We start from the raw sequence: 135,977 nt of genomic DNA, 5'->3' as shown, positions 1-135,977 counted from the left end.
ATTTTACCACTTTGTGTGGGGCTATAAATTCATTTGTATTCACTTGGGACTTGTGCTTCTAGAATCTTAGGATTCATCTTTATCAACTGTGAAAAGTCTCAGCCCCCTTTTTCCAATACTACTTGCCTCTTTGCTGTTCTCTTTATTCAGTCCTGGAATTCCTGTTGGATGCTCATTGGACCTTCTCATTCTATCCCCCAGGTCTCTTCATCCCTCTTACTTTCCATCTCATTATCGTTCTGTGCTGCGTTCTAGGTAAATTCCTGAAAGACAACATGGCACAGTTGTTGAGTGCATGGTGGACAAGGCACCAGAACTTCTCTGCACCTGTTTCCTTGCTTGTTACCTGGGGGAAAAAAATACTCTCCCCCTACCTATGGCTGTTATAAAGATTAAATGAAGCTTTCAGAGCACCGTCTGGCCCACATGAAGCACTGTATAAGATTACATATTACACTCCAGTTTACTAATTCTCAGTTCTGCTATCTAATCGGCTGTTTAATCATTGAGGTTTTAATGTCAATTATAAAAAAATTTCTGGACGGTCTGCTGATTCTTTTTCAAGTCTTCCCTTTTCTACACTGTCTTGGTATTTTCTTTGGCTTTGATTCCTTCTTTTAATCATTTGAAACCTACTAATTTTACTTTCTCTTTGATTTTTCTGTTATCTTCATCTCATTTAGAGTAAAAGCCAAAGTCTGTGCAGTGATAAGGCTCTGTCAACACTGTCCAGTAAAACTTTTGCAAGAATGGAAATACTCCCTGAGCTGCTCAGTAGGGTAGCCACCAGCCACCTGTGTCTATGGAGCACTTGAAATGTGGCTGGAGTGACTGAGGAATACATTTTTAATTGCTGAATTTTCATTTATTTAAATGTAGATGGCCACGTGTGGCTACTGTGTTGTACAGGACAAATCTGTGATCTGCACCCGCCATCATGCTGTCACCTCTCTGACCTCATCTCCCACTTCTCCCACCTTGTTTACCCCATGCCAGCCACGTGGGCCCTCTGGCTATCACCTACACGTGCACTTGCTGTTCTCTTCCTGGGAAGCTCTTCCCCTGGATGGCTGCACGGCTTGTCCTTTTACCTCTGTCAAGTCTGTACTCCACTGAAACCTCCACAACCTCTTCCTTCCTCTCCCTGGCAGAAAACTGCACATTTCTCCTCTAACATATTTTCTATCTCCTTTCCTACTTTACTTTTCTCCTTAATGTGTGTCACTAATCCGGCACAGTTTTGTTTTCTTGCTTATTATCTGACTCTGCCACTAGACCACATCCCATGAGGGGAATGACTTTTACCTGTTTTGTTCCCTGCATACTCCCAGCACCTAGGACAGTGTTCAACAAGTATTTGCTCAGTGAATGAACAAGCAGAAGTTCTTGAGGCTCTGTCCTGTTTGTTGTTTCTACCGACTCTTGTTTGTGATGGTTTGTGTCTTTGTGTGGTCTCAGACTTTTGATTGTGAGCCATCCCTCAGCAGGGCTTTTTCCTCCTTGTGAAAACTTCATGACAATGTCCTTTCTGAGGGGTTTCGAATTTGTATCTGTCAGGTACACCAGGTAGGTCTGCCAGATAAAATACAGGATACCCAGTTAAGTTTGAATTTCAGATAAAAAAACAAATAATTCTTTAGTTCAAGTATGTTCTGTGCAATGGGACAGATTTATACTAAAAAAGTATTCATGTCCTTTAACTTTTATTTGCTAAATCTGGCAACCCTAATACCAGGAGTATCACCCACCCTGCACCGGTTTGTATTTTAACTTTTGGATTGGCGGTTCCTATACTGAAAGTTTAGACCCAAGCCTGTGTGCAGCACAGCCCCCTGGTTTTAATTCCTCAGGGGAGACTGCCCTTGTCACCCAGGGTCATTCATTCATCCTTTGTTGTCTTATTGGGCAGATTTTTTTAGGTTCACTCTTTCACTGTTCCTGCCATGCCTAACCCCAAATCTTGTTTCCTATCTCTTCCTGGAGGTTAAATACCCAGCATCTAAGGAAATGAAACCCTCCCCAACCCCAGGATGCCCAGAGCCTCAGCTCTAGTCAGTGCTTGTCACTCTACTTGTCAGTTTCTTCTTTGATTCTGATACCTGGGTATTTCCCTTTATTTCTTAAGATTAGCTGGGCCTTTTAAAGAATTCTGATTTTATTTTACTCAGGAATTCATAGACAGTTTTTCTTATCTAGTCTGCCATCTTGGAATAATACCTCCCCAACAGACAGAAGATATCATATTTTTTGCAAATATCACAGGCTTTAGAACCATATAGAACTCAGGTTTAACCTGGGATTTAATCTTTTTAAATACATGATTTCAGGCACATTATACTGGTGTTAAATTAAACAAGGAGGACATGAGACTGATGTGGCTCTAATGCCATGGCAGCCTAGGTAAGCAAACCAAAATCTAAGCCTGTAAATAACTCAAGGTTATGAAATGGAAAGCTAAGGACAACCAATCACAAATAGCGAACTAGTCTTTACGCTGTAGACAATCAAAGAATTTCCTTTCTTTGCTTCCATACTTTCTCTAATAAGTCTTTCTTCTGGCTCCTTTGGTGGAGTGCTCCTAACTACTTCCAGCTTGTCTTTACCCAATTAGAATCCATAAATGCTCAAACTCTTAAAAATTTTAATATGCCTCGGTGTATCTTTTTTTTTTTTTTTTTTTTAAGAAGATGTTGCGAGTAGGAGTTTTAGTAATTTATTTATTTATTTTTGCTGTGTTGTGTCTTCGTTTCTGTGCGAGAGCTTTCTCTAGTTGTGGCAAGCAGGGGCCACTCCCTATCGTGGTGCGTGGGCCTCTCACCATCGCGACCTCTCGTTGCAGAGCACAGGCTCCGGACGCGCAGGCTCAGGAGCTGTGGCTCACGGGCTCAGTTCCTCCGCGGCATGTGGGATCCTTCCAGACCAGGGCTCGAACCCGTGTCCCCTGCATTAACAGGCAGACTCTCAACCACTGCACCACCAGGGAAGCCCAACCTCAGTGTATCTTTTAACACTGGTGATTTCTAAACCCACTTCTTAATCCCTAAAGTGGAAAGGATTATAAAAGGGCTGTTGTGGGGGCTTCCCAGGTGGCGCAGTGGTTGAGAGTCCGCCTGCAGATGCAGGGGACACGGGTTCGTGCCCCGGTCCGGGAAGATCCCACATGCCGCGGAGCGGCTGGCCCCGTGAGCCATGGCCGCTGAGCCTGCGCGTCCGGAGCCTGTGCTCTGCAACGGGAGAGGCCGCAGCAGTGAGAGACCGCGTACCGCCAAAAAAAAAAAAAAAAAAAAAAAAAAGGTGGGGGGGAGGCTGTTGTGAAGACTAATTATATCAGTGTTTTGCATAAACAGGTGATCAATAAATACTGCCTCCTTTTCTTTCTGCCCAATCTGAAGTCTAAATTGTCTTCCAACACCATTTCTTTTAGTCCTTTTCAAGTGGAGGCTGCCTTTTCTCTTCAACTATCCCACAATGCACACCTTCCTCCTGATTCCCACTTCCCCATCCACTCTCTTTCAGCCCCATGCAAAACTCTCTGCCTTTATGATACTCGTGCCGGCTAGCTCTACCACCTTTTCTTCTCCGTGTGTCCCCTAATATCTTCCAAGCCATTTTCCCCATTGACTGAGGACTGCCACCTAGCTCAATTCTCCGTTTTTCCTCTGTTAATCATGTTGAACAGTTCAGTGTCCAACATGGTCACTTGTATGATTTTTTGACATTTACTCTAGAAACCTGCAGTTCACTTAAACCACCTCCACACACGTCCATACTTGTTATCAGCAAGAACTCCAGCTCTGAAATCTTAATAATTCTGTCTCTGCTCAAAACCTCCAATTCTTCTGATTCCTCACCTTTTATACTACTTATTCATTGATCTCATTAAGAGATTTAATTTAATTTCTTTAATGCCTAGATCCAGTCATTTTCCTCTGGTTGCTAAGCTTTTTCAGTTGCCTCTTCTTCCCCATCCATCACTTGAACTGTCTTGTCTGGGCATTTTCACTCTATAGTCTCTCCTGGACTGCCAAACCTGAGGCCCCGACAACGTAAGTGCCCTTCAGGAAACCATCTTCACATCTCCATCACCGCAGCAGAAAAACACTGTGTAACTATTCACACAGGGGCTCTTACCAATTCCCAGTTTCCAATTTACCTGGGGCTCATTACTCCTCAACCCTTTCACTTATCTTGGATCCACTTCTTTTTCCATCTCTCAGCAGCTATTCCAAAGCAATGCCACTCTGCACAGTTTCCCTTTACTCTGAGATCTTGCCACCTCCTTCACCTAGGAAAGTCATTAAAATCAGATCCTACAACTACCTGTCCATCCCTCTTCCCACAAAAAGCTGTATCTACTCCAATCCTTCCCTCCTGTGTCGATGGAAAAGGTGTTTGAAACCTTCACCCACTGCCTCTCCCTCACCTCTGATTTCCCTCCAATTATTTCCATTTCCCTTATTTTCAACTTCTCCCTCTGAACTGGTATCTTCCTCTTGACCTATAAACTTGTTCAAATCTCACATATGTAAAGAACTCTCCCTTAATATCCCAAGCCCTTCTAATTACCTGTCCTCTTTCTTCCAAGAGCGATCTAAGCCTAGAATTTTCATATGCTTTATCTCCCATTCTTTTTTCTAATGGAATTTTTATTTTCTATAATAACCCTTTCCATTTGTTCAAGCCTTCTTTTGCATCCTTTCAGGGCATTTTAAATGGTCTTCATATTACTAGTACAAATTTTTGGTTTAATTTATGCTTAGGTGTTTTTTGTTGTCATTGTAAATGATCCCACGCCCCTCCTTTTATATATCAAGAACCACTATGGCCCTAGTGGAAAAAAGCATGAATTCTGGGACTAGCCTGCCTGGGTTCAAATTCTGCTCTAGTTGTGTGACCAAGAAAATGTTATTTTACCTCCATCTGACTCCATTTCCTTATTTCTAAATGAAGATCATAATAGTATATACCTCATGGGGTTATGGTGAACACTGCAAGAGTTAATACATGTAAAACCTTTAGAACAGTGCCTGACCCACGATAAGCACTATGTTGGTATTAGCAGTTACAGACATATATATTTGAATATATAATTAATTTTTTGTCCTGATTGATTTGTTTACACACTGCTCCTTTACTAAATTCCTTATTTCTAGTAGTTTTTAGTTGATTTAGTTTTTTGGGAATGTGATCATGATGTCTGCAAATAGTGCTGATGCAACCTCCTTTAAAATACTTATATGTACATTTAATTCCTCCAGTGCCATATTAAATGCTTCTAGTATCTCCCTACTCAACATGATGCTGGCTTTGGGGCATAGATTATGTTGGGGTATATGTTATTAGATTATGGCCCTTTTTTCCCCTCACCAAGAATGGGTATTGAATTTGACCAATGCCTTTTCAGCATCTATGGAATTAGAAGCAAATGATTTTCTTCCCTAGGATCCCTCTCTAGACCCAGCCAAATGATTAATTATACCAATAGATGCCCTAACATTAAACATTTGGTTATGGCATATGAGTCTATTAAACTGCTGCTGAATTCACAGTGATAACATTTTATTTAGAATTTTTGCATTAATATTCTTTTTCAAGATACCCTTTCAATTTTTTCTTTGTGCCAATCCTTATCAGGTTTTTTTAGCTTGACAAAAACAATTTAGAAGTTTTCTTCTCTTCCTAGGTTCTTCGCTTGCTAGGCATTAGAATTATCTGCCCTTTAAAGGTTTAGTAGTATTGCCCTGTGAAACTATATATTGGAGTAATTTGTCAGGGTTGGCAGCAATCTGACCATTTTTTTCCTAGAGAAATCTGTTTAGATTTTAAAACTTCAGTTTGGGTAAATTGTATTCTCTTAGAAAAGTTTTCAAATTTATTCATATGGAATTAAACAAAACAGTCTTTTGTTATCCTTTTAGTTCCCTCTGCTTTTATGGCTATTTCTCCCTTATTTCCTATTTTGTGCATTTGCCTTTAGTACTCTCCTTTTTATGACTGGTATAGCCAACAGTTTGTCTTTTTCCCCTGAAAAATCAGTTTTTAATTTTTTTTTTAGTTCTACTATTTTCCCACTTTCAGAAGCTGATAATCCACTTGTTACAGCCATAGGCAGAAGTAAAATGCCCTTAACAATGGTGAGGATGACAATAGGAAGGCACCTAGTGACAATGACACTTCCCTGAATGTCACAAACATTGCTTACTAAAGAACTGGGAACCGTAGGCAGGCGCGCGCACACACACATACATACACACACACACACACAGAGAACATTCGTGTGGGGGAGGAAGGGGAATGCTATAGTCTCAAGGATGGAGGACTCTACTTGTAACCTCAGAAGTTCTTGCATTCTAACAGTCACTCAACTACAAAGAAACTATTTCTACTGAAATCCAGGGCAGGTCAACCATCATTTTTAAAAATCAAAACAGCTGGACTTCCCTGGTGGCACAGTGGTTAAGAATCCACCTGCCAATGCAGCGGACACAGGTTCGAGCCCTGGTCCAGGAAGATCCCACATGCTGCGGAGCAACTAAGCCCATGTGCCACAACTACTGAGCCTGCACTCTAGAGCCAAAAGCCACAACTACTGAGCCCACATGCCACAACTACTGAAGCCTGCGTGCCTAGAGCCCATGCTCCACAACAAGAGAAGCCACTGCAATGAAAAGCCTGTGCACCACAACAAAGAGTAGCCCCTGCTGGCCACAACTGGCGAAAGCCCACGTGCAGCAATGAAGACCTAACGCAGCCAAAACATAAATAAATTCATTAATTAAAAAAAAAATCAAAACAGAATCAATCCTAGGCTTCATCAAACCTTGCACTATTTAAGAGAACTAAAAATAATTATTGGGAGAGCAAGACTGAAAAACCAACAATTTCATCTGTATTTCCCTTTTCCCTCTTTGAATATGGCCTATTAAAGATAAACCAAGAGATGGATTTGAGTTCTGCCTCTGACACTTACTAGGTGTGTGACCCTGGAAAGTAATATCTTTCCTAGTTCTCAGTTTGTTCATCCTCATAATAAACGTTATTTTTTTTTATAATCTTTATAAAGCCTTCCAGCTCTTAACAATAGGTGGCAGTAAAATATCACATTTGGAATCTTCTGCCCCCTGCTGGCATTTTAGCAAATTGCAAATTTTACCTTTCCAAAGCATTTACGTTGTTTTACTTTCTGTGTATCTAATTTTCCTTCTTATAGTCCATTCATCTATCATCCCTAGCCTATCAAAGGCTAAGGCTTTCTTTTATAACCAAATACCCTCTTTAACTTGAACTTTAAAACAATCTTGTTACTTTTGCTGTTTAAATCTTCCTTCTCTCCTAGTTTCTTTGAAAGTTTTCTTGCAATCTCCACTATTGTGAGGGACTTTAATAATTTTCTTATGGTTCTATTTTTACTTTATAAATTTTGAGGCTAGTTAAAATTGGCATATACAAGATTAGCATTATTTTCACATTGGAATGTGAAGTAGCAGGATACAAAATTAATATACAGAAATCTGTTGTATTTCTTTACACTAACAATGAAACATCAGAAAGAGGAAGTAAAAAAAAAAAATCCCATTTAAAATCACATCAAAAAACCCAAAAAACCCAAAACCTAGGAATAAATTTAACCAAGCAGGTGAAAGACCTATAAGCAGAAAACTATAAAACATTGATAAAGGAAACTGAAGATGATTCAAAGAAATGGGAAGATATCCCATGCCCCTGGATTGGAATAATTAATATTGCTAAAATGGCTATACTACCCAAAGCAATCTACAGATTTACTTATTTTTTTATACAGTAGGTTCTTATTAGTCATCAATTTTATACACATCAGCGTATACATGTCAATCCCAATCGCCCAATTCATCACACCACCATCCCCACCCACCCACCGCTTTCCCCACTTGATGTCCATACGTTTGTTCTCTACATCTGTGTCTTTATTTCTGCCCTGCAAACCAGTTCATCTGTACCATTTTTCTAGATTCCACATATGTGCGTTAACATACGATATTTCCTTATTTCTTTCTGACTTACTTCACTCTGTATGACAGGCTCTATCTAGGTCCATCCATGTCTCTACAAATGACCCAATATCATTTCTTTTTATGGCTGAGTAATATTCCATTGTATATATGTACCACATCTTCTCTATCCATTTGTCTGTCGATGGGCATTTAAGATGCTTCCAGGACCTGGCTACAGTGCTGCAATGAACAATGGGGTGCAGGTGTCTTTGAATTATGGTTTTCTCTGTGTATATGCCCAGTAGTGGGATTGCTGGATCATATGGTAATTCTATTTTTAGTTTCTTAAGGAACCTCCATACTCTTTTCCATAGTGGCTGTATCAATTTACATTCCCACCAACAGTGCAAGAGGGTTCCCTTTTCTCCACACCCTCTGCAGCATTTGTTGTTTGTAGATTTTCTGATGATGACTATTCTAACCGGTGTGAAGTGATACCTCATTGTAGTTTTGATCTGCATTTCTCTAATAATTAGTGATGTTGAGCAGCTTTTCATGTGCACCTTGGCCATTTGTATGTCTTCTATGGGGAAATGTCTATTTAGGTCTTCTGCCCATTTTTTGACTGGGTTGTTTGTTTTTTCAATATTGAGCTGCATGAGCTGTTTTAATATTTTGGAGATTACTCCTTTGCTGATTCGTTTGCAAATATTTTCTCCCATTCAGAGGGTTATCTTTTTGTCTTGTTTATAGTTTCCTTTGCTGGGCAAAAGCTTTTAAGTTTCATTAGGTCCCATTTGTTTATTTTTGTTTTTATTTCCATTACGCTAGGAGGTGGGTCAAAAAAGATCTTGGTGTGATTTATGTCAAAGAGTGTTCCTCCTATGTTTTCCACTAAGAGTTTTATAGAGTCTGGTATTACATTTAGGTCTTTAATCCATTTTGATTTTATTTTTTCTGTATGATGTTAGGGAGTGTTCTAATTTCATTTTTTTACATGTAGCTGTCCAGTTTTCCCAGCATCACTTATTGAAGAGACTGTCTTTTCTCCATTGTATATCCTTCCTTTGTCATTAGTTGACCAGAGATGTGTGGCTTTACCTCTGGGCTTTCTATCCTGTTCCATTGATCTATATTTCTGTTTTTGTGCCAGTACCATACAGTTTTGATTACTGTAGCTTTGTAGTATTAGTCTGAAGTCAGGGAGCCTGATTCCTCTAGCTCCGATTTTTTCCCTCAAGATTGCTTTGGCTATTCGGGGTCTTCTGTGTTTCCATACAAATTTTAAGATTTTTTGTTCTGGTTCTGTGAAAAATGCAATTGGTAATTTGATAGAGATTGCACTGATCTCTGGACTGCATTGGGTAATATATTCATTTTCACAATATTGATTCTTCCAATCCAAGAACATGGTATATCTCTCCATCTGTTTGTGTCATCTTTGATCTCTTTCATCAGTGTCGTATAGTTTTCCGAGTACACGTCTTTTACCTCCTTAGGTAGGTTTATTCCTAGGTATTTCATTCTTTTTGTTGCAATGGTAAATGGGATTGTTTCCTTAATTTCTCTTTCTGATATTTTGTTGTTAGTGTATAGGAATGCAAGAGATTTCTGTGCATTAATTTTGTATCCTGCAACTTTACCAAATTCACTGATCTAGTAGTTTTCTGGTGGCATCTTTAGGATTCTCTAAGTATAGTATCATGTCATCTGCAAACAGTGATAGGTTTACTTCTTCTTTTCCAATTTGTATTCCTTTTATTTCTTTTTCTTCTCTGATTGTTGTGGCTAGGATTTCCAAAACTACGTTGAATAACAGTGGCAAGAGTGGACATCCTTGTCTTGCTCCTGATCTTAGTGGAAATGGTTTCAGTTTTTCACCATTGAGAATGATGTTTGCTGTGGGTTTGTCATATACAGCTTTTATTAGGCTGAGGTAGGTTCCCTCTATGCCCACTTTCTGGAGAGTTTTTATCATAAATGGGTGTTGAATTTTGTCAAAAGCTTTTTCTGCATCTATTGAGATTATATGGTTTTTATTCTTCAATTTGTTAATATGGTGTATCACATTGATTGATTTGCGTATATTGAAGAATCCTCGCATCCCCAGGATAAATCTCACTTGCTCATGGTGTATGATCCTTTTAATGTATAGTTGGATTCTGTTTGCTAGTATTTTGTTCAGGACTTTTGCATCTATATTCGTCAGTGATATTGGTGTGTAATTTTCTTTTTTTGTAGTATCTTTGTCTGGTTTTGGTATCGGGGTGATGGTGGCCTCATAGAATGAGTTTGGGAGTGTTTCTTCCCTTGCAATTGTTTGGAAGAGTTTGAGAAGGATGGGTGTTAGCTCTTCTCTAAATGTTTGATAGAATTTACCTGTGAAGCCATCTGGTCCTGGACTTTTGTTTGTTGGAAGATTTTTAATCACAGTTTCAATTCCATTACTTGTGATGATGGGTCTGTTCATATTTTCTATTTCTTCGTGGTTCAGTCTTGGAAGGTTATACCTTTCTAAAATTTGTCCATTTCTTCCAGGTTGTCCATTTTATTGGCATAGAGTTGCTTGTAGTAGTCTTGTGATGCTTCGTATTTCTGTGGTGTCCATTGTAACTTCTCCTTTTTCATTTCTAATTTTATTGATTTGAGTCCTCTCCCTCTTTTTCTTGATGAGTCTGGCTAAAGGTTTATCAATTTTGTTTATCTTCTCAAAGAACCAGCTTTTAGTCTTATTGATCTTTGCTATCGTTTTATTTGTTTCTATTTCGTTTATTTCTGCTCTGACTTTTATGATTTCTTTCCTTCTACTAACTTTCAGTTTTGTTTGTTCTTCTTTCTCTAGTTCCTTTAGGTGTAAGGTTAGATTGTTTATTTGAGATTTTTCTTGTTTCTTGAGGTAGGATTGTATTGCTATAAACTTCTCTCTTAGAACTGTTATTGCTGCATCCCATAGGTTTTGGATTGTCGTGTTTTCATTGTCATTTGTCTCTAGGTATTCTGTGATTTCCTCTTTGATTTCTTCAGTGATCTCTTGGTTATTTAGTAATGTATTGTTTAGCCTGCATGTGTTTGTGTTTTTTATGGTTTTTTCCCCATAATTTATTTCTAATCTTACAGCGTTTGGTCGGAAAACACGCTTAATATGATTTCAATTTCCTTAAATTTACCAAGGCTTGATTTGTGACCCAAGATGTGATCTATCCTGGAGAATGTTCCATATGCACTTGAGAGAAAGTGTAATCTGCTGTTTTTGGATGGAATGTCCTATAAATATCAATTAAATCTATCTGGTCTATTGTGTCATTTAAAGCTTGTGTTTCCTTATTAATTTTCTGTCTGGATGATCTGTCCATTGATATAAGTGAGGTGTTAAAGTCCCCCACTATTATTGTGTTACGGCCAATTTCCTCTTTTATAGCTGTTAGCATTTGCCTTAGGTGCTCCTATGTTGGGTGCATATATAATTGTTATATCTTCTTCTTGGATTGATCCCTTGATCATTATGTAGTGTCCTTCCTTGTCTCTTGTAACATTCTTTACTTTAAAGTCTATTTTATCTGATATGAGTAGTGCTACTCCAGCTTTCTTTTGATTTCCATTTGCATGGAATATCTTTATCCATCCCCTCACTTTCAGTCTGTATGTGTCCCTAGGTCTGAATTGGGTCTCTTGTAGACAGCATATATATGGGTCTTGTTTTTGTATCCATTCAGTGAGCCTGTGTCTTTTGGTTGGAGCATTTAGTCCATTCACATTTAAGGTAATTATCAATATGTATGTTCCTATTACTATTTTCTGAATTGTTTTGGGTTCGTTTTTGTAGGTCCTTTTCTTCTCTTGTGTTTCCCATTTAGAGAAGTTCCTTTAGCATTTGTTGTAGAGCTGGTTTGGTGGTGCTGAATTCTCTTAGCTTTTGCTTGTCTGTAAAGCTTTTGATTTCTCCACTGAGTCTGAATGAGATCCTTGCCGGGTAGAGTAATCTTGGTTGTAGTTTCTTTCCTTTTATCACTTTAAATATATCATGCCACTGCCTTCTGGCTTGTAGAGTTTCTGCTGAGAAATTAGCTGTTAACATTATGGGAGTTCCCTTGTATGTTATTTGTCGTTTTTCCCTCCCTGCTTTCAATAATTTGCCTTTGTCTTTAATTTTTGTCAATTTGATTACTATGTGTCTTGGTGCGTTTCTCCTTGGGTTTATCGTGCCTTGGACTCTCTGTGCTTCCTGGACTTGGGTGGCTACTTCCTTTCCCATGTTAGGGAAGATTTCAACTATAATCTCTTCCAATATTTTCTCAGGTCTTTCTCTCTCTCTTCTCCTTCTGGGACCCCTATAATGCAAACCTTGGTATGTTTAACGTTGTCCCAGAGGTCTCTTATGCTGTCTTCATTTCCTTTCATTCTTTTTTCTTTATTCTGTCCTGTGGCAGTGAATTTCACCAATCTGTCTTCCAGGTCACTTATCCGTTCTTCTGCCTCAGTTATTCTGCTATTGATTCCTTCTAGTGCAGTGTTCATTTCAGTTATTGTACTGTTCATCTCTGTTTGTTTGTTCTTTAATTATTCTAGGTCTTTGTTAAACGTTTCTTGCATCTTTTCGATCTTTGCCTCCTTTCTTTTTCTTTGGTCCTGGATCATCTTCACTATCATTATTCTGAATTCTTTTTCTGGGAGGTTGCCTATCTCCACTTCATTTAGTTGTTTTTCTGAGGTTTTAATCTTATTCCTTCATCTGGTACATAGTCCTCTGCCTTTTCATTTTGTCTGTCTTTCTGTGAATGTGGTTTTCGTTCCACAGGCTGCAGGACTGTAGTTCTTCTTGCTTCTGCTGTCTGCCCTCTGGTGGATGAGGCTATGTAAGAGGCCTGTGCCAGCTTCCTGATGGGAAGGACTCGTGGTGGGTAGACCTGGGTGTTGCTCTGCTGGGCAGATCTGAGTAAAACTTTAATATGCTTGTCTGCTGATGGGTGGGGCTGCGTTCCCTCCCTGTTCGTTGTTTGGCCAACTCCAGGAGGGCTCACACCAAGGAGTACTTCCCAGAACTTCTGCTGCCGGTGTCCTTGTCCTCGCAGTGAGCCAGAGCTGCCCCCCGCCTCTGCAAGAGACCCTCCAACACCAACAGGCAGGCCTGGCTCAGTCTCCTATGGGGTCAGTGCTCCTTCCCCCTCGGTCCCGATGTGCACACTACCCTGTGTGTGCCCTTCAAGAGTGGAGTCTCTGTTTCTCCCAGTCATGTCAAAGTCCTGCAATCAAATTCCGCAAGCCTTCAAAGTCTGATTCTCTGGAAATTCCTCCTCCCATTGCCAGACACCCAGGTTGGGAAGCCTGACATGGGGCTCAGAACCTTCACTCCAGTGGGTGGACCTCTGTGGTATAACTGTTCTCCAGTTTGTGAGTCACCCACCCAACGGTTATGGGATTTGATTTTATTGTGATTGCGCCCCTCCTACTGTCTCATTGTGGCTTTCCCTTTGTCTTTGGATGTGGGGTATCCTTGCTGAGTTCCAGTGTCTTCCTGACGATGACTGTTCAGCAGTTAGTTGTGATTCTGGTGCTCTTGCAAGAGGGAGTCAATCTACAGATTTAATGCGATCCCTATCAAAATACCCATGACATTTCTCAAAGAACTGGAATAAATCATACTAAAATTTATACGGAACCACAAAAGACCCAGAAAGTCAAAACAACTGTGAGGAAAAAGAACAAAGCTGGAGGCATAATCATTCCAGACTTCAGACAATACTACAAAGCTACAGTAATCAAAACAATACTACAAAGCTACAGTAATCAAAACAGTGTGGTGTTGGTACAAAAACAGACATATAGATCAACGGAAAAGAACACAGAGCCCAGAAATAAACCCACGCACCTATGGTCAATTGATCTACGCCAAAGGAGGCAAGAATATACAATGAAGAAAAGACAGTCTCATCAACAAGTGGTGCTAGGAAAGCTGGATAGCTACATGTAAATCAGTGAAATTAGAACCTCTCATCACACCACATGCAAAACTAAACTCAAAATGGTTTGTCATGACACCATAAAACTCCTAGAAGAGAATATAGACAAAACATTCTCGGACATAAATCATAGCTGTATTTTCTTAGATCAGTTTCCCAAGGCAAAAGAAATAAAAGCAAAAATAAACAAATTGGACCTAATCAAACTTAAAAGCTTTTGCACAGCAAACGAAACCATTAACAAAAGAAAAAGACAACATATGGAATGGGAGAAAATATTTGCAAACAATACGACTGACATTAGTATCCAAAATATATACAAATAGCTCATACAACTCAATATCAAAAAAACAAACAACCCAATCAAAAAATGCAAAGAAGTAAGTAGACATTGCTCCAAAGAAGATACAGACAGTTCCCCAAAGAAGACATTCAGATGGCCAACAGGCACATGAAAAGATGCTCAACTTTGCTAATTATTAGAGAAATGCAAATTAAAACCACAATGAGGTATCACTTCACACCAGTCGGAATGGATGTCATCAAAAAGTGTACAAATAATAAATGCTGGAGGGTGTGGAGAAAAGGAAACCCTCCTACACTCTTGGTAGAAATGTAAATTGGTGCAGCCACTATGGAAAACTGTATGGAGGTTCCTTAAAAAACTAAAAGTAGAGCTACCATATGATCCAGCAATCCCACTCCTGGGCATGTATCCAGAAAAGATGAAAACTCTAATCTGAAAAGATACATGCACCCCAATGTTCATAGCGGCATTATTTACAATAGCCAAGACATGGAAACAACCCAAGGCCCATCAACAGACGACTGGTTTAAGAAGATGTGGTATATGTCTACAATGGAATACTACCAAGCCATAAAAAAAGAATGAAATATTGCTATTTGCAACAACATGAAACAACCTAGGGAATATTATATTAAGGGAAGTCAGACATAGAAAGATAAATATATGATATCACTTAAATATGAAATCTAAAAAATAATACAAATGAATCTATCTACAAAACAGAAACAGACTCAAAGACATAGAAAACAAACTTATGGTAATCAAAGGGGAAAGGAGGGGGGAGGGATAAATTATAAGTATGGAATTAACAGATACAAGTTACTATACATAAAACAGATAAACAACAAGGATTTATTGTATAGCAGAGGGAACTATATTCAATATCTTTTAACAACCTGTAGTAGGAAATAATCTGAAGAAAAAATATAACTGAATCACTTTGTTGTACACCTGAAACTAAAAAAATATTGTAAACCTACTATACTTTAATTTAAAAAAAATACATATATATATATATAAAAGTAGCTTTCTCCATGCGTGATAATGCTTTTTTTTCCCTTGAAGTCTATTCTCTCTGATATGAATATTAACTATCTCAGCTTGCCTTTGGAGAATATATGCCTAGTGTATCTTCTTTATCTTTTTACTTTCAAACTTTCAGTATCCTTAGGTATGTTCCTCATAAAGAACTTTTTGCTGGATTTTTTTCCAATTTGAATCCTTTCTTTCAACTGGAGAGTTTAGCCCTTTATCAAGCACTGTCAAAAATCTAATCCCAGTAGCACTTCCTTGGCTTCTGCCAGGATACACTAGCCAAATCTTACCTTTTTTGATGTGTGGTCTTTCTTCTCCCTTACCAGGCCCAGCACATCTGCAGCCAGGATTTGCTAGGATTTAACCCTAGTTATAGGCCTAGGAGCAAAGAGGAGAGGGGCAGTTACTGTCTTGGACTGCGGGGGAGAGGGGGAAACGGGTGGGAGGAGGAGGGGTGGATATCAGCCTCTGAAGCATCTTCCAGCATAAGCAGAGGTGACTTATTAGGGAAGGCTGGGCTGCTTCTGAAAGACTGTAGGATGCAGTAGGGACTGTAGAGTCAACATCTTCAGAGGCATCCATCCAGGTTTCCCCATGGCATGTTTCAAGGTTCTAGGTTTTCCCTACCAGCACCTTGAATTTCACAAAATATAATGTGGCTGAACATTTAAGTCAAGTCTCTGAAGCTTTGTGACTGTAACAATTAGATGCTCAGCCTGAATCTCAGCTGTTTCAATCCTTCCATTGCAGGAGAAAAGGCCTCCTTATGAGCTCCCCAGAGGTCCTTTGGCTCTCACATTTCAGTATTAACAGCTTGATAACATCCCTCAGTCTCTCATTATCCTTCTATAGGTCATCAATACAACTAAGCAGTAACCAGCCAATTCTGCTGTTTTTGTAGACACTGTCCTTTCTGTATTTATCAAACACCTGCCTCATTGAACTTCTAGAGAATTCCTCTCCATGGGGATATTTGCCTAAGTTACCACCTGTTTCTGGGGTCTCTAAAACCACCCCCAGGTTGAGCGACTTGCTAGAAGGGCCCACAGGACTAAGCATAGACCTGTACTCACAACTGTGATTTATTACAGAGAAAGAACACCAAGCAAAATCAGCAAAGGGAACAGGCACATGAACAAAGTCCAGATGAAATGAGCACGAGCTCCAAGAGTCTTTTCCCAATGGAGTCACATAGGATGAGCTTAATTCCTCCAGCAATGATGTATAATAATATGTATAAAGTACTGTCCACCAGGAAGCTGGCCTGAGCCTGGGCATAGCAGTCCAGGGTTTTTATTGTGCCCAGTCAAGTAGGCACTCTTTGCCTAGCATGTACCAAATTCGTGATTCCCAGAAGGAAAGCAGGTGTTCAACATAAACCCTATTGTCCGTACAAACATTTCAGGCACAGTAAACCACTCTTATCAATTAGGGAATGGGGGGAACACCCGTGAAATCCAAACTGCTGGACAGTAGCCACAGGTGGACCTCAGAAGCAGGCCTTTCTAAGGATAACAGGTTCAGGCCTGCTTTGGTAACTCTTTTCTGCACACCATCTGTGAAATATCTAGTAACTGAGCCATAACCTTGTGCCAAGGCCTATATGTACACCACTCACCAGCCAGGATGTCATCCTCTTCATCCTTTGGGAGGGAGATGAACCAGCTCCTAATCTCCTATTAACCTGTTTTCTCAGATCTCACTCCTGGTCCACTTGTGTTAGTCTGGGTCCTCCAAGAAGCAGAAACCAAGATCAAGAAGGGATCAGCTATAGAACAGACTTACTAGGGGCAGTGCTGGTGAGGAAAAGCAGGGTGGGAGCTGGGGTTGGTGGGAAGCTGGGAGGCAACCAGCCCCTGATGCAGGCATGACCCCAGGTAAATGAAAGAAGGAAGGTTGGGTGAAAGTGACTTAGAGACTATAACGCAATCCTAAAGGAGTCTGGCAAGACCGTCAGGTAGTCTTCAAGCCAAAGTGAAGGAATCAACTCTCTGCCATGCTCAGCCCCTGGTTGGCAGCAGCATGAGGCAGAGCCTGTGCTTTAATGTGGGGATGACCAGAGTGCAGAGGCTGGAGGGCCTTCAGTCCCTTATGTTCCTTCCTGCTGGAGAGCTGAGGGGTGCATTCTCCTGGCTGCCACGACCATGACTGTAGCTCTCAAAATACACCTGAAAAAGATTTGTGATCAAAACAGATATTTAGCACCAACAGCACATGGTAATTTGCAATAATACCTTTCAGCTAAAATTTTTTTTAAAAGGTTAATTATAAAACCCCTTTAATAAAATAATCTTTTTAATTTAATAAAAAGAACAATATCCTATGTGGGTGAATTCTGGGGAAAAGACTTTTCCAAATTGCTTGGTGAATTGGAAGCTGACACACAGCGTATTGTATTAGGACTAAATCAAAGTTACTCAATGACAAAAAAATAAATACCTCTAAATGTTCATAACTCAAGTAATTTTCTGAAATATGGTTTACATTAATTAATACTTAGAGTAAAATACCATTTGTGAGTTTTTCCTCCTGATTGACCTCAGATACCCTTGATAAAGAAAAAGCATTCCCACACATTCTACACCTAGTTCTTAGGTTGACTATAAATGACCACACGTACAACTTCTGAGGCAAACAAACTGAACAACGTTTATAGATATTTCTAAAATTATTTTATATACAATTTGGGAACTTCTAAATCATATATGCTTAGATGATAAAATGGATAAATACCTTCTTACATAGTATCTAATAGGATTTGTTTTCTAATTTTTATCAATGCTATCCTCAAAGGTAACATTCGCCATCAATATTTGTAACATAAAACTCACCCAGGGAGACTAGAGTTTTTGCATCTGCTACGATTCAACAGAAAACTGGTCCCACAGCTGCTCTGGCAGCTTCTTCCAACCAATATGCTTTTAACTAATTCAGATTAAATAGTTCCTAAAATCAAACAGTTAATTCCTACTAAAAAAAACTGTTCCACCATAGTAACTAGGTTCAGCCTTTGCATGGACTTTATGACTTGCTGGTACAAATAACAGAAGCTACTAGAAATAAATAATAAATAAAATATATAACATGAAAGAATTGCAAAATGTTTATTTTTTTAATGCGATTAATACCATTTTAATGTAGGAGAGGCCATCTTTATTTACAGGCTAATAAAAAAATACTAAATTCAACACAACTAGATATAATACATTTGTCAAAAATCCTATAGATTTGAGGCTGACCCTACGTGGAAGACTGGATAGGTGGGATAGTGATTACGTAATAAGGATGTCAGAAATGTGCAACTTACACATGAATCAATATACTGTTTCTAAACATGAAAACAAAATAAGTCCACGGTGGGGGGAACAGAACCAGCACCAATGACAAGCTGGGCTAACTTTTGACAACTGTTCAGCTAAAACCATTCAGTTATATTACCAAGGATCAAAAAACTGTCATCTCTTTTCAATCTATTTTAACAAGTCTCATAACCCAAATGTCGTCTGCCATCATATTCACAACAGACACTTAGAATTTTAGAAGTTAAATGTAAATATATACACACATACATACAACCCTCACATTCTTGAAAATTTTTTCTCAGCTATTCTGTTTGTGTGTGCATATGTATATTTTTCTTTTTCCTTTTTAATTTAATGGCTTTGCAACAGTTCTCTCCTTATCTGTTTGGTTTTGTCCTTGAAACTCGTTATGAGTTTCTTTCCTGTAAACGTGAAAACATAAAAACTGTTTCTCATTCAGTCCTTTGGGAAAAGTCTGTAATTCTTAGTTCATCCCCCAAAGACTATATATTCTAAAATGAACTTTTAACTGAGTACTTTCTAAACACCTGATGGGAATCTCATAGTAGCATCTGAGCAACAGTGCTCTCACATAGGCCTGCAAAAGCAAGGTGAGGCAGGAATGAAATGGGAACTGACCTTTGCAATTTTAAACTACCTGGGAAATTTTTCATTCTGCTTATCACCCCAAGAAAGTTTGTATCACAACCATCTCATACAGTTCTTCATATCACATGGCGTCCTCACAGAAATGCCAATTCAAGGCTCTAAAGAAAAAACGCTTTATAGACACATTAGTTCTTGAAAATCAAAAGGTGTTACCTAATATTTCCTAAGGAATCAGTCTTAGTGGTAAAGGATACTCTCTGAAAAAGTGCCATGGCCATCCCATCCCAGGCTGTGTTTTAAAAAGGTAAAATAACATGGTTTCAAGTCAAAACAAAAAGTTTTCAGATACGTGACAATGGAAATTTTTTTGACTAAATGAATACACTGGCTAAAATCCAGTTTGCAGATCTCATGTCATGCATGGGGGCATGTGTTGGAGCAGGGGATGCATAAGGAGAAGACTTTTTTTCTTTTAAGAGGCCTAGCCTACCAGGAGCAAACAATAACATGTAGCTTGCTTATTCAGTTATACAATTAAATACTAGCTTCTGCTTAGAGGCAACGCTATGCTACAAGGTATTTTAATATCAGTAACCATATATACTATGAAGTGCATTTCTATTACAAATTAACATGGTGATATACAGATGAACAAAACCACCCAAAACAAACCATAAATGAGCAACAGTTAAAACATAAAATTTATAAATAGCAAAACCACCAAATAAAGTATATACATTTTATAGATTTACCTATGAACAAATATACAGTGCATCTAGGAAAGATAAAAGAACATGTTTTATATCCCATAACATTTGAATATTAGAAAGAGATACTGATAATACTATAAAAGCCTTCTCCCAATCAATACTGCCTTCAACGTATGTCCTTTAAAACAATGATATTGGCAAAACTATCATCTCTTTAAATGCAATATTTTCACTTTCCCCTGCCCAGTACAGTGGCCTGCGGAACAGTAAATAAGAGAGCAGGCACTCCATGCTTATTCCTGGGATAAGCGAAGTAGCAATCTAGTTTGCATATGAAAAGCACTTTAGTCAAACAAACACAAACAAGAAAAGCCAACCAAAACAATTACCATTTCAAAACAGGTTCACCTTATCTTACCCTCCAGTGCCTCAGCTTTTTGGATGACTGGCAAATCAGTTAGGTACTTTCAGAGAAAACTGCTTTTGAATGTATCTCATTGACATGGTAATAAATTTGAGCTTTTACTGACAGAAAAGATGTATCTTTAAGTGCCAGGACTATCACAAGACAAACATTATGAACAACTCAAAATGTATAAAACTGTCTTTCATGGATTCCAGAAAAAAAGCATTTGTGACTAAACATTAATAACGTAATACTCCAATACCATGCACACAAGATCAACATAATTGAGAACAGATATTTTACACTCATCTGCATTTCTTCTAAAAACCTAAAATGTACAATGTACAATAACTTTTCTGAAACTATTTCTAGTGCAGCATTGATTGATAACGGATTGCTTAAAGAAAACTATTTTGTACTGAATGAATAACACTGAAAAGCAAACTCATAATAAATGATCATTAAGAACTGATTTAGATATCAGGAAGCACATTAAGTTAAAAAAAAAAATTAAGTCAAGCCTACATTTCTGCTATTCAAGTTCTGTCCTTTGAAACACCACACTTAACATTCTGGAATATACAGTATGAATTCATTTATTCTCTTATATTTAAAGGCTATTTCTTAAAAACATTCCAGTTAGCACTGTCCTTCTACTAAATGGAAAAGGAATCAAATAAAACAGTAGTGCTTCATTTAGTACTTAAGAGCCTACTACTATCCTTTTGGGAAACACATGCTTTGGTGCTTTACAATTTTAAGAAAATCAAAATTACTTTACATGCAATAGCCAATTATGGTATACCACAGAAAACAGCGAGTTTTATGCATTTAGAATTGTTCACGTGAAGCCCTGAGGTACCCGGCTTTCATTTAGGCAACAGCCTCCCTTGATCTTGTACAGTCTTTGTCACCGTCTTCCCTAGTGCCCCAAATTCAGAATAGTCTGATTAACAATCTTGTCTGGAGATAGTCAGTTTAATAAGATTTTTTATGATACAGACTGTGCAGATCATCTAATTTAGAAGCACCATCTTCGAGTGGAGTTTCACTTGAAGTTCCTAGGTCTCCATTTTCATGTCCATCAGTTACTGCTTTCTTATTAAATCCTGAAAGAAAGAGAAAAAATCCAGATACTTTCTAGTTAAAAAAAAAAACTCATACTTTTATTGAGCTATAACAAAGGAATGCCCACTGTAATTAATAATAATATGGAGCAAATAATGGGACCCTAGATTAATCAAGTCAGCAATCTCTGACAAAGGAATTCTTCCTTCTTATAGCAGATATCAAACACTGTACAGATTTTTTAATATTATCTATTGGACCTATCTAAAAATTATATAAAATTTCCTACCAAATTTTCTATGAAACTTAGAACTGACACACACAATCCCAAAATTCAGTAAGTTCTACTCACACAAATACCTGTTGAACTGTAAACTGTATTTTTCTTTTACATTTTGCTTTCACATTATTTAACTTCAGTTCACTGAGGCACATACTAGTTTACCATTACATCTAATTTGTCCAATGTCCAGATAAAATTTAAAACTAATTTTGGTTAATCTACAAATAGTACACATTTTGAGTCACATTTTAAGTGGTTTGCAATTTACACAGGTGATAGAGAACCTTTTAGCCTCAGCTGCAAAAAGCAAGGGACAAGACCTCTAATCCTGACAAAAAATAGAAGAAAGGGTGAAAGACAACAAAAGCAAAGGAAAAGTAGCTCAACAGCGCAAGGTTTTGACATAGTGTCACAATCGTTTTGTTCAAGATGCACGGGGAGAACGATTGCTACTGCTGTCTTTGTATAGATAATTCACAACATATAGATTTACCAAAAGGGCAACAGTTCATCAGTTCACTATAAAACTCTATGCCAGCAGTTCTCAAACTTTTTGGTCTCAGGATGCCTTTACACTCTTAATAAGTACTGAGAATTGCAAAGAGCTTTTGTTCATGTGGGTTATTAATGTTATGTGAGGTACTGATGTTTACCATATTAGTGATTAAAACTGAGAAATCTAAAAAAAATTTATTACTTTATTAAAAATGATAATAAACTCCATAAATGTTAACATAAATAACATATTTGTTTAGTGAAAATAATTCTACTTTCCAAAAAATTTAGTCAGAAGAATATCATTATTTTACAGTTTTGCAAATATCCTTAATGTCTGGCTTTACAGAAGATAGCTGGATTCTCATATTTGCTTCTACTCAATGAGTTACAAGTATATGAAGAAAGTTCACTCTCACACAGATATATAGATAGAAGAGGGAAGAGTAACTCAGCTTTTTCAGATAACTGTCAATATTCTTCTTTGATCGTATACCAAAATTTTACAGTATAGAATCTAAAACCATATCAATGAACTTTCACACTCTGCTACATTAAAATCATTTGTCTATCTTGCACTTTGAATGGCTCTTTTACCCATGCAGGATTTAGTAACATCATGCATTGGTCATTTGAAAAATATCAGATCACTGAGTTACGTAGCAATAGCAAAAGCTGACACATTTCATTTTACTATATCAAAAAAAATCACAGTCGTTAATATCACCACCAGTCTTATTAGAAAAGTTCTTTAAGTGTCCGGAAGCTGTTGAGCTCATGGTGGTTGATGCGTGTTTTACAAAATTCTAATTTTCACTTGAAAGCTCACGTTTTATCACTGGCAATAAATAGTCAGTTGTTCTCTTTGAAGTGATGGATTCACTTTGTTCATTTTAAAGAAAATGGCTGCCAAATAGTCTGAACAACCATAATTTGTCGGTCATTCTTTCAAGTAAAAATTGTCATGCTGTCATCCATGAAAAAAATGACTAGTTCAGCTAGCAAATTAATCACTTAAGTACTTTTCCTCAAGACCAGTATCTCTGTTCAGCATACACTCAGTAATACAATGCATACTTCCCATTTCATCACACAGAATATTAAAAAGTCATATATTCAAGCTTTAATAAAATTAGCAGTTTTTACTATTTCATCAAGGATATTCTTAAGAGAAGCTGGCATTTTCTTCTTCTTCATTCTGAGTGGATGGCAAGGAAGAACACAGTGATCACTAGTAAAGTGGTACTACTGCTTTGACTCGCACTAAAGTATCAATAGTTTTACCCCCATTGCTTTTGTACCATCAGTGCAAATATCAACACAGCAAAAAAAGACAAACAATGCCTTAGTGTTATTATGAAAAGTTTTGACCTCAAGAACCCCCTGAAAGGTCTCAGGGTCCCACAAAGATCCATGTATCACAATTTAAGAACCACTGCTCCATGTAAAAGAAAGTGCTAGAATTTTTCTTTAAAATATGTATAAATGATAGCAAAGGAACTAAACCAAAAATCCTCAAGATCACATATCCTGATTCTATTAATAACAATCATAACAGTCTAATCACTTATTCATATTTAGCCTGTAAAATCATTGCATTATGAGAGAAGAATGCGCATTACAACAGCAAGATGACATTAAGATGTATCTACTCTAAAAGGCATGTTGGTCTTTGTTTCAGAGTCTAGAAAACTTGAATTTTATTTATTTTTCAAGGATCAGTTATAGTTTAGTAATTGGTCACGTACTTGTCCAAGATGACTCTAGAAGAACTTACATGTAAATAAAATTTTGGTGTAGTTACTGGTGTACAATAAAACTATAATTTAGCAAGGGAAAGCTATCTATTTTGTTAATGATGGTTTCCCCATCATTAAAACAGTGGTACTAAAGAACAGCTAAGGCTTTTATATTTTTAAAGTTTATTAATAATAAATACATTAATTATAACTTTTAGAGTAATTTTTACCTTGTAACACTTTGATTTCCCCACTCGTGTCTTTGCAACTAGCACCAGGATTACTACTTCCCTCTAACTCATCAAGGTACAAACGGTAACGATGTCCACTCTCATCTTCATATTCCACATTTTCATCATCAGAATCCACTTCAGGAGCCACATAAACTACTTCAAATTCAATCTCTCCTCTCTAAAATGGGGAAAGAAAATGAGGAAACCAAGTTACTGTAATTATAATTTTAAAAGATTTCCAAATTCTTTGTGGTGAGAAGTAGTAGTTGGACCTCAGATGTATCTCCTTTCAAGACAACAAATAATGAAATTTTAGAATCTCAAGAGGTAAAAGTAATTTCCTTTTAATATTACAGATTTTTCTACTGATCAAAATATTTTTGTTAACAGACCTAAAATAAAAAAGGATGTTTATTCAAGTTACAGAATTTTGGAACAAATGTTCAGTTTAAAAGTCATTTTGCCATTTTATACTTTCCATAATAGCAATTCAGCAAATCCATCTAAATAGTCAGATATTAAAGTTGCACCTAAGGGTACCACACAAACTTTTCTCTAATTCAAGAAACCTCTACACAATGATTTGTTTCTTACTGAATAGGTCTTGAGCCTTTCCTTAACTTTCACCGAGTGCCAAAGTGTTAAGGTATTCTGTTCAGCAGTAATAGTAATTACTGTATTTATTGTACAAAATTACTATCTTTCAATCCTCAGAATAACATTATTATAGTCCCTTGTACATGAATGAGAAACCTGAGTTAGTCCTGGAGAGAGCAGGTAACTCTCTCAATAAGATGAACAAGTAAAACAGAAAAAGAGAAATTTGACTCCAAAGTCCTTGCTCTTTCTACTATACTAGACTAAATGTGCAGTATTTATATTGTAATTCTTTAATAACAACTTTATGTTCAGGTAAAAAGTTACAGATTATTTCATGTTAAAAAAATTACAAGCTACAATTGTCATTTAATAAGAGACTACAATCACTATTCCCAAGTCTGGTATTTATAATTCTCTGAAAATTATAGCCTGCCTTTGCTCAAAAGAAAGCATGCCATTTTTTTTTTTTTTTTATTGCTACTCACTAAGTTAGTCTCTGCTGCTCCTCTTTCCCAGCAGTTTAAGGTTATACTTTAGAATTTTAACATGCGCTTAGTGTTTCCATACAACTTTGTATCTCATGAACTGCATCTCATGAACTGACTGTTTACATCTCCTTTACCACAGCTGCTGTTCATCTCACTCTTACGCTACTGGATGACAGCCAAGTCGGGCTGAGAAAACACCAACTTAAAGAGACTAGCACTGCATTCTTAGGCAATGCTTTAAAAATACCATTTGGGGGGAGATGGTAAATGCAGTGGTCTTCAGTAAAGTTCTCTAGATGACAGAATCAGGTCTATGGGTAGCTGTCATGAAGAAACAGATTTTGCGCTTAATATGAGGAAGAACTTTCTGAAAATCAGCAACGTACAACAATGAAATGGACTGTTTTATCACCAACAAGTCCTCCCTTTAATACAATTATTTAATTAGTGATATTGTAGATATTTATGCATCTCGTAAAGTTAAACTAAACGAGCTATAAATTCACTTTCAAGTCTGAGATTCAATTCTACCCTGGCATACTATGCTGATGATCCAACACCTCCAAATATCTCAATGTACTAACCAACACCTCTCTAATTCCCTCAACCTTATTCTTGAAGGAAAAAAACAAAACAAAACAAAACAAAAAAACATTGTAAGTGCTCTGGATAACAAATATGACTCTGGATGTAACTCTCAACTCTTTATATGTTCTGCAACCTTAAGCAAATCATTTAATTTCTAAGAAGCGTAGTTCACTCATTTTAAATAAGAGGGTTGGGCTAAATGATTTCTAAGGACCCTTGAGTGCCAACATTTATGACTGTAAAATCAATCCACTTCTAACATTGTTTTTTCTATAGTACTTTATATTTGTATAGCGTTTTAGTCATTAATAATGTTTTGCCTTCTAAGAGCCAAGTCCTGTTCTGAACACTTTATATGTATTAACATACTTAATCCTTACAGCTCTCAGATGAGGACACTGCAGCATAAAGGACTTTAAGTAACTTGCTCAAAACTATACAGCTGTGAAGAAGAGCAAATCTTTTTCAGTAAATCTGGCTGAATGTCTTCTATAATAGGGAACTAGTATCTATATATATACACTTTACTACTTGAGAAACCTCCTAGGGAAGTACAAAATATTCAACAGATTCAAAAAGGAACAATCAACAGATCCAATTTTAGTTACATAAAGGGTACTTACCTGCTGGGAAAGAATGGTTACAGCTTCTTTATGCTTTGTGTCCCTTAGGTTAACTCCATTAACAGCCAGAATAGCATCTCCAACATGTAGCCCTCCACATCTATCAGCAGGTTGCCCTGGATGAATCTCAGAAATGAGGATTGGAACACCATGTTCCTTTCCACCCTAACCGAAAAAAGCAGTAAATTAGTTTACCTTTGCATAGTCACAGACTATTCTACTGATATTTTCCTAAGAACATTTCAGTAAGCACCTATACTATCTCTTATTATAAATACTGAGTGAAATTCTATTTGCTATTATATTTAGGTAATGGTAAATCAAATTATTATGAATATCAAAGTTACTTCTAAATAAAACGATTAATAATATACATGTGCTTTTTAAAACGCATTCCAGAGCCAAAAAACGAAGAACCCTAAAAAAACCAAAAAAACAACAATTAGCTGCTCTCGTAAATAAATAAATAAATATATTTTATGTATTAGTAGTCCACAGCACTATTAGATTTTATCAAATCTGAGTCACTATGAACGGTAAGACAAACCATTATTTTATGTTCCACAAAAATAATTATAAGATGAATCTCAATTTCACAGATGTTAAAATGTGAAAAAATATGCAACACAAAGTGGATGAAATGCAATGTTTGGTACATTCCACCTTCTAGCTTTTAATCATAATTGTGTGTGTGTTGTTACCCATGGGGATAAATTTAGTTATTTAGAAAATATATTCAGAATACTTTATTTCCCAATGATGTCCAACAAAGGAGCATGATAATACTAGACAACTGTAGAAAAGAAGACTGGAAGCACTACTTCTTACTGTAATTGAAATGCCAAGGCCTTCATGATCTTCCTTAAGGAGGAGAACTTTTCTAATTGGACCAACACCTTGGCTTTTCTTTAAAGAGTCTTGATCCTTATTGAAGGAAAAAAAGAAGAAAACTTAGTACTACTTAAATAATATACCATATAGAATAAACCCATACTATCATAACTTGCTTTTAGCAATCTTTATTAGTTGCCTGTAATGGATACACAGTATAGTGTTAAGAAAGTAATTAATAAATAGATAAAATGGGAAAGCAAAAATAGTTCCTCTGTTAACACGGTGAAATACAGATGATTTTCTCACGCTCTTATTAACTTCTTTAATACATCTGGTACATCTCTTTTTAAATTGTAGGACATTACAAAAGAAATCACTGCCAGGAACTGATAAACAAATATCTTCAAGAAATGAAAGGAGGTAACTTTATCTTAACTGGAAAAATGCCTTAAAGATCTATATCCATTTTAACTGACTTGTAGAACTGAAAAACATAATGCCAACTGGATCATTAATTACTTTTTCATTTCTTTGCGTTCTGGAGTCTACCTCTTAACTAAAGGACCTTGTTCCATTAATAATTCTTTCTCTGGTACCTTTACTCTTTCCCTCTCTCTACAAGCTCCTTCCCTAATTCAGCACATGAAAAAACTCCAGGTCTCATCCAGCTTTAAAATACTGACCATGTACAAACACAAAACAACACAGATAAAAACCCTTCAATCACCCACTGTCTTCTTTACCTACTATCCTCCCTCCATCTTTCCTTAACCAGCACACACAGTTAATCCTAACTGTAGTTATTTCCTTGCCTCCTACATTCAGTACTCCAACCACTGTAATTAGGGTTTTGCCCCCACTTGCTCCAATGAATCTGTCTTCTCTACAGTCACTGGTAACGAATGTGGCTACTTCCAATGAATACGTTTGTTAGTCACTGCCCTTCTGAACCTTGCAGAAACTTGATACTGTTCACTATCCCCTCCTTGAAACCTTCTCTTTTCTTTGGTATCTATTACACTAGTGCTTTCCTAGATGGCCTATATCTGATAGCTCCACCTCAGGCTCCTTCCTTTGGTGATCCATTTCCGTCCCTCACTCCATAAAAGTCTCCTTCCATCTTTTTACTTTCTATATATTTTCCCTGGGTGACTTAATCAATTCCATGGTTCAAAGGATGATTTACCTAATAATCTTCAACTCAGAATTCTCTCTAGAATTCCAGAGCCATATATCTAATTGGATATAACTTGGCTGTCCCACTGGCACCTCAAACACTACATGTCTAAAACTGATCTCATCATCTTTCTGCCAAAATCTTCCTTTCCCTCTATTTGCTTTATCAATGCATGCCATCTCACACAGCTGCCCAAACCAAAAACCCACATTCCCTTCTCACTCACCTAATTAACCAAAAGCAGTTAGTCACCAGATCCTCTTGATTGTACTTCTCTCAAACCTGTCCTTCCTCTAACCACTTTCTCCTTATTTTATTATCTTTCTAAATGTAACTCTCCGACTTCAATTAGGCCCTCTTCCAATATATCCTCTTCACTATACCAAAGTAATTGTCAAACAAATATTAAATCTTATTAGTCCACTATTTTATTGAAAAACCTCATGATTATCAGGTTAAGGTTCAAATTCCTTTATTTAGCATAAAATAACATTTATGATCTGGCCACTGCCTAGAAGTTAATGGGGACCAACAGTGTCCCAAAGTAGACAATGGCATAAGTGCTTATTGCAATCGCCACTCCTCTCCCACCAACTAGACATACATATCAATTTTTCTTGCAATAATCTTTTCAGAGGCCACAAATAATTTTACTATTCAAGGTCAGGCTTTATGTGTTACTAAGATATGTGATCCACTGGGTAGGAGTTAGATATGATTTTATTATATTAAGGTTTCTATCATTAGGCTGCTGTTGTAGTGAAATTTAATAAATTTTTATCCAAGTAGAAAGAAAACCTCCTGTACAGTGGTGGCTACAGAAGCAGACAATTGGACACAGACCTCAAATTCCACCTTAATGCAAGACCAAACAGTTATAAATGTTAGTTCAGAAACTACAAATAAATCTAGTTACTAAAAGTCCCCTGTAAAGAACTATCCAAAAATATTTGCCAATTTATCAATGGGATCACACGCTCTCTGCTTAGCTTAAAATATTTGTAAACATGCCTAATCAAGATTCAGGAAAATTCTGAAATATGAGCCAAAGCAACATGCATTTGCTAGCAATAGTTCACTGTCTTCAGAAATATCATTTTTGGGCATTAGTAAATCTGTAAAGAGCTATATGGGTTGCTGAAACTTTAAATATGTACCTATTTTAAATAAGTTTAATTCACTTTTAAATAAAGGTTTTAAATACTAGTAGAATTTTTTTAAATGCAAAGGACTTGTGATTAAAGAAAGGGCAAGGCTGAGTGAGAAACAGCAGAAAAGCAAACATACATGGCCTGGTGGTGCATGCATTGGTCGCTTCAGGTCATTACGCCCTCTACAGGCTCTGATAACAGTTTTGTGACGATGCAAATGTATTTCAGCTTCCAACTGGTTCCAAAGCTTATCATGAGCAGGTCCCTTCATATCTCGTCCTAGTAATTGTATTTGTTGGACCCTTCATATTGGGAAAAGAATTCAGTTAGTTTTTTATTATACATACTATAGAAAGAATTCAGAAGAATTACTGAACACAAGTAGTTTTTGCATAAATCTAATTCAGTAATAAAACTAATACTCAGGAACCTCCTGATGTGTCTCAGATTTAGAGACATGAAAATTCTGAAAGAGACAGGTGTCTTCAAGGGAAAATCAGTTTAAAAAAAAAGAATGATTGAGACCTTCTTTAGTCACATACTTAATTCATATACATCTTAGAAACAATTTACTAATGTCAATTAACATGTTTCATGTCTTGCATGCAATCACACTAGTCTTTAGGTGAGGCTAACTGTACAAAACATTTTTTCCAATGAGAGTATCTTTTTACAAAATGATTATTTCTTTAAATGTGGTAAAATTATTAGAAAATGTGCACTTCAAGATGATATAAATTATTTTTATTTGTTCCACATCAGTCCTTAATATGACATTAGAACAATAAGCTGAAAATTATTTAGTAATAATAATGAATCACCAAAGTTTGTGAATAATTTACCATAAAAAATTAATACAAGCAGAACTCTGTATTATTATGATAAAACCACTGTCATTCCAACATGTTTTTGAGGGGCAAGAAAGACTGGGTTTCAATGATCACAGAAAGAATTCCTACGGAAGTCCTAACATCATCTGTTATGGTGTCAAGGCAGGAAATGGTAAAAAGTGCAGCTCTAAGAGTTGTTAGCATTTCACAGTAATTAACTAACAGTGTGTGTGTGTAAACCGGAAATACTTATTTAGTATGGCTAAATAAATTTGCAATATGTTATGCTATCAATATTAAGTTAACAGTAAGCTACAGTCAATGATAAAATCACTCTTAGGACAAAGATTAATATTTCATTTACCGAAAGAGATAAGAGTCAACCTCTTTAACTATGCAGTTGGTCACCTAAGAGCACAGGGGTACTCATTTTCCACGTACCTCCCTGCCAGTTCCTTATCCAAGTACTTGGCAGCTAGTCTTGCCCCATAAACTTCAGCCTGGAGAACAGCTATATGTCTACGAAGGGCTTCATTCTCTTTTCTCAGCAACTTCACTTCAGCTTCAAGTTGAGCTTCTTTCATTTTCTCTTTTTTGTTTGCTTCAAGCTCTCTTTCCTATTGCAATTTTTTTATAAAAAATAATGCAATGAATACACTTTTAAGACTCTTTAGCAATAGACCATGTTCCTTAAAATACACAAAAGCACACAATCTATGACACCAACAATGAAAGCATATGATAAAAATTACCACTTCGTTTCTATAAAATGGAACACAAAGATTTGGATCTAGTTTTTTTTAAACTAGTACCAGAAGGTGTTGGAACCACTTCTAGGTAAGATAATAACATGGCTTGGGGCACCTTGATCCTGAGGATACCAAGATTAGTAGCCTTCTCTAAGCTCATGTTATCACACACTAATAGTAATGGCTTCAATGGATAATTAAATCTACTCCCTACTTCCTAAAAATGACTCTAAAACTAGACCAAAGTAATCACTCTGGTGGTTGTGCCCAAACATTTAATGAACTTTAATGCAGCAATTCTATAAACAGGTCAAAGCCATTCAGTGACGCAGAGATACATTCTATGACCAATTTATCTTACAGCATTATAAGAAACTGACAATGCTTAAATTAGAACAGATATTCCAATTCTTTTAAAACATTTTATGGTCATGGAGAAATGCTGGTAACAACTGCATTAAAATATTTACACATTAAAAAATGTCTACACAGAGAAGAGACTTGTGGTTGCCAAGTGGGAGGGAGGGAGAGGGATGGAATGGGAGTTTGGGGTTAGTAGATGCAAACTATCATGTACAGGATGGATAAACAAGGTCCTACTGTAGAGCACAGGGAACTATATCTCCTGGGATAAACCATAATGGAAAAGAATATTAAAAAAGAAGATATATTTGTGTATAACTGAGTCACTTTGCTGTACAGCAGAAATTAGCACATTGTAAATTAACTATACTTCAATTAAAAAAATATGGCTTATGGTAAAAAATATCTATAGCATAGATATCTATAGTATAGTATCTATGTATATATATCTACGGTATATCTATGGTATAGATTATCACTGAACTTTGGGATCTGGATCATCTATTTGTCCATATGTTAAAGTGACTGAAGAACTGTTTTCTGAGGAAAAATACTGGCCTCACTTGCCTACTATGAGGTTGGATGGATATTCATTTTTACTCTCAAAAAAGGATGCCATCCTATGCTCCACTTGGTAGATAACCCATATATATGAATTTATAGGTGTTAGCCAGAGAATATAACTTTAAGATCTTTGCCATCAAATTTTTATCACCAGCTCAAATGTCAGAGAAATAATTCTCAATATACCTTCAAAGTATAAAGTACAGTGTACCTATACATCAAGGGTTACAAATGTAAATACCTTTGGAATTCAAGCACAGAACAGATAGGCAGGTACAAGACAAAGTGGAGGGGAAAACAGAAGGTACAAAATCCTGCCTAAAGGGAGTCAAATTCAAATTCAAACACACACACACACACACACACACACACACAAACTGTGTGGCAAAATAAAACCCTTCTGAGAGTTGGACAAAAGATCTTTTAAGTGTTATTTTTGGATCAAGAGAACCATCCCAAATTTGAGTGGAAGTGTTTTTACTGACTTAGAGAACTGCTTTTACTGACTCACTATGTACAGAATCTATAAATCCTGTGAAAATTCAGTTATATTTATTGATGAGATGTGGATGACACTGTTCACTACACCATGTCCCCTTCAGGAGATTTAAATAAAGATCTACATCTCAGCACAAGAAGAATGTTTCTATTGAGTGAATGGCAAATGATATTGTTTCTAATGTATGAGTAGTGACTATTATAATTATTTCCCTTTTTATCGTGAATATTAAGCTGAGAAACAAATGTAAGCAAACTTTTAACAATTAATGGAATGTATTTGGTAGTAATTTCAATGTCTGCTTTGATCTACTGTTTTGACAACAGCATATCAATATATGACATATTTAAACATCAATATATGATATACTCAAATACAAGGCAGTGAGTACCACAATCGTAAAAACAATAACAAAAAAAAATACAAACTAAAATGAATGACAACTACCAAATGTTGAATATATTTATCACTTCCTTGATTAAAATATCTGTCATTATATATGTGATAAACAAAAGGAAGATTAATTAGCATGCTTTTTCAACTTGTGTAAAAAAACAAATATAACCATTAGAACACAATTTGTAGATTTAAAAAAAATTATTTTATTTTATTTTACTTTTTTTGGCTGCACCCCACAGCCTGTGGGATCTCAGTGCCCCGATCAGATATTGAACCCATGCCCCCCGCACTGGAAGCACGGAGTCTTAACCACTGGGCCGCCAGGGAAGTCCCTAGATTTTTTTTTTTTTTTTAATCTGAAGAACTAATAATCTAGAATCCTCTTTTTACAACAACTTTGGAATTCTTAACATCTCAATTTACTTCAGAATCTCTTTCCTAAAAGGGCAGGTATCAGTTACAAAACCTCAGTTTGGACAAGATGTACAAAAATCTTTTTTTATGACATTTACTGAGGTTAATGCTGTTTGTTTCATAAAATGAGTTCCTAGAGATCAAGAATTTTTTATTTACGGGCTAAATAAATTTTATGTTGAGGATTATCTACTTACACTTTAATGAGCTATTTATATAATATTTATGAAATCTGAGAAACATATTAAGACACTACTTTCTTTAATGATTTAAACCCCTAATGAATCTGACAAACTTGCAGACCTGAAATTAACAGATGCAAGCAAGAATAGGACTAAGAACACTGAAGTTAATCACTTTTAGATTTTTTTTTTTCCCCGGTACGCGGGCCTCTCACTGTTGTGGCCTCTCTCGTTGCGGAGCACAGACTCCAGACGCGCAGGCTCAGCGGCCATGGCTCACGGGCCCAGCCGCTCTGCGGCATGTGGGATATTCCCGGACCGGGGCAGGAACCCGTGTCCCCTGCATCGGCAGGCGGACTCTCAACCACTGCGCCACCAGGGAAGCCCTCACTTTTAGATTTAAAGGAAAAAACCTTTTTGTTTTAGTTAACCTGTTCATCATTAGGTAACAACAAAGAAGTTAATTTTGTATTCCGATATCCAAACAGTATATTTTCAAAAGAAGAAAAGTCATATGACAATTTAGAACCTGATTAGGTTGAAGTAGTGGGAAAAATATTAAGAATTTATATATTGTTATTTTCCAAAATAAAAAGGGTTTCAAAATTCAGTTGTTTCAAAGGCCACACAATTATTCTCAAGACTGATGAAAAGTTATAACACATGCAGTGGATAAATAAGAAACCAACATGCACATTCTTTCTCTGGGAATAAATTCAAACAGAAAAGGAGGAAAGAGCTAGGCCTGCATAAGGAAAATCAATTGTTCTTTTGAAGTAGCCTATGAGCAAGTTACAAAGCTCAGAAGTTGTCAAACACTGATGGGTTCTGCAAATAATGGCAACAAATCACAAACAAAAGAAAAATCTTTTAACAACACAAGGTGCGAAAAGAGCAATGGGCTACTCGCTGAACTTTTCACGTATTGGCACATTAAAAAATTACCATCGTTAATATCACTTTCAAATACATACAAAGTGACAACATGTACTATGCAAATAAAGCACTAAGAACATTTCAGCATAACATATTAAAGCAAAACAGAAATGGCATACTTACCAGCTCCTCCACAGAGGGGACAGACTTAAGATATAAGAAAAAAGTTTTATAATTAGAAAAACATCAAACAAATGAATTTATTTAGTGGTACAATCATTACAAGGAAAATTCCCATATGTTGAATATCACTTGGGTAAAGTTCATTAGAACAAATATATTTGCAAATCCATAAGCAATAGTAACTGCACAGGATTAGATTAAAAATGTTTGTTTTATCGAAATTAGTTAACACACCTGGTTCAGTGCCTTTCCACTACAGCACCATGTTTCAAATCTAATGTTAAAATGTCAGGTGAATCCTTTTCTAGTGAAATTGTACATTGTTTCTCAATGTTAGTATCAAACATTCCAAAGAAGCAGTTATGAATCTGACTCATTTCAGTTAAATAAAACAACACTAATAATTTATATTTATAGAATTTCAGAATTTAAAAGGACTTTAGGAGAATGTAAATATTCATTTAAATAAATTCTAACATATCCTTATTAGAAACTAACCAATTAAACAGAATTAACTGAAAACGAGTAAAACTTTGAACTGTATTACTCTCATCATCAACATCATTTCATCTTCTGCCTCTCCCAAGCTTTATCTGTCTTATTTACTGCTGTATCCCCTATAGTTAACAAAGTGCCTGGTACATAGTACACAATACATATGAGGTTAAACAGAAATGAGACTTTAAAAAAATTCTATTTCAGCAACCTACATTGATTAAGAGGGCAATAGTTAATCATGGAACATTTACACAATGAACATTATGCAAACATGACAAAGCACTCAGTGGCAGGGAAGATACTTATATTAAGAGCAAAAGAAAAAATGTGCCACCGGTTGGCACCCCATTCCATTTTCCTCTTCTTCCTTATTAACAGAACTCCAATTTTACTGGAGGTGGTCATGTGACCAACTAAGGGAATGACATGCAGCTAGGGATAGCCAGTGAGACAGCTAAATGATTGGCAAAAAGCTGACGAGGATTCCGTGAAAAGGTCTTTAAAGAAAACTAATGCAGCTGGGAAGCATCATTTTGCCCTTAGATCTTCCTGCTTCCTACCTGGAATGCAGATATGAAGAAATCCTGAAGACAGAAACCATGAGCTAAAGATGGCAGAGCAGAACAACAAAAGGAAACTGGATCCCTGATATCTGTGGAGCTGCCATATCAGCTCTGAATGCCTGTCTCAGGGCTTCTTTAACTAGGAGAAAATAATTTGTACTATTTAAGAATAATTCCAATGTTACTTGGGATTTCTGTTACATGTAACTGAACTTAATCTTAACTGATACAATAGGTCCAAAAAAATGTTTATATGTTATAATCACAAATATCTTTTAAGTGTATTTATATAGATCTTTTTAAATAGGAAGAAGATCCTATTCTAAGTACCAATTGGTTATTGATGTTATCACTGATCATCTCCAGGTGATAAGATTGTGGATGATTATGATGACCTTCACATTTCCTGTATTTTCTAAATTTCCCAGGAGCACATATTAACTTTTATAATTAAAAAGACTCATTAAAGATTGTCCTTTTCACCCTCTAAAACACATATAAATATATGTTACCCTCTAAACTACTTACCAATTTTGCCTTAATGGTACCAGAGTCAACACTTTGACCAGTTTTAGCATGAAGCTGAAGCTGAATAGAGTGCAATTGTAAAAGCTGATCATGTACTTCTTTCTCCAATACAACTTTCTCTGCTTGGGTCTCTGTCAGTTCAGATTTCAGATCCACCAACTGTGCCTTATAAAAACAGCAACAATAGCAGAAATTAACACAGCGTTGTAAATCAACTATACCTCAATAAAAAATTTTTTTAATAAAACAGCTACAATAAAAACATTAAGTATGCTTAATTTTCTTTATTTTGACTCTAATAATTATTATTCAAGAATGACATAGGCTATCTTTGAAATGAATAGATGAACACTAGAAGTCCATTATTAACTGTAAGCTACAGCTAACTGTTACACTGTAGCAGAACAACTCATCAGAGCCACTCAGCCATTCAATCTGAAGCTTTTCATTTTTCACAATCGATACATTGTTTTACAATTGCAAACAGGACATATCCCTTGTGTGTGTTTGATCTTCCCAACTAACAAGTAGGTTAAAGACCAAGGCAAGGCCTTAGTTTTCTATTGAACATAATTTTACTAATAAGCATCTACGGAGCCAACAAGTATGCTGGTTCAATGAGGGGGAAAAAATTGTGGAGAATACTTTCTAAATTATAGGTGATAATTATTTATGCCCTTGAGAAGCTTCCTTATCAACTGAGGTAATAAATATGCATCGAACCAACTAAAGAAAAATGTGTGGCAAGTTACAGATATATTTAGAATCGGTCAGGTCCCAAGAAATTCAAAGTAAAGGAAGGTTTAAAGAAGGTTAGTGAGGAAAAGAGAGTTTAGAAGGGCTTTGAAGTTAAATGACAACAAGGACAAATAGAAGCAGTAAAGCAGTCAAGAGATGAGAAGACTAGCAAGGGGAGACAGACTAGAAGCAACGTAGGTAAATTCTCTGAGTAGAGAGACCAGAGAATTAGAATCTACCTAAACATCCCAACTGCACCAACTAGTGCCTACTACATAAAAGATGCTCAATAAGTATCTTGAAGTTGAAACAAATTCTAATACTAGCCCTGTGATTCCAGATAAATCACTGTGTCCATTCAAGTTTCCCTGATTTTAAAATAGGATAGTATCTACTAGGTATAAAATAAATAAGATACAAGGATGTAATATACAGCAACAAGGAATATAGATAATATTTTATAACTTTATATGTAGTATAATCTATAAAAATATCAAATCACTTTGTTGTTCATCTGAAATTAATGTAATACTGTAAGTCAACTATACTTCAAATAAGATTTTTTTAATAAATAAAATAGGGATAATACCCATGGCTTTGACTATTTTCATATTATTAATCTTATATATGAAAGCACTTACTAGAATATGAAGGTGTTATTAGCAAGGAGATTAGACTACTGACAGGGGCTGTACATTGACAGACTGCACAAAACTGGATAGGAAAGTGAGGCTAGATACAACAAATGGCTTTGGATGATAAACCAAAACTGAGATTAAATCTGGTAGGAAATCACTACATGCTCTCAATGACATTTTTGTTTTTGTTTTTAATAACAGCTTTATTGAGATATAATTCACTTACCATTAAAACTCACTCTTTTAAAGTGTACCGTTCAGTGACTTTTCGTATAATCATAGAATTGTGCAACCATCAACACCATATAACCGTGGAACATTTTCTCTCAATGACATTTTAGCTACATGATATGTGCAGGTAAGGAGGTGAAGACAGGTACACTAGCAACACCCTACCTAGCTTTCTATGGAATACAATTCTGGTGAGTATATATCTAGGAAGGAAACTTCTGGTTTACAGAGTATGAATATGTTAAACCTCAGCAGAAAAGGCCAGTTTTCCAAATGGTTGTAGCAACTGACATGCCCACCATATATGAGAACTCTGATCGTTTCACAACCTTGCCTTCATTTGGTATTGTGAGTCTTTTTAATTTTAGCCATTCCGGTAGGAATGTAGTGGCATTTCATTGTGGTTTTAATGAAAACTTCTTGATTACTAATAGGGTTGTCCTTTATTGGGTATGAGTTACAATTGCTTTCTTCCATTCTGTGGCTTGTCTTTTAACTTTCTGAAAGGTGTCTTTTGATGAACAGAGTGCTTAACTTCAACGTAGCTCAATATGTCAGTAGTTTCCTCCCCCATATTAAATGCTTTTTGACCTGAATTCTACCTTATCTGTTATCAAGTTTGCAACTCCTACTTTCATTTTATTTGCATTTACCTGGTATAATTTTGTCTATTTTAACCTTTCATATTTTTCATTTTATAGTTGTAAATAGCACATACACATGTAAGGTCTTAACTGCTCATTGCTAGATTTTAAAATATATATTTTTTAGTATTCTGGAAACTCTGTAACTTTAATAATTACTTTTAGATAATATCCTTAATTTCCTCTTTAGATTATATTTAAGATAACATCCTTGCTATGAACAGTCACGAAACTATTAGCATTTTCTTCCCCCTTTTCTTACTCTTCTCCAGCATCTTGATAAAGCGTTATCTTGGTATTTCAGCTAATAACTATGAGCAATCATCAAGCTTATACTACTTTCAAGATACTCTTTTCTCCCATTTTCGGTAGTTGCGCTATATTTATAATGCAGAGCATACAATATGCAATGTTTAAACATTTTCTCATCCTTAACACTGATAGTCTTAGTTCCACTATTAAATAAATTCTATACTGACCACTTGACCTTTTACCAGAGCTGCTCCTATGAATTCAACTCATTCTCTAGCCTTGTAGATTTCTCAGAAAGCTCTCATAACAGTATTCTCTGATTTCTGGCATGTTCATAACTATTTATTTGTGGTCTTTATATCTGAAGTCAGTTTGGCTGCATATAAAATCTTTGGCTCATATTTTCTTTCCTTGAGTATTTTAAATATGTTGCTCCTTTGGCTTCTGGTATGAAACGCTTCTATTTAAATGTCCAAAATCCTAATCTTTTCTTTCTCTTATAAGTGACTTGATCTTGTGTCTGCTTTATTTTTAGTCCCATATTTTACTAAAATGTAGCATGGTGTTAATCATTCTAGGTCCATGTGTACTCTTCTCAACATGCAGATTCAATGCTCTGTTATAGTTTTAAAGAGTGAATTGGTTGGTAATTTGTTTTTTATTGAGGCAAAATTCATATCACAGTAAATTAACCATTTCAAGTGAACAATTCAGTGGCATTTATTATAATTACAATGTTGTGCAGTCACCATCTGTATCTAGTTCCAAAACATTTTCATCACGCCCAAAGAAAGCCTCGTACCTGTTAAGCAGTCACTCCCCACTCTCTCTGTCCCCAGCTTCTGGAAACCACCAATCCACATTTTGTCTCTATGGATTTAACTATTCCAGATATTTCATATAAATGGAAGCATTCAATATGTGACCTTTTGTGTCTGCCTTCTTTCACTCGGCATGTTTTCAAGGTTTATCCATATTATAGCATGTATCAGTACTTCTTCACTCCTTTTTAGAGCTGAATAATATATTTAACTATAAAAATTCAGATATAATATATTCAGCTATATAGTCCACTGTATGTACATACCACAACTTGTTTATCCATTCGTCAGTTGATGAACATTGGGCTATTTCCATCTTTTGCCAATTATGTTCAGTGCTGCTATGAACATATGTGTACATATATTTGTTTGTGTACATGTGTTCAATTCTTTTGGGTATATACCTAGGAGTGGAATTGCTGAGTCATATGATAATTCTATGTTTAACTTTTTAAGGAACCATCAAACTGTCTTCCACAGTGGCTGAACCATTTTACATTCCTACCAGCAATAAATGAGAGTTTGTTGATAGAAGTTTTAAATATTGGTTTTGTTTCATGCTTCTTCAGGGACTCCAATTATACTAATATTAATTATTCTTTCCCTATCTTTTATATTTGCAATTTCCTCTCAAATCCTTTCTGTTTTCCCCTTGTATATCCTCTTCCTCTTGCTGTACTTACTGCACTACCTATTTTTTACACTTCTTCCAAATTAGTATCCATTCTGAAATGATTTTTTTTCCTATTTTTTCCCAAAGTTCTGCAAGTATTCTTTTTATTTTCATTACTTTATTTCTGAGTTTTCCTATCTCTGAATTATTCTGTTTTATTCATAGGTGAATAACATTGTTAATTTCCTTTATTTTCTAATACAGTTTACAGTTTCCAACTGCTTTGCAGCCTTATTTTTCTGATATGCCTTCGTTGTCTGTTGTCACAGTATTCTATTAATTTTTACCTTTTCTGATTACAATACATTTATATGGGATTTAAATAAAATCCTTTTCTGTTACTCATGTTTAAATGAAATGGGTTTTCATGTAGTACATGTTAGGTAGGAGGAGACTTCCATGGAGGGGTTTGAGGTGAGCAGAGGGAGCTTTCCTAGCTTCAGGCTAGCGGGCTCCCACCCCTGGCCTTAAACTGAACTATTTAAAACAATGGCCTGTCTGTAGCCAGAACTACTGTTTTGCAATCAACCTCCTATGTATGTATTCCTCCCCTATCTTGAATACAAACTCTCCTCACTTCAAACTTCATGTTTCTGCCCTGCTGAATTTGGATTCTATTTCCAGCAGTGTTTCTTCAGAATTGGACTGTCTTTCTCAAAAGCAGTTTTGTTAGAAATCTCTGAGATTCTGAAAGCCCACCCCAAGTACTTTCTAATCTTCCCGCTGCTGCTTAGTGTGTCCCCATGGTTGTTTTGCATTCCCCTGCAACCTGGTGGCAGTTTTGCCAGTTGTTCTTAGATCGTTTGCTCAAGTTTCCCATCCAAAGTGATGTCTTCTCCTTTGGGGCTCTGTTAGTGATTTCTGTGCCTGGGTCCCCTTGCTATTATTTATTTCTTTTGCCCCACAGGTGCTCATCCACATGCACTCTGTGTTGGTCCTGCTACCCTGACCAACCCATGTTCTGGGGTTTGTGAGGATATGCCCTCCTCATTTAGTTTTGCTGAAGAGGCTATCACTGGGTTTTGTGGGGTGTTTTTGTTATGCTAGTTTTTCTGTTTTTACAAAAGATTTTTTAAAATTTAAAACTATCAATCCACTGTGATCCTTCTCAGACCAGAAATCCTCAGCTCATGTTTTCATTGCAATAGAAAAGCTGTGATATTCTAGTATAGCGCTGCCTAAAAGAAATTAAATATGAACCACATATGTAACTAAAAATTTTCTAGTAGTCACATTTTATTTATTTATTATTTTATTTTGCTTTATTTTTCTGGCTGTGCCGCGCAGCATGCAGGATCTTAGTTTCCCCACCAGGGACTGAACCCATGCCCCCTGCAATGGAAGCATGGAGACTTAACCACTGGACCTCCAGGGAAGTCCCCTAGCAGCCACATTTTAAAAAGTAAAATTAGGGACCTCCCTAGTGGTCCAGTGGTTAAGACTCCACGCTCCCAATGCAGGGGACCTGGGTTCGATCCCTGGTCAGGGAACTAAGTCCTGCATGCCACAACTGAAGATCCCACGTGCTGCAACTAAGACTTGGCACAGCCAAATAAATAAATAATTATTTTAAAGTGAAATTAAACAGGTAAAATCAAGTTTTATAATATATTCTACTTAACCCAACACATCTAAAATATCATATAATATTATATTCAAGCATATAATAATATAAAACAATGATTAAAATATTACATTCTTTTTTTGATACTCAGTCTTCAAACCCATTATGTATATTACACATACAGCACATCTCAATTTGGACCAGCCATATTTCAAACACACAATAGCCACATCAGGCTAGTAGCTGATGTATTGGGCTGGCCCTTTTATTATGAATCTGAAACAGTAACAAATTCCATTAAGATTTAAATGCTAAAATAAATAATAATACTAGTACTTGACTCTATTTTTTAAATATAGTAAACATATGCAAGAGATTAAATAAAGTAGAACTTCACTTCTATTGCCTTCCAGAAAAGAATGTTAGTTTAACAGTTTTTACACCTTTCACAAATACTCCTAACCAAAAACCTTAGAAAAGAAAAACAAAAAAACAAAAAACTTACGTGTATGATAAAAATGTATTATAGACATGCATCAATTTAACAAATTGCCCACCAAAAAAAAAAATTATAAAAATTTAAAATCACCTATTACTAGAATGTTCAGTATTCCCTGAAGACTGTACCTTTAAAGTACAAATGAGCCTGGTCTAGACAGTCCTTCTTAGTCAAAAAAATACCTATTGAGTTTTATAATCTTTGAAATAAAATAATCACAAAAGGAAAAAATAGATATTTGAATAATATGCACTTTTTGAGCAATATGAAGCTTATGCTAAAGTAAACCTACCCAGAAATAGTTTAAAATAGGCCATTTAATCTATAACAACCCTTATCTTTTTTTTCATTACTTTGACTTTCATTCTGTATCTGTCTTACTGTTTCTTTGCAGTGTTGTCTAATATATTCCTCTATTCCTTATATTTCCTATAAACTACAAGTAGATCTAAAGGTTTAGATTTACAGTCAGCCCTCCATATCTATGCAATCTGCATCCACAGATTCAACCAACTGTGGATCAAAAATATTCAGAAGAGAAAACTCCAGAAAGTTCCAAAAGGCAAAACTTAATTTGCCTCATGCTGGCAACTATTTACATAGCGTTTACATTGTATTAGGTATTATAAGTTATCTAGAGATGATTTAAAATATACGGGAAGATGTGTTTTGCTTATATGCAAACACTACACCATTTTATAAAGGGGACTTTAGCTTCCATGGATTTTGGCATCTGCAGGGGTATGGGCGGGGAGGCCTAGAACCAATCCCCTGCAAATACTGAGGAACTATGGTACTTAAATGTTTGTGGCAAGAAGTACACTGTGTGTTTCAAGAGGTATATATTGTCTGGTTGTCCCACTATGATTTATGTTTCAAACCAAAAATCTCATGATTTATTAATAACTGAGTAAAACTGGCATTAAGAAAGATGCTAAAGAGGCACAAGTGGTATTCATTAATTAATGTGGCAGACTAATATTCAAATCAGAAGTGACTGTATTCTAAAAAGGCAAGGAAAAACAGGGTAGTATGGAGGTTTTTTGAAAGTGGCCTACTAGAAACATGGACTCTTCATTAAGTGAAATAATTTCTCAAGAGGTCACTCAAATTTTTAAAAATTAAGTAAAAATTCTTTACAAAGCAAGGATGCAGGTATCAAAATTCAAAGCCCAATTTAATTATTTTGGAACAAAACAAGTGTTTCAAGTTTACTCTATACTTCATAATATTTAAATAACTCTTTTCTTGTCTATGATATCAGCATTTTAGCTGCTAAGAAAAGTTAGTTAATGGTAAATTTTATGTGAAGATTAGAAATTTCCATATTTTATTCAATGGCTAACCTCCTAATATCACAGAACTTTATAATCAAAGAGATCTTAGAGAACATAAAAACTATGATTATGACGATTACTATTTACATAATAAAACCAAGGCCCATCAAAGCTGCTTTTATTTCTAGGGCTACCCAAATGGTCAGTAGCAAAACAGCACTTTGAACCCAATTCTTACTCTCAGGGCAAGGTAGTAAAAGTATTATCAAGCAGTTAGCCATAAGGAAAAATGTGTTTCTACAGCTACGATACCTATGTTTGACTTACTAACAATATTCACAGCTACCATAAAGCAAGCATTTACCTACCAATATGGCAAGCAATCACGTACCATGCGCCATCTGTTAATTCTTACCATCATACTCTCTTTTTTTTAATAGCTAAGGAAACTGGAAATCAGAGTTTAAGCAATTTGCCCAAGATCACACAGCTAGTAAATAACAGACTAAAAACTAGCTTGACCATAAAAAAAGGCTGACCATCTTTCACCTCACTGTCTTACCTTGGCAACACTATAACTAGCAAAGAGTGAAAATTAATAAACAGTTGATTTCAACCTTCAACTCTTAAATTTTCAAGTGATATCCAAAAAAATCTTTTAAAAAGCAAAATCAAAACCAGTTAATCAACCAGTTAACCCAATCTCTTCACTTTCCTATATTTGATCTTGGATTCATTTACAGAAAAAATAAAATTAAATAAAATAAAACAAAGCTGACCATCAGGATATTCTTTCCCTAGAACTCATCAAGGACAAAATGACCTCACTCTAGGAGGATCTCTGAGCCTTAAGACCATGGCCTTCATTTAAAGGCCATTAAACAACCAATGGTGAGATTTTCTAAGGTAGTGATTCTCAAAATGTGGTCCCTGGGGACCTCCCCGGTGGTCCAGTGGGTAAGACTCTGTGCTCCCAATGCAGGGGGCCCCGGTTCGATCCCTGGTCAGGGAACTAGATCCCGCGTGCATGCTGCAACTAAGAGTCCGTATGCCACAACTAAGAGTCCACATGCTGCAACTAAGAAGTCTACACGCCAAAACTAAGAAGTCTGTATGCCGCAACTAAGAGTCTGCATGCCTCAACTAAGACCTGGCACAGCCTAAGTAAAGTAAATAAATATTTTTTAAAAAAAAAAAATGTGGTCCCTGGATCTCCAATATCAGCTGGAATGGAGTGGGGAGATATATGAAACTTCAGGGCACATTCTGCAACATAGGAATGAAGTATCCCCAGGAATGAAAAAGACAGAGAGGCAGTGTATTTAAACAAATTTTGAGGATTATCATTACCATTTATTTGTAAATGCAGTCATTACTATTCTATTTCTTCTCTCAAACTCTTTTCCATCAGGATAATTCCTTTCTAATATAATTCTTAACTTCTGGATTCCACTCTGTGGCACCAAAATCTAAGTAATTTTTTATTCAGAGTTTCCTATTATTCTACTCTGTCTAGACCTTAATCCTCCATCCATATAATCGTGTAAAAATACACAACAGGACTTCCCTGGTGGTGCAGTGGTTAAGGGTCCACCTGCCAATGCAGGGGACACGGGTTCGAACCCTGGTTTGGGAAGATCCCACATGCCACAGAGCAGCTAAGCCCGTGTGCCACAATTACTGAGCCCGCATGCCACAACTACTGAAGCCCACACGCCTAGAGCCCATGCTCTGAAACAAGAGAGGCCACGGCAATGAGAAGCATGCGCGCCGCAACGAAGAATAGCCCCCGCTCGCTGCAACTAGAGAAAGCCCGCGCATAGCAACAAAGACCCAACACAGCCAAAAATAAATAAATAAAATATAAATAAATTTATAAAAAAAACTACACAACAGCTGCACTTTCTCTTTCTAAACGAAGGCTAGTTTTTATTTAACTGTCTTATAGATAAAAATGCCAACTACTTTACCTTAAGCACCCCTCAAAAACCTCTTGTTCTGGGGAGGATTAAACTAAGACAAGACATTAGCAAACATCAAACAGCAGGGAACTTTGATCTAGCTCACTCATTGGTTTTGGCATTTCATATAGCTCTTTTGATAACATTTTAGAAGATGTAAGAACCTAAATTAAAAATCTGGTAAAACATCTTTATTTTGCACATGAAGAATTGAGGCCCAAAGAGATTAGGTGAGTTGTCCTAAATTACAAACTGCATGGGATTAAAACTCAGACCTCCTGACATCCTTTATAATTCTGGCAGTAATAGGAAAAATGGAAAGGAAGGTGTCCATGAGTTCCGAATGAGATCACATTCCCAAATCTCAGAACTAGACAGGGCTCTAAGCAAGAGACTACTCTGAACATCATCCACCTAGCCAGCCCCACCCTTCACACACCCAAATGCATGCACATACACACACACACACTGGAACTCATGTGCACACACAGACACACGTGTAGGCATGCACAGGCATGCACACAAAAGCACACATACTCCAAGTTGTATTCTCTGTAAGAATTACAAAGAAAATAGTTGACTTCAAATAGCAGTTTAACTGTTATGAACCATAGCATTGAAAGCTGCTGATAAAGATGTAAATATTATCTCACGTTTACCTACAAATTGCTTCCACACCTTTTGTTTTAAAATAGTGTACAGGGCTTCCCTGGTGGTGCAGTGGTTGAGAATCTGCCTGCTAATGCAGGGGACATGGGTTCAAGCCCTGGTCTGGGAGGATCCCACACGCCGCAGAGCAACTAGGCCCGTGAGCCACAACTACTGAGCCTGTGTGTCTGGAGACTGTGCTCCGCAACAAGAGAGCCCACGATAGTGAGAGGCCCGCACACTGCGATAAAGAGTGGCCCCCACTTGCCGCAACTAGAGAAAGCCCTCGCACAGAAATGAAGACGCAACATAGCAAAAATAAATAAATAAACTCCTATCCCCAACATCTTCTAAAAATAAATAAAATAGTGTACAAAAGGTAATCACATCATTAAAAAGAAACAATTATGCTTTTAAATGTCTGTATGTTTTTAATATTTGCAAATGCAGTTTAGGATGAAAAGTACAGATTGGAATTTAATTTAATCGCTAGCAATTATACCATTTAATGCCAATATCTAAAATTTATCATCTACACCCACCTACTTACCAAAAGGCTTTAAAGCTCGTAAGAGCAATAAAACAAATGTAAAAAATAAAAATCATAAAGAGATGGCAAGATATGACTGTAAAAAAAAAAAAGACATCTTATTACTGTTGAGTATTAAATACTGAGTCTCCTATTAATAGGAGAACCTTTACAGATTATAGAATTCTCCTTGCCTCATTTAAAGAAGCAATGCCATTTTATCTGGTGAGACTGTCTTTTTTTTCTTCGATCGAAACTTTTAAAAGAATCTATTATAGAGATTCTTATATAAAAGATCCTAAGCTATTTATTTATACCTGACAGACAGCAGAACCATTCTTCAAGGTGATAATGTAACTAATGAAAGCATTTTGATCCATTCTCTTTCTTTTCTTCTACTTCTTCAAAATAGCTGAACAAAGTCTTAGAGCTCATTTAATTTAAGCAACTCCTTTATAAAGAATCTTCCTCAGGCTTCCCTGGTGGCAGTGGTTGAGGGTCTGCCTGCCGATGCAGGGGACACGAGTTCGTGCCCTGGTCCGGGAAGATCCCACATGCCGCGGAGCGGCTGGGCCCGTGAGCCATGGCCGCTGAGCCTGCGCGTCCGGAGCCTGTGCTCCGCAACCAGAGAGGCCACAACAGTGAGAGGCCCGCGTACCGCAAAAAAAAAAAAAAGAATCTTCCTCTATTTTATCTTTTCTTCCTGTGCTCAGGATGGTTAGTGCTGCCCTACTATCGAAGATCACAAAAAGCCAATGAGCCTGTTCTAAAGCAAAGACTGTGACCAAACAGAAAATATATTCAAAGGTCAAAGATAAAAATCTCTGTCATCCCTCAAGATAAGAAATAATATTCTTTTTTATTACATGTCAGCTCTTGAAGCAGTCTGTTCATTTGGCTTATGAAAGTTCTGTGAGAAAACTCCACCTATTTGCTCCAATTTCCAATCCGAGCATAGAGACCGCAAACTTCATCTGTCATTATTTCTCCCCGAAGTGTTCTACAGTTCAAGACAAGCAAACGTATTTTTAGTTTTAGTCTCCCACAACATCACACATTCATTCAACATGTATTTATTAAGCACCAATATATGCCAAGCAGTGGGCTGGTTTCTAGGGATACACTGGTAGACAAAACAAATGTGGAGCCTGCCCTGCAGAGCTTCAGTGGCCTTGTGCAGGAGGCAGCTCATAAAGAAAATGAATGGCATATATAATAATAGTATTAACCATGTGCCAGGCACTGTTTTGAACATATTCATGTTTTAATTGTCCTAATCCTCAAAGATACTTTTTGTATTGAGAAGGAAAGTGAAGCACAGAGGTTAGGTAACTTGCCCGAGGTCACAGCAAAGCCAGTAGTAATATACATAACTACAAACCATAATAAGCTATAGGAAAGAAGCAAAGAGAATCAGAATTAGTGGGGTGGGAGTGTATGGCTATCCTTCTGGGAAGTGTTTCGGTTTATCAGAGCAGCAGTTCTCACAGGTCTATGTGACTATTTCAGGGCATCCACAAGGTCAAAACTATTTTCATAATAAAAAAATATGAATTGCCTTTTTCATTGTGTTGACATTGTACTGAAGGTACAAAAGCAATTATGAATAGAATGCTTACAACACAAGTCAATGCAGTGGCACCAAACTACCAGTAGTCACTGTACTCTTCACTCTCATGCACTCGCAGTCAAAACAAAGACAAAAAACAAGGACTTCCCTGGTGGCACTGTGGTTAAGAATCTGCCTGCCAATGCAGGGGTCATGTGTTTGAGCCCTGGTCCGGGAAGATCCCACATGCCGTGGAGCAACTAAGCCCTTGCACCACAGCTACTGAGCCTGCACTCTAGAGCCCATGCACCACAACTACTGAGCCCACGTGCTGCAACGACTGAAGCACGCACCTAGGGCCCATGCTCCACAGGAAAGGGAAGCCACCTCAATGAGAAGCCCGCCCACCACAACGAAGAGTAGCCCCGGCTCACCGCAACTAGAGAAAGCCCAAGCGCAGCACTGAAGACCCAACACAGCCAAAAATAAATAAATAAATTTATAAAAAACAAATAAACAAAAACAAAACCCAAAAATTCACTTAAGAATGTCCTTGATAAAGCAGTAAAATTATTAATTTCTAAAAATCTCAACCCTGAGTAAGTCTTTTTAATATTCTGTGTGATGAAATGGGAAGCATACATAAAGCATACCTGCTGCATATCAAACTATGTTGTCTCAAGGAAAAGCACTTATGCAACTGCTTGAGATGCAAAACTGAACTTTTTTTCTTGGAACACCATATTTATTTGAAAGAAGAACAAATTGTGGTTATTAAGATTAGTATAGGGCTTCCCTGGTGGCACAGTGGTTGAGAGTCCGCCTGCCGATGCAGCGGACATGGGTTCGTGCCCCGGTCCGGGAAGATCCCACATGCCACGGAGCGGCTGGGCCCGTGAGCCATGGCCGCTGAGCCTGCGCGTCCGGAGCCTGTGCTCCACAACGGGAGAGGCCACAGCAGTGAGAGGCCCGCATATCGCAAAAAAAAAAAAAAAAGATTAATATATTTGGCAGACATGTTCTTGAGAATAAAGTGAATCTGTTATTTCAAGGAAAACAACTGACAGCATTTGTTGGCAATGATAAGAACTTATACTTTCAAAGTGAAAATTAGAATTTTGGAAAATTGGAATCCATCACCATAAGCTTGACAGCTTCTTAATACTTACAGATTTTTCTCATGAGACTGCAGATATTAACAAATGTGATTTTTTGATATTGTATAATGAGATGTGTCCACATTTGGAAGATCTGGATAACTCAGCAAACCAATATTTTCAAAATGACCAATGCACAATGTTAAAATCATGCCTTGGTAAAAGATCCATTCAAAGGCTACAAAGATAGACCAATGTATTTTAATGTAACGGTGTATGAAAAGTTTATTGATAGGGTTTCAGACTCCACATTGTAACTAATCTTTAAGAAACTACCTTTTACTATCAAAGAAGAATATCCACAATTATCTGAAATGGCTACTAAAATACTCCTCCCTGATCGAGCTACTTCTCTGTGAGGTCAAATTTTCTTCCTATAACCAAAACCACAAACCATAACTGTTTGAAAGCAGATGTGAGAGTCCAGCTATCTTCTATTAAACCAGATATATATTTTTAATTTTAATATAAAATAATACTACTCATAATTTTTTGGAAAATGTAGTTATTTTTTCATTAATAATGATATTAACATGTAATGGGTTTATTGGGTTTATTTATGGGTTTATTTATGGGTTTATTGTTGCTATTTTTTTTTTTTTTTTGCAGTACACGGGCCTCTCACTGTTGTGGCCTCTCCCATTGCGGAGCACAGGCTCCGGACACGCAGGCTCAGCGGCCATGGCTCACGGGCCCAGCCGCTCCGCGGCACGTGGGATCTTCCTGGACCGGGGCACGAACCCGTGTCCCCTGCATCGGCAGGCGGATCCTCAACCACTGCGCCACCAGGGAAGCCCTACTGTTGCTATTTTTAACTGATGTAATATTTACAGTTTTCTCAGTTGTAATTTCTAACACAGTAAATACCAGTTGATATAACCCATATTAAGGAAAAAAAAAAGCTCTTTGGGGACCTTATAATTTGTAGAATGTAAAGGGGTCCTAAAACCAAAAAGTTTAAGAATTATTGTCTTAGAGTTTCTGAAAGGAAACCCATGTGGCCTGGGCCATACAGAATAAGAGGAAAGAATGATTAGATACGACATTGGAGGGCTATCCAGAGGTCAGATCACACAGAGCTTATCAGTGATAAGGAGGCTGAATTTATTCAAAGTACAATTGAGGAATTTAAAACAGAATGACATGATCAAATTTATGTTTTAAAAATGGCAGCTGGACTTCCCTGCTGGCGCAGTGGTTAAGAATCCTCCTGCCAATGCAGGGGACACAGGTTCGAGCCCTGGTCTGGGAAGATCCCACATGCTGCAGAGCAACTAAGCCCGTGTGCCACAACTACTGAGCCTGCGCTCTAGAGCCCATGAGCCACAACTACTGAGCCCACGTGCTGCAACTACTGAAGCCGTGCTCTGCAACGAGAAGCCACAGCAATGAGAAGCCCGCGTGCCGCAACAAAGAGTACCCCCACTCACAGCAACTAGAGAAAAGCCCATGTACAGCAAGACCCAACACAGCCAAAAAGAAAAGGCAGCTATGTGTAACATGGGAGACAATGTCACTGAACTAGAGTTGGGGGATTTGAAATGGAGACAAGTAGATAAGTCTATGATGTATTTTTAAAAGTTAAAGTACTTTAAACCTCAAAATGAAGTTCCAAACAAGATAAAATGTTTTCTGTTTTCATTTTAAAGAATTCAGCTGCTCTATAATTAAACTCGAGGTGGGATGAGGAGAATCAACCTACCAAATATACTAGAAATGTCAAAAGTACACTAAATCCATACTCAATACTCTAATGTAATGATGTTATTTTTAGTCAGTTTCAAATTTTTCTTAAAATGGAATACCATGAAATATTAACAAATCATATCTTTGTGATTGATTCAGTCTTTCACTAATATGGTGGGCCCTATGTTAGACACAATGGATAGTAGAGTCAACAAGACAGACACCATCCCAGCTCTCATGAAACTTGTATTACAGAATGATTATTGATAAACTTTGAAGACTCATGGCAGAATGAGACAACTAAAGTTGTTTCAAATAATTTATTCATTCAAATAAACATTTATTGAATATACACAGTGTGCCAGGATCTGGAGACAAAATGATGAATAAGACATGGATTCTGCCCTTGAGGATTTTACTGTCTAGTAGAAACAGACAAAAAATATATTCCCAATTATGATGTAAAGTGTTGTAAACACTAGTGTACAGGCATGTGTGATGTACCAATTCAAAAAGAAACAAAGGGAGTCAGAAAGGAGAAGTTTACCTGAATGCTGAATGGAGAAAAGCTAATACATGGAGTAGGGAAAGGGAAAGGTCTGAGATGTGAAAACCCCTAGCAAGTGAGATAAGAATGTTAAGTGGGTCAAAAAGGTTGGTGTTTAATGTGTGAGTTCCAAATTTCCAAAAATTGGCCCCTTTCTAAAAGGGGCCAAACACCAAATCTGTAATCCACATATAAATCAACTTGATATCATGGAGAAAAAAACTACCAACCAATTCTTAGAAACCAAAATGGGTTCACAAATGGATAATGCTACCACCAAGTCAGCTTTCACAAGCATTTGATAGTTCAGATTATTTCAGCTATGACAAAGTCTTGGCCTTCAAAGAGCTTACCTCCTAGAGGTAGAGAAATGTGGCAACCACAAGTTATAGTACAATGTATAATAACAAATCTTGTAACAGCCCAAGCAAGTTCAAGGTGTTAAGACAGCCTCTGCCTATAGAGAGCAGAGAGGAGTTGGGTGAGGAAAGCCTTCACAGAGATGGTGATGTAAGTGGTGTGTTGAAAGATGAGTGGGTGTTTGACATTGTAGACAAAGGGGACAGAGAAGGTATTATACACAAAAGCCTGTGCCAAAGTAGAGATACCATGAAAGAGCAGGCCTATTTAGAGAAATGCAAATAAACCAGTTTTATTTGAGGCAAAAGCAGCTAAGAGGGGGTGACAAGAGATGAGGACAGACAGACTGGACACTGATCAACATGCTGCAGAGTTTGAATCTTAGCCAGTAAGTAATAGGGAGGTATACAAAGAAGAGTGACGTAGTCAGACTTGCCTTTTGATATGAACCATTAATATGAATCACTTTAGAATGATTTTGGCAATGAGAGGATGATGTGGAGGGGGTAAGAAGCAATTAGGAAACTATGTTAGGAATATGCAAAAAAGGGATACGGACCTTAACCATGCACAACCTCCTAAACTCAACCCATTATCTTTCCTGCCAGACCCACTCCTTCTCCTGGATTCCTTACTTAAGTGAATGGTATAAGTCTCCTAGGGTTGTCATAACAAATTACCACAAACTTGGTGGCTTAAAAGAACAAAAATTTACTCTCTCACAGTTCAGGATGAAGGAGCCCCAAATCAAGGCACTGGCAGGGTTGGTGCCTTCTGGAGACCCTGAAAGAGAACTGTCCCATGCCTGTCTCCTAATACTGTGGTTGCCAGCAATCCTTGGCATTTCTTGGCTTGTAGACAAGTCACTCCAATCTCTTATTCCATCCTCACATAGCCTTCTTCTCTGTGTCCCTGTGTATCCTCGGAGGATAGTCTCACTGGATTTAGGACCCACTGTAATCTGCTATGACCTCATCTCCATCCTTATATTAATTACATTTCTAAAGACCCTATTTCCAAATAAGGTCACATTCTGAGGCTCTGTGTAGACACGAATTTGGGCGGGGGAGCACTATTCAAGTCACTGTAGGTATCAACCAATATATTTCCCAAACAGAAATGTGGCATCATCCTTAACCATTCCTCTTCCTTTGCATCTAGATAATTATCAAATACTATTTCTACTCCTTTAAAGATTATCTCCTTTTCTTCATCCCCAATACCATTTTCATTTCAATAACACTCTTGTCTATATAGCAAACTCCTTGCTACAGCACTGGTTGAACTCAATTATTACTCTCATTACTGTGCCTGTATTGCCAGAGAAAGTCATACAACAGGGCAGACTGGTTTTACCATGAATTTATGGTAACTCCAAATTAGTCCCCAGCATTGTCTGGCAGTCTCTATTTCTCTGGCCAACTTGCTCTCCCACTCTTCCATTACCATTTCAAATCTTTTTCACTCTCCTCGAGCTCTTACTTTCACCCACTTTCAGCAGTTGTCCCAGGCTCCTATTCTACAGAGAATAAAGAAGCCGTCACACAAAACACTCCCGCTTCTGTGCTTATCATCTCTCCTTTCCCTTTAAGTATAATAGCTGTCCTTTCAATATAAAGCCATTCTCTCTACATGTATTTTGGATTTCATCTTCACTCAGAAATCTTACTAATTATCCTCTCCTTCTCTAGAATATTCAGATTTTCCCTCAACTAGATGCTTCTCATTGGCTTGTAAACATGTTTAAGTTTATTTTTCCATTAAAAAAAAAAGAAAACAATACCTCCCTTGAACTCCCCCTCCCCCTCCCGGCTATCCAGGCACACTCAACTATTTCTGCTTGCTTTTTTTCTCTCCACCTCCTCCTTCCCCAGCCAGACATAAATGTGTTTTTGGAGAGCTTGGTTTCTCTAGTTCTGTAGTCTTGGGCCCCTTACTTAATCCCTATAAAATGGGAATAACAATACTAAACCTACCCCACAGGACTATTATGAGAATTGGGTGAATTGATATATATAAAAGACCTAGCACAGAGTCTGGCCCATAGTAACTGATCAACAGTTAGCAATATAGTATTGCTAGCAATATATAATATCCATCCATTTATCCAGCCAACTGACACCTTGGAGTCATCCTGAATTCCCTCATCCCTCTGTTCCACCTCATCCCTCTGTTCCAACCCATCCCTAGATTTTATTTTTACTTCTCAAATCTCTCTTGTTCTGAACACTTTCCTCCACCTCTGCTATCCTACTCCCATCATCTCACATGGATCAGAATTAAGGGCCCCCTAAATGGTTTTCTGCATTTATTCTTGTTATTTCCCCAAATTCTCTCCTTATCATAGCCAGAGTAAACTATTCTAATCTCCTATCTGAGGTTACCACCTAATTTAAAACATTTCCCATTGTTATGATAAAGCCCTCAAATCTACTACATGGTCTAGAAAATCATGTAGATATTGTCCCTACCTACCTGTTCAAACTTATTTTGCATATCACTTCTTTTGCCCTATGCTCTTATAACACATACCAACTCTCAGTTCTTCAAATGCATTAGCACTCGCCCATCACAGGTGCCTTCTACATCCTGTTCCCTCTACCAGAATGTTGAACGATACTCCTATTTCTCTTGGCCTAATTAATTCCTACTCATCCTTTATGTCTCAACTCAACAGTCACTTCCTCAAAGAAGCCTTTCTTGATGCCCCAGAATAGGTTCTCATTACTCTATGTACCTCAAAGTTGGAATTTCACATTTATATGATAATTATTTCAACAAATTCCAATAAAATCCAAGTTCCATAACAGTGATGATTATGTCCGTTTTTGCTTTCCATTGTATCCCAAGTGTCCAACACATAATTAGCACTCAATAAATATATATTGGAGCAATATTAAACTTCAAGTTCAATGCTGCAAAACAGCCTCATCGCTTGTTTAAAAACAGAATAGCTTTCCTATACTAGTCTAGATTGCTACCCAGTTCATCCAAGTATGGAACATGGCACTAGAAACTAAATATGAATAGCCTTGGTATAAGTAAGTAAGTAGAAGGGCAAAGGGAAATCAATGTAGTAATTATTGAAAAAGAGCAAGGATGGGGAATTCCCCGGCTGTTCAGTGGTCAGGATTAGGAAGGAGCTCTTACTGCCAGGGGCCCAGGTTTGATCGATCCCTAGTCGGGGAACTAATATCCCACAAACCGAGTGGCCAAGAAAAAAAAAAAAAGAAGAGCAAGGATGGACAGGTGAGAATGGGGGCAGATTATTGGGGGGGGAATACTATTTTTGAAACCCACCATTTTATGGCACTGAAACTGTTCAATGAGTGGTTAACAGCCAATGTTAAACAAATTGCAATAAAACTGATATACTTAAAAAAAAAATCAGAATAGCTTTAAAGCAGTAAAAGGGTAGTATATCATTAGTTCATTTTCAATGTGGCTCTAGATGGCTGTGAATAGTAAATCACTTTAAAAAAAGATACTTATTCAGCAATTGCTGAGGGAAAGGAGGACATGACAGAAGATATATTGTTTTGCTGTTATTTTAAAGAAGGGGTGAACAGGCAGAAAACCGTACTTCAAGGCAGAGAGGTGAGTTTTTCTAAAGCACTGGTTCTCATCTTTTGTTCTACTCCAACACACCTACTACTGCTACTATTACTATTACTACTACTACTATCCCAATTAGTACCTGTGACTCCAGCACAGCTGTCACCAAGTGGCTCACCATAGCAGGGATTCTCAAGCAGGTGGGAAGTATAAAAGAGATGTGAGTAATTTGAAATGCACTACCTCAAAATATTCTGAATTCTCTGCCCTCCCCTTCCCCTTATAGATATCCCTCTCCCCAAATATAATTTATGGAAAAAAGCAGTCACATAGATGTCACTTATATTTAATTTTTTAATGTAACCTCTGACTTTTTTTGTAGCAAAATTGTTTTCCTAACTACTATATTAGTATTAAATTAACTACCTGAAGACAATGAGCAGAAGAAGGGCGATCTGGAAGGATACTCAAGACGAATTTAAATATATCATAAGTTACTCATACTGGAGGTACCCCTCTTGATTATAAAAATATTTTATTATGGCAATATGGTTTAAGGTATTAATCTCTAAAACCACCGAACTTTGGTGCACATCTGCTATATCAAATTGTAAGTGACCTCAAATATTATGTCTTAATGCCCATATCCTTAAAACAATAGAACTAATTCAATTCACTTACTAAGAAATAAAACAGGGCAAGAAAGTATGGAAATCTCTTCTAAAATTTCAAGATCTCAAAAGATTGCTAACAGTACACAGGCAACCTCTGAAATTCTGCAGATGATACAATGGCAGATCTACTTTGAAAAGCACTACTGACAATGAACCTCTCTCCTCAGCAATACACAACAGATTCCATGAAAACTGTAGAAACTGCTAAATATAGAAAGAATAACCCCACAGACAGAGAAGTCAACTGTAACTGAAAAAACACACCAACAATCCCCATTTCCTAAGATCTTTAAATCAAAGGCTCAAGCATGTTGAAAAAACATGCTCACATTGTGATAGGCTAGCATTTCTTATTTTGAGAAATAATGCCACCTTCTAAGCCAGGACATGGAATCAGAATATGTAATTATAATTTCTGAAAAAGAACATGCATAATTTATTACAGCTCTGAGTACTCATTTAAAATATTTAAAGATGAAAAAAACTGAGCATCACCTCCTGCTCATAGAACATAATTTTCTCCAAAATCAGGTTTTATATCTGACATCCAAATAGCACTTTAAAGTTTCCTTAAGTCATTTAAAAAATGAATTAGATCTTGTTTCACTTTTTAAAATCTGTTTATCTCAGTAAATACTCTCAGTTGTAGAGTAGCAAAAGCTACTCTTGCTCTGTTATTTAAAGCTGAAGTACTATATCTAAAGACCAACAAATGTAATTTCACTACATGAATAAATAAACATCTTCTAGAAACTACCACTAAAGCAAGAATTCAAGAGACATTTTCATATACCTAGATTAAGAAGTGATTAGCCTCATATCAACACTTCCAACCTTTTCAGAAAGGATGAAAGAAATTAACAGTCCTTTCAGTGAACAAGAGTCACAAAATCTCCCATATGCAATTCTATGCTAATCAAAGCTAAATTATACCACCTTTTCCACGACTGACAGGAAAGAGAAAGAATGCTAACCACTAAGCAAGGAGAGGATGCATTTCTGATATTCATATTAATTTGGATCCAATGGGCATTCTCAATCACCACATCGTTACTGATAGTAATGATGGTTTCTCACAAAATCTAATGTTCAAAGAGCTGTGCACATCATTTATTATCCTATTTTTACCTACTTTAAAATGAAAGACCCATTCTCTTATTTAAATTATCTAGTTAGAAAATGATCTTTATGTAATAATGGTAATCTATTATGCTTTCTAAATATTGTAAAAATTTAATTTTCTGCAAAAATGGTAGGTTTGGGGGTTTTTTTTGGAAGCACCACCACTGCACTCACACCCACAACCAAGATTAGAGACTAAAGCAAATGATCATCCTTCACACACTCTCAAAAATAAACCCAGACTTTGGGAAAGATAGTAAAGTACAGACAAAACCTCAATGTTAGAAGTCAGCTGAATAATTGTAGGGCGCTCTGGAGGGATGTGCCTGTAACTTAAGGACCAACTAACTGTAAACTGAAATAGACATTGATACCGTCTTGCTTATCCCACTAACTTTTCTTAAGAGCTTTGATCAAATTCCCCTAAATAGTTCGTGCAGTCAAGGTACAGTACGTCTGTGTGCAACAACAGAAATTGACCTGAAATAGTTAAAAATAATCAGGACTGTGTCTGTCTGGTGATATACAAACCTAGTTTATCAATGTGAAAGTAGATCTAAAAACTCAAATGTTAAAAGGTGAGCTAAAGTATTCTTATGACAGAATCTCTGAGCTTCAGTTAAGTCTGAGATCTGTTAACGTAACAGGCACAAGTAGGCTGGAGTAATTAGTTCCTGCTTCCTCTTCATTGAGATACAAGGAAGGTGGACGACAGGATCCCGGGAGACCCACACGTCAGTCCACACACCTTTTTCTGCTCTAACCTCACCTCACTCCTTTCCTGCGCGCGCGCGCACTCCCCCGTCACGTAGGAAGCCCAGGTGCCCCGGCTGGCAGTTTTCTAGGGTCGTTTCACGGGTGCGTTAAATGAGGTCTGATGACTGGAGTTGAATGCTACCCCCTCCAGCGCCCACAGCTCACCTCTAGCTTGTGGTTGATTTGGGACACAGTCTGGGCTTTGTGGCAAAGCTGCGCAAAGCAGGAGCTCAGGCTGGTCATCTTCTGTCTCCCCTCATAAGTGATGTCCGCCTGGTCCGGATCGATCTCGCCCAGGAGCAGATCCACATCCACGAAGGCCTTGTCGAACTCCTTCTCCAGCACCTCCAGCCACCGGAACATGGATACCCCGCCGGGGGAGACCCCCACGGCGCATGAGGCGCCTCCTGGGCCCCCGCCGGCTCCTGCCGGGCATGGGCCGCCCGCCGACATGGCGCCGTCTAGGGCCTCCCCCGACTGCTGCTGACCTCGCAGTCCACCCGCGAGAGGAACTGATGGGACTGCGGGAACCCCCGCGTACGCACGCTCCGTCGGTCCCCTCTCTTAACCCTCGCGCGGCTAACGCCGGCTATGCAGCCCCGGAGGCGCAGGAGCGGCGAAGCTCTGGCGGCAGCGGTGGCGGCGCCTCACGGAAGACGCGGGCCGTCCCACCTCTCGGCCCGCCCTACCTCTCGGCCCGCCCTCGCCGCGCATGCGTATCGAAGGCCTCGGCGGACGCAGCCAGGAGGGATGAAATGGGCGGGGCTGGGGTGCGACCTTGGCCTATGAAAAGCCTCTGCTTGGGACCGCTTGTCAGCGGCCATATTGACATCTGGCAAACTCCTGCTTGAATCCCCGAGAAACCGAGGCGCGTGGTGTTGGCTTCCAAGTTGGAAAGGCCCGAGGAAGAGAAGGTTGTCCACGTCGCAGAGAGGAACAGCTTCCACCCGTTTGACTTCAGAGTGGGCGGGAGCCGTTTTAGAGTCGTCCGGGAAAGTTTCCGCGGTGACGTCCCGGAGCAGAGAAGGAAGAGTGAGGAAGGGACGTTTGAGCCTGCGCAGTGGCCACGTTTTACTTTTTCCAGTCCATTTAGGGTGAGGTGCGTGGGGTGTGTGGACACACTCGTTCTTCTTGGTAAACCAGGCCTTAAATTCCGGGTGGAATCTGTCTAGAACTGCAAGTTGAAGGGCGGCGGCTCACCAAGTTTTGCTGAATTAATACGAGGCCTTTTCTCTTGTGATTAAAAGTCAGGCAGCCTTGGGTTCAAGTTTTAAACTCTGTCACCTATTAGTTGTGCCATCTTAGTTGTATTCTTTAATGTCGAAGCCTCAGTTTCCGAAATTTACTTCACTCAGTAGTAAGGTAAAATGCTTAGCTCCAGTGCTTGGCACTTGGTATGCCTTATTATTCACACCACAGGTCATACGTTTCCAAAGCAACTACCTAAAAAGGTGTACTTATTTTAAAAACTGGCGTAGTGTTCCTACACGTGACAGGTTAAAAAAAATTATGAGGATTCATATATTCATAATTATATTGAATGCAGAACCCTGTTGAGGCATCGGGGGCACAAAAATGAATGAGGCATGACCCTCACGTTAGCAGAACTCATAGGCTACTGAGTCTAACCCTTATAGCTGCAACTTTAATTTGAATACTCACTCTCAACCCCCTTCCACTTCAAGAGTAGCCCAGTCTTGAAAACAGGAGAAACCAGTCTGATAGAGTAGAAACTGCCCCTTCCCAAGGCAAGAGACTTGCCTAAGGGAATATTTTACTGGCAGAAGACAGGCTCTTCCAGTTAATCTCCACCAAAGCCTGCACTGTGGGCCCCTCACTAATGCTATGCCAATGAGGAATAAGAAATCATAGGTTTAGTTTGCTCTCTGAGTCAGGGCAGACTGTTTAGCATAAAGTCCTTTGGCTTCAACAAACTTAGCTAAGCAAAACTACTCAGAGATCCTTGCCTTGAGATTAAGTAGGCACATTCACACAGGTTTTACCCAGAAATAATATAAAACTAAGATTTGCATCTTTCCCCTGCTCCCTTCCAAATTAACTTTTTTTTTATCCGCCGTATTTGCAAGAACATCATTACTACAGCTACCAAGTTCCCACCACTTTCTCTATTCATAATATAGTTAGCAATCCCATTTTCAGGAATTTAAAGTCCGAAAATAATTTAAAGTTGAGGTTGAGGGGCCCACATACATATGGAATCACAATAATAGCTTTCAGTTATTGAATACGTACTATGTGCTAAACATTGTGCTATCTGCTTTACTTCTTTGACTCTCACAAAATCCTGTCAGTTAGCTGTGGTCAGTTTTTTATAGATGAGTCACAGAGAATTTAAGTATCTTGATAAGCTTGGTATACAACTAAAGATGCACTGAGGTGAGATTTCAATCTAGGTGTCTTTTTCTCCCAAGTCTTAGCTGTTAATCACGGGGTATAGAAGGATGAGGAAATCCATTTCTTCATGTTTAAGTTACCAGTGTAATAAATTGGCAAATCAGTCTAAAAGTTATTTTCAAAAAAATAATTTTTCCCAATTATAAGCCATATACAAATCTATTAATATATAAGAACTGTTATCCAAAAATTAACTGTAATACTCATTTTCTATTACTTAGCACTTTCTTTTGTTTATATGAACTACATTTGAAAACAAATTTCATTTCTTTAAAAAAATATATCATTCAACTTCCTACTATATTGTGTGGGTACAACTGAAATGCATTTTAAGTGTTTATATGTATCCAGTGCTCTGATCCTTTGTGAATACCCCCATTTTCGGGATTGAAGAGCCTGACTCCACTTCTGTGAACAAATTTTACAACTCCCAAGTCACACCCTCTATCTCAGAACACTTTCATCTCATATTGTCCCTTCTCATTACCATGCGATGTAACAACTTCCGCATCCCTGTGTGCTTGCTGCTTGGTGCTATGTGACTATTTCAAATGCTCATGAGGAACCCTCTATGTACACATTATCTTTTGCCCACCTTGACTGGGGTTCTGCATTTTTGCAAGTCACAGCCTAACAGTGAAGTGAAAGGCAGGGTTTGATGTTCTAGTGCTGCCATCTGTTGTCAGTGTGCTTTATCTACACTTGTTGCCTTTGGTCTACTTTGTTTTGGTCTACTTTGGAATTTGGAATAGTATGTAATCTCAATACTTGTGGGACTTATTTTCCTAGGGATAATAAAATCTTGATACTTCTGTTTGCAATTGCACTGGCAGAAACCTCCAAAAACTGTTTCATGAATCATGTTTGTGTGATTAAAAATTTCTTGTATAACTTAAATGTGACAGTCTTGTTTTAAGAATTTAAGAGTTTTACCATAAGGTATTACTAAGAATACAGTGGGGGAATGAGGAAACTGGGAAAAAAAGGAAGATGCTAAAGATTTCTTTGGTGGGTAGTGGTAATTAGCCGTGAGGTTAGTGTAGAGTTCAAACATTTATTAGCACATCGTTAATTGCAAAGGCACTGTAGTGAATGGGCATAGAAGTCTCCCTCTCCTTGGACTGGAGAGGGAGATTATCACTTATTGAATGTTACTGTGTGCCAGGCCCTGCACTAAGCTTCACATGTTTCATTTGCTCTCTGGTAATCCCACAAGGAAAAGGAAAAGGAAAAGATATTAATAAGTATTATACCATTGGTCGCTAGAAACAATTGTATAATGAATAAAGAGGGCCAGGGAAGACCTGCTACCATTTTATTTGAGCAATGTGGGGAAAGTCTTGGAATATCATAGTCATATGTATTATTTATATTTATTCATATTTGCTAAAATCTGAAATTCTGTGATACATATGCTGAAGAAGTTTGGGCATTCCAAGGTGATTTATTAGCTTAGTTCTCCTGATTATTTCTCTTGCATACACATATGGAACAACTGTTTGCCCTCTTGTTCTTAGAACTTGAGAATTTTGGTGCAGTGATGTAGGATTAGCTAAGAAACCTCTTCCAAGAGGCCTTCCTTTATTCTTATTTGGAACTGTGGACTCCATCCCTGTTCAGTTTCCTGCAAATACCTGCTATAGTATTTATCATACATTTTTTGGAGCCCTTTGGACTGTGAGCTCCTTGGCAATAATAATGGTATCTTGCTTATCTTTGAATCCCAGGTCCTAACACAAGATCTTGAATATAGTAGGAATGCTGAAAATATTTGTGTTGTCAGTTAAAAAATTAAGACATTACAACAGTCTACCTAGGAAATTCTAAAGAATTAGAATTTGCTGCTAGAGAGCATAGCTAAACATATTTTTTTATATTGGCTCAAGAGTTAGGAATATCTATAAAATGTATGTTAAATATCTATAAAATACATATTCCTTTAAAATCCAAGGAATATTTTTCCCAACCTAAAGAGAAAGGTTCATTTAACAGTGATGGTTGATTTGACTAATAAATCCAGTATAATTTAGGCATCAAAAATTATTTTACCTATTCCATAGTTAAAATTTATGAGATACTACATTTGGTATGGTGTACCCAAACGTAAAAACAAAACACAGCAAAAAACAATTTGAAAAAGTCCTATTACTTATTGTTAAAATTGTCATACTACCCAAAGCAATCTACAGATTTAACGCAATCCCTATCAAATTTCCCACGACATTTTTCACAGAACTAGAATAAATAATCCTAAAATTTATATGGAACCATAAAAGACCCAGAATTGCCAAAGCAATCTTGAGGAAAAAGAACACAGCAGGAGGCATAACCCTCCCAGACTTCAGACAATACTACGAAACTACAATAATCAAAACAGCATGGTATTGGCACAAAAACAGACATATGGATCAATGGAATAGAACAAAAAGCCCAGAAATAAACCCACATGTCTATGGTCAATTAATTTTCAACAAAGGAGGCAAGAATATACAATGTGGAAAAGACAATCTCTTCAGCAAGTGGTGTTGGGAAGTTGGACAGCTGCATGTAAATCAATGAAGTTAGAACACACCCTCACACCATACACAAAAATAAACTCAAAATGGCTTAAAGACTTAAATATAAGACATGACCCCATAAAACTCCTGGAAGAGAACATAGGCAAAACATTCTCTGAAATAAATTTTAGCAATGTTTTCTTAGGTCAGTCTCCAAAGGCAATAGAAATAAAAGCAAAAGTAAACAAATGGAATCAAATCAAACTTACAAGCTTTTGCACAGCAAAGGAAATCATAAATAAAACGAAAAGACAACCTACAGACTAGGAGAAAATATCTGCAAATGATGTGACTGACAATGGATTAATCTCCAAAATATACAAACAGCTCATACAATTCAATAACAAAAAAACAACCCAATCGAAAAATGGGCAGAAGATCCACATGAAAACATGGTCATCATTGCTAATTATTAGAGAAATGCAAATCAAAACTACAATGAGGTACCACCTCACACCACAGGATGGCCATCATTAAAAAGTCTACAAATAATAAATGATGGAGAGGGTGTGGAGAAAAGGGAACCCTCTTACACTGTTGGTGGGAATGTAAATTGGTGCAGTCACTATGGAAAACAGTATGGACAGTATGGATGTTCCTCAAAAAACTAAAAATAGAGTTGCCATATGATCCAGCAGTCCCATTCCTGGGCATATATCCAGACAAAACTATAATTTGAAAAGATACTTGCAGCCCTATGTTCATAGCAGCACTATTTACAATAGCCAAGACACAGAAACAACCTAGATGTCCATTGACAGATAAATGGATAAAGATATGGTATATACATACAATGGAATACTACTTAGCCATAAAAAAGAATGAAATCATGCCATTTTACAGCAACATGGGTGGACCTAGAGATTATCATACTAAGTCAGACAGAGAAAGACAAATATCATATAATATCACTTATATGTGGAATCTAAAAGAAGTGATCCAAATGAACATATCTACGAAACAGAAACAGACTCACAGATATAGAGAACAGGCCTATGGTTGACAAGGGCGAAGGGGGGTGGGGGAGGGAAGAATTGGGAGTTTGGGATTAGCAGATGCAAACTATTATGTATAGGATGGATAAACAACAAGGTCCTACTATATAGCATAGGGAACTATATTCAATATCCTGTGATAAACCATAATGGAAAAGGATATGAAAAATAATATATATAGGTATAACTGAATCACTTTGTTGTAAATCCCTATTACTATATTTTTATTCCCTAACACTCTCAGACTGCCTATAACTGCTTTTCCACTGTTACCTGAGCTACATTCTTCATTTACCCTTTCCCACAGCTCCAGGTTTGGGTCAGCACTATCTAAAACCACCATTTATCAACCACGCTATCAGAGTTTACTGATCATTGATTCTTCCTCTTTCATCCACTGTCAAGTTACTCTTTACTTCTCAGATTATCAGACCTTACAGATCAAACAGACTCCCCCTCATCAGCCTCTGTCATTTATTATATTTCTTCCACATTAGTTCTAAAAGGGGCCCAAAACAATTGCATTCTGAACACCATTTAACATTATCTTTTCTTTGCATGTATATTTAAAAGTATAAAAATATTTTAAATGATTGCATTAGAATTTTTGTAGTCTTCTAAATGAACAAGTCAGAAAAGTATAGTGAAACAATTACACAAAAAGCCATGTCACAACCATTGTTAGAAATATAATTTGTTTGGTCCTTGGTTGCAACTCGCTCAAATCTCATTTGGCTTTTGTGGTCATGATGAGCAGCAGTGAGGGTGAAAAGATTTCTATAGTGGACATTTGTCACTACAAATAGGGGACTGTCCATATTTGAACCCCTTTCCTTTGTTTAGGGAATTCCCTCTCTTATGTGACTGGAATATCGGAAATAGTGTCCTCCTCCCATAATGAACTGAAAACATAAGATAATCACTTGCCCAGCTCTGTGACAGCTAGAGCACAGGTATATGACCTAGGTTCACCTGACCAAAATCATCCACCTAAAATTTTTAACGTGGAGATAGTGAGGCAGGGATTGAAAGAATTCTTGTTGGTAGGGAGTAGAGAGAGATGGGGTGGGGGTTAGCTGCATCCTTTTTCAGTAGCCAACAGTGCAGACAACGGTATCCAATTTCCAGTTCAATGGTGGAGGCCAGGGCATCCATGTGTGGTGATACTCACTGAAGTGTGTGTTTCTGGCTATACAGCCTTCCTTTATTCTGTCCATTTCCAAATCTGGTTCTCCAGGTTTTCCTACAATTCTGTGTGCTACCCAATTTTCTTTCAATAATTCCTTTTCTTCTTAAGCCGGCCAGAAATTTGTTTCCATTGCTTGCAACTAATAACCCAAACCCAAACTGATACAACCATCTTTTTTTTTTTTTTTTTTTTGCCACACCGCACGGCTTCCAGGATCTTAGTGCCCCAACCAGGGATGGAACCCGTGCTCCCTGCAGTGGAAGCACAGAGTCCTAACCACTGGACCACCAGGGAATTCCCACAACTATCATTTACTGAGACCCTATTTTTGCCTATGGACTTGACATGTCTTAGTACATTTCCTCTCTTTCTTCTGTAAAATTGAAATTATTTCCCCCATTTAATCTTCATTCTACAGAAGAAAACACTGAGGTGTAGAGAGGTTAAGTAGTAGAAAATTTTATTTTTTCTTTTATTTTAAACTTAGGCTGTTTTTGCAAAGAAGAAGCAGCAAACAAGTTTAAAAAAATCATATTCACCATTATTTTATTCTTTAAAATTTTTGTCTCAGAAAGAGATTTTAATAAATTAAAGTCTTCCGTTTAGCTCTTGGTTGATCAGTTTTATAATAAGAATCACAAGCCAATCTAAATTCAGGGAGAATTTGGGTTAGTCAGTTTCTTCTCTGGAATTCAGTTGCCCTTTGCTTTTTTTTTTTTTTAACATCTTTATTGGGGTATAATCGCTTTACAATGGTGTGTTAGTTTCTGCTTTATAACAAAGTGAATCAGTTACACATATACATATGTTCCCATATCTCTTCCCTCTTGCGTCTCCCTCCCTCCCACCCTCCCCATCCCACCCATCCAGGCGGTCACAAAGCACCGAGCCAATATCCCTGTGCCATGCGGCTGCTTCCCACTAGCTATCTACCTTACGTTTAGTAGTGTATATATGTCCATGCCTCTCTCTCGCCCTGTCACAGCTCACCCTTCCCCCTCCCCATATCCTCAAGTCCGTTCTCCAGTAGGTCTATGTCTTTATTCCTGTCTTACCCCTAGGTTCTTCATGACATTTTTTTTCTTAAATTCCATATATATGTGTTAGCATACGGTATTTGTCTTTTTCTTTCTGACTTACTTCACTCTGTATGACAGACTCTAGGTCTATCCACCTCATTACAAATAGCTCAATTTCGTTTCTTTTTATGGCTGAGTAATATTCCATTGTATATACGTGCCACATCTTCTTTATCCATTCATCCGATGATGGGCACTTAGGTTGTTTCCATCTCCGGGCTATTGTAAATAGAGCTGCAATGAACATTTTGGTACATGACTCTTTTTGAATTTTGGTTTTCTCAGGGTATATGCCCAGTAGTGGGATTGCTGGGTCATGTGGTAGTTCTATTTGTAGTTTTTTAAAGGAACCTCCATACTGTTCTCCATAGTGGCTGTACCAATTCACATTCCCACCAGCAGTGCAAGAGTGTTCCCTTTTCTCCACACCCTCTCCAGCATTTATTGTTTCTAGATTTTTTGATGATGGCCATTCTGACTGGTGTGAGATGATATCTCATTGTAGTTTTGATTTGCATTTCTCTAATGATTAATGATGTTGAGCATTCTTTCATGTGTTTGTTGGCAGTCTGTATATCTTCTTTGGAGAAATGTCTATTTAGGTCTTCTGCCCATTTTTGGATTGGGTTGTTTGTTTTTTGTTATTGAGCTGCATGAGCTGCTTGTAAATTTTGGAGATTAATCCTTTGTGCGTTGATTCATTTGCAAATATTTTCTCGCATTCTGAGGGTTGTCTTTTTGTCTTCTTTATGGTTTCCTTTGCTGTGCAAAAGCTTTGAAGTTTCATTAGGTCCCGTTTGTTTATTTTTGTTTTTATTTCCATTTCTCTAGGAGGTGGGTCAGAAATGATCTTGCTTTCTGATTTATGTCATAGAGTGTTCTGCCTATGTTTTCCTCTAAGAGTTTGATAGTTTCTGGCCTTACATTTAGGTCTTTAATGCATTTTGAGCTTATTTTTGTGTATGGTGTTAGGGAGTGATCTAATCTCATACTTTTACATGTACCTGTCCAGTTTTCCCAGCACCACTTATTGAAGAGGCGGTCCTTTCTCCACTGTACATTCCTGCCTCCTTTATCAAAGATAAGGTGACCATATGTGCGTGGGTTTATCTCTGGGCTTTCTATCCTGTTCCATTGATCTATCTTTCTGTTTTTGTGTCAGTACCATACTGTCTTGATTACTGTAGCTTTGTAGTATAGTCTGAAGTCAGGGAGCCTGATTCCTCCAGCTCCGTTTTTTGTTCTCAAGATTGCTTTGGCTATTCGGGGTCTTTTGTGTTTCCATACAAATTGTGAAATTTTTTGTTCTAGTTCTGTGAAAAATGCCAGTGGTAGTTTGATAGGAATTGCATTGAATCTATAGATTGCTTTGGGTAGTAGAGTCATTTTCACAATGTTGATTCTTCCAATCGAAGAACATGGTATATCTCTCCACCTATTTGTATCATCTTTAATTTCTTTCATCAGTGTCTTATAATTTTCTGCATACAGGTCTTTTGTCTCCTTAGGTAGGTTTATTCCTAGATATTTTATTCTTTTTGTTGCAATGGTAAATGGGAGTGTTTTCTTGATTTCGCTTTCAGATTTTTCATCATTGGTGTATAGGAATGCCAGAGATTTCTGTGCATTAATTTTGTATCCTGCTACTTTACCAAATTCATTGATTAGCTCTAGTAGTTTTCTGGTAGCATCTTTAGGATTCTCTATGTATAGTATCATATCATCTGCAAACAGTGACAGCTTTACTTCTTCTTTTCCAATTTGGATTCCTTTTATTTCCTTTTCTTCTCTGATTGCTGTGGCTAAAACTTCCAAAACTATGTTGAATAAGAGTGGTGAGAGTGCAGTTGCCCTTTGCTTTTAATACACCAAGGAAGGCCAATATCTATTGCATAGAAGCACACATTTGTGTTTATTGCAGGGTTTCTTAACAATGACATTACTGACATTTTGGACTGCATGATTCTTTCTTGTGCGGGCCGTCCTGTGTGTTGTAGGGTGTTCAGTAGCATCCCGGCCATTAACCTTCTAGATGTCAGTAGCACTACCTACCAACCCACCCCCATCCTTTTATTGTCATCAAAAATGTTTCCAGGGCTTCCCTGGTGGCACAGTGGTTGAGAGTCCGCCTGCCGATGCAGGGAACACGGGTTCGTGCCCCGGTCCGGGAAGATCCCACATGCCGCGGAGTGGCTAGGCTCGTGAGCCATGGCCGCTGAGCCTGTGCGTCCAGAGCCTGTGCTCCACAACGGGAGAGGCCACAACAGTGAGAGGCCCGCGTACCGCAAAAAAAAAAAAAAAAAAAAAAAATGTTTCCAGACATTGCCAAATTGCCCCTGGTTAAGAACCACTGGGTTATAGGAGGGAAGAAAGGATTATAACTACTGGGTTATAGGAGGGAAGAAACCTGACAAAACTGTTCACATTGTAAAGGAGTAATATATTAGAGATAATGCCAAAATTGCAGGAAAGCTATAGAAATACCATGGAAAAGAAGAAAAATATATTATACAGTATAATTTCAAGGATTAATCAAAGACAAGAGAATCTCATGGCTACCTACAGAGGATAGAAAGTGAAATTCATCGCTATGCTGCATAACAGAAAAATTAGCTGTCATTAATGGTAGATGAAAGGTTAGGATTTTATAGGCATTTCATTTCAAGTAACTAAATATGAACTTACCTTCTTAGCAACACAGAAAGTAAGTGTTCAATGAGTATTTCTCTTTGCCGTTTCAAAGCCTAGGCAGAGAAAAAAATTGTCTGATTTGGAGAAAAGGTTTGATTTGGAGACAGGACTGAAGTTTTTTTTTTCCCGTCCTTGCTCCTTTTTCCAAATTTTCTTTTATTGAGCATTACTTTTCTATTTGAAAATTCTAAAAACTAAAAAATAATTCTATTAATGGACAAAAGAAATAAATAATAAAGCTTCTTGAAAATCAGAATATTGACAGAAAAGAAATCTCTTATCACTTCTTGTCTCTGATAGTAAAAGAAAACAAAAGGCAAACAATCAGAAAAGAGGAGTAGACAAGTCTTTTGGGAAATGCACACAAAAATCCTTCCTCTGGAAATAGAATGAATTGATTATTAAAGTAAAGAAACTTTTGCCTTCAAAATGAAAATTGTAGCGAAGAGAGGTAAGGTTGAAGAGGAGATCTGAGAAGGTTTTCAATATTAGAAAGTGTTTCTTTAGAGCAATGGGCTGAGGCCAACCAGCATAGGGAAATTTAGGTCTTCCATTTGCGGGGAAAGAGCTTCTCTATATAATCTTTTGCTTAAAATGCTTTTAAATTCCTTCAGCAGGGATGATCACAGCAAGACAAAAAGCCACAACAAAGGGGCACCCAGGACAAGGGAAACCTTCCCTCGCTGGTAGGAATTCACAGCTAAGTTCCTCTGAAGAAACTAGAATCCTTTTCTTCCATTATTACAAATAAATAAAGATAATAGACATAGTTTTAAGTTTTATTCTCATTTGAGTCAACAATATTTTTGAATGACAAAATATTTTCTATATATGATATTTGAGTGATCAAGTGACAGGTGAATTGAACAAGTTATCTGTGGCTCTAAATATCTCTCCATTGTACTCCCATTGTTTCACTAGCAATAAAATGTTATTGAAACAACAATAATAAATAGAAAACCTGCCTATTTTCCCATACTAGTTAATGTGAGAAGAAAACACCTGCCCATTGCAGTTCCACAAAAATGGTTTTAATATAGGGTCACAGAAAATTCAAAGGTTTTATAGCCCACTATAAAACAGCACTTTGTCTTTTCCCACTAATTCCCTAGTGTCACATTTAACAAAACAAGGAAACTACAGATAATAGAGGTGTTTGCAGATTAGCCTTCCAAGCCATAAATAACATAGGGTTTTGCTCACCTACAAATATTAAGGCAGCTTATCAATGTTTAAGCGCCTTCCTCTTTGTAATGGTCGCTAACATTTTAACCCAGGCAAATTGAGAATTTTTTCTTTCCTGTCTTCTTACATTGACAGAGTACACATTCATAAGATTCCATAATCAGATTTCAAGTTATAAAGAGTGAGACATCACCTAAACACTCGCCTGCGACCTGAAAGGCCCTGTTTTGGAAGATGTGTCTGCTTTATGCTTTCTTTGTTTTGCTCTCTCTTAGCTATGGTTTCGATCCTAACTGTCCTGGAAGATGCAGCTGTGATTCAGAGCAGTCGGTGCAATGCTACAGGCTAACGGAGGTGCCGTCAGGTATTCCTTCCACCACCAAGAAGCTCTACGTCAGTCATAGCAAAATTCAGCACCTTCAGGTAATTACTCATTCTACACTCAAGTTACTGCAATTTTATTTTGTGAGATAGGGTGAGGGGCAAGTGTGGGTTTGTTAAACTTGATTTAAATAATCAAAACGTAAAGTGATGGTTATGAAGTCGGGTAGTTGCACTAGCTACCTGTTTGCTCTGTATACTGAGATGGGTATATGCCTCTGGATATTTCTTTTTAGGAAAGTAGCCCCCCCAAAATCGGAGTCTATAATTAATTTTTTGTTTTTGAAAATTCTAATTATGTTGTTGCAGAGTAAAAGTAAAGAAATGACTCTTTCTTAACAAAAAGAGTTTGAGATCATATGGCCCCTTTGTCTCCCCATGTTAAAAAGAAGTCCTTTTAGGGGAAAAGTAGTTTTGTATGTGCCATAGAAGGCAGATGATACTTAGAACATTACAAGACTATCAAGGTGAATGCAGCATATGAGAATTATTCATACAAGCTCTACAAACCAGCCAGGCATCAGTGTCTTTGTGGAAACATATACAGAAGAAATACGTGTTTTTGTTTTGCCACATTACTGCAATTCTCATTCTACGTGCTTTTAATTATGATGTCTATTTTCATGCTTACCTATTCAGAGGGCACTGAAAAGAGTGCTATAGATTTGTCTGACTTGTATAACACAAAGAAACTTTTTAAAATATTTTACTTATTTATTTTGGGCTGCGTTGGGTCTTCGTTGCTGCGCGCAGGCTTTCTCTAGTTGCAGCGAGGCGGGGTCGCTCTTTGTTGCGGTGCGTGGGCTTCTCATTGCGGTGGCTTCTTTTGTTGCCGAGCACAGGCTCTAGGCATGCGGGATTCAGTAGTTGTGGCACACGAGCTTAGTTGCTCCATGGCATGTGGGATCCTCCAGGACCAGGGTTCAAACCCGTATCCCCTGCATTGACAGGCGGATTCTTAACCACTGCGCCACCAGGGAAGCCCGAAACTTTTGTTTTTGACCTTTGGTATTTTGAAAGGCATCAAGAGACTAGAGTTCTCATTCTAGTTTTCTCATTAACTAGAGATAGAACTACCTTAGACAAGCAGTTAAAAAAATCTGCAGACCTCATTTGTTACCTTTATGACGTGAGAAGGCTGGATTAGATTGGGGATCCCAGGAACTTTCTAGATGGAAAATTCTATGACTCTGAGTTTGCCTTTACTGGTCACTGCTTCTCCCTCATTGATCCAAATCTTAAGATAAGGAAATGCCTGTCTGTGATCCAGGTGCAGAGAGTCAGCAGGTGAATGTATTTTTCCTTCAAGCAGAGACACTTCCCCCTCCCTTTTTATTTGGTTAAGAAATTTTAATGTAGGTGCACATAAACACAGGGAGTTTAAAATATGTGGCATAGTATTTATTTCGAGGCTCAATAAGCACAATTGCCTGGTCATCATCTGTTTACTTTCCTCTTCTAATCCAGTAGTGCCTAATGCCAGAGAGCAGGTCTGACCCTGTCAGGTCTCAGCATTCAATTAAGACACCTGGTTAAAGGGCAAGATGCTTAAATATTTGTCCTGAGGACTTGAGATACCGAGAGCGGGAGTGTCAACTAAGCCTGGTAATGATCCCACACTGCTGCTTTGCAGCCAATAAGATGAAATTATGCCTCTCGTCAAATTCACTTATTGGATGAGTTCATTTGTCATTGGTTTAAGTTCACTGAACAGCAATACTGCCACTTCCCTGACTTTAACCCAGTTAATTATCTCTAGGAAGCACAGTTCACAGCAGAAAGGTTGGCAAAAGAGAGGATTGTTTTGTGAAGGAAGTAGAAAGCTCTGACCAATAATCCTTCTCTTTTCTCTTTTAAAAATCCTTAGGCTTTAAATGACCATAGTTTACTTGCATTTGGTGAATGCAATGTATATTCTGTTTATTTGGTTTGAACTACAGATTGGGTGCCTATATTTAAAGTAAAAAGTCTTAAAATGGATCTTCAGATTAATAGCAATAGAAATTATATATATATACACACACATATATGTGCATATATATACACATACATCACATATATGCACAACATATATATATATATATATACACACACACACACACGTATATGTGTATATACACCACAATTTTAAATGTTTCAGTTACTTGTTCATATAATTCAACTGTCTTTGGGTCTGTGAATGCTGTGTTTGAGACTGGGGATAAAAGATGAAAAATTCAGTTCTAGGAGTTCCCTGGTGGCCTAGTGGTTAGGATTCTGGGCTTTCACTGCCATGGCCCAGGTTCAATCCCTGGTGAGGGAATTAAGATCCTGCAAGCCATGCAGCACAGCTGGAAAAAAAAGTAAAAATTCATAGTTCCTGCCTTCAAGAGGTACTTTATTTATCCATTTATCTGTAAAAATCCCTACTTCTTTGAGGTGCATGCCATCACACTGTAACACTCTGTTCCTCTGTGTGTCTTATACTGTGCCCCTGGTCCCTTCCATACTGGCTCCTACTCCTCCTCTCCATCCTAAGTCCTGCATCTTTTGGTGTGCCTTCAGTGTCCAATATCCTAGTCCCACTCCTTGAACTCATAAAAAAGTATCTATCTACATTTCCACTTCACCACAGCCGTCTACTCTCTTGCTTATATCATAATCCTCATTGTATCTGAAACTTCTGCACTCAAAAATCTTGAATTCCCCTACCCACTCTCTGGTCATCATGTCCTTTCCCTTCAGCTGCCATACTCTACACTTATCTTTCCACTTCATGGAGACTTCTAGTCCTAGATCTACCCACTTTCTCTCAGATAATCAGTTCATTTCTTATCTATCTTCTTTCCCTAACCCTTCCCTCTTTGCATCCCACAATTAATTATCTCAGCACCTATTCAGCAAAGCCTCAGTCTTACATTAGGGTGATCATTTTCCTTTGTTTCTCCTATATCTGGACAGCTGGGTGCTGCTGGAGAGGATTACACCTGGTGTCATATCCAAGATAGCTTTTACCAAATCCAAGGTCATGAAAATGTATGCCTATATTTTCTTCTAAGAGTTTTATAGTTTTAGCTCTAACGTTTAGAGGACAAATAGAAATGTCTTTATGGTGGCAGTCAATTAAAATAATTGCACTTTACATCTTTTGTGGAGAGAAGAAGCTACTTCACATTCCTCTTGGCTAAGAAATATATGGTTTATCAACAAGTGTGGGGGGGAATTATAGATTCTTTTTATATTCTCTCCATACTTTTCAGATTTTTAAATTGTTTACAGAGAACAAGTGTTGCTTTGATCATCAGAAAAAAAATTCCAACATAATTTACAAACTCCTTGCTGGCTTGGTTCACACATGTCTGAGGCAGTCACTGTGAGGGTGTGTGAGTTTCCTGTGTGCACTGGACCTATAAGGTGACTAAGAAAGGCAGGTAACCTTCTAATGCTTGAAGTAGGGCCTGCCCAGCATTAAAACCTGAAACAAAGCCTTTTCATGGGGAAACCAGCAGAAGTTGCCCCTCTATTTCATTTTACTTGGTTTGCTTTTTTTTTCTTTTTAAACTTTTCTTATTATATAGTAACTTTTATCTACATAAGTATTAGGCTCACTAAACTGTACAACTGTGATGGCAGGAATTTTACTTAGCTAAGCTTCCTAAGCCTAATTGTTAACACCAAGCCATACTTGCCTTGCTTTTTAAGCAATGTTGAAAAACTGCCAGCAGCCCCAAGGTTAGCTGCAGGGCAAAAGCATCTCTTTCCACATCTCTTGAGCACAACCCTGCTTAGGCCATGGAAATGGAAAAACAGGTCTGGCAGAATTTTTTTCCCTTTGTCAGCTCTGCAAACTCAACTGATAAGTTGAAAATCATTGGGGGTCTTCCTCACTGTTTGTGGCACCAGAACTCTATACTCTTCAGCTAAATGCATGTTATAAACACTAAGGTTAAAAATATATGTGTTGGGGTAAGGTAAACCTGGGTTGGAAGCCGAACTTTTCCACTTACTAGCAAGACATACTTGGACATTTCGTTTTGCCTTCTTGAGTTTACCTCATTGAAAAGGGAATAATCATGCTTACACATAGATCTTTGTAAAGATAAACATAGTAAATACTTAGAAAATGGTGGCCATTTTAACTAATAATAATCAAAAGTAATCTGCACTGACCTGATAAAGAGCAAAGGTTCTCTATGCTTAATAATAGGAAACAACTATTCACTGGATTCAGTTAAGAAAATGACCTATATTTACTATTAGCTAGTCTATATACTTTACAAATAGAAATGAAGACAAATTGAAGCTCTGACACCACTCTTTGTCTAGTCCCCATAGAAATTGCCCATTCAGATCCATGTCATCTCCGAGACTTGCTACATAGTCAGCAATCTTTTAGGGTCTGTGGTCACTCAGATAGAAGTAGAAGCATTTGCAACACCAAGGTCTTTTTTGTGGGAGATCAACAGACCCAAAGGTGAAAAGCTATGTGTAGAGTCAATCATGACTTTACATGAAAGAAAGCCTAGAAAAAGGTACTTCAGAATGAAGAACAGATTAAACAACACTGAATCTTGGACAGGTCATTTAATTTTTTTTGGCATCATTCCTTGTATGGAAGTTTTGGACTAGATAATCTCTAAAATTTCTGCTTTTCTAAAACTCTATGATCTGTGTCCAGATCTTGAGTCTTTTTTGAAAAACATTAATTATAGACCACAGGCAATGGAAAATGTATTAGAAAATGATGAGTTGAGGAAGAAAGGGCTTTGGAGTCCAATGGACTTTGTTGAAATTCTCAACTCTTTCAAGTTTGACGATAACAAACTTTCAAGTTTGACGATACCAAACTTTCAGGGTTATTAGGAGAATTAATGATAACACATAAAAAAGTACTTGGAACTTGTAGATGCTCAACAAATGAAAAAAAAAAAAAAGCTATTGATCTTGGGATTAAGACTAATTAATACATCTGATTAATCATTAAGAAAATATCAAATGTTAGTAGCAATATATAAGCCAAGGCAGCTATCAAAACTATTATAATTAAAAATATCTGTTTATGGAGTTTTTAACATGGGATTCTTCAGCTAGAATATCATATTAGGAGATACTTTAAAATATACCATAATTCACATCACGTGTCTTCCCAGAATATAAATACCTGTAACAAATATGTGATGCAAAATTAACCCACTTTTAAGGTATTAATCATGTATTGATGTTACAAAAGAGCTCAACTTCACAATTAAATCCAACATTTAGAAACTGTAGATAGTAAGACATAAAAGTGTGCACTGAAAATTCCAACTTAATTGAATTCTAAAGCAGGTTGAAAGTTTTGTGAAGATTTATCAAGCTCAGGAAAATCTGGAACAATTCCTCTTTTTGCCTAAACATGATTTTACTCTGAGAACCAAATACCAAATTACATCATCCTAGAAAAGAGGTGGATGTCCACCTAGGAGGAGTTTGGAGGATATGTGGAGAGATAGGGATGCTTGAACTTGCAAACCATGGAGAAAGTACAGCAGATTTGGCAATTTCTAAAATCTAGGAGAGGAATAGCATTAGGTCTGGGATATATGCATGAATGGACTCCTTGCTCTACAGAGATGGAGACACATGTATCCTGTTTGTTTCTTCATGAACCTTTTTCATCAGTGAAGCGTAAATTGGCTGGTAGGAACAACGAGGCTAGTTTTCCAAACTATTATACAGTTGAAAATGTTTTTCTGATAGGCCCATTCTATTGATAGCAGTATCTAGGACATTAAAATTTTTTTACTTTTAATGCTTAAATTGTTAAAAAGGTAATTTATAATTTAAAAAAACTAAACCTTGCAAAATGTAGATAGATAATGAAAATTCCTTATAATTTTATCCCCTAGAGTTAGAAACTCTATAGTTTGGTGAAATATTTCCAGATTGTTTCTTTTTTGGCTATTACAAGATGATGCAACCAAGAACAGCCTATTGCATAAATCATTGTGCAATTTTTAAGTACTTCTACCTAGAAGTAAATTTGCTGGGTCAAAGAATACGCAGCAAAAGTTGGCCAACTTTATGTCTACCAATAGTGTGTGAAAGTGCTTAAAATATTTTAGACATGTTATACCGTTAACAAATGAATAAAAATGGTCAGAACCTGAGTTTCTATCCTTTTCCAAGAGATATTTAAATAGATCCTGAAGGGAAATCTGAAGTATCATTAGTATTGAATGGTAACGTATATGGCTTTTTTTTTCTTACAATAATCCTAATTTACTGCTTTTCTCCCCCATTCCCCATCCCTGAATTTTTTGCAGCTGTCTAACTTCACCCAAATGTCAGCTCTAGAAGATTTTATTCTGCTGGCCAGTGGAACAGAGTCGGTAGAAAATGACACTTTCAAGACTCTGAGTACTTTGAAGACCTTGGAACTCTGGAAAAATAAGTTAAGACAGGTCCCCAGTGCTCTCCCAGCCAGTCTTGAAGTGTTAAAACTAAATGATAATTCAATATATGTCCTTCACGGATCTGATTTTGAAGGACTGAAGAAATTAAAAATCCTTGAACTGAAAAACAATCTGATCTCTTCTCTCCCTCCCAGCATGCTCTCTTCTCTTGTCAGTTTGCAAAGCTTGGTGTTGGACAGCAACAATATCGAGTCTGTGAATGGACCACTGGCACTTCCCCATCTGAAACATCTGAGCATGGAGAATAATAAGCTACATCTCATACCAGCTAGCTTCTTCACTTCTCTTCAGTCTTTGCAGTTTCTCAGTTTCAGTAGTAACTTTCTGACTAAAATTCCTATTAACCTGCCCAAATCCTTACTCTCATTAAAAATGGAGAGAAACCGGCTCAAAGTGGTAAGGTTTCAAGATATGAAACATTTGGAGAATCTTTCCCATCTTTACCTGTCAGAAAACTCACTCTCTTCCATAGATGGGGCACAGCTCCTTGCCAATTTAACTACCCTTGAGCTGTCCCAAAACCAGCTTCAAACGTTGCCCCTCCGACTACCAGCAAGGCTACAAAAGCTTGATATCAGCAACAATCTGATTCAGAAAGTTACAGCACAAGACTTCCAGGACCTCCGAGATTTGAAACATTTGTTTCTGGACAACAACATTGTCAGCTTGTTTGAAGCTGGAGCCCTGCAAAGGTGTTCCCAGCTCTCCAACCTGGCCCTGGAGCAGAACCTGCTCTTGTCTATACCTCTACGGTAAGTGAGCGTTATCATTTACAGTAACTACTAAAAAAGTTTTCCAAAAACTGGGACAACTAAGTACATTATACAAGCAAGAAAAGTCATCCAAGCATACATAAAGTATCTGATCAAGGCTATCCAAGGGTTCAGGGGTGGAATTTAAACAGGGGTTTGGAATCTCCAACCCTCAAGCTGACCCCTGCACTAACTTAACTTATCTTGCCTGTAGGACAAGACACCAACAGGGGACATCTGTATTTGAAAATATGCAATGTCACTCTGGGGACGTATGGTAACAAACATCATAGGGGGATGTTACTTGTAAAACTGTGTTCTGGTTTCTAAGTATATGGCCTGGATCTAGCAACAGGCTGACTAGGCATGTGCTTAACCACTAGCAAAGCAGGACACCAGGAAAAAATGAGGTGGGGCGGGGTTGGGGGGAATGTACTAATACATTTATATTTTTAAAAAGCATTGAAGTAGTATTTGTGGTGAAAAAAATCAAAACTCTGTAATCTAACATTGTATTTATTTTGAATTATGTATTGGGAGCCTCATGTTCTTCTCAGTGCTGTGATTTTTAAAGGGCTTAAGGGATGCTGCTTATTTCTCTGGGTGTCTGTCTGTGAGTGTGTGAGACAATTTGTGTCCATCTTACTTTCTGTTTTTGGTTGTTTCTTCTGTTCTCTTTCTCTCTCACACAAACACACACACACCCTCATACTCTGACAGTTAATTTCTCTTCCAAATATCCCTCCTTCTATACCCAACCCACTGTACCTGTACATTAATTGATCCTATTTATTTAAACTTTATCACATGTTCCACATTTTAAAGTAGAATTAAAAAACAGTAGAATAAATACTATTATTCTCCTAAAAAAGATATTATGTTGTTTATTAAATGTGTCTATTAGTGGATTCTTTTTCCTTTCAGCACTATAGAAAAAAATGCTTCCTGCCCTATTATTGTTACCAAATTTCTCATAATTAATGTACCAGCTTCTGGCTTCTGTAGAATCCTGTGGCACTTGATTTACTTATTATCAGTGTTCATTATGATAATTTTTCTTATCAATGAGAAAGGAAAAAATTATCTGATATGGACAGATATTCATTTTTTTTGCACTGTACCCAATGCAAAACATCGAAAGGTGATTTTTTGAACTGAAATCAGTATTTTAAATTATATATTGAGGATAATTTGAAAGTAATCAATTTCTCTTAATGCCTAAGCATGTGCATACAATTAATTTAATTCAACAAGTATGTTTTGAGCATTCACCATGTGCCAGGTACTTTACCAGGCACTTGGGATACATCAGTGTAATAAAAGAGGTAAAACTTCTTGTTCTGTACAGCTTAAATTCTAGCAGGGAAAGAGTGACAACATAATATGTAAGTAAAGTATATAATATTGAGATAGTGTTAGGTGTTATAATTAACAACAAAAAGGGGCAGGCAGGATTACCAGGTTCAGGACTACAGTGAACGAGGGTGGATGGTTGCAATTTTCAATGAGGTAAGCATGGTGACCCTCCTGAAAAGGTAAGCTCTGAGCAAAGACTGGAAGGAGGTGAGGGATTTAGTTGTGAAGCTGTCTGGGGGAAAAAGTGTTCTAGACAGAACAGCCCTGAAGACAAGAACATGCGGGCAGTATTTCAGGACTCTAATTCTTGTTGTTATTTAAATAATTTCTCTACTATGTTCAAGCCTTATTTTCTATTACTGCATGCTCCTCCTCCAAACAAAAAGTCGTGTATAAAATAAAAACTCATCAAACAGGTTAGGGAGTGACTGTATCACATAAGGATTCTCAGCAGGCTATGACAGCCATGGGCAAAACTGTGAACTCGGTGGGCTTTTCTATTCGGGTGACCTTTAGAAAGCATTTGGTGAAGTAATCCTGCTAAGTTTAATGAGTGAAAAATAGCTTAATTATTTACTCCTGCCAGGGTATTTGTGTTTTAATAAGTGACTACAGAAAGCACAAAGTTTCTACCCAACAGAGTGTATAATGGAATTGCAAGCCTGAGCTAACCCTAATTTTCAAGTCTGACTTTACGATGGAATTATCTGGAGAACTTTTATAAAGCCTACTCATGCCTAGACCTCATTTCAAACCAATTAAATCAGACACCCTAGGGTTGTGGCCCAGGCATCGGTATTTTTTAAAAACTCCCCAGATGAATTTAATGTGTAGCCAGGTTTGAGAACTACTGGGAAAGGACAATGGGGCAAGAAAGAAGATACCAGGGGGCTTTTCCTATGAGGCTTAAATGAAACAACACAACTGTCTGCTTTGTCAAAGAACCTGGCCTGTTATGAGAGCAATGTTCCTGTAAAGAGTGATTTTTTTTTTTTTTTTTTTTCGGGATATGGGCCTCTCACTGTTGTGGCCTCTCCCGTTGCAGAGCACAGGCTCCGGAGGCGCAGGCTCAGCGGCCATGGCTCACGGGCCTAGCCACTCCCCGGCATGTGGGATCTTCCCAGACCGGGGCACGAACCCGTGTCCTCTGCATCGGCAGGCGGACTCTCAACCACTGCGCCTCCAGGGAAGCCCTAGAGAGTGATTTTTAAATTACCCATCAGGACCACCGCTTCCCAAACCACCATTCCCCAACTTTTCTTTAAATTGGAAAGTGGGAAGGACCCCAAAAAATTTTCCCGTGGTTTTCCCCCATAAAGAATTAAAACACAATACAATCTATTCCTTATATTTGAATTTTGAGACTTTTATTTATGAGCTTTAAACATTACACTCTTTCTTTTTATTTGAATGCTTCTTATTCATACACAAAACTACACTTTAAAATTCAGTGTTCTATAAATAAACTCTAAACACAGGCAACCTATCTGTGCTAGTTGCTAACCTAACCTAACCTAACCTAACCTGTTAGTCGCCCGTTGTGTATCCTATCACAAACTGTTTCCACAAATCCCTTCCATGCTGCAATCTACATTTCATCAGCAAAATAATGGTATATGGTTTTAGGCACACATGAATTAAAATATCTACCCCATTTGCCTAAATATGCTAACTGAGATAGAAACAATACCTAACATTTACTAAGTGCTTACTAAGCTCAGCAGGGAATGAATATACATGTTATTCCGTTACTCCCTTACAACAATCCTGTGAAGGTAGGTACACTGTTTTACCTATTATTTTACAGATTAGAGATTAAGGTTAAGAGGTATCAAGAAACTTGCCGGAAGTCATATGGTCAATAAATTTTGGAGTCAGGGTTAAATACAATAGTCTAACCCCAGGGCCTGGGAATTTTAGGCACTGCACCCTCGCCCTCTGAGGTTTACTCTGCTATCAACAATACACTCCACTACTTAGAATTTAGTCTACCCAAGACCTGGGTCTTGCTTCTTGCTGCTTCTCATTTCACCAAGCTGCAGCTCGGGGAGCAAATGTAAGTTACGTCACCCCTTCTTTATTCACAATCTGGATAATTCAAATCCAGGATAGCTTTCTACAACCTGATGAAGCCAGTCAGCATTTTCTCTTACTCAAGTGCCACATACAGACATAACGGGGGTGCGCCCCTTTTTTACTCTGAAAAGCGACACTGCCGAAAGAAGAAATAGCATTTCTAGACATATGTTTGTCTTAAAATCAGGGCTACCTTTTTGTATAAATCAGACTTATAAAGATAAATTATATCAAAGCAATAAATGACTACCCAAAGGTCACAGAAGGAGGAAATTAGTGACTTCTCTTACAGTGCCATTTTGGTTATCCATAGAAACATGAAAGAAAAAAAAAGGTACTCCTAAGACCAGGTACAGTTTTTGGCTGCCCAGCCCAGAACTGAATAACTGAATAACATTGTATGTTTAAAAGAAAGCTTGGCTTGCTCATTTTCATTACTAACATTTTTATGTAACTTCTGTGTACTGAGCACTTTCATCTCTATAGTGGAAAATCAGAAGCTTTAAAGAGCTAAATAACTTACCTAAAGTCACATGCTGGTGAATAGAATAGCCAAAGTTAGAACTCGAGTCTTAATAAATAGACTTGACTCTCTGGTTTACTCTGCCGTATCTTTCCTCAGATGTGCTCCCTGTGCTCCCTGTACTCTCAGAGTCTCGCTTACTGCCTCACCACCTATTAACAGGCCATTTTTCCTTGAAAAAAAAAAAAAGCTATGCACAAGAGATTTCCTGTATAACTTTTAGAGATGTACCTTGTATAAGCTGGTGTGTGCACAAAATTACATTGTCTTAGGGATTAACTTCAAATTCAATTTAAACTGTGGATACCAATTTGAAAATTGTTAGTGGTATTCACAGTAAACCGACTGAGAGAAATGTCTTTGCAGAAGCTTTTATCAAACTGTTAAAATGTGTGAAGTGATTTTCCCTGGTAAATTAATCTGCTTTGTTAGGTAAATTTAATTCCAATGAAAAAGAAAGCACTTTAAACAAATAAGACTTTAAAATACTCAAAAGCACAAGTACTTATGTATGTATATGTATTATACGGTTTAGGAGAGGAATACAAATATAAAATACATGAACGTAGGGCTTCCCTGGTGGCGCAGTGGTTGAGAGTCCACCTGCCGATGCAGGGGACACAGGTTCGTGCCCCGGTCCGGGAAGATCCCACATGCCACGGAGCGGCTGGGCCCGTGAGCCATGGCCGCTGAGCCTGTGTGTCCGGAGCCCGTGCTCCGCAACGGGAGAGGCCACAACAGTGAGAGGCCCGCATACCACAAAAAAAAAAAATACATGAACGTAAATATATATAAATATAAAATGTAAGTATCAAAGAAAAAAACAAGGGCAAAATTTAGGCTAAGTGCCAATAACCTAAGAGATTAACGTTTCAGAATGAAATTCATATGAGAATAATACTGTAACAAACAAAAGGTAATATTGTCATAAAATATGTTTAAATTCATTTGCTTTTTTCTCTTTGACATAACAATCATATGACAGGGACCACCACAAAAAAATTCACTAAATACTAAAAAGAATGAAATGTACATCTAATATGTTCACACTGTATGAAGATAGCATTCAGATGGTATTTCAAGGGACTTTTTTCCTATAAAGCTTTCTCACTTCTTGTACTTCACAAAGAGAATAGCACTTAATATAAAGTTGTTGACTAGCAGAAAGATTTTCAGTTCACAATTGTGATTATTATTTATTTTTTATCAACAGGCGTTAGCATGACATTTTTCAAATTGGTATCCATGGTTAAAATTTTTTTTTCCTGATTATAAAGAAATACCTGTTCAAGTTGAAAATTTAGCGTGCTGAAAAATAAAAAAGTCACCCATAACTGTTCAACCAGAACCTATGCCTAGCGATAATTTGTTTTTATGTATTTGAGATCAGTCAATTTTTTTTCTATTTTTTCCATTTAACATTATAGTGTGGTTTTTCTCTCCAGTTTCCCTTTTCTATTTTTTCCAAGTATCACTATGGACCCAGGGATCTTAATTCATTCAGTGTGTTATGATCATTTATAGTTGCTAGTCTCTTTTGGTGCTCAAATTTCCCCAAATTTCCCTAGTGGGAGCCCCTCCAAGCTGGTTCCTATGTTCATGAGACATGATTCCATTACCTCTCTTTTTATAAACTTGGGGTAAAATACACATAACATAAAATTTATGTGTACAATTATTAATTTTTACGTGTACAATTCAATATTGTTAAGTATCTTCACATTGTTGTGCAGCCAGTCTCCAGAACTTTTTCATCTTGCAAAACCAAAACTCTGCACCCATTAAACAACTCCTCATTTCCCTCCTCCCCTCACCCCCTGACAACCACCATTCTACTTCCTGTTTCTATGAATCTGACTACTCTAGATATCTTATGTAAGTGGAATCATACAGTAGTTATCTTTTTGTGACAGGCTTTTTTCACTTAACATAATATCCTTATTCACGTTGTAGCATGCGTCAGAATTTCCTTCCTTTCAAGGCTGAATAATATTCCATTGTATGTACTCGTATTTTGTATTTTGCTTATTCGTTCATCCATCAGTGGACATTTGGATTGCTTCCACATTTTAACTACTGTGAATTCAATATGGGAGTATAAGATGGGTGTATAAATATCTCTTTGAGACCTTGCTTTCAATTCTTTTGAGTATATATGCAGAAGTGCAATTGCTGGATCATATGCAAGTATAGTTTTAATTTTGGGGGGAACCACCCATACTGTGTTCCATATTGACTGTACCATTTTACACTCCCATCAACAGGGCACAAAGTTTCCAATTTCTCCACATTCTTGTTAACACTTGTTATTTTCTGGATTTTTGATAGCAACCATCATGATAGGTGTTCCACTAATCTTTGAACACTTCATTGCATTCCAGTTCAGACATTCCAGCTTACCTTGCCCCAGATGTGGAATTAGCCATTTTTCCAAGAAGTCTTGCTTCTTTTTTTTTTTTAATTTTATCGAAGTATAGTTGATTTACAATGTTGTGTTAATTTCTGCTGTCCTGCAAAGTGATTCAGTTATACATATATATATTCCTTTCCATATTTTTTCCATTATAGTTTATCACAGGATATTGATTATACTTCCCTGTGCTAAACAGTAGGACCTTGTTGTTTTTTGAAGCCTTGCTTCTTTTAAGTAGCGACTGGAATTCTGGAACAAAGATCTGTGTGTTCAGTGAGCTTATGCTATTGGGATCACATTGCTACTAGTGTATAATATTGCTTTTAGGTCCTTTCAGTATACAGAGGTAGAAGATATATATTTTTTAAAATCATAAATTCACATTGGTATTTCCACTTCATATTAACATTAGAGAGAGTTTTTTCTTCTCTTATTTTATATTTGTATCTTTTTCTCTTACAATGAAAATCTTGGTTCCTAATAAGATTAATATATTTACTTATTTTCTTTACCTTACAGTATTCATTAAAAAGTTTTGAATTGTATTACTAAGAGTAATATTAACAATAAATATACTGCGAGAAATTTCTTTGCAGATCCTTTTGTCTTTAGAGTCTAAGGCTTAGCTATTCAGAGTACTTTTTCTTTATTTTATATGGTTACATTATAAACATATATACAACATTATAAACATTATAAACATTATACAACATAAACATTTGATTAGTTAATTAGATTTGTTTGTTTTGGCTTGTGTTCAATTTTAGGGCTTGGTTTTGTTTTTATTTGTTTTACGTAAAACGTTAACATGATTCAGAAGTTAAAACCATATGGAACCAAACACTCCCTATAAGTAACTATTTTAATTCACTTCTGGTTTATCTTTTTTCTTTTTTTTCAAAAACAAGCAAAATGTGTACATGTATTCTTATTTCCCTCTTACATAAAAACTAAGATACTACATACACTATTCCACTTCTTGTTTTTCTTCCCTTTAACAATACTTTCTAGAAATCATTTTATGGGTAATTCATAGAGACCAGTCTCTTTCTTTTTCAAGGCTGCATAGTAGTTCTTTACTGTTGTACTGGGTTGTTTACAGTCTTTTGCTATTATAAATAATACCATAAGAAATACACATGTGCTGTTTTATGTTTGTGGATGGAAAATATGGATATGTTTGTGGATATAAAATATCACATCTTCAGAGATTTTACCTAGAAATGAAATTGCTGGGTCGAAGGGTAAATGCACATTATTTTGTTAGGCTTTGCTAAATTCTCCACAGGAGCCATGCCATTTTCAGCTCCCACCAAGCTATGTATGAGATTGTCTGCTTCTTCATGGCTTTGCCCACAGAATGTATTGCTAAGGATTAAGACATTTTACCAATCTGATAGGTGAGAAATGGAATCTCTGTGTGTTTTTATTCTTCATTTCTCTATTCTGAGTATGGCTGAAGACTTAAAGGCTTTTCTTTTTTTTTCTGAGAATATAAGTTCCTTTTATTTTTTATTTTATTTATTTTTTTAACATCTTTATTGGAGTATAATTGCTTTACAATGGTGTGTTATTTTCTGCTTTACAACAAAATGAATCAGTTATATATATACATATGTTCCCATATCTCTTCCCTCTTGCGTCTCCCTCCCTCCCACCCCTCCAGGCGATCATAAAGCACGAGCTGATCTCCCTGTGCTATGTGGCTGCTTCCCACTAGCTATCTACCTTACGTTTGGTAGTGTATATATGTCCATGCTTCTCTCTCGCTTTGTCACAGCTTACCCTTCCCCCTTCCCATATCCTCAAGTCCATTCTCTAGTAGGTCTGTCTTTATTCCTGTCTTACCCCTAGGTTCTTCATGACATTTTTTTTCTTAGATTCCATATATATGTGTTAGCATACAGTATTTGTCTTTCTCTTTCTGACTTACTTCACTCTGTATGACAGACTCTAGGTCCATCCACCTCATTACAAATAGCTCAACTTCATTTCTTTTTATGGCTGAGTAATATTCCATTGTATATACGTGCCACATCTTCTTTATCCATTCATCCGAAGATGGACACTTAGATTGTTTCCATCTCCGGGCTATTGTAAATAGAGCTGCAATGAACATTTTGGTACATGACTCTTTTTGAATTATGGTTTTCTCAGGGTATATGCCCAGTAGTGGGATTGCTGGGTCATGTGGTAGTTCTATTTGCAGTTTTTTAAGGAACCTCCATACTGTTCTCCATAGTGGCTGTACCAATTCACATTCCCACCAGCAGTGCAAGAGTGTTCCCTTTTCTCCACACCCTCTCCAGCATTTATTGTCTCTAGATTTTTTGATGATGGCCATTCTGACCAGTGTGAGATGACATCTCATTGTAGTTTTGATTTGCATTTCTCTAATGATTAGTGATGCTGAGCATCCTTTCCTGTGTTTGTTGGCAATCTGTGTATCTTCTTTGGAGAGATGTCTGTTTAGGTCTTCTGCCCATTTTTAAGGCTTTGCTTTTATGTGGATTTCCATTCATACTTTTTGCCCACTTTTAGACTTATTTTAAAACCTTTTCTTCTCAACTTGTAAGAGTCCTTTACATATTAGGGAGATTGGCTCTTTGGGATATAAAGTGCAGATAGTTCCCCCAGTTTATCATTTTTCTTTTGATTTTGCATATGTCTTTTGCCATATACAATTTCTTTTTCTGTGATTTTTAATGTAGTTGATTTATTGATCTTTTATAGCTTCTGGATTTTTTTTTTTTTTTTTTGCGGTATGCGGGCCTCTTACTGTTGCGGCCTCTCCCGTTGCGGAGCACAGGCTCCGGACGCGCAGACTCAGTGGCCATGGCTCACGGGCCCAGCCGCTCCGCGGCACATGGGATCTTCCCAGACAGGGGCACGAACCCGTGTCCCCTGCATCAACAGGCGGACTCTCAACCACTGCGCCACCAGGGAAGCCCCAGCTTCTGGATTTTTAAGCCATAGTCAGAAAAGCTTTTTTATAGAACTGGTATTTTAAAAATTATTTGAAAATACGATTTTTATAATCACAATAGTCCATTATCTCTTAATTTCCATATTAGTGGACATTAGCCCTTTATCATTTTTTTACTGTTATAAATATGATCAAATGTATGACATATTTTTAAATAAATCTCTATTCACTTCTCCTATTATCTCCTACGCTGAAAGGCATGACGTTATTTAAATTCGATACATGTTACCAAATTGTTTCCAAAATGGTACCAGTTTATACTCCCACTAGCAGAGTTTAAGTTCTTACCTCACTACACCCTCATCAGAAATGAATTTTAAAATTTAAATTCAAAATGATGCTCTAATTTCTAACATTGCATCTTTTATATTCATGAAGAACAACCTTTTCATATTTTTATTCAATATTTTTACCTTTCCTATAAATTATTGATTCATGGCATCTGCCAACTAAAAAGTTGGAAACTTACTATTTTCCTTATCAATTTGTTACATGATCCAATTTGAAATGAAAAATTAAAGAGTTTATGGCTAGGAACCAGAAAAATCAGAGGGCTAGAAAATAAGACCTATGAGAAAGTGTTAAAGACCTATAGATAAGACTGAGGTTTGCACTTTTAATTAACTTTACAAAATAAAGCTTGTTTTCTAGCTTCAGAGGGAACAGAATGGTACAGAACAGGTGGGTGTTGCTCAATCTGAGTTGCCTAGGCAGTTATGGAATGATGGTCACAGCCTCCTTTCACATCCTGTTTCCATGCTTTTGCAGGCTCCCGGCAACCTTAGCAAGGCTGGACCTAAAAGGCAATGCCATCCAGGATATTGCTGAGAGGGAGCTCAAGGATCTGAAGCAGCTTCAGGTTCTAAACCTTAGGAACAACAAGATCTCTGCCTTAGACCTCAAAGCCTTGGAGGTGTTGCCTCGCCTCAGGCATCTGTATCTGGATGGAAATCCGTGGAATTGCACCTGCAGTCTCCTGAGAGCCAGGGAGGTCCTGAAGGCCAAGGGCACAGATGTGAGGGGAGGACAATGTGCGGCACCAGCTGAACGACAAGGGGAGAGCTGGATGTCTTCCAAGAAGATAATGAGGCAATGTGAGCATCACTTGCATCTGACCGAGAAAAGCAAAGAGACCAAAAAGAAACCAAAGCCTGAAGAGCACTCCAGCATCAGAATCAATGTGGATGATGATTATTATGATTATGAGATAGATTAAGGATGAGCTTAGCTTACAGTTTAGAAAAAGGTTTTGTTTCTTTTTTTAAAATAGACTTCATTTTTAGAGCAGTTTTAGGTTCATAGCAGAATTGAGAGGAAGGTACAGAGATTTCCTATATACCTCCTACCCCTACACAAACATAGCCTGCCCCATTACAACATGTCCCACCAGAATGGAACATTTGTTACAGCTGACGGATCTCTATTGACAGGTCACAATCACCTAAAGTCCATAGTGTACATTAGGGTTTACTCTTGGTGTTGTACATACTCTGGGTTTGGACAAATATATAATGACATGTATTTACCACTATAGTATCACACAGAGTAGTTTCACTGCCCTAAAAATCCTCTGTGCTCCAGAAAAAAAGTTGTGTTTTTTTTGTGTGTGTTTTTTTTGCGGTACGTGGGCCTCTCACTGTTATGGCCTCTCCCGTTGCGGATCACAGGCTCCGGACGCGCAGGCTCAGTGGCCATGGCTCACGGGCCCAGCCGCTCCGTGGCATGTGGGACATTCCCGGACCGGGGCACGAACCCGTGTCCCCTGCATCGGCAGGCGGACTCTCAACCACTGCGCCACCAGGGAAGCCCAGAAAAAAACTTTTTTAATGTTCAATATCTTAAGCAGAAATATATAATAAATTTAGATATACAAGATTCTTTTTATAAGTTTTTCTCTTTCTTTTTAAGAATGAAGTGAGAGTTAAGACAAGTTGAGGTGGGGGGAGGAAAGTAGAAATGAATGGTCAGAAGATGTAAGATTCCTTCCATGTTAAAAGTAATTTGTTTGTATTTTATACTGAAACCTAGACAAATAGTAATGCCCAATAAAATCTCTATCTAACTAACTTCCTGCAAATAGAGTAGTTCATTTTATCAAATAAAAAGTGATGATTTTGTGTATGAAGCTGGTACCTATAGACCTACACTGCAGGCTTTTGTTTATAAGTAATAAAAACTGACTCCAACTTAAGCAAGAAAGAATTTATTGGAAAGGTTGGGAATAGCTCACAGAATCAAAGGAAAATCTGGAGAATCTGGAAAGGACGGGGATCAGATCTGCTCCTGGGCCCCAGGCAGAAGAAGTAATGAAGAGTCCCTAAGCTTCTTCAGGGTTCTCTGCAGAATGAAGTGTTTCCGCTATTAGCAGTGTTAGCTTCCCTCTTCTGAAGAGTCACATCCCCAGAGGGAGAGGCTAATCCGGCTTGAGTCACATGTTTGCCTTTGGCTAAGGGACAGTAGCCAAGGCTACTCTTTGACAGTCTCACCAAGACCAAAGGGAAACCAGTAGGGGAAATGTAAACTGGCACTGTAATTACTACAGATGTCCCTAAAATAGCCTTCCTGAAAAGAGCTGTGCTTTGGTTACATTCAGTTTTCTCCGAGGACCACAATCCCTGCAGTGCCTTTCTTTTCTTTTTTACATCTTTATTGGAGTATAATTGCTTTACAATGGTGTGTTAGTTTCTGCTTTATAACAAAGTGAATCAGTTATACATATACATATTTCCCCATATCTCCTCCCTCTTGCGTCTCCCTCCCTCCCACCCTTCCTATCCCACCCCTCTAAGTGGTCAAAAAGCACCGAGCTGATCTCCCTGTGCTATGTGGCTGCTTCCCACTAGCTATCTACCTTACGTTTGGTAGTGTATAGATGTCCATGCCTCTCTCTCGCTTTGTCACAGCTTACCCTTCCCCCTCCCCATATCCTCAAGTCCATTCTCTAGTAGGTCTGTGTCTTTATTCCTGTCTTACCCCGAGGTTCTTCATGACATTTTTTTTTTCTTAAATTCCATATATATGTGTTAGCATACTGCATGCTTTTGAGAATTGCCTGATTGGGGATAGAGGTGGGACTGTAGAATAATTTTTTTTTTCCTCTCTATCAATCTACTTGTGAAAATGATCTACTTGCAAATAAATCTAAAACCCCATCCAAATCAGTTGCTGTTCTAATTGGTAAGACTTATCAGCTGTAGTATTTTACAAGGCTTTTCATCAAAATACCCCCAACGGCAGAGAAAGAAACAGTAGAGATCTGAGTGGGTGAGCAAAGATGCCCATCAGAAGCTAAAACTTTCTCCAGAGTGCCATGTTTTAGCTTAAACTATTGTGCAAATTTTACATTACTTGCTTTATGTCCACATTTTCTTCTCCCCAAATCTTTATAACATTGATATTCCTTGGAGAAAAGCCTGTTAATATTGTGGTTTCTAGTACTTCTTGGCACATTGACAGGTATCCCAAGTATATATGCACAGATGCGCAGAAATAAGGGAACTCATATGATTTTCCTTGCTATCGTGTGGGGCTTCAATTCTTCTAATGTGTTAGACCACAGTTCTCTCTAACAAAGATTAATGATGCTTAATCATTTACACCCACTGACATTGCCTGGATATTTATAATCAGAATTCTCAAGCTGTGAGTGCCTTGAGACAGAATTTAGTCTTTTACAGGTGAGGGAGCTCAGGCTTATAGGGGTGAAGTGACTGTCAGGTTCACACATATAGGAAGTGGCAGAACCAGAACTGATTGCACCTGGGTCAATCAATTTTTTATTTTGGTCCAGTACTCTTTCTACTATAGCATTCAAAGCTACGTAAGATTCCCTTAGCACATTCTACTCACAAACAATGTCTAGAATGGTAATAGGTTCAATAAAGCATTTGTATTCATCTGCTTGGGCAGCCATAACAAAATGCCACAGGCTGGGTGACTTAAACAACAGAAAATTAGTTCTGGAAGCTAGAAGCCCAAGGTCAAGATGCTGTAAGGGCTGGATTTTGGTGAGGCCTCTCTTCCTGATTTGCAGAGAACTGCCTTCTCACCGTGTCCACACATGGCCTCTCGTCTGTGTGCACACACATGGAAAGAGGAGATATCTCTGGTGTCTCTTCTTCTTATGACACCAGTCCTTTTAAATTAGGGCCCCACCTTCTTGACCTCACTTAACGTTCATCACCTCCCTAGTGGTCTTATCTCCAAATACAATCACATTGGAGGTTAAGGCTTAACATATGAAGGAATCTTGGTGGGCACAATTCAGTCCATAACAGTTTCTTTCTTTCCGTCCTTCCTTCCTTCCTTCCTTCCTTCCTTCCTTCCTTTCTCTCTCTCTCTCTCCCCTCCCTCCCTCCCTCTCTCTCTTTCTTTCCTTTCTTTCTTTCTCTTTCTTCCTTCCTTCCTTGCCTCCCTCCATCTTTCTTTCTTTTCCTTTCTTTCTTTCTCTACCTATTTATCTCAATTTCTGGCTCTTGATTTAAGTTTTTTGATGAATTTACAAAAAAGAAAAAGATAAAAGGTGGAAAGGACAAAGAAAGGGATAAGGAAATTTTATGGCCCAATTATTATATTTTGACACTTATGAAGAGATTTTTAAAAATCAGATAATTAGCGGGCTTCCCTGGTGGCACAGTGGTTGAGAGTCCGCCTGCCGATACAGGGGACACAGGTTCATGCCCCGGTCCGGGAATGTCCCACATGCCGCGGAGCGGCTGGGGCCGTGAGCCATGGCCGCTGAGCCTGCGCGTCCAGAGCCTGTGCTCCGCAACGGGAGAGGCCACAACAGTGAGAGGCCCACGTACGGCAAAAAAAAAAAAACAAAACCCCCCCCAGATAATTAGCTATTAATCCTGGAGAACAGCTAGAGACCAGGGCTGAGATACAGGACAAGTGAAATTTGGAACGGAGAATAAAGTATGGAATATGAGATACTGATTCACAATCCTGGAAGGTGGGTGTAGGTTGAGTGTCACTGGAGTTGGAGAAGGGGCAGTCACCTGGGCACAAGGGTAGACTTAATGCCTGAGAAAAGGGTTACTTGGTAGGTAAAGAAAAGGGTAGATAAACTGTCAGACACCAGTTTTCCTTCTGTTAACTTCCAGTGCCTCTGTTTCTCTTCATCTGTAAAATGGGTATTACATACTACCTCCCAGAGTTAATTCTTTTGAATTAAACCTATGTGGAAGAAAGTCATTTTCCTAACTACTCAATAATTTGCAAACCTGCCTCTCTCTCCAAATGGAGACCTTGCTCTATACCCCAGGTGCCAATCATATGGTGCCATCTGTAAATGGCACCTGCTAGGGTTATGCAGTGGCCAGCGTGTGTCCGTACTGAAGCCCTTCTCTTCCCTCACTGGGTCCTCCCAACAATTCAAATCATGCCTGTTTGGGCTTCCCTGGTGGCGCAGTGGTTGGGAGTCCGCCTGCCGATACAGGGGACATGGGTTCGTGCCCCGGTCTGGGAGGGTCCCACGTGCCGCGGAGCGGCAGCGCCCGTGAGCCATGGCTGCTGGGCCTGCACGTCCAGAGCCTGTGCTCCGGGACGGGAAAGGTCACGGCGGTGAGAGGCCCGCGTACCGCAAAAAAAAAAAAAAAATCATGCCTGTTTAGTCCTGCCAAGCGTCAGAACCGAGCCACTCACTGCCTGGTCACACACTTCCTACTGGCTGCTCCCTTGGTAATAAAAATCCTGGTTGAAGACTTTAAATTGCACCTGGTAAGGGCTTGATTGTTCTCAGATAAAAGACCAGTCTTCCGCTCAGCTCTTGGGGAAGGCGGCAAGAACTTAATCACAGTTTGGAACCCCAGAAGGAATAACTGAACTGAGTAAATCTGAAAAGAAGGCACTGGTGCTCCTTTCTGGCACACGTTCACATGGTCACACGTGAATATACTGCGCTTTTTTCCCCCCAATTTTGATGACTTATTTATTTACTTAAAGATTGTTCTATAGCCATGTTCTTTTTTTTTTTTTTTCCCCGAATAAATTGCTTTTATCAGAGCTGATATTTTCATTCAGGAGCATTTTTAGTTTCTACTCAGAATTGCTTAGAATTTATAAACTTTAAAGAGTTTTTCCTTACAGACTTTATACATTTCTTTTATGCCATACATGCAACAGCAGGAAAGTGTAAACTTGTCTTCTTTTGATATGCAGGCTTTCTGCAAATGCCTTGGCAACGGGGTTCACAAGGCTTCTCAAAAATCTCTGCTTGGTCGCACCTGTGAATGCCTCCCTCACTTCAGAGGGAGGAGGTTCATGGAGGTCCTGGTTTTAGATGGGAACTATGTCTTCAAGGCTGATGCTGGGAAAATCCTCCTTCCTCTGAAGGAGTCCTTTTTTTTTTTTCCTCTATAGTTTTTTTTTTTTTTTTACTAGATCCCATCATCAAAAAATGCTCTGGTATTGAGGCTATAGCCCAAAATTCTCCTTTTTCTAAAACAGGCATTCATATATGTGTGTGTGTGTGTGTGTGTGTGTGTGTGTGTGTGTAAGGGGTGAAGGTTGGATGGGGGGGGGGTCTGTTGACATTAACTGTTTCATGCCTTTTATACATAGGTTATATAGAATTCACCAGCCCTGAGAAACTGAATAAAAATAATGATTTTTGTTAAGTTCTAGTTTGCCAGGGGTCATGCTTCAGTTATGTCATTCATCACTTGGTTAATTAGATATTTTGCTCTTAGCTAAATTTGCTTAAACAAATATGTACCCAAATGAAATAATTACTATCTTTACAAGTCAGCCAGAAACTTGATGTTTTCGCATCATATAATTGTGCAGTGAATGCTAAAAATTGGATTTTTTGCCAGATTATCAGTCTGAAACCTCAGGGAATGGTGAAAGTGTCCAAAAGCACAGTTTTATGAGAATAAACTTCGTGGAACTGCTGTCATTCTAGTAATAATAATGGCTCATCATAACATTTTGATTGAGAAACATTACTAGCACTATCTCTGAGCCCTAGGTTTGCCTGTATTCTGGATAGTATCTGGTTTTGACAGGGAATAACTGTTATGATGGATTCCCCTATCTTTTTTCTCTCTAAGGCAAAATATTGTTTCTAATATTCTCTGTAAGCATTCACGAAACACTGTTTTTAGGAATCCAGTATAAAGGGTTTGATTTAATAGCCATTATTCAACGTTCAAGACAGTAAGTGACAAGTGCCTTTAGAGTGATCCCAATCTATCTTAGTTTCCAGAAAATACTTAATATAGTCCTTCCGTCCCCCACTTCTCTCCCCACAACACAAACCCTCACAAGCTCCCCGACCCAGCGTTGGATCATTGTTATTCAGGCTTATAGTACTCATTTCTGCTTTAGAACTTATCAACCACTTTTTTCTTTTTAAAGAAATCACAAGTGCCACTGAAAATAATACTGTCTAAACAGACAAAATATAGTCCATGTATCATATGAAAAGTAGCTCATGATAATTATTCATTTGGAAATGGAATGGAATTCCTAAATAAGATCCCTGTGTTACAGACTATGTGTATTTTTTTTAATTAAAAAAAAAATTTAAAGGTTACTTTCCATTTACAGGTATTAAAAAATACTGGCTATATTCCCCGAGTGGTACAATACATCCTTGAACCTATCTTACTGCTCAGCCATAAAGAAGTTCAAAATTTTGCCATTTGCCGCAACATGGGTGGACTTGGAGGGCATTACAGTGTAATAAGTCAGACAGAGAAAGATAAATACTGTATGATATCACTTATACATGGAATCTAAAAAGTACAACAAACTAGTGACTATAACAAAAAAGAAGCAGACTCAGAAATAGAAAGCAAACTCGTGGTTACCAGTGGGAGTGGGGGGGAGGGCAGAATAGGGGTGGGAGAGTGGGAGGTACAGACTTTTGAGTGTAAGACAGGCTACGTGTATTTTTAATTATAACTGATACCAACAGATTATTTTACAAAGATTACTTCCTTCGAATGTTGTATAAGCTAATCAGCAATGTTTATAGATACTTGTTTCTAAACAAGCAACAGCATTTAGCCTCAGTCTTTACATTTTGCCCATCTGACTGGTGAAAAAGCTGTATCTCATTGTTTTGATTTTCACTTTCCCGACTACTAGTGAGGTTGAGCATGTTTTTTATATATTTGTTTGCCTTTACGTTTCCTCTTCTGTTTATGACCTGTTCGTATACTTTGCTCATTTTTAAAAATTCAGTTCTTTTTTTAATCTAAAAATCAGTGTGCAGGGTTGCTTTGTATAGTAGGGATATTATCTCTATTTTGTCAGCTATATTATTCATATTTTCTCCCAGACCATCATTCTTCTTTCAGCTTGGTTTATGATGTCTTTTGCCTTACAGAAACTTTTAACCTTTAGTCAAATCAGTCAATCTTTTATGTATAAAGTATAAACATGTATGTATATATACACACACTAAAATATATTTTAGTGTATTTATATATGTGTGTGTTTATGTAATATATTATATATATGCATATATATAGTGTGTATATATAAGACATGTATTATCTCTGTGGTATAGATATACCTATCACTATGAAACATAGTGACCTATGTTTCAGTTTTCTATGTTACTTAGAAGTTATCTATGGAACTCCTATAAATTAATCAATTAACCTGATTTAATATTATTTCCAACAGTTAAAGTTAACTCAAGATCTTGGAGATTCTATTTAAAATGACACACTACAGATCATAATTAACACTGACATAAAAAATTCATCAGAATTTATATACAGTTGATCCTTGAACAGTGGGGGTCCCACTTACATGAGGATTTTCTCAGTAAATATACAGTGTTACATGATTGGTAGTTGGTTGAATCCACCGATGTGGAACTGTGGAAACAGAAAGCCAGTGATGGGACTTGAGCATCGTCGGATTTTGGTTTCCTTGGTGGGTCCTGGAACCAGTCGCCCTTGGAGAGTGAGGGATGACTATAGTTCTAAATTGTTGAACATATAATTTTACATTTTTCCTAATTTTAACATTATGTGGGAGTAAACTTATCTGATCGATAACCTAGTATAAGAAGTTTGGGAAGTTCAGATTAACTAGTCTCTTTATGAGAAGACAAATCCAGGAAATAAATTTACAGATTTAAAAAAAAAAAAATCCAAACTGTCAAACAAGGATAATTCCTCCAAGGATTTTGGATTCTTGTATAAAAATGATTACGACCTAGCAGTTTCTGTGTGAAAGTGACTTTTTTTTTCCTTAAAAAGCTAGTACATAGTTCAGTTTCTTTATTTTCTGGGAATTCTGGTAATATCAGATTTGCGTAAGCACTTTTTAGCCTCTATAAACCAATCTGAATAAGGCTCCTTTTACTTAAGGGATTTTGTAATTTAAGTCAGGTGTTGGCCAACTTTTTATGTACATGACCAGATAGTATATATTTCAGACTTTGTGGGCCTTGTGGTCTCTGTTGCAACTGCTCAACTCTGCCAGAGACAATTCATAAATGAATGGACATGGCTATCGTTCAATAAAACTTAAAAAAAAATGGTGGTAGGGCTTCCCTGGTGGCACAGTGGTTGAGAATCTGCCTGCCAATGCAGGGGACACGGGTTTGAGCCCTGGTCTGGGAAGATCCCACATGCCGCGGAGCAACTAGACCAGTGAGCCACAACTACTGAGCCTGCACGTCTGGAGCCTGTGCTCCACAACGGGAGAGGCCGCGACAGTGAGAGGCCCGCGCACCACGATGAAGAGTGGTCCCCCCTCGCCGCAACTGGAGAAAGCCCTCGCACAGAAACGAAGACGCAACACAGCCAAAAAAAAAAAAAAAAAAATGGTGGTAGACTTCCAATTTATGATCCAGCATGTAAGGAGTTTGGAAGTTGTTAATCCGTTGTAACAACAAGGGAAAGCTAGGCAAACTGAAAAATCAACAACTCTTCTTAGATCCATAAGGGAAGTGAGGTCAGAGGTCAAACTGCTGCTCTCCAAATTGGAGAGACAGACAGGGGAATACAGAGAATTACAACTTATTGGAGCAGAAACCTCCACGGGAGCCAGTGCTGTGGTAGGAAAACCTGAACTATAATTGATGAATTGCTGGAGGCTCAGAGTGGACAGGTCTGAGAATTAAAAACTCTGGGGGCCCCAGATATCGGGAGCCTCCCCCGTTTTGTGAGTTTTACCTCCAGGAACTCAACCAGGTGCTCAACTGAACACTGGAGAAAAAATTCCCTCGTGCTTCTGGCAATAGGAGGGGGAAAGGGACCATTCTGAAATACCCAAGAGCATTCTGTTCTTCTTAACAAGACGGGCTCTCAAGAGAAACTATTTTACCAGAGCCTAAACTGTTGGGGTTTTATCAGAGCCTAACCGACCTCGGGGAAGACAAATACCCAACTCCAGCCCACTCTAGCCTTTCATGTGGAGGAAGGGAAATACAGTTGACCCTCTGCATTTACTGGTTCCACATCCATGGATTCAACCAACTGCGGATAGAAAATATTCGAAAAAAAAAAAAATCCAGAAAGTTCAAAAAAGCAAGCCTTGACCCTTTGCTGCACTCCAGCAACTATTTACATTGCATTTACATTGTATTTACAATTATTTACATAACATTTACATTGTATTAGGTATTATAATAATCTAGAGATGACAAAGTATATGGGAGAATGTGCTTAGGTTATATATAAATCCTATACCATTTTACATAAGGGATTGAGCATCTGAGGACTTTGGTATCCACAGGGGTCCTGGAACCAATCCCCTGTGGATACCGAGGGATGACTGTACCCAACTCTAGCCCACTCTAGCACCCCAAAAATGAAATACTTAGGTATAAATCTAACAAAATATAAGATCTCTATGAGTAAAAATACAAAACACTGATGAAAGAAATCAAAGAGGAACTAAATAAATGGAGAGATATATTCCATGTTTATGTATAGGAAGACAATACTGTTAAGATGTTTTTCTTCACAACTTGACCCGTAGATTCAATGCAATCCCAATCAAAATCCCAGCAAGTCAATTTTTGGATATCAAAAAATACATCCAAATATGTATTTGATAATTCTAAGGTTTATATAGAGAGGCAAAAGACCCAGAATAACCACCTAAATATTAAAGGAGATGAAATTGAGCTATTTGTAATGAGGTGGATAGACCTAGAGTCTGTCATACAGAGTGAAGTAAGTCAGAAAGAGAAAGACAAATACCGTATGCTAACACATATATATGGAATCTAAGAAGAAGAAGAAAAAAGCTATGAATAGCACATAGGAGAACACATAGTTGGCCTTGGGTATGGCAATTACTTTTTTTTTTTTTTTTGTGGTACGTGGGCCTCTCACTGTTGTGGCCTCTCCCGTTGCGGACGCGCAGGCTCAGCGGCCATGGCTCACGGGCCCAACCGCTCTGCGGCATGCGGGATCCTCCCAGACCGGGGCACGAACTCGCGTCCCCTGCATCGGCAGGTGGACTCCCAACCACTGCGCCACCAGGGAAGCCCACAATTACTTTTTAGATACAACACGAACATGTGATCCATAAGAGAAATAATTTGTAAGCTGGACTTCATAATATTAAAAACTTCTGCTCTGCAAAAGATAGTGTCAAGAGAATGAAGAGACAAGCCACAGACTGGTGGAAAATGTTTACAAAAGACTCATCTGCTGGGCTTCCCTGGTGGCGCAGTGGTTAAGAGTCCGCCTGCCGATGCAGGGGACACGGGTTCGTGCCCCGGTCTGGGAAGATCCCACATGCCGCAGAGCGGCTGGGCCCGTGAGCCACGGCCGCTGAGCCTGCGCATCCGGAGCCTGTGCTCCGCAACAGGAGAGGCCACAACAGTGAGAGGCCCGCATACCGCAAAAAAAAAAAAAAAAAAAAAAAAAGACTCATCTGCTAAAGGACTGTTATTCAAAACATACAAATAACACTTAACACTCAACAACAAGAAAACAAACAGCCTGATTTTTAAATGGGCCTAAGACCTTAACAGACACCTTACTAAGTAAGATATACAGATGGCAAATAAACATATGAAAAGATGCATAATGTAGCATCAGGGAAATGCAAACTAAAGCAACGAGATGCCACTACACACCTATTAGAATGGCCAAAATCTGGAACACTGACAACGCCAAATGCTAGCAAGAATGTGGAACAACAGGATGTGAAAACAACCTAAATGTCCATTGACAGATGGATAAAGAAGATGTGGTACATATACACAATGGAATATTACTCAGCTATAAAAAAGAATGAAATAATGCCATTTGCAGCAACATGGATGGACTTAGAGTTTATCATACTAAGTGAAGTCAGTCAGAGAAAGACAAATACCATATGATATCACTTATATGTGGAGCCTAAAATATGATACAAATGAACTTATTTATGAAACAGAAACAGACTCACAGACATAGAAAACAAATTTATGGTTACCAAAGTAGAAAGTGGGTGGGAGAGGGATAAAGTAGGAGTTTGGGATTATCAGATACAAACTACTATGTATAAAATAGATAAACAAGGTCCTACCGTATAGCACAGGGAACTCTACTCAGTATCCTGTAATAAACCAAAAGAAAAGAATATGAAAAAGAATATATATACATATACACATATATATGTCAAATTGAATCACATTGCTGTACACCAGAAACTAACACAACATTGTAAATCCACTATACGTTAATGAAAAAAGAAAGAAAGGAATTGGAGCAGCAGGAACGTTCAATCTTAATGGCGGGAATGCACATGGTACAGCCACTTTGAAAGACAGTTTGGTAGCTTCTTACAAAGCTAAACATACTCTTACCACACGAGCCAGTAATTGTGCTCCTTGGTATTTACCCAAAGGAACTGAAAACTATGTTCACACAGAAACTTGCACACAGGCTTTTATGGCAGTTCTATTCATAATTGCCAAAACCTGAAGCAAACAAGATGTCTTTCAGTAGATGAACAGATAAATTGCGGTACATCTAGACAATGAAATATTAGCACTAAAAAGAAATGAGCTATCAAGCCATGAAAAACATGGAGGAACCTTAAATGCATATTGCTAAGTGAAATAAGCCACTCTGAAAAGGCTGCATACTGTATGATTCTAACTATACAGCAATTCTGGAAAAAGCAAAACTATAGAGACAGTAAGAAGATCTGCGATTGTGAGGAATTGGGAGTGGGGGGAGGGTGGGAAGGATATACAGGTGAAGCACAGAGGAGCTTTAGGGCAGTGAAAATACTCTGTATGATACCATAATGATGGGTACCGGTCGTTATTCATTTGCCCAAACCCATAGAACATACAATACGAAGAATGAACTGTAATGTAGACTAAAATCCTTGGATGATAACGCACGTTCATCAATTGTAACAAATGTACCAGTCTCGTGGGGTGTTGTAACGGAGGAGGCTATGCATGTGGGATGCAGGAGGTAGATGGGAAATCTTTGTACCTTCCTCCCAATTTCGCTGTGAACCTAAAACTGCTCTAAAAATAGCCTAGATATAAAGACAAAATACAATAATGTCCTGTGGGATTTAAAACATATGTGCAAGTAAGTACCTTGCAACAATTGCATAAAAGGCAGTAGGGGGTAAGTGGGTTTGTGTTAGTCCGGGTCCTCTAAAAGCAGATGCACAGACTGGAGTAGCCATGTAGGAGATGCATTAGGTCAAGGCCTGTGAGGGGACATAGCGAGGGAGCTGGGGAAGGACAAGAGAGCTGTCAGGTCAAATTGTACATTCCATGTGCTTCTCACATGCAGGTGACACATTTACCAAGACTGACTACATGTTGGGGCATAAAATATGTCAAATAATGGAAATCGTCCATATATGTTTTCTGGACACTGCAATTAAGCTAGAAATTGATAACAAAGAAAAATCTCCCAAATGGCTGGACATTAAGCAATGCATTTCTGAAAAACGCATGTTCAGAAACATCATATTGGAAATAAAATATTTGTAATTGAAGGATAATGAAATATTACATATCTGGAATGCCAGAAGGAATGGAGTTTGTTGGGTTTTTTTACCTTTTATGCAGACAATTTCAAACACATTAAAGTGTAATGGGACCCCTTGGTACTCTCTGTTCTATTTTGCTGTGAACCTAAAACTGCTCTAAAAAATAAAGTCTATTTTTAAAAAATAAATAAACAGGGAATGGGACAGATTTGGTCCGTGACCATGGTCTGTGGACCCTTGGTCTAAATTTTTAATATCCTACAAAGGATGGAGGAACGTACAAAACTACACCAAAATACAGACAGTGGGAAACTCCACAGGACAGTCTGGTTTCTTCATATATAAATTGGAAAGGAAAACAAAGAGAAGGAGGTGGGATGAATAGATTGAAAGAGACCTAAGAGGTATATCAATCAGTTGCAAAGTGTGGCTCTCACATGGATACTGATTCAAACTGCAAAATATAAAAATTTTTAAAACTTTAGGATTATACAAACAACTGAAAATTGGAACACTGATTTGATATTTAATGACATTCAGGAAATATTGCTAACTTTTTAGGTATGATAATGTACTGTGGTTATATATTAAAAAAGAGCTCATCATTTGAGGTATGATGAAATTTTATGATGTGTAGAATTTGTTTAAAAATATTATGAGGGGGCTTCCCTGGTGACGCAGTGGTTGAGAGTCCGCCTGCCGATGCAGGGGACACGGGTTCGTGCCCCGGTCCGGGAAGATCCCACATGCCGCGGAGCGGCTAGGCCTGTGAGCCATGACCGCTGAGCCTGCACGTCCGGAGCCTGTGCTCCGCAATGGGAGAGGCCACAACAGTGAGAGGCCCGCGTACCGCAAAAAAAAAAAAAAATGGGGATATAGGTTTGTTCATGAATCAGTCACTGTTTAAGCTGAGTGATGATACATGGAAGTTCATCATACTTTAACATATTTGAAATTGTTCACATAAAAGTTAAAGCACACAAACTCTACTACATTTCCCAGCCATATTTGCTTCTTCATCACCTGCAATTTCCTTACATTGTTTTCAGTTTATTATATACTTAAAGTGCACTTTTTTCAAACTAACTACATATATCTAATCTAGTTAGCTGTGGGATTAAATTTAGACAACACAACCCATCTTTTATAAAAATGCATTGTCACATTCTTATATCTGAAGTGTTGTACAGCTTGCAAAATCCACCCTGTCATGCTGGTTTACACTCTCCATAACATGTTTTAGCTGAGTATTCAGCATTGCTTCTAAATGTTCTGCAATTGAACAGGTTTAATTTTTAATTTATCAGTTGATTTATCATATAAATCCTATGTACTAGATCCATAACTGCTTGAAGAAAAACTTTCCAGTAGCTGTATAGATCATTTTCTCTTTTGCTCTATAAATGATATGCCACCAAATGTGGTGATAATAAAGTTTTCTCTTGAATGACCAAGGAATTGTTCTGATAACTGTATGTTTTTTTCTTTTCTTTGTTTAATTTTAAGAACCTTATTGACAAATTCAGCATGCTGTGTTTCCAAGTATTTTTTTGAAGGTTTTAAACTTTCATTTGCAAAGATACCATTACAAATATTTTTTAAAAGTGCAGGGTCTCATTTTTGGAGCTTACATATTTGACAAAAATATATTTTAAGATCTTCTTTTTAAATTCTTATGTCTAGTTCTAGTCTTGCAATGTGGCTTGATGGAAATCAAAGTTTACCCTTTGTGCCAACATTTTTTTTTTTTTTTTTTTGCGGTACGCGGGCCTCTCACTGTTGTGGCCTCTCCCGTTGCAGAGCACAGGCTCCGGATGCGGATGCGCAGGCTCAGAGGCCACGGCTCACGGGCTCAGCCGCTCCGCGGCATGTGGGATCTTCCTGGACCGGGGCACGAACCCGTGTCCCCTGCATCGGCAGGCAGACTCTCAGCCACTGTGCCACCAGAGAGGTCCCTGAGCCAACATTTTTTTTTAATATTGTCATTCTTTATGCTTCAAGATCCAGCAGTTGAACCTGGACCAGGCCTAGGTATTTTTTACTTAAAGAGGCTTTTACCTTTTAATGAGAAAATGATCCATCTTAGGGGCTATTTGTATTAGCTCAACCACAAGGTTACAGCTGCCAATAATGAAAACTGTAGTAAATGATAATGTCCTTTCTAAAAAAAAAATACTGAAATTTTGTCTTATTTTTTTTTTCTGCCGTAGATTAAATTACTGAGCTCTTACTACTGAGCAGATATTATGCTGAACACTTCACATACACTATTGCCCTAATTCTTACAACAATCAAATGAGGACTGGAACAGCATCACCTCCATGGTGCCATGCCACAGTACAGATAAGGATACAGGGAAGGGAGTAAGTGGATGAGCTAGCCGAAAGGATCTTCCTTAGAGCCCAGCCTCTTACACATTATCCTGAATTGTTCATCTCTAATAGTTTTCTGTAAAATTGAGATGGTTCTACCTGGCCTAGACAGATAATATGTTTAGTTGTGAAGATTAAGTTAAAATATTTTTGTAAACTGAAAAGAAATCAAATACTGTTCCCATAATGTTTGGGATGTAACATCTTTCTGAGGCTGTGCAACTCTTTCTGCATTTTTCTGTACATGGTAGAATTTGAGGAGTTTAGATATGCTTAAGTCCAAAATTTGTATTCTGAACACTTAAAGTTCCTGAAAGTGCCACAATTACCCCTTTTGGGGGGGAGAATGACAAATAAGAAATCATTTAGAAAAGGAAGAAGTTCATAAAATTATTTGGATTGAATGTACATATATATCTCTATATATATAATAGGACATTCAGTGCAGTTTTCCTGTTGTCCCAGAATTGTGGCTGAAAACAAAAGGCAGTGAATCTATCTCCTTCTAAGCACAGAGATGCAGCCTGAAATGGGAGTAACCACAGGGCACCTTCATTCTTAGCCCACTGAAAGGTGTCAAAGGAGAGAAATGGGCCCCCATCTTTTCCCACCTCCTCTTAGGAAGCTGAACATTCCTTAAGCTAGGAGACCTGCTAACCTAACTCTGGCTTTCTAGGAGGAAACAAACAAACAAACAACAGGAGAGATGCCAGGATCTGCATACTGGGGGTGGTGGTAGAGTCTGTCAGATGGAGATGGTTTGCTTAAGTTTTCAACTCAAAGAAGTAGAAAATTTGCAGTCTGCATGTGCCTTCACACCTGAGTTGGCCATGGGGATATGAGATTGATGCCTCTTATCGTGGCAGAAGAGGCAAACAGTGGGACAAAAAGGTGAGGATAGCAGAGAAATGTGGCAGGGTGTCACCTGGGGGTGTGGGGGTGCCCTGTGGAATATGTAGCCAAATTTCAAAGGGACGCTGGTGCCCGGGGAGCTTCCTTAGCAGGGCATCCTGGAGTCCTGTAAGCAATAGCAATGGCCAGTGAGGAAGAAGACTACAGGCTTTCCTGGTCATGGCCTTTCCCCGCCCCCTCTTCTCTGCCCATCACCAGAGGAGCAGGTGCAGAGGAGACCGAGGGAGGTCAAAGAGTGTGAAGCGGGTGCCTGTTGCCCAGCCCTCACTTCCTCGGGCTGAGCTGCCAAAGGGAGGAAATTTTTGAGACGAACATGAGATTCAAGTTTTAAATTAAAGTGAAGTGAGTCTTAGAAATGAAAAGGAGACTAGTTGAAAAAGTGACAATGATTGAAACATTAAGGCATGGAGCCAAGGTGTTAACAGATGTTTCCCAGTGGAAAAGGGGGCCTGAAAAAACAAGGATTAGGTAGGTATCACAAAAAAATGCAACTGTTTGATTTCATATATAGGTTATGTATATGTATATATAATAAAATGTATAATATATAACACGTAATAATATTATATATACAGACCCACATATTTAGGAAGGTGAGAAGTACTATAAATAGAGCCATGAAATTTATGAGGAGCCGTGGACTTACAAGGAGGGAGTGAGAACTTCAGGTTAGGGAATCAGGGAAGTTATATTGAGGAGGTGACATATAGGATGAACCTTGAGAAATGGGTCGGGATTTGGGCAATACCTAGTTGAGAAACAGGAATTCGGGAGAAGGGAAGATCTTGTGCAAAAGGGTCAAAAATGGTACAGAACTACTGCAGGGAAGTACAGAACTGGCCTGGAGGACCACTTTGTAGTCCCGATTGGCTGTGTGAAGGGAATGATACCGCAGTATGGGCAGTTTACATCAAATAGAGGTGGAGACTGAGGTCAATCGTGCTGGTAGTTAATAATCGCTGAATGAACGAATGAATGAATTGAAGAATGCAGTGACTGGAGCGCCAGGCGATGTAGCCTCTCTTTTATGAACTAAGCAATGAACAGCCCGTAAGGATACCGACTTAGAGAGGAATGAGGAATGACGTGGGCAGAAAGCATTGTGTTTCAGGAACATTACTAAATAGCCTCATTGCCACTCTTGGAAGAATTAGCATCGGCTAGAAGATTTGACCGAAGTACAGACCTCTCTACGGGGCACACTTCCGCCTCTGAAGGCACTTCCTTCTGGCGACCCTTGGTTGACCTCCAGCATCAACACATGCTGAGGGCTACTTTCTACCCCTAGGTTCCTTCTGGCATTTGTAATTTCCAATCCACTTGGGCCATTTTTGCTCTTTGGAAGCCGTTTCTGGGGGTGCTATGAGAAGAGACAGACCGTTTAAGATGCCCAGGATCCAAGGGACGCGGGTTCCCCGGAATCTCCCATTCTAACCAAGAAGACGCGCGCCTGACTGACGTCCTGCTCCGGGTGTTGCCGGCGTCTGCTCCTCGCCCTCCACGCGACCAGGTGGCGCGCTCGGTCTCCGGCCCAGCTAGTTCGCAGCCGCACGCCGTCCCTCCCCGCGCCGGGCTAGGCCACATCCTCGGACCCAGAGGCCGCGTCAGAGTTTCACGTCGACCAATTAGAACTGTCCATGTACTAGCGGGGGCGGGGCTGCCGAGGCAAGAGGAAGATGGCGGCGGGGGCGCGGTGAGGTGTTGGCAGTAGAAAGGGGTTCGGGTGCGGGGGGCGGGAGAACGCGGAGAGATGGCCCGCGCCGGCTGCAGGGCCGGATGAGAAGCGGTCGCGCCGCGGGTGTAGGAGAGAGGAGGGCGCCCGGGCGCCACGAGAGTATGACGGGGCTGTATGAGCTGGTGTGGCGGGTGCTGCACGCTCTGCTCTGCCTGCACCGCACGCTCACCTCCTGGCTCCGTGTTCGGTTCGGCACCTGGAACTGGATCTGGCGGCGCTGCTGTCGGGCCGCCTCCGCCGCGGTCCTAGCGCCGCTCGGCTTCACGCTCCCCAAGCTCCTGGCTGTCGGCAGGAACGGCAGGAACCGCCGTCACCACCGGCATCCGCGCGGGGGGCCGACCCCGGTCGCCGCCCACCCGCGGCTACGCTGGCGCGCGGACGGCCGTTCCCTGGAGAAGCTGCCTGTGCACATGGGCCTGGTGATCACCGAGGAGGAGCAGGAGCCCAGCTTCTCGGACATCGCAAGCCTCGTGGTGTGGTGTATGGCCGTGGGCATTTCTTACATTAGTGTCTACGACCACCAAGGTGAGACCGGGAGCGGGTAGGGGGCCCGGGGCGTCTCCGGCCGCGGGTACCGCGCATCGGGCAGGTGGACCCGGGGCGCGTCGCTCGGCACAGCCATCCCGGCTCCGCGAGTTACCTCGTCCGGAGGCCCTTAAGTGCAAATTATGGTGCTGGCGCTTTCGAGGAAGGGAGATAGGCTTAATTGGACACCAACTAAGTTCCTGAATTCGGTTCAGTCGCTTTCTACATATTTAAAAATATTTATTCGTTATAATGTGCCACTAAGGTGGATGATGTTTCTGTACCCTTGTTTCACAAATGAGGGAGCTGAGATAACAACATTCATTGATTTGTCCAAAGTTAGAGAGGTAGTAATAGGAGGATTGAAATTTTAGCCAGTCTGTGCTTTTCCACAGATTTACCTTTTTGTTACACCGCAGTGGTTCTTCAGAGAGGCTCAAGGCACTGTTCTTAAGTCACCGCAGGCTGTGGAGGATTTATGCGTAAGCTAAGTGGTTGGGGACAGGTGGCATTTGAAGTGGGTTTATGAAGAGTACGTGAGAGACTGGATAGACAGAAAGGAAAGTGGTCACCGTCTGTCTTCGGAGGTCTGGGTTGTTGTGCGATCCTTGATCCTCAGGGGCCAACACAGTACTTGTCCTCCCATAAGTTTTGATTGAGGAAATTTTCACTGTAGGGAATTTTTGTAGGTACAAGACTTCAACATTGTTCGCGTAGCTACAAACCTAAAGCACATTGCTGGGCATATTCCTTGGATTTTTACATTGAATTTCATGGATTCTCAGCCTTGTGGGGTGGAGGGTAGACACACTCACATGAGTGGCATGGGTAGCAACAAATGTTGGGAGTTAGTAACTGCTGTGAGTAGGGGGAAGAGAAATTCTCATTGGAGAAACTTGAGAAGTTCCTCCAGAGGAAATGGCGTTTAAGCCGGATGTTGAAGAATGAATAGATCAGGTTGGGGAAGGCTCTAAATGTCATGTTTGGGTTTCAGTCAAATCCTGAAAGCCATGGTATTTCCTTAAAGGTAAGAATGATTTAGGAGTATTGGTATGAAGGAAAGAAAACTAGTGTCTTAGGCTCTGTTCAGTACCTTAAATTACTGGTATGCTCACAGAAGCTACAACTTGATTTTTAATCTTTAAGTCTTTGTTAGGCAGGTTTAAGTGTGACATTTTGTCAGAAAGGTTAGGTTGAGGTCAGACAGCACCTCTTGCAGGCTATTAGAGTAATCTTTGGTTGACTGATTGCCTTCCTTGCAGCCAGCAAGGAGTATGGTGACTCATAGCCTGTCATCATCAAATGAAAATTTACCCTGAAAGGTAAAGTTTAATATACTCAGGGGCTGACATGTTATGGAGCTTGCCAGAACAATAGAAATCACAAGACTGTTATAAGGCGATGCACTCTTTGCTTAAGCAACGCAACAGAAACGTTGGGGGAAAAAAGTAAGTGAAGCAGAAATGGAAATTAATTAAAGCTGTTGAGCAATGTGGTGAATTCACTTTAAGTGAGTCACTTATATCCAGGGGATTCTTTTAAAGCAAGTACCTTAACCTTCTAGTAGAGAAGGAAAATGAATAGCTGAATAGTTTAAATTGGTGGCTGCGTACGAACGCAGATTATAATATTGCCACACTTCCTTGTTCTGGCAATTCCTGTTCTTAAGTTGCTGATGTGATTCAGAAATAGCCTGTTTCATATTCGCTAAAAGAAAAATGATTGGTAGTGAAAAGGAAGAAGTCAAGCTAAGCAAAAGGAGTTTTACGGAGCATTTTCAGTGCATGGACTGAAGAGCATTTTGTGTCTACTGTAAAAGCAATTTCAATAAGGGATAAAGGTTAATTTCATTGTTTGAAATAAGAGGCTTTCAATTTACTCATCCTTGGTTTTGACTGATTGATTCATTCATTTAACAGATGACAGATTGGGTGTGTGTTAAGTACCAGATACTGTTCTAGGCATGAGAGTGCCCCAGTGAAAAAAACAGACAAAAATTCCTACTCTCATAGAACTTACATTTTAGTGGAAGTCTGACAAATATTATAAATGAGTAAAATGTATTAGATCATAAAAGCAAAGAGGAAAAATAAAGCAGGGGACGTGGAGAGGAATGTTGAAAGTCAGTGGTGGAGTAGGGGGTGCGGTTTTAAATAGAGTGGCCAAAGAAAGCCCCCGGGACTTTTGAGTAGACCTGAAAGAGGTGCGCGATCAAGCCATGTGGATATGTGAGAAAAATTATTCCTTTTTCAGGGGAACTGTAAATACTTAAGCTATATTCAGTTTTCCCAAACTTTCACTTAAACTTATTTCTATGTAAATATTTAACTGATTTTAAAAATCCTATTGACATACTCTTAAACGTCAATTTATTGAGTACCTACTGGGATACAAAGAAGTACAAGAAATTGTCTCAAAGAGTTTATACTCAAGTTAGGGATAGTTACTAAAAATTAATGCAAGCTAATATATAAATGCTAGTGAATGGAAGAGACTTTAAGGAGAAAAAAAGAGAAAAATCCCTGAGGAGCAAGGTAACCTCCATATGTCCATAGGAGGTGACATCTGAGATGGGCCTTGCAAAAATAGGTAGAATTTGGATTAGCATAATCAGTACAGTGTTCTTTGTGTGTGCGTGTGTGTGACAGAGAGAAAGAGCGAGAGAATGGGGAATTCCCCATTGGCAGCATTCCCATTAGAGTAGATTGAACAACAGCATCGAGCAGTGTGTTGGGATCAGTAAATATAATAGATAAGTTTATGTAATGAAAGGTTGAGAATTGAGGTAGGATGAAGGCTTGGCCACCTGTTCTGGTTATCTGTAGCTTTGTAGTCTACTCCAAAGCATAGTGTTTTAAAACAATTTATGAGTTGACTCGGTTCAGGTGGACAGTTCTTCCTTGGGGTTAGTTCTACTCATAAGGCTACAGTCAGGTAGTAGCTGGGACATAAAGGTTTCTTATCATACATTTAGTGCCTGGTTTGTGATGGCTGGAATAGATGAGGACAGGTTGGTCATCTGTCTTCACATGGCTAGCTTAAGTTTCCTCATTTAATAGTGGCCTTGGCGTAGTCATACTTCTTTTATAGGCGTTCCCAAAGAATTAGCCAAAGGCCAAAGCTGCAAGACTTCTTATGAACTAGCTTAGGAGATCATACAGTGTTACTTCTGGTGTATTCTCTTGGTCTGAGAAGTCACAGGTCTGCCCCAATTCACGAAAATGGAGCGGTAGACTTTACCTCTCGATGAGAAGATGGCTTGTGCAGCAGGAGTCGGGGCTGGGGCTGGTGGCAGCCATCTTGGAGACGAGCTACTGTACCACCTTCCATTTTCCCCTGTCTTGTGCCCCTTAACCTCCCAAATTTGTATTTAAATCAGTGTTCATTCTAATTATAGTTGGATTTAGATTATATTTAATTCTTAGACTAAAAAAAATCCACTGATATTTACCTTGGTTTGACTCTGCCAACAGACTGATATTTTCATCTACCTGCACTCTTTCCTGATTATCATCAAGAATTTCTGCAAGTAATAATTTCATCTGTCAGAAATTGGAGTTGTTTTCTCAGGTATTTCTTGAGCTCAGAATTCTAGAAGGGAGATTTGGCTATTTTGTCTACATTATTATAATTTAAGACCATAATGGGGCTGGTACAAAAATTGGAGTTTGGGGCTTTTGGTGCTGTAGCCTTAGGGGTGTTATGCTTGCTTGGGTTCACTTGAAGTACGCCTAGATCCAAGTTACCTACAGATACATTATTATCTTCAGTGATGGAACCTGTTCATGTTGCTCAGCTGTATTGGTGCCATGCTGAGAACCTTGCTGTAGGGCAGTAGTTTTCAAAACGTGGTCTGTGGACCATCCGTGAATGAGTCATTGGGGGTATTTATAAAAAATACAGATTCAGCACAGTTATTGATCAGACCAAATTAGGGGAGTGGGACCTGAGCATCTCTATTTTTATTAAGCTACTTATATGATACATTTGCACATTGAAGTTTGACCCTAACACAAATGAAAGGATACCCTACTACTTGTATTACATCAAATTATTCATTCATCCTTCATGTTCCTTTTCATAAGTGAAGATAATCTTGGGTGGGTCTCAATATTAATTATTACTTAATATTACTTTTTTATTTCTATTTTATTTTATTTTTTAGTTAATTTTTATTGGAGTATAGTTGATTTATAATGTGTTAGTTTCTGCTCTACAGCAAAGGGAATCTGTTATACATATACATATATCCACTCTTTTTCAGATTCTTTTCTCATATAAGTCATTACAGAGTACTGAGTAGAGTTCCCTGTGCTATACAATATGTCATTATTTATTTTATATGTAGTAGTGTGTATATGTCAATCCCAATCTCCTAATTTATCCCTCCCCCACCGGTAACCATAAGTTTGTTTTCTACATCTGTGACTTTATTTCTGTTTTGTAAATAAGTTCATTTGTACCATTTTTGTAGATTCCACATATAAGCAATCATATGATATTTGTTTTTCTCTGACTGACTTCACTCAGTTTGACAATCTCTAGGTCCATCCATGTTGCTGCAAATGGCATTATTTCATTCTTTTTAAATGGCTGAGCAATATTCCATTGTATATATGTACTATATCTTCTTTATCTATTCCTCTGTCCATGGACATTTAGGTTGCTTCCATGTCTTGGCTATTGTAAATAGTGCTGCAGTTAATTATTACTTAATATTACTGTAAATTGGAGTGATCCAGAATAAGGCATTGCTTTCTATGTGAGAATTCAGCAACAAAACAAACCTTTTGTGTTGCTCTTTTTAGTGTTATTTCCGTAGTTGTAAATCTATACTAGGTATCGTAGGAAATGGTTTTTGGATTCAGATTTCTTACACAAGAATTTAAAAGATCTGCCCTGTGTACTCCCAGCCTTCTCAACATATTTCTCACTATTTTATATCCCTTTTGCTGCATCCATAATTAGGTTACTTGATATTCCCTCCTTCTGGAGTGTCCTCTTCTCCTTTTCTTGGCAAATGGCTATCTAGCTGTCAAAAGGCTATCATTGATCCTTTTAAGTCTATCCAAACTATCACCTCTTAGGTAGTCTCTCTCGGCTATTCCATTCCTAATCTTGCTCTGTCCTTGAATCTCCTTAAATATCGTACATCTTTAAAGTTACTTCCATTCTCCCATTTTGTGAAGTAGTAGCCGTATGTATATGTGCCCGAACTTTCTTACTAGATTGTAAGCTTTGCAGATGCTAGCTGTCCTTCTCATTGTTGCTTCACCTACAGATTGTAGCTTGGTGTTTGCGTGTAATGAGTAGGTCAGTATATATTCCTTGAATTGGAAGAAGGGGCTGCATTTCTTGTAGATAAGAATGATGAACTGAGTTGTAATTTGTTTCCCAACACCAGTACCCAGAAGCCTTAATTAAAGTAGTGGGGGGAAATGAACATAGTTTGCCCTAGTTTACTTATTTGGCACACTGACACAGATGCTGTTGGGAAATATAATTTTATCAAGTATTGTTCTCCTTACGCTGAAATACAGAGTTGCCAGAAGTGTTGAAAGTCTAAATATAAATGTGATTAGATTTGATATACAGACAATACAAACTAGAGTACTTGTCTTCCCTCATGTGGAAACTCATGTAAGGTAACATTCTATTTCTAATCTTCACCTTTGTATAGTACATTTCAAAAATATACAGAATTTCACATTTATCTTAACATCCTGGGATGTCCTCTTCCCTTTTTCTACCAAAGGGCTATCTACCTGTCAAAAGCTATCAATAGATCCTTGTACATCAATTCTCACTATTACCTGCTTAGTAGCCTCTCTTGACTGTTCCATCCCCAGTTTTGCTTTGTCTTTGAAAAGCTCTGTCCTGCTTTTGAACTGACCTCATTCTCTGAGTACCTTTCTATTTAACCATACTGGATTTATGTATGAAAATAAACCTTTCCTTAATAGTAATAATTACTCTTTGTTGCACTTTTACTATGCACTAGATGCTATGCAAAGAAGTGAATTAAATCCTTAGCACTTTTAGCAGTCAAGACACTGAGACTTAGAAAACCAAGAACCCATATATAGGAAGGGGCAGATCTAGAATTTGAATCAGATTTTATTCCAAAGCTTTGGTACTTAAGCATTATGCTGTACTGACTTCCACTGAGAAGAGAATGTAACCACAGTACAGTCATGTTAGTACTCTTCCTGATTATGTTGTGTCATCTTAAAGTCTTGGTAAAGTGGGTACTTATCTAGAGGTAGTAGAAATAATTTGTTAAAGATATTTAAAGGTAAATAGAATTTTCTTCATACTACTAATATAAACATTCATCCTTTGAGTCGTAGGACACACTTGACTTTTTTAATCAACTAAATTTAATTTTATGGAGCTCCTGCTCTGTATTGAACTGTTTCCTTGTCAGGTGAGCAGAGTCTGGGAAGACATTCTCATTTTAAAAATGTGCAGTCAGAGGCTGAGAAAGCCCACTTGGCTAGTTTATTTTAAACATCTCTCCTGCTAAAGAACTGGGACTTAAAATTTAGCCAGCGCTTGTTCCCGTATGCTGTGCCACCATCACGCATATCTTTCTTGGTACAACATGCTCATTCCAGTATAATTGTTGTTCTATGAGGTATCCTGGGGCTCTTTCTCTCTCTCTCTCTCTCTCTCTCTCTCTTTTTTAAAATTTATGTATTTTATTTATTTATTTTTGGCTGCATTGTGTCTTCGTTGTTGCGCGCGGTCTTTCTTTAGTTGCGGTGAGCGGGGGCGGGGCTACTCTTCCGTTGCGGTGCGCGGGCTTCTCATTGCGGTGGCTTCTCTTGTTACGGAGCACAGGCTCTAGACAGGCGGGCTTCAGTAGCTGTGGCTCATGGGCTCTAGAGCGCAGACTCAGTAGTTGTGGTGCACGGGCTTAGTTGCTCCGTGGCATGTGGGATCTTCCCAGACCAGGGCTCAAACCCGTGTCCCTTCCATTGGCAGGTGGATTCTTAATCACTGCATCACCAGGGAAGCCCTCCTGGGGCTCTCTCTTGAAATAAAATTGTTTAATGGCTTGTAAGATTTATTTTGTTATGACTACTTCAGTCATGTAAAATTTTATTGGTAGATTTTTTTAAAATTATTGTTCCATATGTTTTTTTCTCTGAAGGTTGACTCTAATAGTGTTATAATTGGATTGTTAGAGAATTAAATGAGGGTAACTACCAGATAACTTACTTAGGTGTCTTGTTTAAAAGAAGAAAGGTAGACTATTTCGAAGGATGGGCGTTTATTTGCAAAAAAGTATTACTTTAGTTCCTTAGCTGGTGAGATGCTTTGTAACCAGAGAGATTGCTTCAATGTTTATCTCACTTTTCTTCCCTTCCTTTCCCTTGTTCTTATAAACACTTGCTAGATATTTCTTTAAAAATCTGTTTCTATAGAAGGGAAGGAATAATCACATAAAAGTTCAAATTTCAGATCTAAAAGAAATACTAAACGTGTATTTTGAAAGTCTCATTTTCTATAATTGATTATTCAGTTCATGTAAATTTTAGAAGAAGCAGTATTTAAGGGATACAGGTAAGATTTGCTGATTGAATACTTGTTTAATTAAACTCTTGGTTCCCTTAATTCGAAAAAACTATTACATCATGGCGTTATTACCCAGTTAATGTGTACATAGTTGATTGTTAGGGTAGACTGAATGTTGAAACTTGTAAGTAATTCTAAAATGTAATTTTAACTATTAAAGACCCCAATAAGGTCTTTATATCCCGAACAGTATATAACCTGATTGGTGGATAGGACATACTTAATTCCACTCTCTTTGAAATATTTTCTCTCCTGGCTTCCATGACATCATGTGTGGTTGGATTTCTTCCTATCTTGCTGACTGTTCCTTCTGAGCCTTATGTCTGGCTTGTTTTCTCCACTTCTAAAAGTTGAGATGTCCTAGGATTTTGTGCTGTATGTGTGCCCTTGTCTTTCTGATGTTCACCCTATCTCCTAGATCAGAGGTCAGAAAACTTTTTCTTAAAGGGCCAGCTAGTAAATATTTTAGACTTAGTGGGCTGTATGGTCCCTGTCACAAATACTCAACTTTGCCAGTATAGTCAGAAAGTGGCCATAAACGAATGGTGTGACTCTGTTCCAATGCTCACACTCAGGTTTGAATCTCCAGTCCTTATCTCTCCTATAATTCCAGGCTCCTTTATCTCACCCTACCTAACATCTCCACTTTGATTTCTTTAGGCATCTCAAATGCTTAACATGTCTAAAACAGTACTCTTGAATTTCCCCCCTAAACCTGCCTTGCTCAGCTTTTTTCCAATCTCAGAAAATACCTTCCAACCAACTGCTCAAGCTAAAAATTTAGATGTGAGTCTTCTACATCATGTTCTACCTCTAATCTTGATCTTCTAGAATATATCCCAAATTTGCCACTTGTTTTGGTTCTTCATTGTAGTTGTCCAAGTTTGAGTTTTCATTATTTTTCACCTGGATTAATGCTGTAGTAGCCTCTTAATTTATCTTCAGTTCTGTTCTGACCCCTGTATAATCCATTCTTCACCCACCAGCAAAGTGATCTTTTTTGGTAATACTATTCAAACTCTGAATAAAACCGTCCAATGGCCTCCCATTGTACTTGGAATGTTTTCTGAATTCAGACCTTTATTGTTAAATAATGCAATTGTTAAAACAATCATGAGACTACCACCAAAGAAGGATACATGTTATACAAGTGAAAAAGCAGGATACAAAATTGCATGGTCATATATGCCAAGATTACACATGCATGTGGACAAAGGCTAGGAAATGTTAAAAACCAGAAATAATTGTATTATGATAGTAAGATTAAGGGACATTCAATTTATTAGGAAGGATGGTTAGGGGACATATCCTTATTGTCTAAACTTTGAACATCATACTAGAATTAGAAAAGGATATTTCTTAGGATATAAAAAGAAATCTACATTTGGTATAGTTAGTGTTTATCAAAAACACCAAAAACATTGTTGTCTTTCTGAGGTCCACCTTTCCTAACATAATATTTTATTCTTTATTGGAAATTGTAGGTTTTTCTGGGTGTGTGCATGTGTGTGTTTTAAAAAATTTCGGCTCTTTCATGTAGCTTTTCTATATATGTTTCCAGTTAGCTGACATGTGGGAAATTGAGAGTGCATGAGATATAGTTGTAGAGCAACAAGCATAATGTAAAATTCTTTAAGTCATTATTGCAAAAACTTATTTTATATTCCCAAGTCATTCTTAAAGAATTCAAATATCTGTTACCTTGTGACTTCTTAAAAGCCTTTTTAAAAAGAGCTCTAGTCTTAGTTTTTTTCAAAACATTCTGCTCATTTGTAAAGGGGTCAGCTTTATTTATTTTATGAAGTTTAACTTTTGGGGGAGGGAAATTCAAAATTTAATAGTAAGGTGGATTTAGCATTGGTTATCAGCATTAGAAATAGTTACTGAATTGAATAATTAGAAGCCAGGAGACCTGGATTTCAGTCCAAAGTCTTAGACTCTTGACCAAGGACAATTGCTTGACCTTTCTGGGTCTATTTCCTCATCTGTAAAAGGATGGGATAAAATAATTCTTGCAGTTCATTGTTATATAACTCTGTAAAATACAGGTTTCTGAAAAATTTGAGTATTTGCTAATGTTTTTCCCTTAGATTAGTTATTTCTAAATGAATACAGTCTCAACTTCCTTTTGCATAAAATGACTTTTGTTATAGTTTCTTTACTTTTATTGATATTACATCATTTTGGCTTTAGTTTAGATTCTGTGAAGGCAAACAAGATGAATTATGATATGAGAAAAAGACTCTTCCACATATCAATTTATTATGATATCGCCAGAGGAGTTGCCTGTCTCACTCAAAGGCATTCTTATAACTTGTTGCATTTCTTGTGATGTGAAGTGTGTATGTGTAGACTTTGAATCCTGAAGAAAATTATAAGCTGAGAATATTGCTTATGGGAAATAAGTACCATAGAGTATAATCAGATTTCTGGATGGGGGTCAAGCTGTGAGGTATCAGGAATTATTTTGCTGGCAATCTATCTTATTTATGCATTTAGCACTTCTCAGAAGCTATACTTTTTAATTTCATGTCTTCATCCAAAGCAACCAAGACAAAGGTTCAGTTTAAAATAACTTCATGGAGGTCTTCTTTATAGAAGGTACTTTGTGCCTCTAATATTTTTTCTTTTTAACAGAATTTCTGCCTGTATGCAATAAGGAAGTGTCTCCTTTTATTGTGAGAGTTTCCTGGAAATTTCTTAAAAATTCCATTCAGTGACATGTCCTTTTAGGTTTTGTTGTTGTTAGGTGTCACTCTGTGCACTGATAATTCAGTTTATTAAGTAAACGTTGAACTCCTGCTATGTGGAAGGTGCCTTAGGGGGAAAGAAATGGGTAAGACTCAAGTGCACAAGTAAGACTACAGTACAGTGGGGTGGGGGAGAGTTAAGCTGTAACTAATAAAAAGTAGAATATTGGTTTGTTAAGGAGTTTGAGCAAAATGTGGGTATTTGGAGGGAGTGAGGTAAGTCAGAAGAGAAATTGAGCCTGGCTCAATCTGGCTGGGGGACTCAAAGTTTTCTTGAGGGTAAATGACATTTCAGCTGGCCTGTGAAGAATTAGAATTTTATAGGTGTGGGGCTGGGGAGGTAACAAAGGATGAAGGTTGGAGTCACTCCAGGTGTTTGGGGGGGCAGTATAAGGCAATCTAATTGCCTTATACTGGGGATAGAGTACTGTAGAGAAATTGGAAGCTTCAGTTATTTCATAAACATACATTATTTCTACCTACCGAGTATGGAAGCGTAGAATGGAATGTTAATGCTGATCTGAGCAGTTTGTTCTTGATACATTAAGCATTTTGGGAGCCATTGAAGATAATAAAGTTGGAATGTGTGAGGATTACAGATGTAGCCTAGGAAGATCAATCTGGTACTTAGTCTAGTGATCCATGCTAGAAGGGGCAGGAAGGCCCATTAGAAGGTGGTTCTAATATTACAAAGAAGACTGTTGCTTGAAACAGTGGGGACAATGGACAAAAGGAAATGGGTACAGGGAAACATTGCTGTAGAAGAGTAAAGGGCTTAGCATCTTAATAGGGCATTGGGGGGGGTGGTGATAATGCTAGAGAGCAAGGAGGATGCCTGGTTGACTGAGCAGGTAGTGATGTCTTTATTATAAATAGAACAACAAGAATAAGGGCTAATTTTTTTTGGGGGGGGGGCGGTACGCGGGCCTCTCACTGTTGTGGCCTCTCCCGTTGCGGAGCACAGGCTCCGGACACGCAGGCTTAGCGGCCATTGCTCACGGGCCCAGCCACTTTGCGGCATATGGGATCTTTCCGGACCTGGGCACGAACCCGTGTCCCCTGCATCGGCAGGCGGACTCTCAACCACTGCGCCACCAGGGAAGCCCAAGTTTTTTTGTTTTTAAACAAAAATATAAACAGCTTTACAGCAGTTATGATTTTAAATCACCTATTGTCCCATCAACCTTACATATTTACTGTTCTCATATTGCCTGTTCTCTTTTAGGCCTTATCCCTAAGTGCATATAAGTTTCACGCTTACAGTACTGTTTCTTTTTTTTAACCTGATGTAATATAAGTGTTTGAGAGCTAGCTTTAAAAGATAAGCTGCCAAGTTTTAGATTTGTTCATTTTCAGATGCTTACAGAACTTCAAGGTAAGATTAGATGTTTGAATGAACTGAAAATGTTAGGAACAAAATGCTGATCCTGTTTTTACTTAAAATTTTAATATTTTGTTCATCATGGATGTTTTGCATTAATTTTAATTTTTAAAGACAGTTATGTAAATAACTTTACACCAAGTTATTATTAATCTTAATTACTGGTTTTTTTTGTAAACTACCCTCCACCCCGTCCCCCCAGTTTTGTCTTATTCATATTACCCTGGTCCTGACGCTGAGTGGTATTAAAGTCCCGTGAGTGACTAGAACCAGAGAGGGAGGAGCACATGGACACGAAGAGGGCTGAAGTAGGAACTCTGAGGAGTAATCTCCATTTAGAGGGAAAGAGGAAAAGGATTCAGTGCAGAGTGAGAAGCGGCCATTCAAGGAGCAGATTGGGAGTTGATCCAAGGGAAGATACTCACACGAGCTGGGATGAGGATAGGATTTTGAGAAGGAAACAGGTCTCTGACCTGTCATGGTCTTGCTACCAACATTTATTTGTTGAGTGTCTGTTCTGTGCTTGGCCCTGTGCTAGCCTCAGGGCCCTGTGTTTGTAAGCAAAACATTAAGAGCCCTACCCACGTGGTGCTTATATGACCTCTTTTGAACACCCTTTCCTCATGTCTCTTAATCACTTTTACAATAACCCCACTTAAATATTCTGTCATCACCTGTCTAAAACTAAACTTGTCTTTTCCTTCAAACCAGTTCTCTTTGTAGAATTTCCCTTCTTTTTAAAAATGTTATCATTTTCTGTTATCCAGGATTAAAGTCGCAGAATTTTCTCTGTGCACCTCTAATCAAGTCATATTCTTTATTCTCTCAACTCGTCTTTTGTAGTGAATCCTTTTCCACAGCTTTATCAAATTATGTGTGGAATATTGCAATAGTCGGCTGCCTGGCTTTCTCTATCACCAAAAACCAAACTGTCACCAGGTTGGTTTTCCTAAAGATAAAGATTTCCACACATTTCCACAGGAAATGAGTGGTTACCTACTGGGTAGGCAAAATGAATAAAAATTAGGCCTATTCCCTTGCCCCTTTTCTCAAATCATTTGTACCAGCAGCATTTGTCTGCCTTTTGAGCATTCAGTGCTTTTTTTCTTAAGCATCTTCCCCATCTAACTATCCTCTCCATTTTCTTCACTTTAACTTTCTGAGGTCAGCTCAGCTTAAGTCTTGCTTGTTTGTTTACAAAGTGTTTCCCTACCGAAGGAGACTGCTTTCATCCTTGAACTGCTATTACACATATTCAACCAAGTTGCCACTATACAGCATATTCAGCAGATTCTGTGCTATTTTATATATATACTTATTATGCTCTCTCTCACAGTTAATCTTTGAACTGTTTTAAAGACAGGACTGAGAATACAGAGAAGGAACACTTTTAAAGATCAAAAAGGCAATGGCCACTAGAAAGCTGGCCTCTCTGAAAATAGCCAAATTGTTTTTAATTAGAGCTCTCTGTATTAGTTTTATACTAAATATATGTCACATCGTTCCTTCATCTTTCTCAGTGATATGATAGTAATTATAGTTTTAATTTTTCTGTGCATGGTTGGAGGATCAGAAACAATTTTATGTAATATATTTTCATGCTTTGTTTGAATTTACTAAATTTTGCTTTCTGTACTTTTGTCTATTCTCTACTTTTTACATAATTCATATTATTTCTTCTTACCATAAAAACAAATGAATCAAATTGAGGTGATAGTATTGTGTGCACAGAGTAAATCTGTAGGAGAATTACATTAGGCTGGGAGAGAGGAAGATAGACGCTTTGGATCACTGCTGCAGTTTATAAGTTCTCTGACAAGTCTCTTAATGGTCTTACTGAGACCTGGGCATCCGTTTCTTAATCTGTAAATAAAGGTGTCAAGTAAATGGTCTCTTAAAATTTCTTTCTAGGTCTAAATTTCTCTCATATTCATATTGACACAGAGTTGTTACCCCTGTCCTTTTTTTTGACTTTAGCCCAAAGCCAGACTCTTGTAATAACAGAGTTTTGTTGTCATGTTTTCCTTTTAGATTCTAGTTTAGGATTAGTCATCAGTGATTCACTTGGAAATTGTTCAGTTCTGAATCCAGTGTTGTTTTCACAACAAGCATCCGTTAATCATTGAAGAGGATAAATTAACCTAGTTGGGATTCCCTTTTTTTTTTTTTAAGGTATTTTCAAAAGAAATAATTCCAGATTGATGGATGAAATTTTAAAACAACAGCAGGAACTCCTGGGCTTAGATTGTTCCAAATACTCACCAGAGTTTGCAAATAGTAATGACAAAGATGATCAAGGTAAGTGTGAGTGTAAAATTGAATATCTAACATATGCAGATATGTTTTGTGTTTCGAGGCAGATTCTGTTACTCATTCATTTACTTATTAATTTTGCCCTGTTAGTCTTTATTATCACCATCTTTAATCACCAGAGTTAGACTTCTCATTCTTCATCTTGTTAAAAGATAATATTCAGAAAAAGATAAAATCATGACTCATGGATATTAAAAAATAAACACATGTTGAAGATTTTATTTAACTCAAACAACCAGGAACCAGGTAGATTTTACAGCCAATTCAAAGAGAATCCAAAGAATGGAGATATTTATAGATCAGAAATATTGAAATAAATATGTGAATAGAGGCAAAACTTGTTTTTCAATGGAATTAGAATGAACATAATTGAACCTCTACCAGGCAAAGAATTGCATAAACAAGAATTGGGCATTGGAACTTCACTGGTGGTGCAGTGGTTAAGAATCTGCCTGCCAACGCAGGGGGACATGGGTTCGAGCCCTGGTCCGGGAAGATCGCATGTGCTGCGGAGCAGCTAAGCCCGTGCGCTACAGCTACTGAAGCCCCTGCGGCTAAAGCCCGTGCTCCACAACAAGAGAAGCCACCGCAATGAGAAGCCCACCTAGTGCAATGAAGAGTAGCCCCCGCTCGCCGCAACTGGAGAAAGCCCACGCACAGCAACGAAGACCCAACACAGCCAAAAATAAATAAATAAATTAATTAATTAAAAAAAGAAAAAAAAGAATTGGGCATTGCTGTCAGTTACCTAGAATCCTATCAATTGTAAAACAGCTCCACAGAATCAGAATTTGATAAGGTGGATGTGTGTGCTACAGACAATTCATATTCTATTGAAGCACATTTTTTTCCTATAGTCTTCATTTTTGTCTTCTGTGTTATTGCTGACTGTACTAGAATTGTAGATGGCGTTTTGAGTAGGAAATTGTAAGTTACCCTATAATTAAAATTTCTGTTTTCTAGAGGATTTATTCACAGATACAAGGTCATTCTGAGCACTTTGAAAAGAAGGCTGTATGTAAATGTATACACAAATGTTATATATTGGTTCTTTCAGAGGAGAGTAGCCAGGTATGTTTTAATATTGAAATTGAAGGGCTTAAAAGATTCTTGTTTACTATAAGAACTGTACTTTTATTTTAGTCTGAACTTAATATTTCTTAATATCATAGGTTGTAGACCCATGATAAACAAAAATGTACATAGTCCTCAAGTTATTTTGAAATATATCTGGAAGAGGGTATTTTTAAAAATATCTTGTTTTTTTCCCTCCAGTTTTAAATTGCCAATCGGCAGTGAAGGTGCTGTCCCCAGAAGATGGAAAAGCAGATATTGTGAGAGCTGCTCAAGACTTCTGCCAGTTAGTAGCTCAGCAGCAAAAGAAATGCACAGATTTGGATGTAGATATGTTAGACAGTTTACTTAGTAAGTCATATATGTTTGTTCTTAGTTTTGTCCCACAAGGATACAGTATGAAGGAGACTATCTAAGTTCCATTTTATTGTTGTTGTCATTATACTTGTTATGTTTCTGAAGTTTAGAGACACACATGTGAAAATAGTTTTGAGATAATGAAATTTGTATTCCCCTGACTTGCATGAGGAATTATTGGTAAAGGAGAGGATTGATCTAAAAGGATTTGGGGGGAAGTGATGAACAGTCTTAAAAATAGGTCTTCTGCTTCTGCCTCCCTCTTTTAAAATTTATTTTGATTTATTTTTTTCCAGTTTTATTGAGATATAATTGACATACAGTGTTCCTCATTCATTTTAGTTTGAACTCTCTTGAATATTAACTTTGAACTTAATAGCTATTTAGGAAACAATCCCAAGAATATTATACTGCTATCATCCATGACTCCTTTTATAGTATTCCTTCTCTTATGTTATACCAACTTTACCACTATATTTGTCACGTTATACCAAGTGTAACATATTTTATCTGTTTTTCTTCAATTGTTTATAAAAGCCTTTAGTTTGCTTATTCTCTCTAAAGTTCCCTAGGAACTTTTTGCCTTAACTTTATGGTCTTTTTTGCTTATTAGGATTATCCTTGATCCTTTTGAAGAAAGGCAATATTTCTAACAAATTCATGTCTGTTGATAGCTTCTATAGCCATACAATTTCAGACATATTTTTTATTCATTCACATAGATTCTCCATTTACCTTACTTATTAATCATCCATTTTCTAATTCTCAGTCATTTATTTAACCCTCAGTTCTTTGTTTCTTCTGTTTTGACATGTCCATTACAGAGCACAGTCCCTCTCTGGCCTCTTGGTCTCACTAACTCCCTACTTTCATTGACTATTCACTTCTTACCCTACTTTCCTATTCTCTGCTCTGTCATTGCCTAACTATCGAGGCTGAATGAATAGGCTTCAAGTAAACCATTGTAGGAGTTCTCGAGGCAGAGGTTACTGGGGTGTTGACTGTTTCCTGGATCCTATAAGTCCCCAACCAGAGAGTAGTTTTGAGGATGTCCTAAAAGTGATGCAGGGACCAAAGGTAATCCTTCAGATAGCCTTTGGAGACCATGTATTGACTGCAGGGGTTTTAGACCCATGATAAACGAAAATGTACATAATCCTTAAGTTAACTCATTAATCTGACAGAAGCAAACCCTCTGAATATTGTCGCCCCCAAGAGTCCCCTTGTGACTGCAGTTAATCTCCACTCTTATTGCCAATATGAAGCAACTGCTTTGTTTTCTTCTAGAATTTTTATAGCTTTAGCTATTATATTTAAGTCTAATCCATTTTAACTTAATTTTTGTGAATGATGTGAGGTAAGGGATACCAGTTATTTATCCACCACCACTTGTTGAAAAGACTATGTTTTCCCCCTTTAATTACTGTGGCTCCTTTATTGAAAATCAGTTTTTCATGAATCTGTGAGTTTTTTCCTGGACTTTCTCTTCTATTCCATTGGTCTATATGTCTGTCCTTAAAATGCTGCAGTGTCTTGATTACTATAGCCTACCGTAATAAACTTTGAAATTCAAGTAGTGTAAATCTTTCAACTTTGATTTTCTTTTTCAAAGTTTTAGCTATTCAGGGTCCTTTACATCTTCATATACGTTTTAAGATGAGTTTGTCAATTTAAAAAAACAAACTGTTTTAATAGGGATTGAGTTGAATCTGTAGCTCAATTTGGGGAGAATTGCCATCTTCACAATCTTCACTATGTTCATCTTCCAATCCATGAACATAGTATATCTCTCCATTTATTTGGGTCCTAATTTTCCTCATAACAATGTTTTATAATTTCAGGGTATAGAGTTCTACTTTTTTCAGTTTATTCCTAAGACTTTTATTCTTTTTGATGCTACTGTTAATGAGATTTTTTCTTAACTTTATTTTCAGATTGTTTGTTGATAATATATGGAAATACAGGTTGGTTTTTTTAAATACTGATTTTGTATCCTGCTTTGCTGAAATTTCACTTAGTAGTTCTAGTAGTTGTTTTTGTAGAGTCTTAGAATTTTCTAAATACAGGATTATATTGTCTATAAATACAGGTGACTACTGCTGTCTCTGCTCAGTTTTTCTATTTTTAATTTTATTCTTTAGTCTGGCATTCTGTGTCTGCATAGTTTAATGTGTCAGACAGTGGTTTGCACACTGGTTGTGCTCAAACACCTTAAATTTGTAAGGCTTCCAAGATCTTTGTGTGATGTTGGAGGGTGCATTCAAGTCAGTTCTCAGGTCTCCTTGGCTGTTACCTTTCACTGGACTTTCTTGCCACCCTGTCCTGCTTGCCCTCCTTCTTCCCTTGCATGTGGTATTTTCCTAGTCAGCCTGGATATATGGAGAGCTTAAATGAACCATTGTTTCCAGCATCTCCCTGTTAAATTTCTATCCATTGTTCTGCTTGCCCTAATGGGGGGCTACAACCTCGGGGTAACAAAGCTGTGGGTTTTCCTTTTGAGTCCATAGGTTTTCACCATCGCTCCCTCCCTCCTGCCCACAACCTCCAAATTGAGTCCATATATTTTGGCTACAAGCAGCAAATCTGCTAGCTTTTGCTGTCAGTCCCCTGCTGGTAAAACTACTGTTTCCTTCAGTTGATGGAGATAGAGACATGGGGGTTGGGGGCATTCCCAGGCAGGAAGACCAAAAGACCTACAGTTCTTACCTGAAGCTCTAGCTGGTGTTTTGTTTTTTTAAAGAATAGTCATCTGCTCTGGTTAATATCCAGTGCTCTTAAGTGATTGGTTTTGTCCAGTTTAATACATGTTATTTTTGGAGAGGATTCGTCACCCTCTTCACACCACTATTAGCCAGAAGTACCTTCTTGCCTTTTCTTTTTGTGTGTGTATACTAAAGAGGATTTGCTTTTTTAGCAGGAAGAAGAGTATGTGTTCTACTTAGTCTATTCACTCTGCCAACATAGACTTTTAAAGAGACTTTGTTGTGGAAATAATTCTTTATTACTGCTGAAGGGACCTGTCTAATCCAGCCCCCTTATTTAACAAATGAGGAACTAAGCCCTGGAGAGACTGTGTGACCAGAAAGTTAGTGGCTGAACTGAGGTTATTAGAAGCTGTTAAAACCCGAGTCTCTTGGATTAAAGCATCTTTTCTGTTATACCAGTGATTCTTTATTTTAAGATTTACTTTACTTTATTTTTAAGCAGTTGAAATATTTCTATCCCATTTTTCTCTCAAGCCAGATCTCATATGGAAACCAGTCTGTGAAGCAAAAAATGGCCAGAACTTGGTTGATGCAGGTGTACAGTCTCCTTTTCCCCTCCCAGGGAGCTTGGGCTCTGGGGAATACTGAGAACATTTGTACTATATAGCTAGAAGTTGGTCTTTCTGGAGTTGGTCTTGCTCTGTAAAATCAGAGCATGGGGAAGGAAGGAGAGTAGATAACTTTTTAAGTTGCTTTTCATCTCTGAAGTTATTTAGTTCTGTGGCCAGAATAAGTATTAAGTCCTTAAAGCAGTGAGGGTCCCAGGGTGCGAAGAGAACACTTAAGTTGAGTCTTGAAAGATAGATGGGATTTGGGGGCTACTTGTAGGGTTTAGGATGGGAGTTGTGTTACCTCTCCTTATCAGGTAATCAATCCAGTTAAATGGCCTTTAGAGAAAACTTCCACATTTGGAAATAACATAGATATAAAAGTAGATGTTGGGCCATGGAATAGGGGTATGGAAACATACAAATAAAGCTTCTGAAGAGAACAGATACGTAAAGCATAAGAAACCAATTTGATGAACAGATTTTGCCATTGGTCGTTTTTTGGTAAGCAATGTGTATTAAGTTCATGTGTCTTTTTATCTTTCCAAGGTTCAAATGGTTTCCCTGATCCTGATTTAGTATTGAAGTTTGGTCCTGTGGACAGCACACTAGGCTTTCTTCCCTGGCACATCAGGTTGACTGAGATTGTGTAAGTAATTAAAAGTGTACTGACTTTGGTTCGATCCAGCAAGAGTTTCTTGAACCCAGCACCGTGCTAGATGTGGTGGGAATTCCCAAAGAATTATAATACTGGACCCTTTCCCTCAGGTATTTGACAGTATCAGTGGTGAAATAAAAACCTGTATCAATGACTCAGACACAAGAGAGCATGTGGTTGTGCAAATGTTTGGTATTGAAACTAATCATCGTAGGAGATCAGGAGTGAGAGAGAAAGCTGTGGGCCAGAGTTGTTGATTCCACAGAAAAGATGTGACTTGATCCAGGGTGTATAAAATGGGTAGAATTTTTGTAATTAAAGAAAAGGTGGGAAGTGTAGGGGGTGAGCAAGGGGAAAAAAAAAAAAAGAAAGGCTGGGGGGGAGGGGCAGGGCGTGAACATCGCCTTTGAAAGAAATAGGGAACTGGCCACACCAACGCAGAGAGTTAGTGTTAGATAGCAGTATAAGGTGAAATCAAATTGTTTGGGGGTGTTGACATTGGGAATGCTTTAAATATCAGCATAAGGAATGTGTATAATTGTTTAGAGAGGCAGTAGGAAATTGATGAGCCTGTGGGTAATGTGGGAATGGTGATTCTGGAAGATTTGTTGGGCAACTATGTACTAGAGTAGATTGGGTTTGGGCAAGGGTGAGGTAAAAAGACAAATGATGAGGCCATGCCTATAATTTATGGGAGAATACACTGATGAGAATGTAACTGCTTATTTGGCAAACTTTTTGTATAAAGGGCCAGAGGGTAAATATTTTAGGCCTTGTGGGCTATATAGTCTCTTGGAACTGCTCTTCTCTGTTGCCACTAAACACTTGCTAGTATAGCTAAACAAGCATGGGCAGTATGTCAACAAATGTGTGTGACTGTGTTCTAATAAAACCTTGTTTACAAGAAACAGGTGGCAGGCTCCTGGGCTGTAATTGCAGACCCCTGATTTAAAATAAAGGAGAGACTTAGGAGCCTTAGAATATATTTAAATTCTGGGTCTTAGGAGGAATATACTACAAATTTTCTTTCTCATGAGAACTAATTACCAAGTATACTTGCAGGCCTAGCACTTTACTATCAATAATTGCAGTAAAAACTAGAGTAGAAATGAAATGATTCCTAAGTTCTTAAGCCTAAGTGACTGGGTGAATTATGGTGTTATTGAGACAAATGGGAAAGTCAAGGGACCATTGATTTTGAAGGGAAGATGTTGAATTCAGGAATAAAATTTTGAGGCCAGAGTCTGTTTAGATGGAAATACTTAAGAGAGCAGATGAAGATGTCGAACTGATGCTTGGATGAGAAGTCAAGGCTAAGGATGGATCTTTGGGAGTTGTCAGTACCTAGGAAGTAGAAGTAGTTGAACCTAGTAGTGAGAATAGAGGACTTCCCTAATGTGTTCATAGAAGAGAACAGTACCAAGGGGTCCTGTATGAAATGCTTCAAGCTGGGGGCAGGAGGGAGACGAAAAGAACACGTAGCATGTTAGGGTCAGAGAGGGCTGTAGGTCATCCGGTACTGCCTCCTCATTTCATAGGCCAGGAAAATGGGGAAGAGACATTACTCAAGCTTGTAATAAAGTGGAATTGGAACCCAAATCTCCAAACTCTGGGTTTCTTTATGGTGATATGTGTTTCTCTTATCTCTTCCTCCCCCCACCCCAGGGGGTTTCCCAAGTCATTTCAGGTGCCTTTCAGGTGGGCTTTAAGAAAGGTAGCAGTGATATTTTGTGAGGTTGGGAGTGGTTTGGTAGGAAGAGTATGTCTTAGAACATAGATCCTGGTTTGAGTCTTGGCTATGCAGCTTGTTAACATGACTTTGGAAAGCTATTGAAACTTCTCTGTATTTGTAAAATGGGCATTTTAATCCAGAGTTGAGGATTTAAATCTGATCATGGGCATCAGATCCTGGCACCTAACAGGCTTTCCCACAGATCTTTGTACATATGTCTCTTATAGCTGTATAATGTTATTTTGAGGTTTGCTCTCTATTTGTCTACCGTCCACCAGACTGTAAGCACTGTGATGACAGGAAAAGTGTCTTGATCACAATGTAGAGAAGACTGGAGCCCTGATGGGACAGACCAGGAAATAACAAGACTGCTTCTGAGTCACTGAGGGGTGGTGACACCAAGTGCTTCTTGAGGAGTGATAGGAGATGAGGCTGTTGATAAAGGGCGTAAAATGAAGACAACCTAGGAAAGTGGGTAGTTTGAAGACATTGGAAGCAAGCTTTTAGCAAAAAGAAAGTCGTTAACATTTGTCCTTGAGAATATCATTTCAGTAGAGTGAATAAGGTAAAAGATTGATAGCAGAGATTATTAAGAGATAAGGAAATGGAGGGAAACAGGAGGCTTATTTCAGAATTCTTAGCAGTAAGAGGAAGGATAAAGATTATCTGTCAGTTATATCTCAGTAAACCTGGCAAGGGAAGAAAAGGAAGGATAATGAAAACATAGCTGAAGAGAACCACAGGGTCAGGCAGGAGTTCATTATGGTAGGTTTGTTTAGTCCTTTTCTTATGTTCATGTGACTGAAGAATTCTTAATGTGAGTCTTATAATCTGACTAGATCTTGGCTCTGATTCTGTTTGAAATGTCCAAAACATCAAAGTAAAGCTGTATAAATTTGAGATTTTTTTTAATGTTAATTACTGAAAATTATTTTAAGTCTTTAAAATACTTAAGGGGAAACCCTCTGGCTGTGTATTCACTTTGTCTTAAAAGTGCTTGTCTTCACATTGTAGTTGCCCCCTTGAGCAATCGAAAATTGTGGAGATAAATATTGTTCATTTATTGGTTGCTCACCACATGGCTTCAGTAATCATCATGTGGGGATGCTGTGTTGCTCTGCCAGCATTCAGCCTGACTTTTGTAAACTGTTCAAGTAACACTGGCTTTACTCTGACAAAGCCGAGTTCTTGAAGTAAATTTGAGTGAGATCTTTTATAAATAGCTCTCCAGTTTTGCATTAATCTGGACTTATGCTTTAATAGGTTCTGAATCTCTCTAGCACTACACTGTGCCTTCATCTTGGAGGATAAAAGAATATTCCAAAGTATAAAAGTGTCAGAATTGAAAATGGGCTAACATTCCAATGAATTCATTGTAAGTTATGTCTCTTAGTAATTTTCACTTTATCCTTAGAATTAGAAATATAATGTAAACCAACAAGGACCTACTGTATATATAGCACAGGGGACCCTACCTGATAGTCTGTGATAACCTATATGAGAAAAGTATCTAAAAAAGAATGACTGGGCTTCCCTGGTGGCGCAGTGGTTGAGAGTCCGCCTGCCGATGCAGGGGACACGGGTTCGTGCCCGGTCCGGGAAGATCCCACATGCCGCGGAGTGGCTGGGCCCGTGAGCCATGGCCGCTGAGCCTGCGTGTCCGGAGCCTGTGCTCCGCAACGGGAGAGGCCACAACAGTGAGAGGCCCGCATAACACACACACATACACACACAAAAAAAGACTATATGTATATGTTTAACTGAATCACGTTGCGATATACCTGAAACTAACACAACACTGTAAATGAACTATACTCCAATAAAACTAAAATACTTTTTAAAGATCCCTTTAAAATCCCAAAAACAAATAAAAGAAACATAATGTATAAATTTTTTGTTCAAATGCTCCATAGATCTGTGTGAGCAAAGGATAAGTCTTATCATCCTAAGTAGATTGCCTTCAGAAAGGCTGAAGTCCGGTGCAGCGTTTATGGTACTTTGCCACTTTTGTTCTTGCTTTAATCTTTTGTAGACTCACCTACCAGTTTTAATAAATTTAAATAAATTTTATCAGCAGAATCTTGCCTTGTGTTCTTTAAAAGTAGTATAGAAATTCATGGTTTAGACACAAGGTTTTTCAAAGGAGGGAGATGAGATCTATCAGATGACATTTATGTCTTAGATGCCTGGTGGTGCAAGATTGTTAGGGAGCCTCAAAAATAAAAATTAGAAACTTGGAAATAAAAAAACGTTCTGAATCTCCATCTCTCTACAATTTGCTTTTCTCTTCTTGTGAAAGGAGGGATTATATTTTATTTGAACTGTTTCACAGTGAGTTTAACAATCATTTAGTAGAAATAGTTTGATGTACTCTAGGCTTATAATTTACTTTCTTCTGTCCTTAATCTTTTTGGTCATTACCCGTCTGGCTCCCCCTCCAAATTACAGCATATCATCTAATTGCTTTTTTTCTCCTTTTATTTTTTTTTCAGCTCTTTGCCTTCCCACCTGAACATCAGTTATGAGGACTTTTTCTCTGCCCTTTGTCAATATGCAGCCTGTGAACAGCGTCTGGGAAAATAGTGATCCCTGGTTGTGTAATTTGATTTCAGGCTTTTGGAGAAAAGGACTCAAGTGACTCTGATGTTTACAAAGCACCTATGAAACCCTGTACACACCTAGTTCATAATCCTCATAATTTATCAACAAACACAAAAAAGTGTCTTACTTGAGAGTAAGAGTACATGTGAGTGAGTGAGTGTGTGTGTGTGTGCGTGTGTGGAAATAAACTTATAAATGGGGGAAGTATTGGAGGAGGATATATGTGGACTTGCACCTTTGAGCAAATAGCAGCGATGTTTTAGGAGCTGAAATTTCAGATTTACAGGCTTCAGCCCCAACTACTTCCCTTTTTTGTGGGGAGAGAAAGGGGTGGTTAAAGCTGTTTTGTTGTTGTTTTGGGGGGGGAGGGGAATAACTTTTGTTCATTCTTTCCAAGTGACCAAACTTTAATTTTTAAGAATAGTATATTGACGTATTAAATGGAAGCATTCTGAGTTTGAGGGATCTCCAGAGGAATGGAGTTCTGTGTTGTTCACATGTTAAAAGTTTGCTCACCTTTGGAGCAGAGGGAATACCTATTTTCAGACATCCGTCCATTTTCATCTCTTCGTTATTGTCAGTGTGACTTGAAAATGTCGCTCTGTTGTCTGTGTTCTGGGTTGTGAAGATCACTTGAAAAAGAACTCTTACAACATTGAAATGCAGAATTAAAAAAATTTTAAATATTGTATGAGGCAGTCATAAAAGGTGAAAAGGTTGTAATCTTAAAAGTAAAGGTGAAACTTTCCTGAATAAGGAAAGAAAGTTTTGATCTCCTTTTCTGTTTGGTGGGCAGTGGGCTAGATAGTACCCAAAGCTGGTTTAAAAAATTTCCATTAACTGTGTTTATTTAAATAAGCATTTGAGGGAAATTACCGAGGCAGCTCTTTTCCTCAAAAGTAACCTGTTCCTCTTTGGAATAGCACATTTAGGACCATGTTAGTACCCAGGATTTTTACTTAATAAATCCTGACGGTGACTTTGCGTAAAAATATGATCTTTAAGTAAGATTGAGGCCTGTGTAGGTAATAAAACATTACCAAAGTCTACAAAAGTAATTTAATTTTGCATGTTCTCTTTCATGGCAGAGAACAGCACTGGTTCTGTTCCTTTTTAAATGAAGAAATGATTTTTTGATAGGTGTTTAGTTTTTCTTCCCTCACTGCTGATACTCGGACAGAAACCATTATTCTTTATATTTGATGGGCTGTTTTCAGAAGAATCTTATTAACAAGTGCACAATAGTTATCCAAAATTGTATGTTTAGAAGGGAGTAGTTTAAAAACTAGGTCTCAGAGTCTGAAAAATAGCAAAGAAGACTGGATTTGGAAAGCAAGGTCTGGAATTGCTTGCCAAATTCTGAGGCTACGAAGAATAAATGTTTTGACTTTGGATTCCAAAACCCCATTTATGATTTTAAAAAACACTTGAAATAAAATGATATAAACTAAATTTTGGTTCAGTGATATTACTTTGCACATTGTAGTTCTTTTGTACATTGTGAGACTTTTTTTTTAAGTCTTAATTTATTGCTAAAAGCTTTGTGTGATGCTACAGCATATCTCTAAATTTTACCAGAGAATTTTTTATTTCTGTTCCCCTGTACTGTCATGCATGTTCTATTGAGGCTTTTTGGCCTTAGTTGAAGACTGAATTTATGCCTTTTATAAACATGTGTCTTTTTTAAACATTCTGGAATATATATGGTTTTAATGAATTAAATTTAATGGGCCCGATTGAAGTGAAGGGATTTAATAATATTTGTTAAAATGAAGTCAGGCAAATAAATTATCCACTGCAATATAGCCAAAGCCACTAAAGGTTTAATAGTTGAGTCTTTGTATTTTTATTTCTTCTTGTATTTCACAGCAGTGTAGTGTTACACATTACAGTAAATCTGTAACCTGTGACCTGAGTCTGTTATAGTCCTAAGTAGGAAGAGACCCTTAAAACAAGTTGCTGAGGATTCTGATTTCAGATATAGGCATTCCAGATCCTTCCCATGAGTTTAACTGTTAGTACAGTCTCCACAATTTGAATGACATCAGTCATTCTGTAATTCCTGCCCAAATCATCTACTAGTTATGCATTATCAGCAGTCCCTTTGCACTCCCAAGAAGAACTGATAAAAACTTTAAAGAATCGTGTTGTTTGTCTTGATGTGTTTTGAAGAATATTGTCTTTAAATTGTTTCTTCTTGACACTGCCCACAATGGAAAAATTATCAAATTAAACCTACCTTATGGATGGCAGCTTGGAGCTTAGCAAGAGGTTGGAGGGTTTGAATTCCATTCCCAAATTCTGGTTGTGTTTTGTTTCTTAACACTGATTACTGTTAGAAGGTTTGAAAGCTGGTTTTGATGTGAATAGCAAATTCTGGTATATTGTGACTAAGGCTTAATAATGCCTGTCTTAAGAGAAGAATGTGTTATAATGTTAATGAACAGTGCCAAATACACTGTACACATCTACAATTTAATCTTTGAATGTATGTTACTTGATTAGTTCCCTCTTTCTGTGTGATGGTACCATGCATAGAGTCAAATCCTTGTGATGTTTTGTATGGCTGTAGACTTTGGCAACATGTAAATAATGTGTAAAGCAAGTTTTTATGATTAAGGAATCAAATTTATTGAATTTTACTATTGAAAGTTGAAACGACATGTATGAACAAAAACAATAAAAGAATATACACTTTTCATGGACTATAGTATTATGTGAATGCTACATTCTAAATATGTAGGGACTGCAAAAATGTAATAAGAAACTCATATGACAAGATAACAGTACTGTTTTTTTGGATGGTAAGTTCTTGATTGAAGTATATTCTCATTTTTACCAGATTAAACATTTGGAATCGTAAAATGTTATTTGCTTTTTGCCAGGTAACAGTGAGGTAAAATTCAGCTTCGCCATTGGTAAAATTGTCAAAATTCCACAGTAATTAAAATCTGAACAGTTTTTTACTGAATATGGAATGCCAAGTTGAAAATGTATATGTGTACTCTTTTAAAAAGGAATTTGACGTTCTCGTTAAACCAGGAAATAGAAGGGTAAGAGCTATGGTTTGTCTTACGTTGCATAGAGTATTCACTTTCTAACTCGAGGATCTAATTATAAGATAGCTGGCTTTTTATGCATAATTTCTATCTGAAATTGTTTCTCAAAGGTCACCTTTTAACTTTAGTTAATAGGAAATGCCTTTAACAAAAGTTAGTGTAGGAAAAGTTCAAGACAGTTTGAAATAAAACCCAGGAAACAAGAATACGGCCAGAATCCTAGTCGATAGGACATAAACTGTGATAAAATTGGTGGAAAAGGGAAGTGCAAAAAATTTGCTTGCGACTTGAATAAAAAATACACATTCATTCTAAAAAAAAAAAAAAAATTAGAGAATTCAGAGAAGCAGATGTAAAGGAAAATAACTTCTAATACCATCGCTCATTGATTACATTTTTGGTGACAATCCTAGAACTTTTTTGTATTTATATTTTAAAACGTGGATCCTACTGTAACAGGTTTAATAAAGAGATTCTTTTTAAACTACAAACCATAAATTGAGTCTTGCATTCTATTTTGTATTTGGTTATTGTGTCTGGATATAAACAATTACATCACATGAAAATGTTTGGAAAAAATTATAGTCCACATTCAGTTGTCCTTAATGAGTATTTAACCTTGGCCCAAATTCTTCAAGTAATTTTATACTCGTCTCTCTTACCTCCATCTTCTAGAGGTTCAGGTACTTTAAATTAATTTTAGCATCTGGATTCATATCCAGATGATTGCAAAAAAAAAATAAAAACTATATGTCCTCCCAGATCAAACTATTTGGATTATCTGCTATTGACCATGTTTACACTTTCCTTCATTAGCATTAATAATTTAACTTGCTTTTATGAGGACAAGAAAAAAAAATCTGTCTCAGGGAAGGAAAGCCTGATCAAAATGATAAAGTCAGAATTAGGTGAGTGCTAACAGCATAGTTTTACTTGCACAAAGTATTTAATATTTCCTTTCTGATGATTGATTTCAACTGCTAAATCTTTTATGCATTTGGTTCTGTGAACTATTCCTTTATTTTGTTAAGTGTATTTTGCCATGTTATTCCCCAGTAGTAGATGTACATAACAACTAAGTTTCTTATTTGTACAAAATTTAGTGAAGTAGAGGGGTAATGGTAATAGTAACCAACTGTTCCCCAGAGAGGAACCTATATTTTAATTAGGTTTCAGATAATTAGAAAATGGAACATAAAAATGTGGAAGTTACTTAACTGGAGATGTTTGGCAGCATTTATCCAATGTAGTGTACTCAACTGGAGTGATTATGCCTGACAGTGGACATTTGCTAATGTCTGGAGACATTTTTATTTGTCACAACTGGGGAAGGAGAGGCCAAGGATGCTGCTAAAAGTGCTGCAGTTCATCCGACAGCCTTCAAAACAATTATCTGGCCTCAACTGTCAGTCAGTGGTGCTGAGGCTCAGAATCTTTGGTCTAGTGTAGTTTATTTGAAGAGAGATGGTCCGGATGTTGCCTAAAATATGCTATATGGTAATTGTAAAAAAAAAAAAAAGTTTGTTTAGATTTAACTATAGATCATAGTTTAGAGGTGAAATGTTATATATGCATATTTTAATTATATGAAATGATATGTTAAGTTTTTTCCACTCATGAGTTCTATTTATTATTTTTACATTTATCTTTGGCATTTTGAGATACCTACCAATTTTCCAAAGCTTGTCAGCTTGTTGCCTGAATTTATTTGAGAGAAAGTAATGTTTTTTGAAAGACAGTAATGTTTTACACAGGTATGATATTATAAGAAGTCTCATGCTTCAAATTACTCATTGTATAAACAAACATCAAGTTAGCCATTTCTTTTATGCATCCTGTAGGTAGTTGATTTCCACATTATATAACCATTTATATTGTTCTTAAAAATTATCTTTAAAATGCTTGTTGTATATATGTCCCGTGCTTATTTTTGAGATCTATCTCCAAGAATAATAACTAGATCATTGTTATATTTCTTTACCTCTTCCTTTTTTAGCCCTCTGAAAGTGACATTGATAGAAGTGGCTTCAGTCTAATGTGATTTTCCCAAATATTACCTGCAATTCAAATAAGTAATTGAGAGCGCTTCTTGTAAAGAGATTTTGCTTGGCCTGGACCTCAAAGAGGACTTTTCTGAGGGATAATTATAGAGGTATAAACCTGCTTATGTTCAGGTGTACATGGGATATATGTATATGTGAAAATAGTCCTGGTAAGTCTGTCATTAATTTTGGAGTGTGAGGTACAACAATATAGAGTCTTCAGGAGATTAATAGGAATGCATAAGAAATATCCAGGCAGATGATTTCATTACATATTAATTTATTAATTACTTGGAAGCTGAAGTTCATCTGTATGTAAATATGCAGAATATCAGATTTGCAAAATCAAACTTTATCAATTATACTCTGAGATCCTCAACTTACCAGATGGAATATAAGACCAGCCACGATGCTCAGCGTATCAGTTGATTATACTTTTCATTATTTTAAAAGAAAGAAAAACATAGCTTCCCTACTGCTTACTCCTCTGCGCCCAGGGA

General features: G+C 37.8%; 3 protein-coding genes across 4 annotated transcripts; 2 read left to right on the top strand and 1 right to left on the bottom strand.

Moving 5' to 3' along the window:
* Nucleotides 1-18,349: 18,349 nt before the first annotated feature.
* Nucleotides 18,350-58,818, bottom strand: GOPC (golgi associated PDZ and coiled-coil motif containing). Of its 2 annotated transcripts, XM_027087851.1 has the most exons (9): nt 58,270-58,818; nt 36,224-36,388; nt 34,635-34,658; nt 30,847-31,022; nt 29,712-29,877; nt 27,242-27,337; nt 26,414-26,578; nt 24,112-24,292; nt 18,350-21,405 (listed from the first exon to the last, which is right to left on the bottom strand). In XM_027087851.1, exons 1-9 carry the CDS (start codon nt 58,555-58,557, stop codon nt 21,275-21,277), a joined length of 1,392 nt encoding a protein of 463 aa, XP_026943652.1. In that variant the 5' UTR covers nt 58,558-58,818; the 3' UTR covers nt 18,350-21,274. The 2 variants fall into 2 exon arrangements, with proteins under 2 accessions (XP_026943652.1, XP_026943660.1); XM_027087859.1 differs by lacking the exon at nt 34,635-34,658 and having other exon boundaries at nt 58,270-58,785.
* Nucleotides 58,819-70,424: 11,606 nt separating this feature from the next.
* Nucleotides 70,425-88,691, top strand: LOC113610020 (nephrocan-like). Its single transcript, XM_027087801.1, has 3 exons — nt 70,425-70,639; nt 76,882-77,783; nt 87,906-88,691. Exons 1-3 carry the CDS (start codon nt 70,451-70,453, stop codon nt 88,351-88,353), a joined length of 1,539 nt encoding a protein of 512 aa, XP_026943602.1. The 5' UTR covers nt 70,425-70,450; the 3' UTR covers nt 88,354-88,691.
* Nucleotides 88,692-106,018: 17,327 nt separating this feature from the next.
* NUS1 (NUS1 dehydrodolichyl diphosphate synthase subunit) lies at nt 106,019-133,086 on the top strand. The gene is made up of 5 exons (XM_027087793.1): nt 106,019-106,616; nt 120,501-120,626; nt 121,917-122,066; nt 125,935-126,034; nt 130,268-133,086. Exons 1-5 carry the CDS (start codon nt 106,133-106,135, stop codon nt 130,356-130,358), a joined length of 951 nt encoding a protein of 316 aa, XP_026943594.1. The 5' UTR covers nt 106,019-106,132; the 3' UTR covers nt 130,359-133,086.
* The last annotated feature ends 2,891 nt before the right edge of the window (nt 133,087-135,977 follow it).

Source organism: Aethalodelphis obliquidens, unplaced genomic scaffold (genome assembly GCF_003676395.1).
Source record: "Aethalodelphis obliquidens isolate GAN/ISIS:26980383/991018 unplaced genomic scaffold, ASM367639v1 scaffold3, whole genome shotgun sequence".
NCBI classification, from domain to species: domain Eukaryota; kingdom Metazoa; phylum Chordata; class Mammalia; order Artiodactyla; family Delphinidae; genus Aethalodelphis; species Aethalodelphis obliquidens.
This window is presented reverse-complemented; position numbering and strand designations above follow the sequence as displayed.

Bases quoted from the DNA above. Each gene is read 5' to 3' on its own strand.
- GOPC (XM_027087851.1), bottom strand. From the start codon at position 58,557: ATGTCGGCGGGCGGCCCATGCCCGGCAGGAGCCGGCGGGGGCCCAGGA. The intron at 34,659-36,223 runs GTAAGTAGTTTA...TTATATCTTAAG, and splicing joins GTACCATTAAGGCAAAATTG to TCTGTCCCCTCTGTGGAGGA. The intron at 31,023-34,634 runs GTAAGTATGCCA...AAATTGCAATAG, and splicing joins TCCCCTCTGTGGAGGAGCTG to GAAAGAGAGCTTGAAGCAAA.
- LOC113610020 (XM_027087801.1), top strand. From the start codon at position 70,451: ATGTGTCTGCTTTATGCTTTCTTTGTTTTGCTCTCTCTTAGCTATGGT. The intron at 70,640-76,881 runs GTAATTACTCAT...AATTTTTTGCAG, and splicing joins GCAAAATTCAGCACCTTCAG to CTGTCTAACTTCACCCAAAT. The intron at 77,784-87,905 runs GTAAGTGAGCGT...ATGCTTTTGCAG, and splicing joins CTCTTGTCTATACCTCTACG to GCTCCCGGCAACCTTAGCAA.
- NUS1 (XM_027087793.1), top strand. From the start codon at position 106,133: ATGAGAAGCGGTCGCGCCGCGGGTGTAGGAGAGAGGAGGGCGCCCGGG. The intron at 122,067-125,934 runs GTAAGTCATATA...TATCTTTCCAAG, and splicing joins TATGTTAGACAGTTTACTTA to GTTCAAATGGTTTCCCTGAT. The intron at 126,035-130,267 runs GTAAGTAATTAA...TTTTTTTTTCAG, and splicing joins ATCAGGTTGACTGAGATTGT to CTCTTTGCCTTCCCACCTGA.